The sequence below is a fragment of the Pseudocercospora fijiensis genome (assembly GCF_000340215.1).
Source record: "Pseudocercospora fijiensis CIRAD86 unplaced genomic scaffold MYCFIscaffold_2, whole genome shotgun sequence".
Classification (NCBI taxonomy): domain Eukaryota; kingdom Fungi; phylum Ascomycota; class Dothideomycetes; order Mycosphaerellales; family Mycosphaerellaceae; genus Pseudocercospora; species Pseudocercospora fijiensis.
This window is the reverse complement of record NW_006921533.1, coordinates 5,378,363-5,512,972: the sequence shown is the minus strand read 5'-3', so window position 1 is coordinate 5,512,972 and position 134,610 is coordinate 5,378,363. Positions and strand designations below refer to the sequence as shown.

Sequence of the window (134,610 nt, the reverse complement as noted above, 5' to 3'; positions counted from 1 at the left end):
GAGCGAAGCCGGATGTTTCTAGGCCGTAGTTAGAGTATTCGAGGAGCTTGCGACGAGGATACGGAAACGGAGGTCTAGAAACATTAGGCGAGTGGCGGAAAACAGTCGGACCTGCCTTCCTACAATATTAAGAAAGCGCTGTAGGTGCGTGTGTTGTTTGAAGCGCTACAGGTGCCTGTATTAGTCAGCAGCCCGGGGGTTTAGTATAAAGAACCGCTACTACAAAGTCAATCGAGCCCTCTTATTAGTAGAAATCAAAAAGAAGTATTAGCCTTAGGCTGTAAATACGTGCCTCGCAATATTACACTAAAGAACAACAACTACTAGAACTAGTACTAGCACCTAAGGCCGTTATTGCACTAGTGAAACGACAGAAGGAACAAGGGCAATGTACACCGCACGCAAGACTACTACTATACTAGCGAAAAGACAGTGCATTCGACTAGCACTAGCACTAGCACTAGCACTAGCACTAGCACTAGCACTAGCACTAGCCCTAGCACTAGCACTAGCACTAGCACTAGTACTAGCGCCGCATCGAAGACTAGTATTGCACTAGTTAAAAAGCAGTCTACTCGACTAGCACTAGCGCCGCATTAAAGACTAGTGCTACACTAGTAAAAAGACAGAAGAAGGAAGCACAATGCATACCGTACTAGTATTGTACTAGTGAAAAACACGAGCAGAATCTAGCCGGAGACCGCCGCATCGAAGGACAAAGAAGGAGCCGCAACTTAGTTAAAAAGGAAGGAGTTATAACATAGTCGAAACAAAGCAATATAAGGGATAAGAAAAAGAAGTCTAGTTACCTAGCTTTAAAGGCTAAAAAAAAGATACACTAGACGGAGCGGAACTAAAAAACTGTAGACGGGCAATACCCGGAGTTACTCTTGCGGACACGATATAGACCTCGAGCTTATTAACCCTTTAAGACACGTTACAAATCGACTAAGTAAACATAACTACTAGACTTCGACCTTATACGCTTCCGAAGAAACGCCGCTATAGAAAACCTGTCCCGGAGAACTAATTTCTTTAGGTTAGATAATAGGTAGTTACCTCTACTAGTTTATTAGGCTGCTAGCTGCCTTAGAAAAGGCCGAAGCCTAAATCCCTTAGGTTCCCTACGTAACTTAATAACTAGGCGCAAAGGATTACTATAACTCCTATACCTAGTTGCAGCTAGGCGTCGCTTCGTTATTAGTTAATTCTTATTAGTTAAAGGTTGTAAATTGCAGTGCTATTATATACCCTTATTACTGCTGCCTACGGTAATAGCTTAGTTAGAAGGGGAAGGCAGAGAGGTAAGGTTTGAATAGTATACGGCGCTTAGTTAAGTGTTTAATTCCCTATCTAGTCGATAGTGCATACTAAACTAGTACCTAAACTAGCCCTAAATTCGTACCTAAACTAGCACCCTCCGAAGCCGCTAAGTTAAATCGATTAAGCGCATTTCTAGTAAAACTACGCTAGCAAAAGTGATTAACACGATAACGACGGATGCCTTAGGCACCTCGAAGCAAAGCTACTAGTAGGAGAACAGTATCGCAGCTTTTAGCAGATAATAGGTAGGCTTAAGCTACGAGACCTGCTAGTAACCCCGAATCTATAAAGGACTTGCGCTTAACACACCCTTTACTAAGCTAAGAGGTGCATATCTTATATAAGCGACAACGTTAGCAAAAGACACGCGAACACTAAAGCGGTAGGCACGGGGGGTTTAGGAGGCGTGCCGACTATCCCCTCTACCCTAAGCGACAACGTTAGTAAAAGACATATAGATACTAAAGCGGTAAGGGACGGGGGCTTGTCCCCCTCCCTCTAAGCGATAACGTTAGCAAAAGACATGCGGATACTAAAGCGGTAAGGGACGGAGGCTTGTCCCCCTCCCTCTAAGTAACAACGTTAGCAAAAGGCATACGGATACTAAAGCGGTAAGGGATAGGGGGTTTGGGAGTTCCGACGACCTTCCCCCCTCCCTCTAAGCGACAACGTTAGTAAATAGATATAGATACTAAAGCAGTAGGTATAGGGGGTTTAGGAGGAGCTTGCGACGACTATTCCCCTCTACCCTAAGCGACAACGTTGTAAAAGGAAGGAGTATATTGCTAGCGCTTGTAAAGGCAGGTTTATATAGAGGTATAGATATAGCTTGTAGTATAAAAGTAAATAACAGTTTTTAGTCTGTGCTCGCTACTCGTTTATGCGATTACATACTAGAAGCCGCTCTCTATTCCTTTTTAGGTATAGTACTTAAATATAGAGCTTCCCGGTCGCGACCTACTTCCTTTAACTTCTACCTCCGCGACTTCTACCTCCGCGACTTCTACCTCCGCGACTTCTACCTCCTCGACTTCTACCTACGATAGCGGTACCGTACGAGACCTATAGTATATGCCTCTCTACGTTCTCGAATGTCTAGATGCGCGGCGCTAATATATATAAGCCTTTCGCCTTCCGAGATTAAGTATAGGTTTACAAACTGTATCCTTGCCGTACGACTAGCCGCCGACTCGAGCGCTTATTTAAGAAGGATGTTATCCCTCCTATACGCGACCTCTAGCAGCAGATGGATAATGCTATAGAGCAGCAAGATAAACTAACGGAGGCGTACGAGACGAACGAATACGTACTACTTATACACTTTAAATACTACACTACGAAGGCTATTAAGCCTGCCCTTTATGCCGCCGAAAGCCGTCGTTATATTAACTTGATAGCCGAGATCTACGCTATTATCTAGCAGAATACGCCTTCTTACTCATTTATAGCGTAAGTTAGTAAGCAATTCGGTAACTAGTATAGACAAGCAGCCGCTAGTATACCTAGAGGGGATCTACCTAGCGGTCTACTAAAGAAGAACACGCTAGCTAACCGTCCTAATCCTACTCAATCGGACAGTAAATACGAGGATTATAGCGGCACTAATAGTATAGACTAGCAGATTTGCTCTAGTGCTTATAAGAAGAAGAAGAAGATTCGCTACTTTAAGAAGGGCCGGCGCACACTTCGTACGTATAATAAGTGTCGTCTAGCTTCTTCTATATCTAAGTAGAAGCGAAAGGTCGTCGACCTTAGTAATAATACCGACAATACTCCTTCGAAGCGAGGTAGTAAGCGAGTAGGCAGTAGTCGACCTGCCGTATAAAACGCTTAAAGCGCGCCTATTACAATTGTATTATCTCCTATACCGATTAGTTCTCTCGCGTCGACGCCTTCTCTCTAGCCGACGCCCTCTTCGAGTAGCAATATCGTAGCTCCTCCTAGATATAATACTAGTAATCCGACGAAGAAAGTACCGCGAGACTCGTACTAATCCTCGATGCTACTACCTCCTCGCCCCTCGTAGCAGATAGGATCTTCCTCTTCCGGTGCTACTAGCCGACGTCCCCGTAGTTATTATAGTAGTAACGATCCTACTACTGCCTAAGCACGTATTACTTAAGGAGAGATCTCTCGGTCGTACCGCCCTTACCGACGTACTAGTAAGAAGGTGTCCTAAACACCTAGTATCGAAGCACTTCTCGCTAGAGCTATAGAGCGTACGTAGAAGGATTACACTCTAGCCGATTTTCTAAGTAATGCTCTTAGAAGCGATGCACTTCCGAGTAGTAGTATAACTAGATACCCGGATAATAACGGCAATAGCGGAGACAAGCCTAATAACCGTATATTCTTCTTTTACGACGTTTGCGAAGTACCTCGCTATATCTCTCGCCTATATAGAATGCCTAGCGTTCTATCCGATTAGTATAGCACTTGTCGGTATTGTAGTAAAGGCTTTAAACTAGACGATCTTGCTACCTATAAGTAGTGTATTGCTAACAAGTACGAGAGCTAGCGTTTTGAGTTCCTTACGAACTCTAATTCTAATAAGCTAGACGAAGAGCTTGAAACATACTGCTACGGTTGTTACAACCTAATAAGAGCTTAATAGGAACAACGGAGGCTACTACGTCTAGCCTATTACAAAGGCTAGCAAGAGCGTACTTACGTAGCAGAGGCAGAATAAGAGCGTAAACGCTACTTTCTCGACGATACAGACCCCGATTTCGTTGCTAACGAAGACCCTAATTAAGATCCGACCGCCGCAAACTTAGATTCTTAGCTAGCCCTTAGCGAGGGAGATTACTAACTCGTGCAAGAGTTCTTTTAACAGCTAGACAATAAAAAGATAGAGTATTACTAGAACGAGAATCTATATAACAAAGGCAATAGTTAATAGGGTAGAGGTTGTAAGGAGCGTTAGTTTAATATAGAGCTCGATATAGATTAAGAGTCGCCTACCTTTAGCATTTGTCGGCGCTGCCGTGTAACTCGTAATAGCTAGAAGCCTTATCTCTCGCCCGATCTTATATTACGCCGCAACTGTATAGATCTAGGTCCGTAGCCTTCTTATCTAGATACTAGCGATCTACCGGAACTTACTATAATAGAAGAGATCCTAATCGTACGCGTCTATATCTATATCGAGATGCGGCTAATTAAGGGAGCTTAATAGCGTTATAAGAACAATGTTATTAACTTTCTTCGTAATACTAGCAAGGTATAGAAGGAATTACTATTAGTACTAGAGCATATCGAGACTGTGCTATTACGGCCTGCTTAAGGCGATAAAGTTACGAAGCGGATCTTCGTACGGGACTTTAAGGTACGACGATAGGCTATAAAGATATAGCTTAAGCATCTTATCGCTAACTCGCCCGACTACGCAGGTATAACAATCGATAAGGAGCGTCTCTCGCAGCTTCTAGACAGTTAAGATAGGGTTTTAGTGCTCGATCGTATGCATATTAAGGAGTATAAAGAGGATTAGCTTCCGCCGCCCCTATATATTAATGCTTCTTAGCCAGATTTTTCTTCTAATAGCGAGGCTAGTACCTAGGATAAAGAGGACAACTTCGCCGACTACCTAGAGGAGTTAGCATTACTACAAGCACATATACTATAGGGACAGCGAGAGCAGATCTAAGAGTTACTAAATTAATAGGATAATTAGCGTTATACCCGTAATGCCGAACTTTAGCAGCGCGCAGTTAATTAGCGCTAGCGCTAAATCGACCGATTATAAATAGACGCGACCGGAGATAAGGATAAAGAGCCTACTATCTAAACCTAGCTTACTCTTCTACTATTCGACTAGGTGCCCCTTAATAAGTTTAATAAGACTAAACGTCTTATATCTCGAGCATTTCTAACCCTATATCTATAGGGCTAGGCCGACTACGTTGACCCCCGTTAACGTAGAGTTACATACGAGGACTACTTAGAGCATCTAATTAAGTAGGATAATAGCACAGGACCGCGTCGTTATCGCTTCGCATCGCATCCTCGCTTCCGCTATATCGGGCTAAATACTCTTATAAGGAAACAGTCCTATAAGAAGGCCGATTATATAATGCAACAACACCTAGAGTATAAGGACATTACTATAGACGACCTAAAGGCTGCTCTTACTAGCGATAATAAGGAGTCTCGTCGTCTTCTCGCTAATGTCGTTCGGTATAGCAGTAGCCTACGTAGCACCCGCGTATACTAGGTTAGCAAGACTCGCGAGCTAGAGATCTTTATAAAGGCTATTAGCTGTCCCCGCCTATTCTTAATATACAGCGCTGCTAACAACTATTAGCGTAGTCTATAGCGTTATATACTAAATCCTCCGGCCGGTAGCAATAAACATATACGAGTTAAAGCGGGCAGGGACAACGTCCGCGAGTATCCTACGATCGCTGCTTATTACTTCTACCGTCGTTACGCTTTTATTATATAGCTTATTACCTAGAAGTTTGGAGCGACAGACTTCTAGAACCGCTTTGAATTCCAAGCGCGTAGCAGTTTACATAATTACGGTGTTGTTTAGTTAAAGGAGCACCTTAAGGATAGCAAGATACTGCCCCTACTAGTAGAAACCTACCGCGAGGACCTACGTACGGACCTGGCTGAGTTTTGGGCTAGGCATGTTACTGCTATAAACCCGACACCTCGGCGAACTGCTCCTAAACCTAACGAGCCTCTACTGCTTTAGATAAATTCAACCGACGTACGCAACTTATAGTAGCATCTTATAATAAATCTCAACCGCGTCTAGCGTTACAAGTATAGCTATAAGTACTGTTAGCGTAAGAACAAGGATACCGGCAATGTCTAGTGCCGCTTTTACTACCCTCGCGCTTATTATCCTAACGATAGACATATAACTCGCAATCTGAATCTACGTTACTAGATATACGATAGACCTCGCAACGACACTCGTATAACTAACTATAATCGTACTATCCAAATAGCTTAGATAGCTAATAATAATATTACCGTTTGCACTAATAAGGGTGCTATTGTCGACTACCTTAGCAAATACTATACTAAGCAAGAGAAGCGTAGCGAGTTACTACTCGATCTTAGGTAGAAGGTTCTACCTAGAGTAAACGCGAACCGGCCTATAGTCTCATTTATCGCTAAGATGCTTAATAAACTTATTAGCGAGCGGGATATCTCTACTTAGGAAGAGATGCATCTACTCCTTAACCTGCTACTAGCTTAAGGATTACGTACTATTTAGAATTTCGACTACCGTAAGCCGGAAGATTAGTCTAAAGTTAAGCGCTACGATCCTACTATCGGTGAAATAGTTACTTAGGGCTAGTCGCCTTTGCTTAAGTATATAAACCGATACGCTATTCCTAAGCAGAAGCTTAACCGCTCCTATTTGCTCGCTTATCCGGATCTTACACTTTTCTAATTCTTAATAGAGTAGGACTTTTCTACCTACAAGAAGCGCGTACGAGCTAAGCTACGGGATATTAACTAGTTCCCGAAATATAGCGGTACTCTAGACGGTCTTAATAGCACTTATAAGGATTAGTGCCGTACTAAAGTGCTTCTTTATTACCCCTTCGACACCGACTATCCCTCTCTGCTATATTCGTTTAAAGATAATCCTAGCATAGCGTATCCCTTATAGAGCGAGGTATATACTTAATGTAATATGTTCTATAACTACCCGGATAATTATATAGGCATTAATCTCCCGAAGCCTACCGACGACCTATTCGAGGATGCAGTATTCGACCCTAAGATTAAACGCCTAGAAGCTAAGCTCCTAGCCGCTATACTCCCTAGACGTAACCCTACTAAGATGCTTAAGGATCTTAATAATCTTAGCAATCGACAAATCGACCGCAAGTACGACTAGACGTAGCATATTAGCAAGTATAGAATTACTATTAATAATGCTAAGACCTAGTAGATTAATATGCGTAGAAGTACTACCCGAGATAGTTAGAGAATCGGTATCCCTAATAACCTCGACTAACGCATTAATCGATTGTCTAACGCCTAGACTCTTTAGTATAATAAGATCGTCGATTACTAGCGCGCGTAGACCGAGAATATATATACGCCTGCCTTTCTCCTTAATGTCGATAGCAAGGCCGGTGTCGGCAAGTCTTACGTTATCGAGACTGTTTCGTCTAAGCTTAAGGCACTAGTCGACGAGTTTAACTACTCCGAAGCTAGTTACGCTAATCTGCAAATAGGTAACCCGATCGTACGGCTTGCACCTACTAGAGCCGCCGCTAACGGTATTAAAGGCAGCATACTACATACCTTCTTTAAGCTACCTCTTAAGATAAAGGAATACATTCCCCTCGATAGGCAGGCCTTAACGGATTTCTAAGATCGGATGCAGTAGGTTTAGTACGTTATTGTTAATAAGAAGTCGATAATTGACCTTACTATGCTCTATTAGATTAATTAGCGCCTTCGTTAAGTCTCTTTCTAAGCTCTATAGAGTTAAGGCGACGCTACTCTCTCCTTTAGAGGTAGATATATTACACTCGTAGGGGATTTCAACTAGTTACTACTAGTAGGGGGGAAGCCGCTTTTCTCTAAGCTTATAGATCTACGCACTCCTAAAGACATCTCCGGTTTTACTACGTACTAGCAATTTAACGAAACTATCTAGTTAAGCGTTATATAGCGTTAATAGGGAAGCGATGTAGCTGCTCTTGCATTCAAAGATGCCCTTAAAGGTCTTCGCAACGCACCGGCTAGTGTTACTATCGATTACTAGCAGACACTTTGTAGCCGCGTTAAGACCGCTCTTCTATAAGCAGAACAAGACGCCTTTAAGGATTCCATTCGCCTATATCCTTATAAGAAGCAGGTTAATACTTATAACTAAGACGCTATACGAGACAATCGTATAGCGATTAAGGTTGCTCGTACTAAGTATACTAGCGGAATCGACGCCGTAAACGCTACCTACGACGTCGGAGGCAATTTGCATTTACGGCTTCCGGTCTGCCTTAGTGCTCGCATTACACATAGAACTTGTAGATAGAAGGCGGCATTGTTAATAGTAGCTTAGGCACTATCCGTAATATTATCTAGCTAGAGACTAATAATAAAGATGTCCTTAATATACTACCTATACTACTGCTTATTAGATTAGACAAGTATAGTAGACCGACCTTCGACGAGGACTTTAATACTAACGGCTCTCTCGGTATGCCTCGTCGCGTTATTCCGGTTATTCTAGTCCGTCGCGAATGGCTCTACAATTAGCGATACGATATACGATACTTACGAACACAATTCCCTATAACGATTGCGTATACTATTACTGTCTACAAATCGTAGGGCATAACACTTAATAAAGCAGTACTCGACATCTCTAAGAAGGACTTCACTCTAGGGTTAACGTATATTAGTGTTTCTTATATATATAGACAAGGCGATATTATATTCGAGACTCTATTTAACTTCTATAATCGGTTTAAGATAGGGAAGGTGCTACCTACGACTGTTGCCCGCTATACCGATATACTTCGTCGGCGCCTATAAAGGCTACTCCCTTAAGGCGTTATTCTCTCTTCGATACCTTTAAGACCTAATGCTTAGCCTCGTACTCGAGACGAGATAGTAGAGTATATACGAAAGCAACAATAGCGAGCTAATGTATAGCGTAAGCAACAATCCGCCTAGGAGGCCGCGCGGAAGAAGCGACAGTTGCTAGACTATCTAAAGGATCTTTAAGCTATTAATCGTATAGAGTGGCTCTATGTCAGGACTAAAGAGGTTATACGTAATTAGTATGTAACTAGGCTCGAGTGAAGCTAGGGTCTTGATGCCTTAGGCAGGGCTTAGCGCTTAGCGTTAGGCTAACTAGCCTACCTTCCTCCCTCTCCTCTTAGATCTCTATCGAATACTATACTAATTCACCACTACCCTATCTACCTGCTAACATAACCCTTCTTACACAGTATTCGATCTACCCTTTAAGGGCAGTAGCTAGATAGTCCTTATTTCAAGCTTTTAGCGGTATAGCTACGAAAACTATCGATTTAACTATATTACGCCCGAAGAACGGGACCTATACGTACTATTCTATCGAAACAACCGTACCAATTATCAAGCAAGGCCTTCTATACGGCCTATTATACTAAGTTAAGCATACTAAGCCGATATCTACTAATTCCGCTATATCCGCATCTTAGGGGCTAATAATATATTATTAGTGTCGCCCCTTATAATAGCCGGTTCATTACGAAACAACAACCGTGCTACCGCTAGCAGCGCTAGCAACGACAACGCTAGTAGCACAGTGCCTACCGAAGTGCCTACTAAGGCTCCTACTAGAGTGCCTCCTACTAAAGTACCTCCTACTAAAGGGCCTGCTACTAAGCCTGCTAAAGAAGAACCTGTAATTCTAGGTGACGATCTAGAATTGCCTATTAACGACATTCTTAACAACATTGTTAATCGACGATATAGCTAGCTAGCCTTTAGGCCCTAGCTAGTAGCGAGACTTTAAGAAGCTACCCAAAACAGGCTTACTGCCCTATATTAAGAACAATAGCTAAAGGATAATCTCCTCGAGATTCGCCGCCTTTAGGAGGCCCTAACAACCAATACTAAGCCGATAGTAGGGCCTTCCTCGCTATTAGTTCTAGTCTAGAAGAAGGATGCTAAACTTAAGGACTGTACCGTGTTTAATAGCTCTAGCCGAAAGTAGTACAACGACTACATTCGTAACTGTAAGCTTAACTAGCGCAACGCACTAAGAGCGCTACTAGACGACTATTCCTTAGTCGTACACGCTATGCAGTATATCAATAGCGACCTAAAGCGTATATAGGATAACTATTTTAATTCCCTTTACGACTAGACCGCTATTTAGTAGCAAGACTACAAGACTATTATACTAGACACCCTTAGAAACCCTATACTAAGGCAATAACACGCCTAAGACTAATACCTACGTGCTAAACAAAAGGCCGACTAAACCTCTCGATCCTTCGAGGCCTATCTAAAGACCCTTAAGGATGATTTGCTACCTAAGACCGACTCTATCTAGATATCTAAGATACGACCTAAACTAAGGTAGGAACTAGTCCTTAAATTGGACCGCCGCCGTGTGTTTGAACAGGCCAACCTAATACGCATTTAATTTATAGTCGAAGTAGAAACAGCCGAACGGGCTATTTAGCTCTAGTAACGACTAGAATCGAGGATCCGACTAACTAGTACTAACCGTAGTAACTGTAGTAGCCGCGGAGGAAACCAAGGAAGTACTCCCTAAACGAACGCTACTAATAATAGAAACAGCAACGACTACTAACGTAGAAGAGGCAGGGGCCGATACCGCGGTAGAAACCCCTAGCAAGGAAGAGGGCAAGGAAGGGGCTTATTTCTATATACCCCTAATCGTTTATCTAATTCTAGCACTAATTCGAGCGGACCTATTAGTGCCCTAACTAGATATAAGTGCTTTAATTGTAATAGCACTACTTATCTACTAGGCTAATGTAATAGACCTTAAGACTAGGCCCGAGTCGACCGTACTACCGCTAAACACCGAAAGCACCTCTTAGTAGCTAACGCTACCCCTATAGGCTAACCTTCGAAAAAAGAGTAAGCGCCGCACTAACCGTTAGCCTTGTACGGCGTAAGACTATCGACATTGTGCTAGCTATTATACGTACCTATCTCGTAGGGGATACATATAGGAACAATTATAAAACTAAGGTTACGCTAGACCTAGGAAATTCAGTTAGTGCCCTTATTAACTATCGCCTAGCTAAGCAATTAGACCTCCGACAATTGCCTAGGACTAACCTACTAACCCTTGCTTAGTTTAATAACGCTCGGCACTTAACCTATAGAGCCTACTATATTTATATAGCCCTAAAGGACGACCTCGGCAATAAGCGCCTACTAAACTTTACTGCCTACGCGGTAGATATAGACAGCCTCCCCTCCGATATTATTATTAGCAACCCTGTTCTTAAGTACTACGCTATAGCTATAGACCTAGGCCTCTAGAAGTAGCGATTCGGAATCGCTAGGAAAGAGGACATTAAACACATTAATGTTAGCGAGTGCCCTAACGATATTAGGGTCCTGTTTATTAGCAACTTAATACCTGCCTTAGCAGATCCGATAGCTAACCTTCTCGGCGGAGATAACGATAAACCTGTGCCCCCCGATAGTATAGACCCTAATTAGCTTGCTCGCATACTAGAGCCTATTCGAGAGACCTATATTAATGTGTTTAAACACTACCTAGCATCGACATTGCCTATATTTAAAGAGACGGATTATAAGATTGATATTATAGAGGGCAAGGAGGTTCCTTTTAGACTACTCTATAACCTTAGTGAACGAGAGCTTACTATATTGCGTAAGTACCTAGAGGAAAACCTAGCTAATAGTCGCATCCGATATAGTAACAGCCCTGCTAGTGCACCTATCCTCTTCGTACTAAAGAAGGATAGTAGCCTGCGCCTCTATATCGATTATCGTAGGCTTAATGCTGTTACTATCAAAGATCGATGTCCACTTCCTCTTATTAATAAGACCCTCGATCGCCTTTCTAGTACCTACTACTATACTATATTAGATATTAAGGACGCCTATTACCGCATTCGTATTCGCAAGGGCGATAAATAGAAGACAGCCTTTCGTACTCGCTATAGCTATTTCGAGTACTTAGTTATACTATTTAGGCTAGCTAATACCCCTACTACATTCTAGTCCTATATTAATCGGGCCCTATTAGGCCTATTAGATCACCTCTATGTAGTTTACCTAGATAACATCCTAGTTTATATATACTCTCCTAACATTGCGGAACACTAGGCTATAGTCCGTAAGGTACTCGATCGCCTAAGGGCCTATAGCTTATATTACAAGCCTTCTAAATGCACCTTTGCTACTAAAGAGGTATCCTTCCTTAGCTTCCTCGTATTAACCGAGGGTATTAAGGCTAATCCTAACCGGATCAAAACAATCACTAAATAGCCTGTTCCTACGTCTATTAAAGAGCTTTAATTATTCCTCGGTTTTGCTAACTTCTACCGTCGGTTTATTAAGGGCTATTTACGGCATATAATGCCCCTAACTAAGCTTACTAAAACCAAGGCCAACCTAACTAGAGAGTTCAAATAGACTAATAGAGCACAAGCCGCTTTTAACGGTTTAAAGAAGCGATTTACTAAAGTCCCCTTATTATACTACTTCGTACTAAGCAAACCAATTCGCATTGAGACTAACGCTTTACAGTTTGCTGTATTAGCTATTATATTACAACAATCGGACAAGGACTATTATTAGTACCCGATTGCCTTCTTTTTAAGGAAAATGATCGATGCTAAGCGTCGCTACGAGACTTACGAGCAAGAGCTCCTAGCTATTATCGAGGCCTTTAAGCACTAGAGGCACTATCTCGATAGTGTATAGCACACCATTTAGGTCTATACGGACTATAACAACCTCCGTAGAATTACGAAGGTTACTAGGGTTATAGGTCGATAGGCTAGATAGGCCGTCTACCTCGCCGGGTTCGATTTTAATATATTATATCGGCTAGGCGTAAGTAACCCTACTAATAGCCTATCGAGGCGGCCTAATTACAATAGCGAGACCTAGCACATTAATTCTTTGTTTCCAACCCTATAGTATAAGATTGCTATAGCCCGTATTATTAATAAGCAAGCGTAGGATAAGCGGCTTACCGGACTCCGCGACGGCTTAAAGCATATTAATGCTCTTACTATATTGATAGTACGTGTTAAGGCAAGGGCCAAAGACACAGATAGGAGAAGTTATAATAACTCCCTAGTCGACATCGCAATATATAGTAACAGCGATAGCACTAATGCAGTTAATCCGGCTGCTAGTGCTATTAGATGTATATAATGCGTACCTCGTTTAATAGCGAGGGTGCTATTAAATAACCTTGTAAATAGGGATAGTTAATCGTTTATAGATAAGCTATTACGTGCTTAGTAGAGGGACGCCTTTGCTACGGCTCGTATAGATTAGCTTGTAAGTAGGCAAAAGACTCGATCTAGCAAGAGTAACAATTAGTCGATCGACGACAAAGGTTACTTAAGGTTTAAGGGCAGATACTATATCCCCGCTAAACAATCGATTAGATAAGAACTTCTTAAGCGACACTATAATAGTAAGCTTGCCGGTTACTATAGTATAGAGAGGTCGCACGAGTTACTATCGCGCACATACTACTAGCTAAATAGTAAGCGGGACATAAAGGATTACGTAAACACGTGTGCCGTATATTAACGAGTTAAAGCACTAAAGCACTTACTATTTAGCGAGTTGTCTTCACTCCCTGTTCTAAAGAAGCCATTTGCTAAGCTTACAATAGATTTTATTACAGGCCTCCCGCCTGCTAAGCGTAGGGGCAGTAAGGATATATATAATGCTATCCTAGTTGTCGTAGACCGGTTCACTAAGGGCGCTCGTTACATTCCTACCCGAAAGGATTAGACGGCTATTAACCTAGCTAAGTCGCTATAGAACAACATCTTCTATAGCTATTAGGGGACCCCTAAGGGGATAGTCTCCGATCGAGGCTCGATATTTATATCTTACTATTAGAGTAAGATTTGCCTATAGCTAAGACTCAAGCATCGCCTGTCTATAGCATTCTATCTACAAACAGATAGTTAGACTAAAAGGCAGAATGCTACCCTATAGCAGTACCTGCGTAGTTATATTAACGAGAACCCTAACGACTAGGTCAACCTTCTACAACCTACAGAATTCGTATACAACAACAGTATATACTTATCTACTAAGGTTTCACTATACATAGCTATAATAGGCTAGAACGCCGCCTTGCTATAAGATCTATTTACCTCGCTCGAGGCCGAGCGCAAGGAAAGGGAAGCGCGTTAAGTACTAACACCTAAGACGCTAGCGGCTATTAAGAGGGTTCAAAAGATGCGAGAGATTTACGCTAAGTTGGCTAACAAACTAGCAAAGGCCTAGATATATTAGAAGGCCTACTATAACAAACACTATACGCTAATAACCTTTAAGCAAGGCGACATAGTTATACTAAGCACTAAGAACCTCCGTATCCGCAAACACCTATTACCTAATAGCAAAACAAGGCCTAAGCTTGCACCTAGATACATTAGCCTATTCCGAATCCGAGAACCGAAGGGCAATAGCTAGGCCTATTAGTTATGGCTCCTACTACACTATACTATCTATAACACCTTCTATATCTCCCTCCTTAAACTATACTACTATCGCGAAGGCCCTAAAGAAGCCCCTACTAAATACGAAGACATACTAGCGGATAGTGAAGAACTGTAGTCTATAGAACGTATCCTATAGCACCGGACTAGGAAAGGCAAGAAGGAGTACCTATTAAGATAGCAAGGCTATTTACTAGAATAGGACTTATAGGAAGCCGAAGACTCCTTTAAGGATATAACCGAGTTATTAGATGAGTATTAGACTAGCGTAAAGAACAAGAAGAAGGCTAAAAGCTTATAATGTTACTACTAAGGCCTAGGACTAATGCTACCCCCGGGGTGCTATTAGCTAACCAATCGGAGGCCGGCAAACTAGGACAATAAGACTATACTAGGCGCGCTACTACGCGTCAATTAATTAGTTACTACTCTTTTAAGAATTCTACCTCTTGTTTCTTTATTTTATCGAGGCCTCGAGGCCTAAGCGGTCGGCAAGGACGGCGCGGCCGGCGCAGCTATATTAGTAACGGTATTGCGGAGTATATTGCTATTTGAGAAAGGAAGAAGCAGCTATATTAGTAACAATATTGCCGAGTTATTGTTAGTTAAAGGAAACTAGAAGAAGGTAAAGTTAGCGCTAAGACGACTAGCGCCGCTATTATTAACATTACCTACTCGCTAATATCGCTAACCTTACCTATTGTCGCTACTGCACCTACAAAACAACCTTACCTATACTATAAGCCTAAGGCGCTATACTAACTAATTAAAGATTGAACCTATTAAAGGTTTAATTAAAACTTTGAGGCTAAGTCAAAACTTTAAGCCGCTTAAAAGATTGAGTGGACTAATAGACCGACTAACTAAGGGCAAAACTATAGAGCTAAGCTAGCCGGGGTCGATCTTGCGGACAATAGGTTACTCCTCGATCTATCTAACCCTTTAAGCGAGGCGAACCTCTACTACTACACTTACAATAGCCTTTACCTATAGAAACTAGAAGAACTGAGTCTTTTGAAAAGATATAATTAGTTAACACTTAAAGGCTACTAAACCTAGCTAATTAGGGCTAGCGAAACTACGAACAGTAATAGTCCTCGTAATAATAAGAACAACCCTCGGAACGGACAAACCCTCGGAGCGGACATTTCTAGGTCTTTTAGAGTAGACGCAAAGAACTCGGTACGACATTACTTAGAACGGAGGTAGGGCTGCAATACCTCGTACGTCTACCTATTATAGTAGGGAAGACGCGCTCGTATTATAATTGGTCGAAGGTCCTCAATTCTCGTAGTTATATATCACTTTATTATATATAAGTATAGCGCAGTTAGAGTTAGACATTATATTATATTAGAGGTGAGGTTTAATATAGTTATATAATCGGTAATTGCGTATTTAATTTAGCGCGGACTAAGAAGCTTGCTAGACCTACTAAGTTAGTAGCGATAGAGGTTAAGAATAGAACATAGACCGGCTACGAGGGCGCGGCCTTTAGAAGGGAAGCGTATATTAGGACTAAAGAGGTTACACGTAATTAGTATGTAACTAGGCTCGAGTGAAGCTAGGGTCTTAATGCCTTAGGCAGGGCTTGGCGCTTAGCGTTAGGCTAACTAGCCTACCTTCCTCCCTCTCCTCTTAGATCTCTATCGAATACTACACTAATTCACTACCACCCTATCTACCTACTAATATAACCCTTCTTACACTCTAAGCTTAGCTTAACGCTAATCCGCAGTTACCTTATAACCTTACTACTATCGCTTAGCGCTATATAGGTGCTCCTCCTAAGGCTTATAACTTTCGTTATCCACTCGCTAATAGTAGCACTAATGCGAACCTCGTACGGGGGTTAATTGATTAGTTCGAGGCCCTCTACCCTAGGTATGCTTCTCTACTAATTTAGGTCAATTAGCTACGGCTATTATAGCTAGCCTCTAGTGCTCTTAGAACCGATCCTCGCCCGATACCTATATTATATCTAGCATATGCCCCTGCGTCGACCGCCGACAACGCTTCCGACTTCTTTACGTATATTAACGCTAACCGTAAGAAAGTAGTATATGCCCGCTAGGCAATTACCGTTCTAGATTCTTAGCTAACTTAACCTTCAAGTTCTCTACTAAGTAGTCTCCTATATAATTAGTACAACTACGATAATATACTCGATACAATTCAGCCTAGAGAGAGCGTAGGCTTCGGTGAATTTGCGCTAAGATTTATTAACGCCCGTAAGGACTAGTATATAGACTGTAATCGACTTAGGCAGCTTCTTTAGACCGCTCCTAGAATTGCGATTAATTAGCGTAGCTAGAGCCGTATCCTTATACGATAGGCAGCTTTTCATAATAATAAGATAATAGATAAGTAGGAGATAATAGAGGAGCAGGAGATAATAGACGAGTAGGATATAGTAGATAACTAGTAGATGCTAGATAACTAGCAAATAGCTCCTAAGTAGGATATAGCTAATAAGTAGCATATTGCTATTAACTAAATAGGTCGGTCGTATACGTACTAAAGTGATTCCCCTGCTCTAAGTGTATATCGCGAGTATAAGCAGTTATCCGCTTATAGTCGTACTATAGAATTATAGCTAATTGCTAAGCCTGTTTAGCTCGAGTTGCGATATAGATACTAATGAGTCTATTAACAAGCCTGTTCAGCTCGAGTTGCGATGTGGATACTAATAAGTATAGTATAGGCAGGCCGACCTGTTTTACGCTACTCGCCTCGGCTTCGCTCGGCTATCCTAACCTATACCGCGGGTCTACGGATACTTTATACAATTAGCGAAGATCTAGGTCCGCGCCGTTTAATCTTTAGAGTCCTATTTATCTTAACGGTCCTTAAATTCTTTAGAAGTCTTACTAGAGGCCTTAGAAAGAGGTCGCTAGTAGGTGCCTTATATATAGCGCTAGACCGATATACCTTTAAGAGCGCCTTTAGCGGCGTACAACTATAATAGGTAATTCTTCTTATTCTTTAGCTTAGGAATATTGCTTATGTAAGCGCTAGACGTTGTAGGGGGAGCTATTGTAGATAGCGACGGCGATATAGAAACTATAGACTTTATCTTAAAAGGCGGCCGATAGGCGCGCCTATATTCTAGTATAGCGGACAGCTAATACTAATGTTAGAAACCGGTGTGGCGGACAGCTAACACTAACAGTAGCCGACTCGAGTCTAGTACCTACTAGAACACTCGAGGGTAGCGGCGACGATAATAGTATTAGTATAATTTTTAGTAACAAGCGCTATCTACGTAGCAGTCGGAGTAACTATTAGAATACGTAGCGAACGTGTTATACGCGTTAGAAACGCAGGGGGCTTATAACCACTTAATGTAACTGATGTATTAGGAAGAAGGACTAATCTATGTAGAAGTCCGAAGATGAAGTGCAGCAGTTGCAGCCTCAGGCATCAGGCACGTGATGGACCCTGACACCTGGACACACACTCCAAGTCACACAAAGTGTCGAACGAAAGCTGGAAGCCTCTTGTGGTAGACTCATGAGGCAGAATTGCAATTTGCTTGAAACGGGTGTGCTGGAGGGCAGGGCAGGTCAGTTCACTGACGCCCAAGAAGGTGGCGGGCTTGGCAAGTGTCTAGCCCAGTCTTTGAATCTTCACTCTCAAAACCATCTTGCATCGAGACATGCACATGACAGCCGCATGGACGCGGCAAAACCGGCGGTTCAACGACAGTGATTCTGAGGTGTTCAGAAAGCAGGCTTGCCATCTCCGTAGCTTCAAATCCATGGCCTGGTATCCGGCAATCGCAGGCGAAAGAGATCCATGCAGAGCCATGCCCGCGCGCTAGTTCTATAGCGAAGAACAGGGTGTAACCGGCCATGTCCTATAACTGCAAAGTGCTGCCCTAAATTCCTCACGCAAAACGAGAGCGGGTCTCCTGCCATTCTGGTGTTGAGACGGCGGCATAGCGAGGTGCGTATCTTTCGTCCGTGTTGAAGAGAGAGCCTCGCGCCGTGAGAAGGATGGTGTGCCTGGCCCGGAAGATCGATAACGTAACTTATGGACACCGCGAACTCATGTCGTTGATCTCGCGAGTGGTCTTTTGGACAGGCATCGTGCTCATCTCCGACGACAGACGTGCGTACGCCGTACAGTACGGCGAAAGGTGTGAATCGTTCTTGATGACAGCCGCTGCTTCGCTTCGGTTCCTCCCGGCTGCTTCGGTGCTTGCAATGTTCACATCTAAGTTGGCTAGAAATTGCTCTGTTCCCAGTCTTCCCGCACACTTTGCAAGCCTCAGAGCTACACACCTGGTCCCCGAAAGAACCTTTTGGACAACAATGAGATGTTTATTACAGGCTTGTCTCACTCATATTTACAGTGCAACAGTGGTACCATACGGACGCTCCATACCCTTGGCTGACCATCGACCGCTTTAATGAGCCTCGCTCTCGCTCGTCGTTTGACTGATTGTGGTTAGAAGAATGAGGCCCCTGCCTCTGTCCTAAATGGCCCCAACATGGTGCCCACTGCCTGCCCACATCGTGACCTGGTTGAAAATCCCTAATTGGACGAAGATATCCAACACGCCACCAGTGAACCACTGGAGGAGCCGATAGAAAGGACAGGCTTCCCGACTTCCGATTCGCTATAATATTCGCTCTACGCCTGCATCTTTATCTTCCCCCGAGGCTGCGGTCCGGCTAGTGGTGGCACAATCTCAACCACTGCTTCACATGCTTGGCTACATCGAATTCGCAGCGCAACAACATGATGAGATGTCGTGCCGCCAGAAGCCGTTCGCCTCCTACAGTATGTACAGGACGCTGGCTTGGCCGCTCGTGCCAGGTGCTTGTGCTGATCCTGGCACCTGGGCCAAATCGCATGGGAATCCTAACCTCGAAGGGCAGGAGTCAAGACTTTCGGACGCTTCCACGGAGCTTTGACCTTCACCACAAAGCTCGTGGTTGGTCGAAAGCCAGATGGCCTCGATGATGGCCGCCAGGGAGTACTGATAGAGACTCTATTAGAGAGTCCGACCATGCGACGCGACAGCGGCGACACGCCAGGATTTGACATCCGCTTCGCTTGGGTCCCTGGTGAGGGTGGGGCCAGAGCGCCAAAAAGACCATAAATATTCCATGCCCTGCGGAGGCTGCGGTAGACATCTAGTAGAGGTGTTATGGTCGCGGGTTCCCATCGCCTGTTCTCTTAATTTCCTTTTGTGTTTAGGTGAATAGACGCAGCACAGCCCAAGATGGCGAACGTTAATGAGGCTATCCATGGAACAATCAAGCCCGCGGTATGCTTGTTTTGTGATGCTTGGGGATCCTCCCTGATGCCATGCGCGTGGCTAATTATATGATCGAAGGGCAATATAACCCCGGGTGGGCCGCCTGTTGCTGAAAAGGAGAATGTCATTAATACCTCCACCCACGGCGGCACGGGAGCGTACAGCACAGAAAAAATGCACTCCTCGAGCAGCAATGAGGATACTAAGGAGTTCGAGAAGGTCGGCACGACCTACGTCGGAGAGATGGAGGAGGATGGATCTCAGAAGCCTGGATCCGAAGACATCATAGAACAAGATCCATTCACGCCATTCGACGACCTGCCTGAGGAGAGACACATCATCGTGACCATTCGAGCTGTCCTCGTTGGTGTTGTCTGCGGTGCTCTTGTCAACGCATCCAACATCTACCTCGGACTGAAGACCGGATGGACCTTCGGCGCGAGTTTGTTCGGTGCAATCATTGGTTTCGCACTGCTCAAGCCTCTCGGTAGGAGACTGCCCGAGTCCTTCCCAATCCTCGGTGGCGAATTCGGTCCTCGTGAGAACAACATCGTCCAGACTGCCGCCACAGCTGCAGGCGGTCTGTCCGGCGTGTTCATCTCGGGCATTCCAGCTCTCTACCAGCTCCACCTGCTGGACACCCCGAAAAAGGACTTCCACCGCCTGATCACCCTCACCATCGTCGGAGCTTACTTCGGATTTCTCATGTCGACGCCACTGCGCAAATTCTTCATCATTTACGTTGCCCGCGAGCTGAAGTTGATCTTCCCGACACCTGCGGCGACAGCAATGACTATCCGTGCAATGCACATGGCGGCAACAGGAGAGGCAATCGCAAAAATGAAGATGAGGGCACTCGCATATGCATTCTCTGCGGCATTCATCCTGCGTGTCGTGTCGCAGTACGCGATCGGTATTCTTTGGGACTGGCACATCTTCACCTGGTTCTTTATCTGGGGCAACTACCACAATCACGCTCTGGCTGTCGAGAACTGGGGCTGGATGATCGAATGGACTCCGGCGTTCATTGGTGCAGGCATGCTTGTTGGATTGAACACTGCCTGCTCCTTCTACGGAGGCTCCATCCTGGCTTGGGGTATCATCGGACCGGCTCTTGTGCACAACAAGGTGGCTTTCGGCAAACAGTTGGCTCCGAAAGACGAGAAGTGGTCCGGTCTCATGTCTTTCGCTTCTCTCGGCGCTCATGCATCCACCAAGGCTACACCTAGCCCACGTTTTTGGCTGCTGTGGCCTGGCGTTCTGACGATGATCGTCGTTTCATTCGTCGAACTCGGTCTTCAATACAAGGTCTTCTTCCACGTGTCCAAGGCCATCTATCGTGCCAGCTGCGCTGGAATCGCCGCGGGTATGAGGAAGATGGGCAAGCGCTCTGAAGCTATGGAACGTAGAGGAGCACAGAAGCAGGCAGATTTGGTCCAAGACTTCGCCGAGGACAGGGAGCTCGTCAAGTGGTGGATGTGGGCACCAGCCATCGTTTTTGTCATCATCATGGCTTGCGTAGTGATGGGCGTGCAGTTCGATATGCCTGTCGGCATGTCACTGCTCTCTATCTTCCTGGCCTTCTTCTTCTCGTTACTGGCTGTCCAGTGCGCTGGTGTCACTGACATTACCCCACTGACTGCAGCTTCCAAGGCCTCTCAGATTGTTCTTGGAGGTGCAACAAAGGGCGAACACTGGCAAATGGACCACGCTCAGCGTCTCAACTTGCTTGGTGGTTCGCTCGCCTCCATTGGTGCCAACCAGGCCTCCGATCTTGTCGGTGACTTCCGTGTCGGCTTCCTGCTAAAGACATCTCCAAAGCAGCAGTGGCTCGCTCAAGGTCTGGGAACCGTCGTCGCCTGTTTCTTGGCTCCCGCACTTTTCATGCTCTTCGCCAAGGCCTATCCGTGTATTCTGGACTCAACCGCAGAGCACTGTCCATTCAGCGCTCCATCAGTCGCTGCTTGGAAAGCCGTTGCTGTCGCCATGACCGACCCAGAGTTCCCAGTTCCAACCTCATCCGGAATCTTCTCCATCATCTTCGCCATCCTCGGTGGTGTCATGATTATCATCCGACACTACGTTTACCGCGGCACATGGGAGAAGTACCGAGTGTACCATCCCAACATGATGTGTGTGGCTCTGGCTTTCGTCCTGCCACAGACCTACTACGGCTTGGCCATGATCATCGGCGCTCTTCCTTGGTAAGTGATACATGAGTGCGTGTTGAATGAAAGAAGTAGCTGCTAACAATCTCGCAGCTACTACTGGGCCAAGAGGAAGCCGAAGTCATTCGACATCTACGGCTACGCCATCGCAGCCGGTCTCATTGCCGGCGAAGGAATCGGAGGCGTCGTGAACGCCATCTTCCAGGTTGCCGGCATCGCGGGTCCAGATCCTTACGGCACCAATATTGCATGTCCTGCAAACTCTTGCTAGATCAGCATTTCATAGCGATTTTCATTGCAATTTGTGATGTGACGACGGAGTTGTACAGTCTTTCTCCACCGATCCTGATTGTACGGTAGTACTGACGTGTGAAGCAGGACATTGAGATGTAAGAAACGAGTGCAGGTAGACTTCTTACCGGCCGGGTGAAGGCAGCCTAAGTTATATATCTGCGGCTGAGAGCTCTCCAAAGCTGTCACGTGACGAACTCCGAGCGCCTCACATGCTGCGCGCCGTGTTTACCCGTACAAGGAGAAACGCCTGTCGTGTTTCGAATCTTGATTGATTCTAAGCACTGCATTTGGGTAGTACGGCTCAAAGCTTCGACTTGTTTTCATGTGAATCACCACTCCAAATCCTCTCTCTTCAGAACCTCCCTCTCGAATTCCTCCAGCACCTTACCAATCCCGTTTCTTGCGACACCCAGCTGAGTATTGGCTTTGACACGACTGTAGAAGACGGGGCAGTCTCGACTATCGCATCTCACTTCGTCATCGAAGGCCAGACCTGCGCAGCTTTTGCACACATCTTGCAGATCAGTGACCTTCCTTTCAACCTTTTGGTATTTGCGACGTAGTGCCAGCAGCGTATTCGTCGAATCCTCGTAACGACAGGCGGCACAAAGCGGAAGTTCGAGTTCTTCTGCGTCGGCTTCGGTAGGATCCAGTTTCGTCCGGCATACAAGGCATAGTGAGCTACCCATATAGCTTTCCATCGTCTTCCTGCCCCTGGCATTGATTTCGCCTTCACGCTGGGCTCCCAGCATGCGGATGCGCTGGACTTTAGGCATCTCATCGAACCATTGACGAACGTTCGCGCCTACGAGATTGAAGATACGTTCGAGAGGAGGAATGAGATTCTTGCTGATGTAGTATTCCGCATCGAGCTCGGCGTTCTCGTCATAGATCAGTCGCTCTGGCTCCACGCACCGTTCCCACAGTCGAGCTCCAGGTGCGCCAGCGATGACGACGTAGGGAACTCGCTCGCCGTACTGTGGTTCCATTCGCGGATCTCGAAGCATACGCTTGGTGGCAATCAGCGCACCAGGCGGCGGAGGACTTTTGTCTGCGTAGGTACCAAGCTTGACCTCTTTGGCGAAGCAAAAATCTTGAACGCTCACGCGCCCTGCCATGATCTTGGTGCACTGCGTTTGGAAGTATTGCTTGATTTGACTCAGATCGGCAGTGCGGAAAAGCAACTTGAGCGCCTTTTCTTCAATCTTCTGCTCCGCAGGCGTGCCGTCCCGACGAACAGTCTCAATGCCTTTCGCATCAAATTCCGGCTCGGTCTGCTTGGGACTCTCGTACTTGAAGCCCACATATCTCTTCTTGGCTAGCAGCACACAGGGGTGATAGACCTTTTCAAACTTGAGCTTGACAGGCCTAGGGTTCATATCAGTCACGGCCTTGGCAATTTCGTCGCCGATTTTGAAAGCATCGTCTCTGGTGCGGCCTTTCAGATACACGAACAGACTGTCCGTGTCTCCATACACGACCTCTGCACCCCATCGTTCGACAGAGTGGATGAACGCAATGGCTTTCTCCAGAGTCTCTCTACCAGTCTGCACAATGCTGTCCGCGATCTCCGAGCAAGGCATTCTGCCGGAAAATGAAGCAGACGTGTAGCCATACGTGACGTTAGCGATCAGCTTGAGAGCCAATTGTCTGTTATTGAGGAGCTGCTGCAGCGTTCGATCGTCCTTGTCGACTTTCATGCCGCTTTTGACCATCACTCGAGTCTCCAAAATCTCTCCCAACATCTTCGCAAGCAGACTCTTCCGCATCTCTGGCTTGACGTACATCATACCATTGGGGGAAATATTAAGCCTATCCTGGACGAGTTCCAGTAGACCTGGAGCTCTCTGAAAGTCTGCAAATCCTAGCTTGTTCGTGCCACGCCAGTTCACTATGCGGCCTAGGCACGTCGAGTAGCAATAGTTGTAGGCAATCATGACGCTTGGGTATAGACTTTGGAAGTCTAGCACCACCAGTGGGCTGCTATAGAATGCAGATTGGGGCTCCATGACGAGAGGCAAGCACTCGAGGGCATTCTGAGCTCCAACCTGTTTCCTGCTCGGCGACACGAGCACGAAAGACTCCGGCTTGGCAATTCGAAACATGAGGGACTCCACTTTGAATTGAGAGCCTCTGCTAAAGACAGAAAAGAAGTCGACGCCCAGCAAACGTGCCTGTTCAGAAGTCCTTGGTATGAGCTCGTTCGCATCCAAGATTTCTAGGTCCAACCTGGTGCGTGTGATGAGGTAGTCAAGCAGCCTAGTCAAGTCGCGCGGTTTCTTACTCTGGTACCACCGTGTCAGCGTAGCGAAGGAGTAATGCGGAATGCGTCGGTGGAGGAGATGGAACACGACGTTCTCCATGGTGTATTGGAGCAGATTCAGCTCAGATCGCATAGCTCGCCAGATGTTGATCGTATGCCTGCCAGTAATGCTCACGGTGGATGTTTGGGTGAAGCCCCAGCGGTCAGCATCCTTGCCGAATCGCCCATGTGACTTTGACTTCATTCTTGAGAACTCATCTGGTAGATTGAACTCATATTGCAGCCTCGCGCGCTCGATCAAGTAGCCCCAGCTACCATTGTGCACCTCAAACCCAGTCAGGATGTCTGGATCGTATTGACGGACAATATCCACCATTCTATTGATTAGGTCGAGCTCGTTGTCTTCGCAGTCCAGTTGGGTATCGTTGCCCACATTGCGGCGAATCTGGTCAAGGCGGTCTTCGTCACCTTCTTGAGCCAAGACAGCTATTCCGAGAACAGTCTTCTCATCCATTTGATCATCAGCAATGCACCAGACCACCATGTTGACTTCGTCTCGCTCAGGATCTGGCACCAGGTCACCGCGAGTATTCACGTGCACCTCAAGACTCATCGTGCTCATGTATCCGGTCTCGTGCTGCACGCTGGTACTGGTGTTCTTCTGTGAATATTTGGCGCCATGCTTGTTCTTCTGAGTCGGCCCCTCGATCTGTGACAGCTCAGGCGGAGGCTTGTTCTTCCGTCTAAGTTGAGAGGCAGCTGGTGGTCCATCGACCTCGAGCCAATCAAGATCATTCTCTTCTTGAGGTGCTTCATCCTTCAGCCAAGTTTGTACTTCGGCGTAAGTGGGCGGGGGCTTTGCGATTTCCCAAGTTCTTAGAGAACACTCTTTGCTGCGGCTCTGCTCGGCGAGCTCAAGCTCAGGTTTGTGCACAGCGCGCACGTTGGCATCTATTAAGGAGCCACCTCTGTCGAAGGCATGCAAGTAAAGGAGTGTGTTGCTCTCAAGCCGGAACTCTTGTCCAGCGTACTCTCTTGGTCGCTCTGGGACATCCTTCTCGCTGCTATAGTAAGCATCCTGGTAGATGACCGAGGGCGCCAAGCTATCGTTCACCTCTTGATAGGAAGGCGGCAGACTTCCAAATACGAAAACATCTTTGTCAGAGTCTAGTCCGAAGGTACGGGCATATTTGGCCACGACTCGAGTTGGTACCTTAGGCCCAACGTCGGCAGAAAATTTCTGCGAGCTTGCAGGAAGTTCAACAGAGTTGTGCGCAAGTAACTCCTGCGCAGTCTTCTTGCTGCTTGATGAATTTCGTTGGCATATCTGACTCAGATCGTCCCTTTGGCTAAGCCTTGCTTGCGTTTCTGCGTCATGAGGATTCTTCACGGCCGGAAATGCATGTCTGACACCTTGCGACCCTTGAGATCGCTGGGAAGCCGAGGGCTGAGCAGAGCTTAGTGATTTGGCGCTGTGGTCGTTCGAGGTGTCCAGTCTCGAAATTTGTGCTGCTTGAGGTAGATCAAAGCCATCACTACCGGGCAACAAGGAGCCATGCGCATTTCGATCAAATGTCTTAGCGTCGTGAATGCGGAATCTGCGATGTGCTGGTTGTGGTGAAGTATCCTGAACACTAAACCTAGCCTTCTTGAAGGGCGTCTGGCTGCCAGGCGGCGCGCTTCGCTTCATGCCACCTGCGCGGGCAGTCTGTACAATGCTTTCTGGTACTTGGACTGGATCAAGCTTTCCGGCCTCGGATTCGATTTCTACGGCACTACCATCCACTGTGGCCTCACCCATGCTTCCAGTGAGACCAGCTTCACCTAGCTTGAGTCGCTGTGTAAGAGCGATGTGTTTTGCTTCCTCCTCATCGCTACCGTAGTGTTCATCATCGTCGATGATTTTTGCAATGCTGCTTTCGTCGACGAGTGCAGCATCGGCGGTCGCGTTTCGCTGCGTGCCCAGCGTATTCTGAAAGCTCAGCTGCTGGCTGTATATATTGTTGTCCCCAGCGTGTTTCTCTGTCTCCGTCCACTGCCTGTCCAAGGAACTGTGAAACAAGTCATCCACACTGCTCAATACGGTCTTGACACCATCCTTGTCATCATTATTGGCCTGACTACTGAAGCTTTCAAAAGATATTGGTCCACCGCCTCTGGCTTTCTTCTCCTGCTCTGCCAATTCGTTGACCATTTCTCGGAACTCGTCCTCGTGTATCCAACCACCTTTACTATCGTTTCGTGGGTCTGCAGACATCGAGACAAGAAGTTCGGGTGGAAACGGCGAGGAGAACGGGTCGGTCAGTCCCATTCGCAGTCTGCGGCGTCGCGTCTCGTCTTTCCATAGACCTGCCATAGAATGCACGAGCTTTTCATCTGGAGGCAAATTCTCTAGAGACGATAAGCGCTCGATGAATGAATGGTGCAGCGGACGAGGCTCGATGGCATTGCGGTTGAGAATGTCTTCGACGCACAGGTCCAGCTCCAGCTGGCAGTGGCTCTGTCTGGGAAACTTGTCGGCGTCCAGCACATTCCGGGGCAGTATGGAGTGGTCGTGCCACAAATGGGCAGGGTCGTCCAGCTCTTCCCATGCTGGCAGTGGTGCTCGGAACCTGGGCTTCTTGGACTCGATGTAGGCGCATCCGTACAAGTTGAAGTCGCACATCCACTGCAGCAAATACTGCAGATGTGCTTCATATGGCTGGAAGAGCTGTCTGAGAATGGCACCCTGCTGGAGCAGATCGGAGAAGCGGGTCATGTGGAGGGGGTTGAGAAGATAGACCTTGAGAAAGTACTTATGCCCGACATTGTAGCCAAAGAAAGGGACACCCTTGACCAGACTGATATGGGCTACAAATGTAGCCTTTCGAGGGTCGTCGTATGGGTTGCGGCGATATGAAAGGGCCAGCGCATGGTCGATGCTGTGCCGGAAGGTCGATATGTACCGAGCCACGTCGTCGTTGGCAATGGACTCTGTATACGGCACGTAGAGATAGGGGAATGCTCCACGAATGTGGCAGCACACCTTCTGGCCCGTCTCTGTCGACCCGAAGACTCTGATCACGGGCACATCGGGCAGCTTGCCTAGTTGGGTCGATGTGGTTGTTTGTGGGCCCCAGATCGGCGGATCAAGTGAAGTCGGAGGCGCCTGGTAGTGGTCTACGCAGTTCAGGCGCAGGCGGAAAATGGTATCGTTGTCCATCCGACATGGCAAGCGCTTACTCAGAGCTGCACCGAGTATGATCTGCTCATTGTCGGATGGTCTGGTCTGGTTGTTGTTGTTGTTGTTATCTCATCGACGCGTAGCCAAAACATGGGACACGCGCGCTAAAATGATGACGAGAAGATTACTAAGCCGCCAAACTCAAACGCTTTCTACCAGCTCTTGTCCGAACTTCACCTTCACACTCACATCATAACATTACGCTGTCCAATCTCGCAAGCCGCCTCCTCTCGCTTGCTTTCATTGCAGAATGCTTGCAAATTCCAGCCTCCTCATCGGCGGCATTCTCGGCACCGACACCCACCTTCACGGGAGCACATGATATGAGAGTGGAGCGCGGTGCTGGAGAAGCGGAGTCGAGTGCGAGAGCGTGCTTTCACATGCCGCCCGCTCCGCTTCAGCTGCACATGCATGCCCACCCACCTTCTGTACAACCCTTGTGGACTCAGCGGCATTCTTGCCAAGCGCGCAGGTCCGCACTGCAGGTGTAGCTCACCGACATATCGCAAATCTTGAGAGATCAACAGGAACCGAGACGCCCATGCGTACTGCCTTGTTGCGCGTGGCCTTTGCCAGCCTCGTTTGCATAAACACAGAAACAAGCTGACGCTGGCCGATCAATCCTGGTATATGGGATACACTCGATCTGGCTGTGAGAAGCGAGTGGCATTAATCACGAGCACACTCGATGTCGTCAGGTCCCCATCTTGCTATGCAACCAAGGACCGATTTCATGCATCGTTTGTACCACTCCCCGCTTCACATGGCCGACAATCCAAACAATTCCAAGTGAAGATCCCTGCACGTTGACGGCGGTTCCTTGAAAGTTGAGCTTGATGCTACTGTAGTCCATGAGCTTCCCCTGCGGAAGGCGCCAGCTACCATGCTTTTATTTTCGACCTGAGCGATTCTGCAGTCGAGACACGCTCTCACATGCAGATCCGTTGCATTTGGGAGCATTTGCAATGCTCAGCAATTTCCTGTGACCACAACACCAAGTCTACCAAGCGCTGCGCTGCGCCGCAGTGGGTAGTGGGTAGGCAAGGGACGAGAACTACACATGATCACACAGCAGCCTACCGTGCTCTCGGTATAAAATTGTCCGCACCCGCTTCCACGTCGGTCCCCCAGCTTTCATAATAAACATCCTACTTCCTTTCACTTTGAAGACTCGACGCGGCGCTGATGGCCATCTTCGCGCGACTGGTTGGCGCCCTGGCCGTTACAGCTTCCGCCGTTACAGCAAGTCCACTGCTTCTTGCACGACAAAACAGCTCAGCGCCGTCTTCTTGTCCAGGCTATCGCGCCAGTGACGTACAACAGAACGCCAATGGCTTGACAGCCAAGCTTGCCCTCAATGGTCCTGCCTGCAACGTCTACGGCACTGATGTCGAGAACCTCGCTCTGACTGTGGAATACCAAACTGGTAAGAAGTATCGCAGCAACGAAATTCGAGCTTGGCTAATATGGTGGTCTAGACAAGCGACTGCACGTTCTGATTGAAGACGCAGCACAACAGGCCTACCAAGTGCCCGACTTCGTGTTTCCGCGCCCAACATCGTCTGGTGTACAGAGCAGCTCAAGTGAGCTTATTTTCGATTATGTCGAGGACCCATTCTCTTTCTCAGTAAAGCGTCGCAGCAATGGCGACGTTATATTCGACTCCGCTGCAGCAAGTCTCATCTTTGAAGACCAGTACATACGCTTGAGAACTTCGCTACCGGACAACCCAAACTTGTATGGAACGGGTGAACATACTGATCCATTGTAAGTCAAGCCGCCTGTGCACTGCGATCAGAACAGATTGACTGATGCTTATCTCTAGTCGCCTCAACACCACCGACTATGTACGTACAGTTTGGAACCGCGACGCGTACGGAACACCTTCAGGATCGAATCTCTATGGTACTCACAACATTCACTACGACCATCGCGGTCCGAATGGTACTCACGCGATCTTCCTCCTCAACTCAAATGGATTGAACTATAAGATTGACAACACCGACGGCCAGCATCTTGAGTATGATTTGCTTGGAGGTGTAGTTGACCTCTACTTCATGGCTGGGCCAACGCCAGTCGAGGTTGCGCAGCAGTATTCTGAAGTATCAGGCAAATCAGCGATGATGCCATACTGGGGTCTAGGTTTCCATCAGTGTCGTTATGGCTACCAGGATGTATATAATGTCGCCGAGGTTGTGGCAAACTACTCTGCTGCTAACATTCCTCTTGAGACGATGTGGACAGATATCGACTACATGCACCTTCGCTGGGTCTTCACACTCGATGAGGACCGCTTCCCGCTGGATCTCATGCAGCAGCTTGTGTCGACCTTGCACGATCGACAACAGCACTATGTCGTCATGGTCGACCCAGCAGTCGCTTACGAAGACTACGATGCCTTCAACAACGGAGTGGAGCAGGATATTTTCATGAAGACCTCAAATGGATCGGTCTACAAGGGCGTGGTCTGGCCCGGTGTCACGGCTTTTCCGGACTGGTTCCACCCCAACACGCAGACGTACTGGAATGACGAGTTTCTAAGTTTTTTCAGCGCAGAGAATGGCGTGGATATCGATGCTCTCTGGATTGACATGAACGACCCGAGCAACTTCTGTCCATATCCCTGCAGCAATCCTGAAGCCTATACCGAGGCGAATGGATATCCACCAGTGCCGCCTGCCATACGCTTAGGCTCACCAAGGAACATCTCTGGCTTTCCTGCTGATTTCCAGCCAATTTGCAAAGCGCAAGTCACATTCAACGTCGACGCATCTACGTTCTTCGGAGAGAATATCCTTGTCTACGGTAGCGCTGTCACCATTGGAAACAATGGTGGAGCTAGCGGAGCTGCGCCACTTAATGCGAACAACTACCCAATTTGGAGTGCTACTGTAGACATGCCGGCCAACACTGAGGTCACCTACCAATACGTTCGTTCTGAGCCAGACGGAACATTCATATATGAGGATCAGAATCGCACTCTCACCACCGGCGACTGCGGCAGCATTTTCTCGACATCAGATGAGTCGATCACATCTTCCTCGCCTCCACAGGCCAAGAAGAAGCGCTTCGCGAACTTCGCGTACCTCGACCACAACTCTGGTCATCTTTTCAGACGACAGTCAAACTTGGCTGGAAGCGGCGACCAGCTTGGCATACCCGGCCGAGACCTGATCAACCCTGGGTACGACATCGGCAACACAGCGGGCAGCTTGAGCAACTTCACAGCAAATACGGATATCGTGCAGTATGGAGGGTACGTGCAGTATGATACTCACAACATTTACGGCGCCATGATGTCCTCTGCCTCTCGCATTGCAATGCTTGCGCGACGACCCACCAGGCGCCCTCTGATCATCACTCGGTCCACCTTCGCTGGCGCCGGCTCCCAACTCGGAAAGTGGCTCGGTGACAACTTGAGTATCTGGGAGCACTACCTGATCTCCATCTCCGAAAACCTCGAATTCGCAGCCCTATACAACGTCCCCATGGTCGGCGCCGACGTTTGTGGTTTCGGCTCAGACACGACGGAGAATCTCTGCGCTCGCTGGGCATCTCTCGGAGCCTTCGCACCTTTCTACCGTAACCACAACCAGAACGACGCCATATCCCAAGAATTCTACCTCTGGGATTCAGTCACCAAAGCTGCTCAGAACGCCATGGCAATCCGATACAAACTCCTCGATTACATCTACACCGCCTTCTACGCACAGAACCAGACCGGAACTCCCATCATCCAACCCATGTTCTTCCATTATCCAGAAGACCCCAACACCTTCTCCCTCGGCTATCAGTTCTTCTGGGGACCAGGTGTCCTCGTAGCGCCCGTCACGGTGGAAAACAGCACTTCGGCCACCTTCTACCTCCCCGACGATATTTTCTACGACTACTACACGCACGAGAAAATCACAGGCACAGGATCCGAGTACACCGTCGACGACGTGCCCTTCACATCAATCCCCGTCTACTACGTCGGCGGCAATATCTTAGCCGAACGCATCGAGAGCGCAAACACCACGACGGAGCTCCGAAAACTCGACTTCCAAATCGTGATCGCTCCCGGAAAGAACGGAAGTGCGAGCGGAGACTTGTATCTCGATGATGGCGACAGTCTGGTTCAGGAGAGTTACAGTTATATTCATTTCGAGTACTCGGCGACTGGAACGTTTAGTATGACGGGACAGTTTGGGTATGAGACGGATGTGGCGATTCGGAGTATTGTTGTGCTTGGGGAGGATGGTGGAAGTTGTGTGAATGGGACTGGCACGGTTTTGAGGTTGATGAGCAGCAGGATTCCACTGACGGAGCCGTATGAGGCGAAGATATTGTGAAGGGAGGCGGACAGGCCACAAGAACAGTCCGGGCACACAGTGCTCACTTTATCGGATTCGACAGCAGTAAGATTTAGAACAGAACAGGTCAAGTAGCCTTTGCGCATAATGTTATGGATTCCGTAAGATTCGATCTTCCCTCCATCTCAAGGTGATCATATTTCGAAGGGCTTGGAATTCGCCAGATCCTTCTCTTTCTTGTCAATGAAATCTACCGGGCCGAGATGTGGTTATACGTATGCCATGTTTGAGCTTCTTCGCGTCGTGATCAGGACGAATGGTACCTGAGGGTACCACATAGGCTACCCCATGGGTCTTCGCATGGTGCAAGGATGCATGCCTGGGGCTCAATTTTGCCTCGGCCGCCAACCATACAGTACAGCACCTGAAGTTGCTGATAGATGTGCCGAGCCGGCGTGCGTGTGCCTGGAAAATCGTCATTTGGCGTGCCACCCGCCGGCAACCTTGTACCTGAACGCCTCGTGCGCGATGTTGGAAGCTTGGCAGCATCCCTCCGTATGCGCATCGTGGGCCGTGGCCGAAGATGATGTTACAGCGGCTGACAGTACAGTAACGTTGGTGCAGCTGCCCACTCGTAGAATGTTGCCTCAGGCCTGCCGTTACTTCCGACACTTCTTTGCGCCTCCCCAACACCACACCTTCACCGCAGCGCTCGTGTTGCTGTGACGGCGGGCCGACTTCGCGAATCACACCACCAAGCCTTCACCAAGCCGCCAATTACACGATTTGCTCCACCGCCAAGCCTTGTTGCGCGCATATAACATTATAGTGAACAGCATAAGACCACAGAAATAATAATCCTCGCACTGGCATCGACAGCCCCTCCCGACATGCTTTTTTCGGCACTGCTCGCGCTGGGCGCGACAGCTTCAGCCACGGTCTTATTTGTTGCAGACTACTCGGGGAACATCACCTCACTGTCGTTGACCCACAGCAATGGCAACTACAGCCTCGAGGCAATCCACACAAACGACGGCTGCGCTCCAAACCCATCATGGCTCACGATCGATCCGGCCCGCGGCCATCTCTATTGCCTGAACGAAGGCCTTTCATCACCAAACGGATCTCTGGCCTCATTCTCCATCAACTCGGATGGCAGTCTGAAGCAGATCACAAATCAGACCACTCCAAACGGACCCGTTAGTGCTGTGATCTACGGTGAGCCAGCTGGTCGACGCGCCATCGCTCTAGGCCACTATGGTGGATCGGGAGTGAGCTCATATCTCCTGGGCTCTGATGGCAACGTCACCTTCAACCAGGAAATGTTCTACAATTTGACCGAGCCTGCTGCGGATCCGGACAGACAGGATGCGCCTCACATACATGAAGTCATCACTGATCCGACTGGCCAGTACATTCTTGCTCCAGACCTCGGCGCAGACCTGGTCCGAATCTATTGCTGGGATATCAAGACTCTAAAGCTGAAGGAGCTCGATCCTCTCACAGTCAAGGCCGGCACTGGTCCTCGCCACGCTGCGTTCTGGAGTCCATACAGCTTGACGGGCAGTGGCGATCTCTACTTCTACCTGGTCGGCGAGCTCTCCGCCACTGTCACAGCCTACAAGGTCACCTACAGGTCTGACAACGGCGGCCTCTCTTTCACTGAAGTCCAGCATGAGCAGTCTACCTGGCTCTACAACATTCCTCAACGCAACGCACCAGCTGAGATCGCCGTCTCACCAGACAACCACTTCCTGATTGTTTCCAACCGAAACGACACAACCTTCACCCTTCCAAACGCCATCGGCAAATCTGACTCCATGACAACCTGGCAGCTCGACGAGAAGAAGGGAAACATGGTTTTCCATCAACTCTGGCCAGCGGGTGGCAGCTATCCTCGTTCATTTACGACGAATGCAATCGGCAGTCTTGTCGCTGTTGGTTACCAGATGTCCGAAGCCGTGTCAATTTTGAGCAGAGATGTGCAGAGCGGACTGATTGGCGAACCGGTGGCGAGGATTCCTATTGCTGGGAATGTGACGGCTGTGGTGTGGTATGAGGAAAGGGCTTTGGGTGTGCTTGGAGCTTAGGAAGCCGCTTGTACATACTGGCGCATCGGGAGTTTGAGAGGCAAGATGCAGGTGCAGGAAGTGATAGGTCGGTAGATTCTATACGTCGTGAGGAGACCACTAGAATACTTTCCTGGGCAGGAATTAGACATGAAGCTTGATTACAGAAATTTTGTAGGGCCTGCATTCTTAATACTCTTGTGAAGCATGACATGTAAAAAGGCTTACATTGCCAGCATTGACAGGACGAAAATGCACTCGACCGCGTATCTCCGCTGTGTTTTTGTGCCCATTCTTGCTCGCAGCAGTCAAAGCAGCGTGCCCGCTCGTGATCTTGTAACCCGTATCAGCACGAACCCCAAGCGCCTGAAGATCCTTACCAGCCGCAACCTGTTTGACTCTGTGGCATAGATGAGCGGAGTATAGGTATCCAAGCACATGCAGAGGATGAGGCCAGTAAGAAAAAAGGAGGACGCGTGAAGGCCAGGAGTTGCCAAGATGTTGTTCTGATGTGCGGCTACTCCCGTTCCGACAGCCGATAAGGCCGATAGATGGCAGCAGCACTAGTATCGAGAGGCGATAGCAGTATGTCGCCCTAAGCATATGTAAGCTCAGTTGACTTCACTTCACTTCAAATCACATGAGTCAATCCTACGTGCCGGCGACGCCCAGTTCACCGCCAGCACCGCCTGTCGACCCCAAGCGAAAGCGCAGAAGGAGCACGGCAGACGAGCCCAAGCATCACCATCAACCGAACCTGCAAGCGAGCTGGGCGGCTTCGTCGCCTCGTCAGAAACGCTCACGACCTGACCGAGCGCTGACACCCAAAGACATGTATACCTTTGCGTCGAAATCTCCTCAGACCAACGGCAACCATAATGTCGTCGACCTCACAAACGCCTCATCGCCATCGCCTCGAAGATCTATGAAGTCATCTGGAATCAATCCGCATACTGGCGCCAAGAAGCTCGTGGTGAAGAACCTCAAGACCAATACTGGCTGGGACAGCAAGGCATATCTGGAGAAGATATGGGGTCAGCTGGACGAAGCGTTGGCACGCATATTCAAAGATGAACTCAACGGCTTCAGCAAGGAAGATCTATACCGAGGTGCCGAGAATGTATGCAGACAAGGTGGAGCTTCAACGTTGTTCTCGAGGTTGGATAAGAGGTGCACGGAGCATGTCGAGCGTGACATCAGAGACAAGTTGCTGGTGATAGCCAGCTCAGACAACGTTACAGTGCTGAAAGCAGTCCTTGCAGAATGGGCACGATGGGTCCAACAGATGACGACCATCCGTGCCATCTTCTTCTTTCTGGATCGTTCCTACTTACTGTCGTCAAGCAAGCCAACACTCGATCAGTATACTCCTCAGATCTTCCGACAGACAGTGTTTCGCAACCAGGCCTTGACAGGGAAGATTATCGATGGAGCGTGCGATCTTGTGGCTGCAGACAGGACCAGCGCGCAATCACTGGACCAATCTCTGTTCAAGCAGACTGTCGACATGTTCCACGCACTCCAAGTATACACATCCTCGTTCGAAGCCCGCTTTTTGGCCATCAGTCAACAGTTTGTTGCGGAGCAATCAGACCATGTGATCGTGGATAAGAGCGTTCCAGAGTATGTTGCATGGGCCGATCAATTAATCGCTCAGGAGATGCAGCGATGTGAGGACTTTGACCTCGACAGCAGTACTCGCCGAGAACTGCTTACTCTACTGGAAGATCATCTCGTGCAGCGAAAGGATACCGATCTGACTGAAGTCGAAGCATTAGGCCCGTTACTGGACAAGAACGCAACCTCAGATCTTGCAGCTCTCTATGCTTTGCTCAACCGCAGGAAACTTGGACATCGACTTCGGCCGGCTTTTGAGATTTGGGTCAACGACACCGGTACAAATATCGTGCTCGGCAAGGAAGACGACATGATTATAAGTCTTCTATCTTTGAAGCGCAGACTTGACTCAATATGGAAGACTGCTTTCCAGCGTGATGAGAGCTTGGGTCATGGGCTCCGTGAAAGCTTCGAGACGTTCATGAACAAGACGAAGAAGGGCGATGCCACGTGGGGCACTGACAACACGAAAGTGGGTGAGATGATTGCCAAGTATGTCGATCAATTGCTGCGTGGTGGTGCAAAAGCAATTCCCGACGTTCTTACGGCACGAGGATCTTCGAGCATTACTGCACCGATGGGCGAAGCGCTCGCTGCTGCGGAGGAAGACAACGAAGACGCCGAAGTTGACGAAGATGCTGAGATTAATATTCAGCTTGATCAGGTCTTGGATCTCTTCCGATTTGTACACGGCAAGGCTGTGTTTGAGGCCTTTTACAAGAAAGATCTTGCTCGAAGATTACTCATGGGACGAAGCGCATCAGCCGATGCAGAGCGTAGTATGCTCACGCGGCTGAAGACCGAGTGCGGTAGTGGGTTTACGCAGAATCTCGAGCAAATGTTCAAAGATGTGGAGCTTGGTAGAGAGGAGATGCAATCGTATAAGCAACGAATGGAGGAGCGTCCATCGTACGAGAAGGGGAAGAGTATGGATTTGAGTGTCAACATTTTGTCCGCCGCCGCATGGCCGTCATACCCTGACATCCCTGTCCAGATCCCAATGAGCGTCAAGAAGGCCATCGACGACTTTGAGCTGTACTACAAGAGCAAGCACACTGGTAGGAAACTGGACTGGAAGCACGCACTTGCTCATTGTCAAATGAAGGCCACATTTGGCAGAGGTAGCAAGGAATTGGTGGTATCCAGTTTCCAAGCCATCGTGCTTTTGCTCTTCAACGGATTAGGAGAGGATGAAAAGCTGCCTTACCAGCACATTCTCTCCGAGACTGGGCTTCGTAAGTCACCTCACTTCTTGACCATCGATATATACTAACACTTTGCAGCCGAACTCGAAGTCAAACGCACCCTTCAAAGTCTCGCCTGCGCCAAATTGCGACCTCTAACCAAGCACCCCAAAGGCAGAGACATCAACGAATCAGACACCTTCTCCATCAATTTGAACTTCGAACATCCCAAATACCGCGTCAAGATCAATCAAGTTCAACTCAAAGAAACCAAAGAAGAAAACAAGGAAACGCACATGCGTGTGGCCGAAGATCGAAACTTTGAATGCCAAGCCGCGATCGTGCGGATCATGAAGAGTCGGAAAACGATCTCCCACACCGAACTCGTATCGGAAGTCATCAAAGCTACCATGAGCAGAGGTGTCTTGGCTGTTGCAGACATCAAGAAGAATATCGATCGTCTCATAGAGAAGGATTACATGGAGCGCGAGGAGGGCAACATGTACTCTTACATTGCATGAAGTAGACAAGCCAGCCAGCATCACGATTCAGAATAGAAAGAACATCGATTCATGCCTGCTCATCCATAATACTTCCTAAACCTAACAACATCCGTATCATTATACGTCCCCAACTCTATCCCCTTCTTCACAAAATGTCCCGGACTGGGCGGAACACTTTCCTCCCCCGTCTCCTCCCAAACCTTCGGATCCGCACCAACTTCGAATTCAATCGTCCCTCCCTCAACCATAACATCCTCATGCCCAACCCAATTCTTCCTCCACTCCTTCCCATTGACTTTCACCCCTTGCACAAAAAACTTGCCGTCATTCTCCAACCCCGGCGCCAAAACCCTCAAAGTCCTATTCCCGTTGATCGTCACATTGACATCGGCAAACCAAGGCGACGTCAAAAGATACACCGGTTGCGTGACGACGGGGTAAAGGCCTAGCATTTGCCACAACAGCCAGCTATTCAGCGCTCCCGCATCCGAATTCCCCGGAACACCGTACGTCGCGTCTTTGAAATACTGGTTCGCGAGGACACGGCTCTGGTTGACGGATTTCCAACTTTTTCCGATGTAGTGGTATTCAAACGGCGTGGCGAAGTCGGGTTCGTTGCCGATGTTCATGATGGTGGTGATGCCTGCGCCGTTGTCTTCGAGGTTTTGTTCGGAGGTCCCGGGGATGAAGATGTAGTCTAGACGGCGCTCGAATTCTTTGGGGCCGCCCATGTGCGTTATGAGGCTTTTCATGTCGTGCGGGACGGTGAAGGCGTATTCGAAGGGCGTGCCTTCGTAGGTGATGGCCGTCCAGGAACAGCCGCCGCAGAGGGCGGGGTTGTAGTCTGTTAGATTGAAGGTTCCGTTTGGGAGGCGAGGGGCGAGGAAGCCGGTGAAATTTGCGTGGGTGAGGTTTGAGGACCAGATGTTTTGCCAGTTTGCGGAGCGGTTTAAGTACTTTTGGGCATCGTCGGGGGCGATGGTGTGGGCTAGTTGGGAGAGGGAGAAGTCGTTGAGGGAGTATTCGATGGTGCGGGATATGGCGCGGGTACTGGATGCTGAGACATAGCCGAGGGAGATCCAGTCGTAGAGGGCACCGCGGCCTTGTTGGATGCCATTGCTTGAGTCGTAGGGGTGGAAGCCGTTGAAGGGGACGACTTCGGCGTTCTTTTTCATGGCCATGTAGGCTTCGGTCCAATTAACGCCTGGGAGCTTTTTGACGAATGCGTCGGCTAAGGCGTTGTCTGCGTTGCTCCCGCCTTGGACGAGTCCGTTGAAGTTGCCGCTGCGGCCGTCTGGCATGAAGCCCTCGTATTTCCAGATGTCGATCGTGGCTCTGAGCATACTTGCGTAGTACGATGGCTGTAGCAGGTGATAGAGTGATACTGTGCATCGGAAGATGTCCCAGTAAGTGTAGAAATCTGGCGAACTTGTCAGTGGGTTGTCTAGCCCATCTGTTTCTCGCTTCCTTACCGTCCCATGAATCTTCGGCATCCCAGAGCGGATTCTCACCAGATCGGTCCGATGGCATCAGATGCATGAAGTACAGGCTTGAGTATAGAAGTCTCAAGTTGGTCACGTTCTGCGAGCTCCCTGTGTCGACCTGAATCTTGCTGAACACGTCTTCGTTCCACTCCCTTACGGCAGCATCGACGGTGTCATTGAGATTCCAGGATTTGATTTCTTCGTCCTTGAACTTGCACGCTTTCTCGATTGATATCATGGAGATGCCAATCCTGGACTTAACGGTGGTGGTTGAGTTGGAATATGAAGCGTCTGCCCATGAGAAGATAGCACCCACGCGATCTGTGAGAGGTCCGGATTCTTCACGAGCCCGGTTTCGATAGGTTGGATGTGGAATTGGCTCATTTGACAAAACATGCTTTGCTATTGGGGAGTCCAGCGTGTTTCGTGCTCGAAATGTATGTGCCTCCGAAGGTGTTTTTTCGAACTCGCCACAGAAGTAGGTGGTCATGGGTGCGCTGGTACTGAATCCACCACCGTAAGACCCCCATCCTGTGTATGTTTTGCCATCATCGTGCAGCTCAATGACACCGCCATCGTAGTACTGCTGGAAAGGCTCGCCCTCCTCTGCTGGGAGGTAGTGCGTCACGTCAACCAGGACATATTGAGCACCGGCTGGGAACTCGTACTGCATTATGCCACTATGCCTTGCGCCACTCAACTCAATGGTGACTTCATTCTCGAGCTTGGTCTTGTAGTAGCCAACGCTAGCACTGTCACTTCCTACCCGCTTCTGCCAGTAAGTAGAATTGTCGAGAATATTGACAGGAGCGTCAATGGTAGTAAGCGGCATTTGGCTGATGATTCCATATTTTGGTGCTCCGCCAGTGCCAGATTCGTGCATCATCGAGACACCAGTGACCTGGACAGAGATAGCTCGAAAGTTAGCGAACATGCTAGACATTGGAGTGCTTTGAAGTCATTTCTTTCTTACCAGACCTTGGGGTGTCCAGCCGCCATTGTTGGTGGAGAAAGAAATATTCGTCTCGTATGTATCGATGCCGACTTTGGCAACACCGAATGGCACTGCTCCTCCTACGAAGATGTCGCCGCCGCCATATGCCAGTCCAGGTATTGGGCCTTCACCACCGATGAATGGATTGACATACTGAGAGTAGTCGACATCTGCGGCTGCGACAGTTAGGATTGAGAGGAGAAGCCAGCACCACGTTGCCATTGCTCTATGTCGGTAGTGGAGATTGATGAGAGGGAGTGGGATGAAGAACAAATAAACATAACCTAGCCAGGAACGGCAGGCGCTACTTCCCTCCCATTGACACCAACACCTCGGTGGCGGGAGTAGGAGGTGTGGAAGGAAGGTAGCATCGGAAGCACGGTCGTTACATCATGTTCCTGAGATGCGGAGAGCTTTCAGGCCTGTCGACGGTTTCTGTGAGGGGCACTGCCGAAGGATGCTCTTGCTCGCTCGCGCTGCCATCTTCTCAGACCGCGTCTTCTCGGAGCGTGCAACTCGGGCGCGGCGTGCATGTAGGCGGACTTCGCTGCTGAAGGATCATCTCGATGGAGAACAATGCATTCGTTATGCAACGCCCCGTGTGCATCACACAAAAGGGCACGGAGGAGGACTCAAGGGCGGAATGATATAGAAGAGGTACTCTAGTCAATAATGCAGCATTTCGAGTAACATCGCGCATAAGGTGTGTGTGTGGATGCTGAGGTGAATAATGCACATGTCAACAGTCAGGCAGAGGCTGAGGAGAAGAGAAGAGTCTTCGAATTCTGCCGAGAAATCAGGCAATCAGGCAGAGATCGAGCGGAAGTGGGTGTCCGTGCGTGCCAAGAGCCGAATTCGACTCTGTGGAAAGCGCACATCACACCAGCACTACTTGCTTGAGACTTCGGAATCGACTACGAGAAGGACAACACTGCGCCCAGCACACCCAGCGCCGGTGAGACGAGACCACCACGACCACCAATACGTGCGCCTGCCATACTGACTCTTCTGCGCGGCCAGACCACCTTCTCGCGCCCCGAACATCCCCGGAGTAGTCGAGCATCACCGCAATCATGTCTGACGGCGAGGTCGAGGTTGAGCAGGTCCAGGGCTACTCAGTCCTCCCTAAGGATGTCGTCCAAGAGATTGGCTCGACCAAGCTGTTCAACAAGTGGAGCTACGAGGACGTAGAGATCCGCGACATTTCTCTCACGTACGTTTACCTGCAGTCCATCCAGCCCCCGCACCGAATATTGGTGGATATCGAGATGGGCAGCAATGGAATATAGCAAAAGCAGGAGCAATGACTGACACATGGGGAACAGCGACTACATCCAGATCCGACAGCCAGTCTACATCTCGCACTCCGCCGGCCGATACGCTGTAAAGCGTTTCCGCAAGGCTCAATGCCCCATCATTGAGCGTCTCACCAACTCGCTCATGATGAACGGCCGCAACAACGGAAAGAAGCTCATGGCTGTCCGCATCGTTGCCCACGCTTTCGAGATTGTGCGTCCTCCGAATTCCCACAACCCGATATCGGATATGCAATATACTGATATGATGATTTGCAGATCCACATCATGACCGACCAGAACCCCATCCAGATCGCCGTCGATGCCATCGTCAACTGCGGTCCTCGTGAAGACTCCACCCGTATCGGAAGCGCCGGTACCGTTCGTCGCCAGGCCGTCGATGTCTCCCCTCTCCGCCGTGTCAACCAGGCCATCGCCCTCCTCACCATTGGCGCCCGTGAGGCCGCTTTCCGCAACATCAAGAGCATTGCTGAGTGCTTGGCGGAAGAGCTGATCAACGCTGCCAAGGGTAGCTCCAACAGCTACGCCATCAAGAAGAAGGACGAGCTGGAGCGTGTTGCCAAGTCCAACAGATAAACGTGGGCTTGTGTACCACTGTATCGCAACTGCATGGGGTACGATGGTTGGAGTTATTACAGCATGGTCGGAACTCGGTGTTGGTGCGGTTGTAGCCTCCGGAATGACCTAGAGCAGGAATGGAGGCAAGAAAGATATCAATGAATGATCCAACCTGTCGCAGTGTCTGGCCCTTTTTTCGCGCAGCTTGACACGGAGTGCATAGGGCTGTATCTATCTTACGGCTTCCCACGAAACTACTTCAAATCAATGATGCAAAACGAGTATCATGGCCTCACGTGTGAAGACCAACAAATCTACGCTGCTACTCAAAGGACAAACCTCTGTGACCTTGGGGCCACCATGATGGCATGCCCGCGAGCGCCACTCATATGACCTTGACTCCCAGACAATGGTTGACTGACGAACAGGTTCGATGCAAGCCAAGCAAGACCACATCGGCCCAATACACGACTGATCCAGCACAACCCCATCGCAGACATCAAGAAAGCGCACGATTCTGCCAAAACGTGTTTGCGTAAAAGAGGACCCAGGTATTTCACATATCAATGAGCATTCCTGTTTCCCCCATGAAATCAGATGCCGCTCTGACCACAACACAATTTTCCTATGTACACATTGATACCTACGTATTTACTCATTGATCCGTCATAAACTCATTCAAAAACTGGTTCCGTCCAACCCAAGACCTAATCTTCTTCCCGAAAACCCAAAGCGGTATAGTCAAAGCACAAACAGCTAGGAAACAAGCTCCCAAGATATTGAAGACAACCAAAGGTCCGGATTTTGCGAGCCAGGAATTTACGAAATATGTTAGTCCGAAGGTCAACAGGTTTCGCGTGTTGATTGCTACGAAGGCTTCTTCTGCGAGGCGAGGGTAGCAGTCCTATGGCGAGTTAGTGGGGCGAAGAGGGAGGGATGGGATGGGCTTACGAGAACGTAGCCAAAGACGCAGGTACTGGCGAATGCGAGGGCCATGTTAGCGAAGCCAAAGGTAAGCACGGGACCGGACCAGTGCGTTTCGTAGTGTACACTTGCGCCGAAACCGAAGAATCCTACTGTTCCCAATACGACCACGACGAGCATGAGCACGAGTCGAAATTCTGGCTCGTAAATACCGCGGTTTGCTTTTGCGAGACGGAGACAGATCCAGTCGTTCAAAGGTCCGCTGATCGATTCGCCGATGATGCACAGAATGAATGGCGAGAGGGAAATGAGGCCGGTTTGCGATACGGAGAAGTTGTAGGGTGGGGCGACGAAGATTACGCCGTTGACGACGCTGAAGACGACGATCCAGGTTAATGTTGTGCCGTAGACGAGGAATCCCCAGAGTACGCATGGGTACCAGAACATGACTATGGGACGTGTGAAGATTTTCCAGATTTCTGCGTCGGAATAGCGGCCGGTGTAGAAGCGAAGGGATTTCCAGTAGGACATTTTCGACTCTGTTGCAGCATTTGGGTCGCTGCCGTTGCCGGTGAGAACGGAACGGCTTGGTGTGTGCTCGACTTGGCGAGATTCGATATGGACGGCCTTTTCGTCGGCGCCTTTACCGTGCGCTTGCTCCACCATGTCGGCCACGATATTGGGGCGTATGTATGCGGTCTCGGGTACATAGAAGAGGACACCAATGCCGAAGACAAAGAAGAAGATGGCGCAGAAACCGAAGGTCCATTTGTAGCCTAAGTCTTCGATGATGTAGCCTGAGACAAGACCAGCTCCGGCTATACCGCAGAGAAGAAATAGATTCCAGGCGGCGATGCGAGTAGCACGCTCGTGGACGAAGTACAGGTCACTGATTGTGGCTTGCACAAGGACTTCGTAGGGCGCCATACCAAGAGCACCCAAGCATCTGCTGCCTAGGAAACTCCTGTAATTGTCGGCCACAGCACCCCAGATGCTTACAATGACCAGTATGATACTGCATAGTATATAGACGGGTCTCTTTCCGTAGATCTTAGCTACCGGATTGAAGATGAAGACACATAGTCCGAGTACCAAAATCAGCCAGGCTGTGGCTTGGGCCAGGACCTCGACTGTGATGCCAAGTTGTTTAGAGATGGTCACGAATCCAGGGCCGAGCATGGGCCCGTATGCTCCAACAATGGCCGCATTCATGCCGACAATGAACAGGATGACATCTTTCTTCCATGTGGGCCAGTTCAGCGGATCATTTGGCGCTGTTGGACATGAGCTTCCGAACGCGCATCTGCTCACGCTGCTTTTCGCTTACAATCACTTGGCTGCGGTACAAGCACAATGTGCGAGAAGCGCCCCGTGCCATGCTTCAGGGCATCTGCTGGAACAGCGGCAAGTTCATCTGGAATGTCGTTCTGGTCTCGAAGAATGGCCTGGAATGATTAGCGAGTGTTCTGCGCCCCAAAATGCCCATCTCTCACCGTTCCAGGCACAATCTCCATGCGATTGCACTCCAAGATTCCGAAAGGCATTGTTATTACGGTACAATCACGGACAGGACTTGGCCAGTAGAATGGCAATAGCCTGCTATTAAGCATACCTCCTATGGCCGGCAATATGAACCCAGCAATACCAGCATATTGCCGTCCAAGGGTCATCCAAGCCACTCGCTACACACAGAGCATCTGCGAAGTACCTGCTGTGCAGCCACATGTGGGGAGGAGCACATGGCCGGACAACGAAGTCAGACAGCATAGCCATGATATCCCCGCCATCTGGTGGGCTCGTATGCATATCGATAAGTTGAGTACGGAGGAAGCTCGCCCTCGTCACTCGTGCATGCGACAAAAACGTGGAGTTGTGGAGAAGTGGGAACTCTGTTCTCCATCCCTGCAATCCCTGCAACACCTCAGCGTCGTCCACTTATGACCACCGCCTCTGCTGCAGACAGATACACGGTAGTTTTGTATTCGGCAATTCGTACCATACCATCAGCCGTGTTTCTTCACTGTTGATCAACATGTCTTCAAACGGAACCCGGTCTCGTGCGGCCGCTGCTTGTGCGCAGCCACGTCCTCCTTGAACGCGTCAAGCTTTGCAAACCCAGGCATCGCCTACTCCTACCAAGTACCAACGCATATCCATCATGGCCCCATATATGAGCGCTGCTTCCACAGCGACGAACAATGCCTCCACAGACCTATCCGTTCAGCCTTCCGGCATTCGAGTCGTTATAGTAGGGGCAGGGTTCGCCGGCATCACCGCAGCCATCGAATGCACACGGAAGGGCCACTCGTGCATAGTGCTGGACTCTGTGAAAGAGATGAAGCAGCTAGGAGACATAATCTCATTCGGCTCCAACGCAGGTCGCATATTCAGAAAATGGCCTGGCGTCTATGAGAAGCTGTACCCTATCTGTCATCATTCTGAGCAATTGACATTTCGCAAGTGGGATACAGGAGAGCGCATCTGCACGCAGAGGTGGAGCGAAGAGCCAGATGGTGGCAAGAACCACGCAGAAGGTGTTCACGGACATCGTGGGGAGATTCACAAGATCATCTATGATCATGCCTTGAGCCAGGGCGTAGAGATACGTCTTGGTCAGCAGGTCACAGAGTACTTTGAAGACGAACATAGCGCGGGCGTGATAGCTAATGGTGAACGCATCGTAGGCGATGTTGTGCTTGGTGCCGATGGCGTGAGGTCAAAGGCACGAACGCTGGTGCTGGGCTACGATGACAAGCCCAAGCCTAGTGGATATGCGATTTATCGGGCATGGATGAGCTCTGAAGATCTGGCCAAGAACGAACTAACCAAAGATCTTGTCACAGGTGACTCGCATACAGGCTGGCTAGGTCCTGACATCCACTTCCTCGCAGCTGCAATCAAGAATGGCAAGGAGTTCAGCTGGGTATTCACCCACAAGGACGAGCGTGATGTTGATGAAGGCTGGTCAGAACCTGGAGACCACGATGATGTATGCCGTATCTTGGAAGGATGGGATCCTACTTTGCATGCCATTGTTCGTATGACGCCGCCGGAAAGACTGGTCGATTGGAAGTTGGTGTACAGAGACCCTCTGCCAACCTGGGTGTCGCCGAAAGCCCGCATCGCATTGATTGGAGATGCTGCTCATCCCTTTCTGCCAACGTCCATTCAAGGTGAGCCGGACCGATTGTAGCGTTCATCTTGCTCACATTTGCTAATCGAGCCTGTGCTGCTAGGTGCAAGCCAAGCTATGGAAGATGGCGCGTGCTTGGCCGTCTGCCTGCAGCTGAGCGGCCAAGACAAAGTGACGGACGCCCTCAGAGCATATGAGAAAATCCGATATGAGCGAGTGAGGAAAGCGCAGAAAACAGGGGAGACTAGTACGAGATTTTCATACCATTGCACGACTCATTTCTGACCACTTGCAGCGCGAGACAAGTGGCATAAAGCTGATTTCGACAATATCATGAAGAATCCTGAAGCTATTAAGCTCAAGCGCGATCCTGAGATTCTGGAACACGACGCTGAAGCTCACGCATATGCTTCATATCCACAAGTTGTGGCCTCACTTCGCGCGCGCATGTGAAGACAAGATCACGCCATTGGCTTGGCTTGTGCGGCGCCGTCCACATATATCTTGACCTCGCTTCTGGTCTTCGCTTTGTTTTCTACAACAACAACCACCCACCTACCATCTCGACATCAATAGCACAAGTGCGCCGCACTTTGACCAACTCCTTTGCTTGTGAACTCACTGGTCAAGGTCTTTTGCTTGCTTTGATATGTGAGTTGATTGCCTCACATACATGGCCATCATGCTAAGTTGACAGAACAGCATCTAGTCACGCCATTCGCGGCCAAACATCTCCGCTCATTGCGCGCCAGCGAGGTTGCTACTATTGCATCGACCAGCAGGCCTACTGCGAGCAGAATCAAGGATTCAGAATTTAACGCGGAAAACATCGGCATCTCAGTACCTTTTCAAGCACGGATCCATACGATCGCCGGCACATCATCGCCAAGACGCCATCAGCACGACTCTGGTCGGTCACCCAACAAAAGTCATGACTGTTCAAATCCAATTCAAGGAGAAAAAGCTGCATGTCGGTCTCCGACACCGCGACTGGACCGATGTGTGGTACGAACCAATCTTGAAACACGGCGAAGGCGACTTAGCGGGTAGTGAGCGAAAGGGCGATGGAACGTTTATGATGCGTCTCTATTCAGACCCAAAACACAAAGGTCCCAAGGAGCCCTGGCATCCTGACCACAAGGAGATTCTTTGGCATCAGCACTTTGATCCTCTGTACTGCGAGGCCGATGGCAAGCCTGCGAGAGAGAAACTTCAACGAGAAATTCTCTACGATGCGTGGCGCTATTGCATGGCTACAGATGCGCACCAAGTCCGGCAACTCGAAGAAGAGTTGAGACATCCCGGCTTTACTCGATGGCATTCGTGGTTTGACCACGCTAAGAAGTGGAAGTGGACACAGCTAAAGAAGAAGAGAAATCGTCGCACGACCCGGGCATCATCGCTCGCCGCTGCTCGTGTAGCTGGGGCGACGGAAGAGGAGATCGACAGCATGTTGGTAGAGTCGAGCGACGACTCTGCCTACGAGTCTGACGAAGAAGAACGTGCAGCGCGTGTGAGAGCCGCAAAGAAGCCTCGTCCCGAGATGCCACCTCCCGAGATGCCACCTCCACCTCCTCGCCGCACTCAGGGTCGTCAGCGTGGCCCCCGCTGGACAGCTGGAGGTCCGCGCTCAGGCGGACCAAAGAAGCAGCCAGGACCAGGAAAACAGGCTTCAAAAGCTAGCACCATCGGCCTTCCCAGCAGCACCAGCAGCAGGCGCCCGATCGTGCTTGACACGGATGACGACGACGACGACGATGCCATGAGTGTCGACTATGACCCCAGGCCGCCAGAAGGCCTCTCACAAGCTGCCTCGACGAGCGCTGAAAATGTAGGTCCCACCAACGACTATGATGGACGGTCGTACCTCATGGGCAATCTTGACACTCCGGGAGCACCTCCACGCCCTACCTCAGCCCCAAGCCGAGGGATCTTTGTTACACGAAGTCCTAGCAGGAACCGGAACGATACTCAGCCAAGACGCCAGCGAGAAGGTTCTGTCTTTGACGAGAATGACTTGGCGAATGGCGGAATTGAAGAAGATGAGGCTGTTGAAATAGCTACGCGCGAGAGCATGCAGCCAGAGCGAAAGCAGGGCGACGGTGGCGATAGCGGAATCGCCGAAGACGAGGCTTTTGAAGCAGCCGTGCGCGCGAGCTTGCAGCCAGGTGGAGAGCAGGGCGACGGTGGCGATAGCGGAGACGTTGGTGATAGCGGCAGTGTGGTGGAATGAGAGCTTTGAGCACTCGCCTTGCATTCTGCTCTCCAAGATTCATGCATCATGAGATGGCTGTCTGCAAGCTCAGTGTAGCGCGCGTGCGGCCCAGAACATCCAAGGACATCACAGCATTTGCGTCGGGATGAATAAGAGAAGCATCTATGACTTCTTCAAGATCAATACGGAAATCCTCCAGGATATATTTTTACTTGCTCTTGCCGATCTGAGCGTTGGCTTGTCGCTCGAGATCCTATCGAGCGGGCTGGTCTGCCATGATTTCTCCTCAGCATATCTCATATTGGAACACTACTATCACTTGTATATAATCACACTCAGAATCAGACCGAGCATTGACACATGACGCCAATTTTGAATTTAGCCGTCTCATTCACGTCGAGTATACATTGTTATTGGCTTCAAAGCTCCAAAGCTTGAATCTGGTCCTCCTCCGGAAGCTCGGCAGTATTTTCTCCCAGCATTTGCCGTGCAGCTTCAGGTTCGCCATACACGACAGAGAGTTCAGTATGACCAAGCATATGTCTGCAATGCCATCTCATACGGCTTCGTTACGTGCAGCGCGCTCGTCATGGCTTTCACCACATTCCTACCCACCTTGAGTGCTCACCCAGTCTTGCTCTTGCTGACCATAGTAGTGGTAATACCAACTTTCATACTCCTTCACGATGTCCTGACATGGCTCCGACTACCTCCAGGTCCTACGCCTCTACCATTTCTAGGCAATAAGTTCCAAATCCCATCTTCGAAGCCATGGATTCAGTTCGAGCAATGGAGTCGCATATACGGACCAGTCTTCACGCTGTGGATTGGTCGCAAGCCGACATTGATCATCTCGGACCCGCAAATCGCGGTCGATCTCATGGAGAAGAGAAGTAACAAGTACTCGTCCAGACCGAGGATGGTCGTCATGGGAGAAGTCTACAATGGCAACAGCAGCGTCCTGACACAGCCATACGGCAAGGCGTGGAGCACGAGGCGTAGACTTCTACATCAGGCGCTCAAACCAGTAGCTCTGAGGCTGTATAAGCCTACGCAAGAGGCGGAGGCTGTGCGCCTTTGCAATGCTTTACTGCGGAACCCAGACCGGTGGGAGAAAGAGCTCGAGCGCTTCACGTCTAGCGTTGTATTCTGCGTAGCGTATGGACATCGGATTGATAGCCTGCAAGCGAAAGTGATCGCGGATCGATTCAAGTTCATGCACTTTCAAGCAAGCCTGAATGTGCCTGGCAAGTATCTGGCTGAGAGCTTTCCGCTGCTTGCGAAGCTGCCGAACTGGATTGCTACTTGGAAGAAAGAGGTCCAGGAGATGGGGAACAAGGAAGGCGAAGCGAACATGGCTTTGCTGAATTTGGTCAAACAGGATATTGCAGTTGCGAAAGCCAGAGGCGATACTGTTCCGGACAGCTTGAGTAAGTTTCTACTGGCGCTGCGCGAGAAAGAGGACATCCCGCTTTCTGAACTACACTTCTCGTACGTTCCTGCTTCCCTGTTCGGAGCTGGATCGGATACGACAGCTTCAACTCTCTGCTCTGCATTCTTAGCACTAGTCACGAATCCGAGCGTGCTCAAGGCAGCACAGGCAGAAGTTGATGCTGTAATAGGCTCACAACGCACGCCGACCTTCGAGGACGAGGTCAATCTTCCTTACATGCGAGCCCTCTGCAAAGAAACTCTCCGCTGGCGGCCAGTCGCAGTCCTCGGAGGCACACCGCATGCCAGCACGGAAGCAGACGTCTACGAAGGCTACCGCATCCCAGCAGACACCACCATCCTTGGGAACAACTGGGCTATCAACCTCAACGAAGAATACTATCCCAACCCCCATCACTTCGACCCCGTGCGCTTCCTCTCAGTCTCGGAACTCGCACAAATGGGCATCGAGAAACAGGCATATCTCGGCTCGAAAAGGCATCCCGCCCCGAGCGGTCATTCAAGCTTCGGATGGGGCAGAAGGATATGTCCGGGTGCAGATTTGGCAAGCAGCAGTCTCTTCATTGCTTTGGCGAAATTGCTGTGGGCGTATGACATTTTGCCGATTGCTGGCAGGCAGTATGATATTTTCGACTATACCGAGGGATTCAATGTGAGGCCGAAGAAATTCGAGGTTGTGATTAGGGTGAGGAGTGAGAGGCATAGGGATGTGCTTGAGAGGGAGCAAGTGCTGGCTGAAAAGTACTTGGAGAAGTTTACGGCTTTTGGGGAGTGAGGGATTTTTCGATCGTTGTGAATGTGAAGGGGAATGAGTCCTGAGATCCTTGTCTTCTTGTATGATTCTTTTCTATCGCAGCTGAATCTGCATATATGGTATGGTATGGTATATAGAGTCCTTAGCGGGGTATGCAGTTACTCTATACCGTAGAATTGCAGTAGATTTGCGGTACGAAGATATTAACTGTAGGTTATAATAACAGCATTTCTGCAGATATCTAAGGCGGTGCTGTTTATAGTAAGATGCTATTGTCGCCTGTGTGCTATTTGCTAAGGCTGCTAATAATTAGCCTCTGTAGCAGAAGTAGGTCTCTATAGTAGAGCTAGCTTCTATAGTCTATATAGCGATACAGTACAACAGTATATACTATAGATACTAACCTGTTTAGTTTAGGGTCTTATACGAGTGCTTCGATCTATTCGATTATAGTACTATATATAGGCTACTTAGCCTGCCCTATTCGCTTGCCTGCTACGCCGAATGCTAGCCTACTATCTATCTAACTACCTAACTACCCATTCATCCGAGAATCTTAAAGCTAGTATACCGTAGAGAGCGTTATTGTTAATTCGCGGCTTCGGTCGTAGTAAATAGTCGATCGTAGTAAAGGGGTAGGTTATTAGTCGTAGTAGAACGCTCGATTTGTATAAAGGAGATCTATACTTAAAGTCAGCTATTATTATAGGAGCATAGGCTTCGGACTTACTAATAGAAGAAAGAAGAAACGCTATACGAAGATCCGCGTTTAAAGCCTAGTATCTAGTTAGTTAAGAGCATAATACGTTGCTAAAGATTGCTTACTATAGAAAGCGTATATTTGATAGACATCCGGAGGTTTCCTATTTATCGTTTAGTATTAAGGCCTTCTACGGTTGAAGAGCTAAGTATACCTAATCAAGCTAGATAATAATCTTAGCGTATAAATAGACCTAGATACAGTTAGTTTTGCATAGTGCTTGTTAACTGTCTTAATAGCATACCTTTAAAGGAATTACAAGTCCTAATCGACGAAGAGGGTACGGTTACTACTTCTTATATTAATAGCAGCCTTGCCTTTAGTTATATCGAGGCCTTGTCTAGTAACTAGCACTATCTAGATCTTCTAACTATTAATGCCGTTAATGCCGATAGTAATCTGCTTGTTAGTAAGCTTATATACCGAAAGCTAAAGTATTAGGTCCTTGCGATCGATCTAGGCGATAGTAATAGTAACAAAGAGCGAGAGACTACGAGCGGTACGGTGCGTAAAGATCTGATTAATACGGCTAATGTTGTTACCGCTACGGTATCGAATAAAGTCTCCGCGGCGAAGAACAGTGCGGCGCTAGGTAGGCTTGTTATTAAAGGCAAATCGCTTAAACTAGTATATAGGATCGTTATTGTCTAGTATGCAATTAGTCCGGTTGTAGTCGTACTAGTAGGCGCTAATTAGGGCGTCTTTAAAGAGCTTCTTTATACTATCGTTGCGGATAGGAAGAAGTAGGAAGTCCTTATAGTAATACTATAGCAAGCGATCTCTAGTAGCGACGTTTCCGTAGTTAACGTTACTAAGAATAGTGTCCGTACCGTTAAGGACCGAACGATCGTTAGTAGTACCTTGCTTAGCGCGTAGTAGCACACTGTCGAATAGTTGTGGATTTCTATCGAATAGCTCGGCGATCTAAGCCGACAAATAAGGCTCGCTATACTAGTAAGCACCCTATAGTATTAGTCGCATTGTTATCTTAAGGCCTTATCGCTCGAGGAGATCCTTCTTAGGCTTATACTAGTTAGTTAGGTAGATCTACTGCTTTATAGTCTTATACTTTGCCTCTCTAGCAAGTATATTGAGATTACCGGCTATTATAAATTTAGCAATAGTCTCTATATAGTACTAGCTAATGTAGACGTTTAGTCGCTTTGCTATACTACGGTACTTAGCAGCGCCCTTAGTCTCCTTCGGCTGCTAATCTCTAGGTATCTAGCTGAGATTAGTACTAGCGACAGGTATACTCTAGCTGCGGCTACGTTATCGTGTATATAGGTTCTTAATATTAGAAATAGCAGCGCATTCTATTAGCTCTTAAAAGATTCGCCGCATTGCGAGTATCTCGGTTATATAGTCGATACGTTGCTGTATTATAGTCTTCTTTAACATAAGGTATACGTTTGAACGTACTAATGCAGCGAGGAAGCGGACTATAATAGCCGATACCGGGATATCTGCTAAGGAATAAATCTGAAGTTGCTAAGCTAGGCTTTTAGCGACTTGATTTAGCATAGTGCCCTGCTTGCTAACCAAGTCTCGTACTGCCTCTCGAAAAGACTGCTCGATATAGTAGTCTTATAGCTATATATAAAACAAGACGGGTGCTAGGACAGACTAACGTACGTACTCCGACAAGCTATATTATACGAGGTAGTACAATAGCGATTAGAGGCGGTTCTAACTAGGCGCTGTAGGAAACCTATAAATAGTCTTACTATACTCGATTTAGGTAGCGTTAGTAAGAATTTCCGCAAGAAGCATACTATAAAACATGCTAGTAATGCCCTTATACTCTAAATAAGTCGGATCTAATAGTCGTATAAGGATAATGTTAAGAGCTAGCGATAGCTGCTAAAGTGTAGGAGCATCGCTAAGCATACCGTACTAGCGGCTATATATTGCTCGCGTAGTTAGTACCGCTATTATAGATATATACTACCGTACCCGTTCGTTCTTATAATAGAAACGGTGTTTAGTAACGTCGAGATTGCTACGATCGTTAGCGTGCGTATAATAAAAGCGGCACGATACGTTCGCTCCTAGTCTAAGTATACTAGAGTTCTCCTATTGCTATAGTATATCGCCGATATAGGCTAAGATAGACGCGCATACTAAGGTCTTCTTACTACCTGCATCGAGGCTTAGCTCTTGTCTAGCGTCTAAGCTCTTTAGCCGCGGTATAATAGCGGCTACAACGTCCTTAGTATTACTACTATAAGGACTAAGCGTAAACAGTAAAACGTTAGACGTTCGATTCCGCTCCTATATTGTAAGGCCGGCTATAATAATGTACTAGCCTATTAATAAGCGGTATATATTACGGTATAGCCCGAAGCTATCGATAAATATTAAGAATAGTGCTAAAAGAACCTTTAAGCCGGAAGTATAAGGGTTAAACTTGAGGAGGTGCTAGCAACCGTATACTATAATTTCGAGCTCGCCGCGTATTAGGTATATCTAATAAATTAGGCGAGTAGTACTATCGCTTGCAACTAGACGGCGTACAAAGTAATCGAATTTGTCTTATAGTAGAGGCATAGGCGCGATCTTGCTGCTATATAGGTAGTGTATAGCGATAATGCCTAGGTCGAATAGGCGAACATCCGTCTCGAGAGCATAGTAGTACTAGCTCTCTATCTAGATCTAGAAAAGCTTATTAGCTATAACATCGTTAGCGAGATGCTAACGAGTATAAGGTAGCAAGGCATTAAATAGAAGAAGCGGTACGATTTGCACTACTATCGAACCTCTATCGCCCTTATAGTTACCTTTTGCTTTGCGCTTCGTTAGCTCGCGATTGTCGGTCTATATAGCGACTATATATCTAGTATAAGCCTAAGTCGTGCTATAGTTGTAGCTAGTATCCTAGCAGTAGAAGCGGACAAAGTCCGATAGGAATATCGGTCTACTAGGTACACTAATAAACTAACTCTAGTCGGTTAGAGGTGCTAGCATTAGTAAATCGTCGTTAGCATCGTCTATTCGAGGTGCTTTCCGTATACGAGGCTTCTTCTTCTTCGGCTTATACTATAGAGTTAGTCTACGTGCAGGATCTGTAGTATAAGCTACGTAAGGGGGTCCTTGCTATTACTATAGGTATCTCGCGAACTCGCTAGAAGTCGTACGGATAGAACTCGCCTATACCCGAGACTAATGCAGCTCGTTTAGCAAGTCGACGAGCTCTACTAAGCTAGTATATACGTTCTTTATAATTTCTAAGCTAAGTATACGGATAAACAGCTCCTATAGATCGAAAAAGAATAGTAGCTTAGATGTCTTAAGATCCTAAGAGCCTAGTATAGTAGGTAGTGTCTTCTGCTTTAGAAGAGGGATCTCTTAGTAGCGTAGCGGAAGGAGTAGAAGTACCGACTTAAGGTGCAACTTAATCGTATTAATAGATTTTAGTAGGCTAGACAGCTTTTCGCTATCTAGAACTAGGGTCGTAAAGATCTTGTATAATACCGCATAGTCGGAGCGAGAAAGGCTAGTATCTTAAAGCTATATACTAAACGCTATTTCTAGACTGCTTATAGCGCTAACCTTACAGCCCTTCTTTTAATCTAGGACATGTAACTAATCTAGGACATAAGACTAATCTACTGCTAGAATAGGTAGCGGCAATATAAGGCTTTACTAAGTCGGAGGTGCCTAATCCTTATTACCCTCGGCGAATTCTTAACTAGGTACTATAGTAGTATCTAAGACTCGAGTAGGCTTATCCTCGTCGGCTTAAAGCTAATAACTAGCCGTCTCGAGAACCTATTCGATAGTCGGTTAGTTAATATCTTTAACTGCTTATGCTAACGCGAGCTAGAGATCTAGTAGCTTAGTTATTATATATGCTATAGGATTAGCAGCTTCTATTTAATTCAATTCCTCCTTATTTGCATCGGCCGTCTCGATACTTTAGTATATATTATCTAGAGCTAGTAGGGCGGCGCTCGAGTCTGCTATATACTAACTAGTATCTCCTTCTCCTTCTTTTTCGGCGCCTTCGTTATTATCTTCGCGAGCGCGCTTCGTTCTAGTCGGTGCTTAAGCCGCCGTTATATCCTAAGTAGGTGCTAGTATTATATCCTAAGTAGGTGCTAGTATTGTATCCTAAGAAGGTGCTATAGCTGTTAGCTAACGCTAAGGTATCGCTTAGTTAGGCTTAACTTTTAGAGCGCCTCGCGGCAAGAAGGAGAAGCGCATTGCTTATAATATCTCGAGTAGTAAGTGCGAGGGTATAGTAAATATCGCGGGTGTGTTTCCTAAGGTTAGAGGTAGAGGATGTTTACTACGGAAGGCATATATACGCGTTTAACGCGCCAAGCCTAACACGCGCAGTAGTGCTATTCGTAAATAAAGACAACACGCGTAAATATAGGCTCTTTATCGTGTTACCGTAGATCTGCCTTGCCCTTTATCTTGTTTATACGTGCTTGTTTGCAGAGTCGTTAGAAGCGCTAAACAGTATATAGATTTCGATATAGATGTCGAGGATACAGACCTTTTTAGAGCAATATAGATCTATAAGGAGCAGTAGTTAGTATATAGTAGTAATACTTGTTTATTATATAGGTATTATAAGCTAAAAAAATTGCAGTAGTAGCTATATAGAGCAGCCGAAGCAAAAAAAAAAAAAAACAGCAAAGCTACTAGCGCTATCGCTTAACTAAGATCTAAAAAAATATATAGAGATATAGAAATATAAAAGTAATAAAAGGCCTATGCCTTTAGAGGCGGAAGGGCTATTAGCCGCTTCTTGGCGCGCTTAGCGCTAGCGAGGTTCTTTCTCTATTGTATAGTTAGTATATTCATAATCTAGAAAGCTACCTTATCGATATATACCTTGCGACCCTTGTCGCTAGCACTAGTCTTCTTCGGCATAACCTCCGCGAAGTCGGAGCGGACTACGCTATCGTAATCTATATTAATACTATATACTAATTAGCTAATGCTCTGCTAGATGCTAGATAGTAGATGCTAGATAGTAGATACTAGATAGTAGATACTAGATAGTAGATGCTAGATAGTAGATACTAGATAGCAGAAGATCTTACGGATAGCTGTCGTATGCCTCTACGAGGGCTTTGTTCGCGTTAGCGCATTGCTCGCCTATATACTGTTAGCCTATCCATCTATATATAGCGATCAGCATTAAATACCAAGCTTCTTATCTGCTCGAGTAGCCGTAGCTACCTCCGAGTATAGAGCGCGATACTACCCTATATATAATTAGTATATTAGCTAGATCTAGGAGCTCCGGAGGTATCGATTCTTATTATAAAGCTTATAATAAATAGCGCTTCGAGAATCATAGACTTAGCATGCTATGTTAAATAACATACACTTATAGAAGGCTTAGCCCTAAGGGCCGGACTAGTCGATATCTAGCCGACCTTTTATATACTTAAAGCTATATGCATATTAGTATCGTTTATTAGGCTAGAAGAGAGTATATTATCTTAAAAGAGAAAAGAAAAAGGCATTAGCATTATAATAAACTTATATAACGAAGAACTCGTCTTCGCTAAAGCGCTCGTCGAAAAATTCGAGCGTCTCTTTACAATTTAGTCCTGCAAGGGACGAGTCCTCGTCTATTAGCTTTTAGACGTATTTCTATATCTATATTAGCTATGTCTAAACAAGCGAGGGTTCAGAACTAGAAGATTCGAGATTGCACTAAAGCTTAGTAGGCTTCGGAACCGTCGAGTTCGGAGGTTAGATACTAATAGGCAAAAGTATAGCTAAATAGTAAAAAGAAGATATAAATAGGCGGGCTAAATAGGGGATCGACTTACACGACAATTTCTAATAGTGTCCGACTTTAAGGTGCGGGTATTAAGGGCTTTACTCTAAGCCTAGGCATATAGTATCTTGTTCTCCTTAAAGACAGCATCTCTATAAATTTCTTTAATAATATTATCCTTTGTTTTATATCTACTAGTTTCGAAATGCATCTATTTAAACGCTTAATTAAGTAAATCACGCTTATTAGTCTTAGCTTTAAAGGCTCGAGACTTAGTAGTTAAAGGAATAGGAAGGGACTTTATAGGTAATCGTATATAGGGGTATTTCGTATAAAATCGCAAGTGCTCTCGAATCTATAAAGGAATTAGCCTACTAAACTATGCTACTATCGCCGCCTATTTATATATAAAAGCTTAGCAAACGTTAGAATAAATAAATAGTATAGAAGTGTATATATTAGATATAGTCGTAAAAATGTAGGAGAAATACCGGTGCTTCTAGTAGTAGCCGCTACGGCGGCTCTACTGCTGCTGCTGCTACTACTGTCTCTGCTATTTTGAATAGTATATACGCAAGGTCTAGAAAATCGGTATATAGAGGACTTAGTAGTAAGTATAAAGGAAGACTAGTATAGCACCGTAAATAGTATAAAGTCGGAGTACGGTAGACCTACTCCGAGCCGCTTAGTACCTGTTCCTATTAGATTCTGTAGCAGGAGTAAGCCTCTGCGATTTAGAAAGCTCTATAGTAGGTAGACTAAATAGTATATTTAATATCAATAGTATATAGTCTATATGCTAGTATGCTATAGTACAAAATTGTGGCTACAGGTAGTATTAAGATTGCTGAAATCTTACAGTTATTTCTAACCCTATGCCCGCGCTAAGGGTGTAGACGAATCATGGGTGTATGAGTATGACGCGTGTGGGCTGTCGAAAAGTCGCGTTCCGTTCCCCATTTTTGAGCCTTCAGTTCTACTGTACCACTTCTTACTGCACGGCACGGCAACTGTACATATATAAACCTAGCATATGACTGACTCTAATGCTGTGTGTCTTCCCGACTCACATCAGCGTTCAAGTTGGCTTCAATAGCTCGTCCGATCGAGCGCATCACGACTTTCACGACTTTCACGACTTTACGCTTTCTGCATAACAGTTCTTGCACCAATTGCTTCAACCCACGAATATCACACGTCCATCTCCACTCTTCGCCTAGAGACCGACGTAGCAACGACAACGACCCAAAGGACTCCCGATCTACATCAGAATCACTCTCTGCAATCGGCGACCTGCTTGGAGGCTTTTCATCGCATCAGAAGCTGGGGCAATCGCACAACCACAAGAGAGGCAGCCAGGCCAACGTCGACAATGATCCTCATCGTCCCGTAGCATCTTTAGAACCTCGAATCCTCACGTATCAGTACAGGAGAGATCCGACCGGACGCTGGAATTCGCTCACCAAAGGAAGAGCTGCACAAGAGAAGCAGGCACGAGGAGCACGAGGAGTGAAAGAGGAGATTTTTTGGAGAGATCATCATTCGCTCCTGCTGCAGTCGCCAACTCCTCCGAATTTCACTTCGTTTGCGCGTCAGGACTTCCTAGGGCGCAGAATGAAGTCCCACGTGCAGGTCTTGACCACGCCTACGGTGGACTCACCTGGCACAACGCTGCTTCTGCATTTCGATAACAAGCGGTACCTGATTGGAAGCTTGTCAGAAGGCACACAGCGGGCGTGCATTCAGATAGGCGCGAGGCTGCTCAAGGTTTCGGAATGCTTTTTGACTGGGCGTACGGAATGGAAGAATACCGGAGGCCTGATCGGGATGATCTTGACTCTAGCTGACTCTTCTGCTGCAAGTCAGGCGAGCTCGCTAGAGGAGGTGCTCAAGAAGGCGAAAATGAAGGCAAAGAGGTTGGGTGTGGCCGATGACCCGCAGAAGATGAGAGAGCTGGAAGATCAGGCTAAGAAAGAGATGAGCAATACCCTTTCGTTCTTTGGCCCGCCAAACCTGAATCACACCTTGGCCACAGCGAGACGCTATGTCTTTCGAAAAGGAATGCCGGTCAACGTGCATGAGATTCGTGATAGTGGACTGCCAGAACGGCTTCCACAAGAGAACGAAGAGTGGAAGCCGTTTTGGGCAGATGAGAACATCAAAGTGTGGCCCATGTCTATCTCGCCTAAAGCTACATCTTCCTCGCAGAGTCCGCCTGCGTCCATCAGTCCTCGTAAGCGGAGCTTTGACGAGATGCACGCAGATGGAAATGGTGCAATGACTGCTGTGGCTAGCGAGCTCAGCCAGGAAGATCGCGACTATCTAACTGTCAAGGCGATAGTTGGTGAGATGTTCAACTCCTCATGGAGACTGGACACGCTCTACGAGACTGCACTTTCAGACGTTAAGCTACCAGCAACCATATTCGTTCGCAACGCCGAAACGAACAAGATTGAGAAGTATACCGGTCCTCTCCCCGGCGATGCCAAGAACCCGCCTTCGGATCCTCAGATGAAAGTGCTTGTACGACGACCATGGCCTGGTGCTCTTATCGAGAGTCTCCCTGACAATAAGCCTGCAAAAGTGGCCATCAGCTACATCATCAGAAATCACATGCAGCGAGGCACGTTCCGACCAGAGCGTGCCAAGGCACTGAAAGTGAAATCCGGTCCTGATTACTCGAAGCTTGCGAAAGGCGAGAGTGTCAAGAACTTGGACGGAGAGACGGTGACCCCGGAGCAAGTCATGGATCCACCTCGGGTCGGCGGTGGCATCGCAGTAGTTGACCTGCCCGAGCCAGAGTACATCGAAAATCTTGTCCACCGACCTGAATGGAGGACGAAGCAGGTCATGGAAGGCGTTGGAGCTATGATATGGATTTGTGGCAAGGACGTGGCCAAAGATCCAAAGCTTCATGCTTTCATGCAGGAATTCCAGCATTTGAAGCACATCGTTTCATCACCTGATTGCTGTCCAAACAACATATCTCTTGATAGTGTCGCGGGGTCTACTATTCGGTTGAAGGAGGTCGATCCAGAACGCTATATCGTACCTGTCCACGACGACCCTTTATCGTTGCAAACCAGGCAAGTTGGCGATCAGAAGACATCCGTTGCTAACACTGCGCATACTTTGCCCGAAGCAGTACATGTAGCGCAACGAGGGCAGGTGGTCCAACTCGAACCTGCTATTGAAATCCAGAGTAAAGAAGTTGTTCCAACCCTTGATGTGGCACAAATTGTCTCAGAAGTCCCTCAAGACGTTATGGATGAAGCTCGAAAAGCGCAAGAGGCGACGAAGACGACGCCTGAAGACGTACAGAAATGGCTTGGCAAATTACCGCCTGATGCCAAAGATGCCGAAGTCATCACACTCGGAACAGGATCTGCCCTACCCTCGAAGTATCGCAATGTGTCTTCAACACTGGTTCGCGTGCCCGGCTGGGGCAACATTCTTCTGGACTGTGGCGAGAACACGATTGGTCAACTGCAGCGTGTCTTCCCAGCTGAGGACTTCAAACAAGTTCTGCGCGAGTTGCGATTGCTTTGCATTAGCCATATGCATGCAGACCATCAGCTTGGAACGACCAGTGTGATCAAGGCTTGGTATCAGGAAGTTCACAATGGAAAGCCAGCCGCACCTGTAACCCCAACTCAGGACTGGAAGGAGATCTTCGAAGATCAGCGTCTCGCCATCATTTCGGAGCCGGCCATGCAGTATTGGCTGTACGAATACAGTGCGTTGGAGGACTATGGCTATTCTCGCCTCGCACCACTCTCTATGACACCTGCCAATCTGCGAACAGGACAGCCATCGCGAATGAGCTGGTTCATCCCACCTTCCGAATTGAAAGGTCTTTCCAAGAGTGATTATCATGCTAAGCTCGACGAACATGTTATCGATCATAGCTTATTGAATCTGCAAGACATTCAAGCTGTTGCTGTGCAACATTGCCATGGAGCGAGAGCTATCTCGATCACTTTGCCATCCGGCTTCAAAGTCAGCTATTCTGGAGACTGCAGGCCCAACACGCCCTTCACCCAGATCGGCAAAGGCAGTACGGTCTGTATTCACGAAGCGACATTTGATGATGAATTGCAAGGCGATGCGGAGGCAAAGAATCACAGCACCACATCCGAAGCTTTGAACGTTGCACAGAAGATGGGTGCCAAAGCCTGTGTCCTCACTCACTTCTCGCAGCGCTATCAGAAGGTGCCAGTCCTAGAACGCGCAGACGAAAGCGAAGCACCTGCAGAAGAGGATGTCGATATGAGTAACGGTGCCATTGAGCCAGTCGAAGACGAGTCTACAAACCCTGAAGACGCCATGGCTGGACCATTGGAAGACGTTGCAGCCACATTCCCGGACCAAGAACCTTCGAACGGCGATGGTGGAAAGCAATACGATATCCCGAGCAAGAAGCAGGCGTCGAGGTCATTCGGCCAGAGTGGCCCACCCGAAGCCGTCAAATTCAAACTCCAATCTGACATGAAAGTCTGTGTCGCTTTTGATTACATGCGTGTCAAAGTCGGAGATATCTGGAAGATGGAACACTTCACGCCTGCTTTGCTGAAGCTTTTCGCGGAAGAAGAGAAAGAGGTGAAGGAGAGTGGTCAGGAGGGTGGAAGCGCGAAGAAGGATAAGAAGAATAAGTTTGGTAAGAGTAAGAGGAATAACTGAGAAGATGCATCGTGTCAAGGACAGCAATTTTCATTTGTGCAAGGGAGATCGACGTTAATGCCATGATCCCGCAAATCTGGCACCGAAGAGCAGTGTTAAACACTGGAATCTTGGTCCACATGAAGGGTCGCCTTAAGCTTAATGGCTATCCTGTAGATCAGGCAATGAATGGGCACCGGGGATGGCATTTTCGCGTTGTCGTCGCAGGAGTCATCGGGACTTTTGCCTGAACGGACTATTTGCTTGCATTTAGAATCAAGGGGCGAGAAAATTTGTACATTCGTTGCTCTGGCTTTAGACCCACCGAATGTGCAGAGAGAGAAGATGAGAGCGTTGCTTTGGGATGCAAACATTATCTGGGAGCATGTGGCCATGAACAGAAGCAATACATTGGACTTTCATCACTCTCGAAAGCCATCGCCCTCTCCTACAGCCTTGATCATGCTGGCTTTACAGGATCTGGTAATGACTTCCGCTTTATCCACTTCCTTTCAACTCGCCCGCCGCAGCAAGCACCGGATGAGCATAATGTCTCTTGACATCATTCCTCTCCGGCCAGGTACCTCTTGCTTCAGGCAGCAGCTCATCCGGCCCAAGCGGTTCCTCAGGAAAACACTTCTCAAAAGGCTTCAAATGAGCTTCACAATGCGCCCAACCCTTCTCATAATCAGCCTGCCACTGCACAACATAATCCAATCTCTGAATCCTCCACACCCCATCTTCCCCCTTCACATACGTGTTCTCATACACTCCAGCTTCCCAGAATTGCAACGGAAGACCTTCGGGCCTGTACGCTCGACTGGTATGATTCCCGCCCGCGAGCAAGGCTCGAAAGCGTCCTTGAGCTGTGCGTCCGTCTGGGGATATGGTTATTATGTCTTGCATCTCCAGATGGTCGAGGATGAAGCCGTTCACCGGTCCGGGTTTTCCTTCGGTGAAGAGGGTTTGGAACCAGGTTTCGTAGAGTCGAGAGATTGAGGCGTGGCCGCGGTAGATTCCTGAGAGGAAGATCACTTCGCCATTTTGGGCGAAGAGCTGGACTACTTCGGCGTATGAGCATGTGTCGATGTAGTAGCCGTATGCGAAGTGGAGTTTGCGGATTGCATTTATGTCTTCCAGCTCCGTTACGCGGTGGGAAAGACTTTGCACTAAGGTGCGAAGGGAGGTGAGTTCTGTTTGGACTTCGGAGATGTTGGACATGATTTGGTGCAGTTGCCAGTAATCAGTGGGAAAGGTATGGAAGAGTGGCAATATAATGTCATTTTATGCCAGACGCAAGGCTGAATGCAACTGCCGCTGGTATGTACCTGGCTCAGCCAAGGATCCCACATGGGGTAAGAACCATATATCGGTGGCGTCGAGGCTGACGAGCCAGGGTTGTGAAGAGCTCTGCCACAAGCAAGTGGACAGGCATGCCGTTCAATATGAAGAGGATTCTATTGGTCATGCAAGAGACAGTAAGTCAAATTTTTTTCAGGATTCTAGTGTCAATCTTCTCACTCTTTTTAGAACATCTCCTCGACGCTGGCCTCCACTGAGAAAACATTCGGCTTTGTTGCATCTTCAAATCAGGGATAGAGACATGCAGCATGTATGCTTGATCTCGGGCCAACAACCCGCTCTTCAATAGCTTGGAGAAAGACTTCTGTCCAGCCACCCTTTGCTTGCATAGCCGAATCTACCATCGTCTTAGAGCGATGAATATCACCGACGATTCTCTGAGCTCGTCCGCATCTCTCATTATACGCCTTCTGTTGATCCATTTCCTCGATTCGATCAAATCCTGCAATAATCCATGCCACGAACTCCGTTGTCGAGCCCCCTCCAAGCAGCTGATCAGCCGTCACTACACAAGCAGCAGCGACCGAGACCTTATCGAACAGATGCCATTTCAACGCGTAAGGCTTGACCACGGAATCGAGGATGAATTTCGCCACCTCGTCGGCATCACAATCCAAGAGTCGTGGCAGAGACTCCCCACCGGTATCTGACAGAATCCCGCAACAGATGTGTTTGATCCATCCCTCGATCGTAATAGGCTCGCCCGTGAGTGCAGCGCGGATCCGAGTCAGGATTTGCTTCTGCCAGTAGTGCTCTCCCGTATCGCCTTTGGCAGGAACCATGCGAAGCAGGGTTTCAGCGTGCTGCATCAGGCGTCGGTCGGCCGGACCATCTTTTGGATTCACGAGACGGCGCTCGACCAGCGAGATGATCTGTTTTGCTCGCGCCTTAGGTGATGGGCTTGGTGCGCTTGAACGTTTGGTGATGCCGGCCGGTGAGGCATTCTGGTCTGTTGCTGATCTTCGACTTGAACGGCGTGGGAGGTCTTTCGGTGGCATGGTGGAATGAATGCACTGCTATGTTGCAAGAATGGCGACGTAGGAGGAGTTGTTCGAGCAGGAATGTGCATTCCTGTCGGCTCTTTGTTGGGCCATGGTCGAGTCTGCTGCCGGATCCGAAGTAGTGGGCTTTACAAGGGCTTTGCATAAAGGCCTCGCCTTCGAGCGGCTTGGATGCGGTCGATGCCATGCATTCTGATCTGTTGACTGAAGCAGTAAGGTATACATGTGTGGACAAACCAGGCCGAGACATCGTGGCCACCACTATGGTCACTGCCATTGCTGGCGTCTGTCGCCCACTGTAGCTAGTTGCATCCAGATCAGTTTGCACAGTCGGTCTGTTGAGTCCGTAGAGCCCGTCATGTTCACAGTACATGTATTGAGCGGGTGGAAGAAATGCATGGCCGTGCAGTGCAGAACTATTGCCCCTGCCGTCGCTGACGGACCCAGCTCCGTTTGTCCCCTGCTTTCCGGGTTCCCTTCCAGCTCGACTTCGACTCCCGCTTCGGCATCACATCAAGGACTGTCTTGACTGTCCCACCTCGAGCATCTTCCAACTGTCGCTGATTAGGTACAGAATGCTGACAGTCAAGCATCCTGGCCAGCAACCTCCCACGCCTCGCTTGTACCAGGTAGGAGACATTCGACGCGGCTACTGACCGACGAAGAACTTCGATCAGCTGAGAGCGAACCGTCGGGACCTGCAACCAGCCGCTCGCCACCCTTGAACCGCCCTGTAGCACTGCACTGCATCACCTATCGCCCTCGCCCACTCCCACTGTTAGCAGAGACTTGTCGCCAGCCTCCATTCCAACGTCGCAGCGAACGATTATGCCCACGATTCTGTGCAACGAACGACCGAACGATCGATCGACAGTACAGTGCAGCTTCACCAATGCCGAATCGCACAGTTGACATCCATGTGATATGGCGCATAGCTGGGTCAGAGACTTCTGCCTTCATGGGTCCAGACTATCATCTCTCTCCTGCCTTCTCGTCGTCCATTGTCACGCACTCAGCTGGGGCGGTGATTCATATCAGGGCACGCGAAACCCGGAACTGATCTCGCAATCTATGCCATTTCAGCCCATCTGATTTGTTCAGAGCAGTGTGCAGCGATAGGCTCCCCATACTACCCAGGAGCATGGCGGCAATACTTTGATGGGGGCACAACAGCCTTTCCATACCTGCAGGCACGGAAGCGAGTTAGACAAAGATGTCGGCGAGCCGGCTTCGGCTTGGACTTGGCTCAGCGACATGGAGCTGTTCTGAATTGTCGGAATACTCTACCGCTGGCACTGTGTGGCGCATATGTCAGAAGCGAAGCCATTTACACCGAGGACAGGATTGCTTCCATCTGGACAGGGCTCGACTTTCGGTATCTGAATAGCAGTATTGCAATAAGCTGCCAGCGCTGCTCGGCTGCTCTTGGGAGAGAGGCAGTAAATCTTGGATGCATGAGGTCGCCAGGGCCCATGTTGTTCAAGTGCCATTGGAGACGAAGATTTTCACATCCTCTATCGTACCAACTCAACTTGGCCAAAAAATGCACCGCTATCTCGAGTAGATGCCTCTGCCATTGCACGGTATAGAAACGCAGAGGTAAAGCCTTTAGAGCCGGAGACCTGGAGTGCTCTGACCTGGATATCGCTCGGCCCGGACAGAAGCGTATAGGCACCTGAAGGAGACGCTACCGTCGTGCACCATATGTACATGCAGAAGCAAGGCCTTCGGAGGCAAGAGAGTGCGTCTACCCTTATCCGGTTCCAGCTCAGCCAGTCGGGTCAAGACTGCAGCACTCAGAACCGAAATCAGCGGCGTGGTACCTTGTAGAGGTGCAGAAGCAGAGTTGTGGACAGTGAGTGCCTGGTACACTCGCTTGAGCTGAACTCCGATATACGTCCTCGCATTGCTGCATCGAAAAGCGACATCGATACCATAAGGCTTGCAAAGGTGTAGAAGCAGAGCTATGGCTGTTGAGCAGCTGGAGGACTATCGCTGAAGCTCGATTCCGCTGTGCGTCCTTGCATTGCTGTCTCGAAAATCGACGTCCACAGCATAGCCGAGCAGCCCATGCGGAAAGAAGCAGAGGCGTGGCCGGCGAGCATGAAGAATTCTTCCACACCGAAGAACCTCGGCCGCCGGTACCTGGATTGCTTCATCGAGAACCGACCTCAAATGAGTACTTCAGCCCTTATGTACGGAGACAAACCGATCGACGATGAGCCGTATGAGCTACCTGGCTCATGATCGGCTCCGTTATGCCGATCTGTTTTCCTACGTCGCAAAATAATCTCGAATGCGTCCATTAGTCCCTGGAAACGGAGGCAGACCACTTGGTGGTGAGCGGTCCAAACGAGCTCACTCGAGATCAGCTCTGCTACGCTGACTTGTATGGCTGTATCGCATAACGACCTCAACATCATGGTATAATACCAGATCTCGAAGCGGAAACCATCTTGTGAGCGGCAGAAATGACTTCATCCAAGATCAGCTCTGCCATCCTTGCCTGCGTTGCTATATTGCAAAACATCCTCAGCAGCATGGGATGTTTCTAGTCCAGGAGTGGGAGTTCATCTTGTGAGCGGCAGGAATGACTTCATCCAAGGTCGGCTCTGCCATCCTTGCCTGCGTTGCTAGATCGCAAAACACCTTCAGCAGAATAGAATATTTCCAGTCCGGGAGCGGGAGTTCATCTCTTCAGCGGCAGGAATGACTTCACGCAAGATCAGCTCTGCCTTTCTTGCCTGCGTTGCTATATTTCAAAACATCCTCAGCAGAACGGAATATTTCCAGTCCGGGAGCGGGAGTTCATCTTGTGAGCGGTAGAAGTATCCTCACTAGCGGTCGACTCCGCGATGTCATTTGAATTGCAGCCCCTATAAACAATTTGGTTAGCATAGCCAGACACAGCGCTGCGGAAGTAAAGCCATGGATAGTAAAGGGCATAAGTGTCCTTGCGTAAGATCAGCTCGGCCATACATGTCCGGAATACAGCACCAAGGAACGACGTCGACAGCATAGAGCATACCGGCCAGCGGAAAGGTGAGAAGAAGAGGAAAGATTGTAAGCTGGGGAGCATTATCTCTGCTGGGCTTCTCCATATTGTTGGCTCTGAACACGATATGAAGAGCACAGCTCGGCATATAGGTGCGGAGGCAAAGCCATCGATAGTGAAGAGCATAAGTACGCTCACGCAAGATCCGCTCAGCCGTATACCTTGGGATTACTGCACCTAGGAACGACGTCGACAGCACAGTGTATGCCAAAATCCAGCGCACCCGCTGTACGGCAAGTGGTTGAAGGCTGTCTCGGCCGGTCAATTGACCTTCAAGGAGGACCAGGTGGAGTGGGCGACAGAAATCGATATCGTGGCACGGTGGCAATACCGGATCACGTCTTCATGAAGGCAGCTTTCGATCGCAAGGCGGACGCCGGCATTGCAGACGCAGCGCTGAACCACTTCCTTCGTATAGCCTACCTGCAGTTGCAAATAGGACGCATGCCACGCGAAGACCGTGACTGGACGCTAAGACCAGGCTACAAGAAGAACGTGACGCTGCGCTTGAAGGACCTCCAGTTCGATTATAACACGGAGGACGACAACCCCATCTCCCTCTGCCGAGGCCTAGGACCTAAGGGCATTGCCGGCCGATATAGCATGCTCACACCCTAGCAGTAAGGCGACCCATATCTGTGCATTCCGGACTAGCTCGCTACGGCGGTGAAAGCCAAGACTACGCATGTCAGCACCGCAGCAATGGACGTGCCCGGCCAGCCTCTGTAGGACAGTCGCGCCCTGCCAGCGCAGGCACCAGCACCGCAGCCACCGACTCTAGGTCCATCACGACGCAAATCCAAGTACGCAGCAGCCCCCGAGGACAAGCTCGCCTTGCCTGTGAAGCCGCCTACTCTGTGGGTGCCGCCAGCACCTAAGCCCAAGGGGCAACGGCCGGAGGCTGCGGGTTGGCCCGAGCTGCAAGCTCGGGAGGAATGATCTTGCCGAAGAGGTGCGCGTTAGCGAGGTCGGACTCGTCTGGGGAGTAGTCAGGAGATGGCACCAAGAAGGCACCCATAGGATCCCAGGTATGATCGAGGTTGTACCACTGATGGTTTTCATCCGTCACCATCTCGTCTTATTTGAAAATCGTGTTGCCCTGGATAATGCGCTCCTAGACGCCCAAAGGGTCAAAGACAGGGTCAGCGGCGACCTTCTTTGGCAGATCGTAGTATTGCAGCGTCGGCGCGGCCTGCAATCCATTAGGAATAGCGCCATCTCTAAGCGTCTAGATATAGGCGACGAATATAGCCGAAGCGTATGCTAGGTCGATCCAAGTCGGCCAGCATACTAAGCTAAAGTCCACTAGGCAGTGACGGTCGAGGACGAGAAGCGGTACGCCTTTGCCCTTGTTGGCGGCATACGTGCCGTTCTAGTAGCGGCCGCCACCTGTGAGCTAAGCGTATTGCTCAGTGCGCGACGCATTCGTGGCCTTCGTGTCCGACGGCGCCTCGTTGGTGCAGAGGGCCGACGTGTGACCCTCGCCACGAAGCGTATAGGCGTTGCGAACGGTGACAGCAGAAAGGTGAGAAGAAGGAGGAGGATTGTGAGAAGGGGAGCGTCCTTACTCGGGATTATCCCTGCTATGCTTCTCTGCATTGCTGGCTCTATAAACGATGTGAAGAGCGCAGTATAGGATATAGTTGCGGAGGCGAAGGCATGGATGGTGAAGAGCATGGGTACCCTCACGCCAGATCAGCTCAGCCGTACACTTTGTGGTTGATGGTCCTAGGAACGACGCCAACACCATCCAACGAATCAGCGAGAAGGAGGAGAAGGGACAAGAGCAGCGAGAATGGGTCTCATTCTCGCCTATTAACAGTACATTTCTGCCCGAAGGCGCACCCAACGCCTTGCTCGTGGGTATCTCGCGGAAGCAGACAAGCAGGTGAGGTGGTAAGCACCTCAGAACATGATATAATTGCCGCCCAGGTAGCCGTTGTTCACCAAGTACCAGCCCCAGACATAGTCACCATGGTGGTGGAATCTCACCTCCACCACCGGACCGCCGCCCACCCACCAAGCCGACGCCACCGGCACGAACTGCGCCAGCTTGTTGATGGCGAGCCGAACGTCGTGGCTGCTGCCGGGACGCGGAGCGATTCTGATGCTGCGTCGTGCTGTGCTGGGCAGCACGCGGAGCTCGCGGCCGCCCAGCAACAGCGGTTGCTGGAAAGAGTGCGAGCGGGCCGCCTCGGCGACTTGGAAGCTCTGCGAAAATTAGCACACGAAGGCATCGAGGGCAAAGCCGCACTTACTTGGAACTGCACGAGGGCGTAAGGCTTCTGTGGTGAATTGTGACGACGTCCCACCCTCACGTAGCACGTGCCGTAATGCGAGAACATCTCGTGCAACTGCACTGTCATGGCGTAGTTGGTGAAGGAGGCTGGTAGGCTGGAAGCACATGTTAGCCCGAGTCAAAGGCAGTACGTGAGGACGACAGCAGCACTTACTTGCCGACGAACAAGCAGGCCTCGGCCGGCAGGCCGCCCTGGGACCACTTGAACAGCTCCCTGAGATATGGAAGCTTGGCGGGGTTGAGCTCGACGAGGAAGGCGCCGAAGCGATGGATTTTTGGAGCGGCGACGTGAGTTTCCTCTCCGTCTTGCTCGCCTCGCGAGCCGGCGGTGGTGATGTCGATCTCGCTGCTGGAGATGTCGACGCCAAGAGAGGCTGGAGCCGAGGCGACGGATGCTGGGCTCGATGGCGGAGACGGGACTGGAGCATTGTCTGGCGTCTCATGGGCGACGATACCGGAGTCGACTTCTTTGGAGGCGCGGTATGGAAAGGGCGCACGCGGCTTGGCCAAGTGGTTGAGGAGTGCTTGGTTGCACTTTAGTTTGAAGGGAAATGAGCCAGTTGCAAGCGAATATGACATGCTCTCGTCGAATGGGTCTCCGGTCTCGTGCAGCGGTGGCAAGTTGACGTACGATGGCGCGACCATTGTGGATGTTGTCGAGCTGGTGCTGATGCAGAGGAGGATGGTATGGATGGAAGAAGATGTCTTGAAGGAGGATGCGCCTGAAGGAATGGCTCTGTCTGATGCTGGTGGAGGTCGATGATGTCTTGAAGGAGGATGCGCCTGAAGGACTGGCTCTGTATGATGCTGGTGGAGGTCGATGATGTCTCAAAGGAGGATGCGCGTGAAGGAATGGCTCTGTCTGATGATGGTGGAGGTCGATGATGTCTCAAAGGAGGATGCGCGTGAAGGAATGGCTCTGTCTGATGCTGCTGGAGGTCGAAGAAGAAGAGAGGAAAAGTTTGGGGGCCGAAAAAGTTCTTATACTCGCGCGAACAGTCAGCACAGGCCGTGACCGGGATCGCGCCATGGACGCACAGATGCTGGACTTTGGGAAGGTCCAGTGGGTCCACTTTCACGGATCTGGCAAGGCGCTCTTTCCTCGCGGCTGCCCATCACGCCAAGCCGCAAGGCTGACGCGATGGCATTGTACAATGCCGGTGCAAATGTACAGCTTCATTGGTATGAGGTCGTAGCGCAGGCTCGTACGAACCTCCACCACCAATTGGGCTGTTTGGAAGCGGCGTGGTGGTGGAGGTACCGCTTCTGAGGCTGGAGCAGCAGCACTTCATCTCGAAGCGCGAAGCTTTGGGCAGCCGCGTTCCGTATTACGCAGACGCCTCCCATTGGCTGTTCCGTGCACGTGCAGTGCATTGTGTCTGCGAAGATCGGCAGGTGCAGGTGCAAGCTCTTTCGTTCTCGCTCCGTCGTTGCTGGGCTTGAGTGCAGTTTGGAGCGAGCAGGCAAGGCAATTCGGAGTGATGAGCGATGTGAAGCATAATTGCCTCACTTCAGAGCTTCATTGCCATGCTCATATCGGTGCGTCTAGGTCGAGCAAGTCCTCGAGCTATGTCGAAGTAAGGCCTCGGAAGGCTATTCGAGGATTGGATGTGAGGTAGTGATGGTGTCGCTGCTACAAGTCTCGTCAGCTCGAAGCCTCTCTGCCACGAAGCGATGGCTGCGCTCATTGAAGCGAGACCAGGCTGAGCTGACTGTCACGGTGGATTGCGAGGCTGTAATGCTTTCGTAGTCCACACATTTTGTGAGGTAGTGACGCTTTCCCTGCTATAAGTCACGTCGGCTCGAAGCCGCTCCGCCATGGAGCGATGGCTGCGCTCACCGAAGCGAGACCAGGCTGAGGTGGCTATCACGATGGATCACGAGGCGTTAATGCTTTCGCGGCCCAGACATTTTGTGAGGTAGTGACGGTTTCGCTGCTCTAAGTTATGCTAGCTCGAAGCCGCTCCGCTACGAAGTGATCGCTGTGCTCACCGAAGCGAGACTAGGCTGAGGTAGCTATTACGATGGATCACGAGGCGGTTATGCTTTCGAATGCGATGGCAGTACATGTAATTGCACGGAAGGAGCATTTGCTGCTGTTCATGAAAGGCTCTTGATGTTAGAGCACGCTAGTATGTGTGCGAAGGGAATGGAATACCAAGCACTTGCTTCTGACGGTGTAATCAGTGCCAATCACGCTGCCTGTGGCAAGTGACACTAAGATGTTTCATTGCCTGTCAAAACTGCAACCGCCCGGCCGTTTAGGATGCTGGGCGAGAGATTGCGCACGGCCTTTGAGCTGATCGAGCAAGAGACTGTGGCCACCGGCGAAGACAATATTTTGATGAATGGAGCGGAGGAAAGGACACGGTGAGCCAGGCGGCCTTCGAAGTGATGCCATTGTCGACTTCCGGTAGCTCTTCAAGCAAAAGGGACTTCGAACTACCAGCCGTAACCATCCACTCCGCCAGCACGTCCACCGCCACGGCTAAAGACACCGTACAAAGCACCACTACAACATCTTGACAATGGACAGCAATACACCATACTACAGCCCTCTGGCTTCTTCTAGTTCCGCCGCCACAAACACTCCCGCCACGCCGACACTATCATCACCAGACCGGCTCTCTCTAGCAGCTGTTGACTCTGCCGAGACTCTTCTAGCAACGACCACCACCACCACCACTCAAGGCAAGAAACGCCTCCACTACCCGACACTCGTCACGGCACTGAAGTCCACTCTGAGCAAATTTAAGAAGTGGGCGAAGAAGAAGGAGAAGGACGAGCGGCCGCGCGTGAGGATAGACGATATCACTGGAGAGACACTGGATGGATGGGAGAGGCTTCGCTGAGAAGCGTTGGACGAAGGCGCCCGCATCTTTTTTTGGGTCATTTGTAAATTTTGGAGATGCTCAAGTGCTCGCAATGGAAATTGAAACCTTTTTTGTGATCCTGCCATCCTAGTCTCGCCACGCTGCTCAACTCTCCATCAGCTTGGTAGGGGTTCTGACAAGGTTGAGGAGGAGGAGGTCAACGCGTCGCGTGAGTTCTGGAATGCTCGCTTCCTCTATCTATGCTTCCGTCATTTTTCGCTGAGAATGCGTAGACTGTGGTGCCGGCGTTTGTTCTGGGGCATACACAGATGAAAAACTTAGAGAGGCAGAAGAGAAGGTCCGGGGGAAGATGTCAAGTACTCACGATACGAGTGCAAGCGGTGCGCTCGTGTGACACCTCTTTCGCCGTGCAGCCCAAGATACAATCAGCTCTATACAGATTTCTTGATACGAAAGAGCGAGGCAAGGTAACACGGAGCGTGATCCTAAAAACCTCCACCTGCTCGATTTACGCCTCCGTGTTCTTGTCAGGATAGTGCACGCCAAGCATGGCCGCGCCTACTAAATCCCACGAGAAACAGCAGAGTTGTACGAGTAATCGTGTGCAGACTGCTCACAAAAGTACTGTCTATAGTCTTTCCTCGCGCGACAAGTGTCGACAAAGGAAACGGAAGGTTGACCAGGGGCATAGAATCACGCTCGCTGTGGCAGGGGAGCATAGGTCCAGGTAAGACACAGAATATTGTTTGGAACCACTCACTTCGTACTAGATTTCCAGACCGGGCTATTTGTCATGCCTTCGAGATCTAAGCCGACACAAAAATAACTCATCGTAATCGAGAGCTGTTCCCGAGTACAAGTGCTGAGATCAGCGTCGTGAAGCAATTCCCTCCGTCGTCTTGTAAGTCGGATGGTCGTCTGTAGAGCTCTGGACCTAGGCATTAAGAGCAAAGAGACGGAGCTGCTTCGCGTGATCAACTGCAGTTGCACAAATGAGGCTCGCTGGCGGCTCTTGGATCGTGGCACTCTTCGAGCATTGCAGGTCGAGATCAGAGTGTTGTGTGATACTAAGCTTCCGCGAGTCCGATTCCAGATGAAAGCACTGCCATGCTTACGGAAAGTCCTTCCATCGCATGTGACATCTCGATGCTTTCGAATGTATCTTCCAACCCTGGAGTCTTATGTTGTTCCACTCGAGGACTGCTGAAGATATGGTGCCTTCAAATTTTTCGCAGTCATTACCGGAGAAGACGAGGTATCCTGTATTGCTCTCTACATCTGAGCTTTGCTGGCCATCCTCGGTGCCCAACCTCTGAGCATTTCCTTTCCACCTCATCCAGAATTTGGGGTTGCGAAATGTATTCTTCTCGAAAGCTCTGGCGCGACGATTGATTCTTTCGTCTTCGGCTTCCATGGCACTTTGCTCGTGCTTCGTATCATCTTCATCGTCGTCATCGACATCATCGTCGGATCTGCTGTTCAGATCTGGATCCTTCTCGGCATCGGAATCTTCTTCCAAATCCTCCACAATACTTCTCAGAACCTTGCGGCTTCCAGCAAGTACAAGCATGCCGTTCACTTTGCCAGCGAAGTCAAAAGTGCCAAGAAATCCGTTATCCTCCGGAGTCAGTCCGTGTATCTCTAGCCAGGATTGAGGATCCTGTTGTGAGAGTTCCGAGTTCGCAGCCTTCTTGGTGCCAGAGCCTAGCTGAACTTCATAGCGTCCTAGAGCTTGCAGAGGATTGAATGTTGATCCATTGGCCTTGTTCTTGCCACCTTTGTGTTTTCGTGAGCGAGCATGAGGAATTCGTCTGGACTGCAATGCAGCATCAATAGGATCATGACGGTCATGCATAGAAGACTTGTATTGCAGTTTCTTCCGAGGATACGATTCTTTTCTTGTCAACAGTTAGGGTTGCAGCGATGAGGTCGGAAGCCAAGCTTTCGAAGTGGAGCCGCTGAAAGGCTTGGCTTCCGCCGGTTCTCCACTCACTCATCCTCACCTACTCTGGGCATGAATCTTCGAAAACGTACATGTACACCACATGTGGTCGCGGCTGAGTCTTGGCCTATCTCGCGCCACGTCTCGACATGCTGACCGCGGCGGCCGAGTATGCCGTGTTTTCGGCACGCGGCACGCGATCGCGCTAGAATATCACCTTCACCCAGGAAGATCTGCAAAAGTATGTTGGACTTGCCGCGCTCAGAGAGGTCGCGAGCGGGGTGCTCTCCTACCAACACTACACTAGTTACACCACATGCTAAGGTAGCACTGGGGGGCGTGACTTGCGGGACAGTATGCCGCCAGAACTTCATTCGAACTTCATCCGATTTCTCCTCTCCAGCTTGGATACAAGGAATTGACCACCAGATCACGCTCGCCAAGACAAGATGGTGCTTCGAAAAACACCAACGGGCACATGGTTGGTACCAGCCAGCAACGGCATTCAACACATCACGACTACCGCTAACATTCTGCTGGTTGTAGGATGCCAGCATGGGTGCCAGAGTCGACTTTCATCCTGTCGTTCCTACTCATCATCTGCTCCATCGTCCAATCTAGCACGGGCGGCTACGACGGATCTATGCTCAACGGCCTCAACATCCTGCCCTCATATACAGACTACTTCAAGCTCAACTCTGCTACAACTGGTCTCAATACAGCTTCGGTGTTCATTGGGGGCTTCTTTGGTCCAATCTTCTCGGGAGTGATGGCAGACAAGCTTGGTCGACGACCTGCAATTTTCTGGGGCACCATCGTCACCTTCCTTGGCATCCTTCTTCAGACAGCAGCTCAGAATATTGCCATGTTTGTAATTGCCAGGATCGTTCTCGGCTTCGGTTCAGCAGTGTCCGGCATCGCAGGAGGAGTGTACCTATCTGAGACCTACCCTGCAAGATACCGCGCTTGGGGCGTCGGACTACTCAACGACTTCTATTATGTCGGTGCTCTCATTGCAGCAGGCATCACCTTGGGAACCGGAACGTGGCAGAGTACCTGGGCTTGGCGCGCACCATCTCTGTTTCAAGGCATCTTCTCAGCCCTGTGTATCATCATCTTACCGTTTGTACCTGAATCCCCCAGATGGCTTGTTAACCAAGGTTTCCTCGAAGAAGCAAGACTCGTCGTCGCGCAGACGAATGCCAATGGAGATCTCACGCACCCGATTGTGCTCGCAGTGTACAAGGAGATTGTCGACACTCTGAAATATGAGAAAGAAGAGAAGCCCACCATGACACCCAGAGAGATCGTCAAAGATCCCGTTGCTCGGAAGCGTCTTCTGGTCGGGATGTCGGCTGGACCTTTCTCCTGCATCGCTGGAAACATCATTGCTTCGTACTACCTAGGCGCAGAACTGGACACAGCTGGCGTTACTGATAGTCTGGATCAATTGAAGGCGAACGTCGTGCTCAACGTCTGGTGCCTGTTCTGTGCTCTGGGGGGAACGCATTTGATCGCCAAGTGGGGCCGAAAGCCGACAGCCCTTGTGACACAATGTCTTTTGGTGGCATGTCTTTTCATCATTGGCGGACTTGCGAAGCTGTACGCTTCAAACCCGGATGGCGCATCTCAAAGCCTGGTGTACGGAAATGTCGCAGTCATGTTCATGTTCCAAGGCTTCTACTCAATCGCATGGACACCATTGCTTTACCTCTATCCGCCGGAAGTCATGAACTATGCAATTCGTGCCAATGGACTTGCTTTCTCCTACTTCCTGCTCAATGCATTGGCGTAAGTCTGATATTTCGCCGGCGCTGAACATCAACTAACATGTCTTAGAATGGTCCTCGTCTTCGTCATGCCAATCGGCTTGACTAACATTGGCTGGAAGATGTACATGGTCAATGGCGGCTGGGATATCATTGTCGTTGTGCTTATCGCAGTGTACTGGGTAGAGACCAAGGGCAAGACTCTTGAGGAGATCGATGCCATCTTCGAAGGCCAGAAGCATTCTGATGTGCCTGACGTGGAGCTCGTTCGACAAGGCAAGGCTACCCTCGATTTGGTAGGCGTGGAGAAGCAATTGGAGACACAGGTCGTCACAATGAAGCACGAGTAGATGTTTGTAGCATCATGGCATCAGCCCGATGCAGTCTCCTCATCGCAATGTTGTCCTCTCCACAATACGTTTCTTGACTGGCACGTTCGGCCAAGTGATAGATTCATTTGCACGGACATCTTTTATCCATGCCAAGGCCCGACTCCAGCCAAATTCGGATCAGGTAGCTCACCAGTTCCAACGAGTCGCACCACTTCCTCGCCACATTCATTACCTTGGTCGTCTTTACTGGAGAGGTATGCTCTAAACCAGCGGTTTTCATCAATCTCCGTCCCTCCAGCATTACACTCCCCACTCAAGAACTTGACTCCACACTTCCCACCTCCCCACCTCCACAATCGATACACAAGACTTCTATAGAACAGTCTCCACACCACCTCATTAAAACATCCGACATTCCTGATCTCCACGCACTGCACATTGCGCAGACCTTTCAACGTCTCGCAGAAAATGTATGCCAATGTATGTGACTGACTCAGATCTGCGATTTCTGCAAACGAGTCGACGTAGTTGGTCGGTCTTTTGGGGATTATGAGGAGTGTGTCTAGATGTAGACTCGGATGGCCGAATGGAAGGCCTAGCCATGCTTCGTTCAGTGCTCGTAAGTGACCGATTCGTGCTGTGAGAGTGATGTGTCGAATTGCACCGATTTTCGAGGCGGAGAGGGGTCGCGAGCGGATGTCGAAGAGTTCTGGATATGTGCATTCTCCTTCGAGGCGGAAGGGCGTCATGGATAGAGCGAGGAGCTGTGCTTCGGCTTGGATCTGCTTGCAAGTTCGAAGGAGACCGAGGTGCGTGGAGGTTCGATCGGCGTGGTAGAGTTTCGGAAGGGATGCTTTTGGAGTTTCTGGGTTCAATGCTGTCGCTATCGCATCTGGTCTGACTGGAAGGGTGGGATAGAAGTCTGATGCATTCGGCTGGAAGATGTGCATGTAAATTTGATTGCGGAGCTCGCAGGGGATCGTGAGGAAGGAGGCACGCTCAGGTGCAGTGGTAGGCGTATCCATAATGATAGCTAAGGAGAGTAATCAAAGAGACGCAGAGAAGGGAGGAGTAGGCATAGCTTATTATGGAGTAGGATGTCACGCGTACGAGTTGTCGGTAGACGCGTGGTATCAACTACCGGTTGTGAGGCTCAATGAGGTGCATGGATAACAAAGACGAAGAGGAAGGAGATACCGCGACAGAAGTACATCGACCATCTTGACCATTCATGTCGTTATCTCCTCGTGATGTGCTGTCGCTCGGGAGGTGAGCTGCAGAAGGAGATCGGCCGAGGATACCAGGTCGAACCGTGATGGTTCTCGGAGCAGGGGACTCAGAAATCCTGACCACCGAAATCACCGACCTGACCACCGAATTGACCAATCGGATAGAGCCGTAGTAGTCCGTACGGTGGACCGTGCGTAGCCTCGGCTTAAGTTAGCCCCACTTGCCGAAAGTTAATCGGAATCGACTAGGAATCGACTAGGAATCGACTAGGAATCGACTAGGAATCGACTAGGAATCGACTAGGAATCGACTAGGAATCGACTAGGAATCGAATAGGAATCGAATAGGAATCGACTAGGAATCGAATAGGAATCGAATAGGAATCGAATAGGAATCGAATAGGAATAGGAAAGGAATAAGAAAGGAATAGGAAAGGAATAGGAAAGGAATAAAAGATAAAGTAGATTTCTATAGCTTTAGATAACTTTAATAACTAAAAAACTTATAAATCTAAAACTAGATACGCCTAGTAAGTATAAAAGTAGAAGCATATACAAGTTAAAGCCTAGCGCTACAATTTCACAAGCTATAACTAAGTAAATAAATTACTTTAATAAGACTCTTAAAGAATTCTAGTATAATTTAGTTAGAAATTGTATAGAAACTAAATAGGTCTAGAAGGCAAATATAGTCCTAGCTTTACTTCTAACTGGATACTACTAGAGTGGTTCTAGGTAGAACTAAGTAGTAGATCTAATTCTAGGTATAATAATATCTAGTAGTGTTTTTATATAGGTACATATCTAGTATATAGGGCTATATTATTAGTAATCTATATTCGTTTGTTATAGGAGTATATTTTAGTACTATCTATATCCTACTTATATTCTGATTAAACTCGCTACTAGAATTAGTGCTATTATTAAAGTAGATTTTTCTTCTAATTAAACTAAGTCTTATTATTTTAATATAATAATATTTTCTATATAGGTAAGCTATTTAGTTATTTTATTTAGTACTTAGCTAAGTTTTTCTAAAATTCTATATAAATCCTTTCTAAATTCTTTCTATTCTGTTTTCTTTATATTCTATTCGTATTAGCTACTATAATTATTTTTTATTATCTAAATAGTTAATAGTCTCTAAGTCTAGTTAGAGAAAGTCTTAGTAATTAACTAATATAATTTTTAAATATAGCTAATCTACTAGCTAATTAGTTATTTTAGTATTTAGCTAAACTATTTCTAAAATTCTATCCGAATCCTATCTAAATCCTATCCGAATCCTATCCGAATCCTATCCGAATCCTATCCGAATCCTATCCGATTCCTATCCGATTCCTATCCGATTCCTATCCGATTCCTATCCGATTCCTATCTAATTCCTTTCTAAAATCTTTCTAAGTCCTTTCTATATTCTATTTTAATCCTAGTTAAATTCTTTTCGAGTCCTATTAAATTAAATCCTATTCGAATCTAATTCGAATCCTATTTATTTAGATTTCATTTAGATTTAATTTAGATTTAATTAAGTTCTATTTGAATTTCATTTAATTTCTATCTAAATCTACTACTAAAACTCTTAAACTCCTTTATATTTTTAAAATTATATTCTATTTACTTTCTATTCTATTTATATTCTATTTGTATTCTTAATATTTTCTATTTATATTAGCTACTATAATTATTCTTTATTATTTTAATAGTATTTTATAGTCTCTAAGTCTAATTAGAGAGAATCTTAGTAATTAGCTAATATAATTTTAAAATATAGCTAATTTAGTAGTTAGCTAAACTATAATTTAACTATTTCTTAGATTCTATTTAAATTCTATCTAATTCCTATCCGATTCCTATCTGATTCCTATCCGATTTTTAAATTGTATTTAATTCCTATTTAATTCCTATCTAAATCCTTTCCGAATCCTTTCCGAATCCTTTCCGAATCCTTTCCGAATCCTTTCTAAATCCTTTTAAAAAATCTTTACCCTATAGTAATTATTATAGAAGTAAAAAAATAAAAGATTATTTATTTCTTATTGAAATTTCATTTAAGTTCTATTAAAAATATAATAAACTTACTCAATGGTTTCGCATTCCAATTAGCTTAACCTCGGCTAACCCCCTATCATTTTAGAGTTCCTAACCACCGCGGTGGTCAGCTCGGCGATTTTGGTGGTCAGACCGGCGCTGCGCTCGTCGGAGCAAATCGGATGTGAAGCTCTTCGTCCATCAGTCCGTCAGAGATCCTGATTCCTGGCATTTCTTACCTGGAAATCGAGTCAGACGGCCAGGTATACAGGCTTCTTGAACCTGCGTGCAAAGAAGACCTCATCCGTAATGAATCCGACGAAGAAATCCAGACGACTGCGTCATAAGCCATTTGCTTTTCGTGCGTCGAAGAGCTGAAGACACAGTCATTCCCGATGGCTATTGACGCCACGCAATTATGTGGCAAGAAAGCTGGGAAAGTGTTCAATAATCCGATGTGTTGTCCTGCAGCGGACGAAGGCGGCAGGGCCTCTTCTTGGCTATTGACTTTACAGCTTCGATCAGCTCCTCAGCACTTCGAACCTTTGCCCAAGGGATACTGACAATTCCATCAGACTCCGGAGAAAGAACCAACATGAAGCAAGAATATCATCAAGTGCCGAACGCAGAAGGAAAGGAGTGCATAGTCATCGTCGGCACGGGCTGGGCAGGCTTCAATGTCTCGCAGTATCTGGATGACAAGAAGTTCAACATCACCGTGGTTTCGCCGGAAGAAACAAGTCCATATACTCCGCTGCTTGCTAGTGCAGCATGTGGACTTTTTGATTTCTCGCTGGCGGAGGAGCCAATTCGACACAAAAGCAAGCGCATCAATTACTTCAAGGCCACTGTCCAATCTGTAGATTTCCAGAACCGGATCTGCAGATGTCGCTCGGAATGCGATGCTCATGATGGGAAGCAGCGTCAGTTTGAGATCACATATGATCGACTTGTCCTGGCTCCGGGATGCATCACGAATACTTTCCACACGCCCGGCGCAGATGAGCATGCTTTCTTCGTCCGCAACGTTGCAGATGCGAAAAAGGTCCAATACCGCTTGAAGCAGCTTCTCGAACTCGCTTCGCTGCCTGATGTGAGCAAGCAAGAACAGCGAGAGCTGCTGCACATTGTCATTGTCGGAGGAGGACCAACCGGAGTGGAGATCTCAGCCGAGATGTCTGACCTTTTCAATGAGGACATGACGAAGCTTTATCCCAACCTGGCTGGAAAGATGAGCATTGCCATTCATGATGCAGCACCGTTCATCCTAGGGGCATTCGAAGACGCGCTGCGACAGCACTCCATCAAAAGCTTTGCCAAGCGAAATGTGAACGTCATCACAGATTCTAAGATCAAGAAGGTCGAAAGCGACCACATCGAAACTGAAGTCGAGGGTCGAATCGGATGTGGTATGGTGATCTGGACGGCAGGAAATAAGCAATGTCCTCTGGTAGATTCTCTGGACGTTTGCAAGACCGACAAGCTTCCTCGAATCATGACTGATCAGTATTTGCGTGTCCTCGACGCGCAGAAGCAACCAATGAAGGACGTATACGCACTGGGCGATGCTGCCGATATCAAGAAGTATTTCTTGCCCACGACCGCTGAAGTCGCAGTTCAGAAAGCAGAATATCTTGCCAATGCCATCAATCGAGGCATTGAAGGGCAGAGGCCTTTCCAGTATAGACAAAAGTCGCTTGTTGCTTACATCGGCGGTCATGATGGAGTTATCCAGGGTAAAGACGACTGGTCTGGTCCGAGAGCTTGGGCAGCTTGGCGAAGCAAGAACCTGTTGTGGACTCGGAGCTGGCGGCGGAAATTCATGATTATGGCATATTGGTATCTGGATTGGGTTGGCGGGAAAGAAATCGCCAGGCTGTAAAAATTGTCATTTTGTGCTCCGTTCCACTTGGATTCTGGCGTAAGGAAAAGTCATGTAAGATTAAATGAATCTCTCTTCAGCTCGCATTCTCAATATCAGAGCCACAAACCAGCAGCACGCTTGCTCTTCTGGAACCTATCCTCAAACACATCATCCACCTCCAACCCCTGAAATCCGGACATCTCTTTCAAGACTTCGAGCGCAGTCCTGTCCTGCACCTGATCTGGGTGCAGCTCTTCCACTCGAAGAAACCCACGCTTGATTGAGATCTTCTCAAGAGTGGTTTCATGCTCCTTTAAAAAGCTAGCCAATGGTCGGCCACGTATCCCAAGGCTTTCAAGGTGGAGCTTCTTCAGGCTGCGAAATTTAGCTGCGAAGATGGCGCTCGCTATCCGATGGAGGTTGAGACCTCGCAGTCTGCATCCACCACAGCCGGGAAGGGCATGGATGACGTGAAGCACCTCAAGGTCGGGTGCTGCGGCGATGACAGGCATGAGTAGCCCCGAGCCAGCATCTTGGTTATGCGTGTCTGCGACGAGCTCCGAGATGAACAGTTTGAGCGACTTGAGGTTCCGGAAAGCGTTTCCATACACTTGAATCTCGTAATCGCGAAGTTTCTGTGTCGTGAACGTCCATCTCGAATTTCCAATCTCCAGATTTGGTACTGGCAAATCACTCCGTCTCATCTGCTCCAAAATGTCGATCAAATTGCGTCTTGTGGTTGGCGCCATGTCGCTGCAGTGTTGCTGGTGATGTTGACCGCTGCATTTGCATCCCTGACGAGCGAGGATCTGGACGTCAAAGTTGTTCCCAGTGGCACGAAGTGAATTGAAGAGCTGTGCAAGCTTCTGGCGAATGATGAAACGCTTTTGCAGCACCCGACCATCCTCACCGCGACGACTCGTCTCCGACTTGAAGCAGGTCATGCAATCATCGATGGCAATCGTAAATTCCCTGATCAGCGCACCAAACACTGGATGCTGCGCGATGTTGATGGCTCGATCTAGACTATTCTTTCCTTCGTGGGACATAGAGACTTGGATGCGAGGGAAGAGTGTTGAGCAGTACGTCCTGAAAACCTTGTCTGCGCACTCTCGCGAGGTCTGACGAAGTGAGAGTAAGTCGACGCGGTCGATCTTCTTGGCTATCAATTCGAATATTTCGGGTGGTAGCTGAGCCAAGTTGGCTTCGCTCGCTCTATCAGGAGTCGAGTCGTTCATTGTCGCAAGTGTGGATCGATGTAGTTGATTGCAGATGCGTGTGTCTGTGGTGGTGGTGGTGGTGGCGGTGACGGAAGTCGAAGATGAAATTGTTGAAGATGTTCAAAGAAGGAAGAAGGCTTGCTCAGAAGAGATCGGAGGAAATAGCCTCGAAGCGATGTTGAAGTGGACTCGCCTTTATCATTCACTTGCTCAGGCTTACCTCACAGCGAGGCTTCTGAGTTCGATTGCCTGGAGCAAACACTACAGGCTTGCTACAGGGTTCGCCATTGGCGCAGCCGAGACACAATCGAACAGTCTCATCCCTTCGGCTGCGCATTGGACTTGCTACTGCAGCATCACAGTCTATCCATCAAAATCTTCTACTCCTTCCCACAAACTTTCTTATGCTCTTTCCACGCCGCCTTCTGACACATCTTGTTGCAGTACATGACCTTCCGAGACCCACCACAAGCCAGAAGCCCACTCCCGGTCATCCCACAGCAGCCACATGTCCGATACGTCTTCCCGACACTCTCGATGTGCTCTCTTGTGACAGAACTCATCATCTCGAAGCGACGAGTTGAGAACTTCTCAACGAGCTCCGTCCACTCACCAGATTCTTCTGCCTGGAAAGGATTGCCGGCGGCTTTCGCCTTCGCGCCATCTTTCTGCTTGGAGTCGAAGTCACAAAAGCTGTCCCAGAACTTCCTCATCCAGACGCCGGTATATTGGCTCTGAAGAAAATTAAGCTTGTCCCATTGTCCCGCACGTCGGAGCGAGGTCACGATTGGTTTCTTCTTCGAAATGCCAGGCGCTACGACGCTGTCTATACAATCCACATGGAATGAATTCAAATCTTCACCATCCGCGCGGGCCACCTTGGTGTTTTGTTGGCGTTCTGGTCACTTCCTTCATTGAGTATTTTGAGATTCGCTAGTATCTTAGAAGTTGCGAGAACTTTTAAGGGTAGACCGAAGCCAACGGAGACTGGCGAGAGGATGCAGAGATCGGATGAATTCAGGTTGAGAAACACTGGAGTTGAGCTTAAGGCTGGCATACTGTCCGGAAGGACGGACTAGGAGGATGGCAAGCGTGGAATCGGCCATGTTTCCGCGTGTAGGGCTTCCTGGTATGACTAATGACTTGGGAGATTTGAGATCGATTTATTTGACTGTCAAGGGGCTTGTTTGCTTGTCGTGACGGCAGTAGAATTGTCTCGTAGGAAGCCAGAACCGCTGGTCGGGTTCTGCTCCTGCACAATTTGAAGATCTATTCGCCAGTCGCAGTGACGTGCGGGTCTTTGAATGAGATTTCGAGTCTTGCCATGCTGGAATCACGAAGGCACTGGTAGTGACAGATGCTCATAGACGCTCTTCAGCTTCCCTGTCAACCTCATCGTGCTTCATCCTCACCATCCAAATCAGCAGTCACATGTCGATCTCCACGCGAGGCGAAGCGCTGCTCGCCAAGCTGCGACAGGACAGAGTGTCAGTTAACGGAGCTCTCATAGCGCACTTCAGTTGATGGCATGAGAAAGGCGTGACATCGGATACTGGAATCACGTGCACAAATGGACTCTTTCACAGATACGTACGGCTTTGCGGGAGCCAAAGGCTACCTTTCTGTTGCAGACTATGCCTCTCCCGTCCCGTGTGATTTCCCGCACACAAATTCCAGCTCCATCAATGCTCCTGGGTTCGCTGCGTCTAGTATCCCTCCTTGCCCCACTTGTTGTACTTCTCATGCAGTTCCTGTAATCAGTCAAGTCAGAAGGGCAATGCTCTTCAACGTGGAATGATTCTCTGCCTACCTTTGGCAGGTTCACGTTGGGAATGATGACCTCGTTCAAAGCAGAAGGCGCGTCCTTCTTGCCTCGGCTTGGATCACCACCTGGGTGATACTGGTATCTCGCATCGCCACCGGTCTTCCAAGGCTCGGAGTGCTCGACGCGTGCAACCGGGTTCTCGGAGGATGATGAGGTTGGGTTTCGGGAGAAGTGCCATCCAGCAAGAGCGAAAGCACCGGTCATGATGCTGAGAAGGATCTGGGGAGCGGAGCAGATCAGCATGCAGCCATTGACTCTCCAGAGCGCCGCCACGGCCTACGCTACAGCATCACAGGGTATTCTGGACATACATAAAGCTCAGGATCTCTCTTGGCGCCCTTGCGAAGCACATCACCGTCTCTTTCGGTGGCCGCACCGGCTGGTGCACCTGCTCCGCCAGATTGAAAGCGGCGCTGAGCTGGGCGAATTGTTTGGCGCGTGGCCAGGGAAAGTGCTCGTCTCGCAATCATCGACATGGTGGAGTTGTTCGTCGTGCTTTTCTTAGACTTTCCCGTTGAAGTGATGTCAAGAGCTGCTTCTGACGCGGGAGTGGCCGGCCGGGAGTGTCGCCGGGGGCGGAACGCTCTTGTCCAGCTCGAGCCACCTCCTGATCTCCGCGTTGGAATTATACTGTAGTACGGGTGCAGGGCCAAGGGGAGAACGTCAACGTCGCATGATGAATGATGCACCGCCCCAAGAGCATTCCAACTATTGCCAGCATGCAGTAGACATAGAAAGCGACTGCGGGCCCCGTGGAGGAGGACTATGAATGCATCGCCGTCGCCATCGCCATCGCCATCGCCATCGCCATCGCCATCGCGACTCCGCCCCCCTTTGACCCTGCGCTCCCGGTAGAGCATTTGCATTTGCATTTGCGGTAGACGGCAGCAATGGCCAGCACCTCGCGCACCACCGCTGGCACCACCACGCACACGCACACCGCCATTGAGCAGAATACCCACTCCCACTCAGCCATACCCACATTCCTCGGCAACCATCCCTACCCCTCCAACCATGCTCGATCGACGACGGCCTCATCTAATGGAACCTCCGAATCCGACACAGCACAACTGAGCGTGCCGTCGACCACGGGCCCGGTAGGAGAGCCTGCCTTACCACCCTCGCGACCCACGAGCGGCGCTGTCACCCAGGAGGCATGGAGCCGCATCTCGTCTAGTCACGCATCCGTGCGATCACCGCCAAGCAGACACACATACACATCACTGCGGAGTAGAGATGGAGAGCCAAATTCGCGGCCAAGCTCAGGTACGGGAACGCACGTGCCTTCCATCGCAGCGCAAGCCTTCTTCCGGCCTATGAGCTCGCACAAGTTACAAACGCAGAGGGGCCAGAATGTAGCCCCACCTGCAAGCTCCCATTCGCATTCGCATATGCGCATCGCAAGCGTGGACGAGGACGGGGACGGGGACGGGGACGGGGACGAAGAGTCGACGACGCGCACCCATCGATACAGCGCCCATCGATACAGCACACATCGATACAGCAATGCCTCAGTAAACACTGCCCGAGAAGCCGAGCAAGCAACGAGGCACGGCGCATCTTCTCCGCCACCACTTCCGACCAGCAGAGGACTTTCGATAGCAACGAGCTCTGGGGAAGATGGAAGGCTAAATGCAGCACCCGCAAGCGTCATTAGCAAGAATAGTACGACACCTCTGACGCTCCAACAAGCAAGAGAGCAGCAGCAGCGGCAGCGACCGGACCCTCCGCCAAAATCGCCGCGCTCTCTGCGGCGATCCCTATCCCGTGGCTTCGGCTCGATACATTCGTCTAAGCGAGATATTCATGAACCAAGACCATCTGGACAAGGCCACGAGAAATTGCCATCTTTACCAAATTCGCCCTTGATGGAGAAGGCCAGAGATAAGCCACTACCTTCACAGCCACCACGACGGCAGCTGCAGCCCAGCGGCAAGAACTATGAATATTTCGCGGGAAACATGCTTTTCTTCGTCGAGGGACGCTGTCTTAACACCCGTGCTAAGCCCTTGAACGTCGCCACGTTTCTCCTCACCGTGATACCGGCAGCACTGTTCTTCGCGTTCGAAGCGCCCTGGATTTGGCATAATATCACGCCTGCCATCCCGATCGTCTTCGCATACGTATTCTTCGTGGCACTCTCAGCATTCGCCCATGCAGCCTTCAGCGATCCTGGCATCTTGCCAAGAAATATGCATCCGCATCCACCAAATCCAGAGGAGAAGGACCCTCTGGCTGTTGGGCCTGCGACAACCGAATGGGTGATGGTAAAGACATTCCCGTCATCTCGTCAACAGCCGCATCTTGAAGCCATGGCAGAAGACGGCGATGCAGCAGGTGCTACAACCGCGATGGAAGTACCTACAAAGTACTGCAAGTCATGTAACATCTGGCGACCACCTCGCACGCATCATTGCCGTGTTTGCGATGCATGCATTGAGACCCAGGATCATCACTGTGTGTGGCTCAACAACTGCGTCGGCAGGAGAAATTATCGCTACTTTTTCGCATACGTTGGCTTCAGCTCTTTGATGGCATTGATGCTTATCGCCTTTGCATTGACCCACATCGCAGTATACGCCAACCAGAGCGGCATAAGCTTTGGGAAATCTCTTACAGGGCGCACTGAAGAACGAGTGGCGTTTGCCATGTTCATCTATGCCGTACTTGCGCTGCCATATCCTGGCTCACTGTTCGGCTACCACCTCTTCCTGATTGCAAGAGGTGAGACCACGAGAGAGTACCTCAATTCTCACAAGTTCATGCAGAAGGACCGACATCGCCCGTTCTCCCAATCATCAATCCTTTCCAATTGGGCCGTCGTGCTCTTTCGACCGCGACCACCCTCATACATGGGCTTCAAAAAGAGTTACGATGATGGTGACCAGCGTCTTGGCTACACCCTGCGACGTAAGGAGAGACTTGAGAAAGAGAGACATGAGGCTGCACGATCTGCGAGCAGAGTCGATGGGCTTAAGAAGCGGTTTTCGGTAACGAGGGGTGCCGGAAACGCGAACGGTGGGATGGAAATGAAGGATCTTCCACCGACCCCTACCGCAAATGGTACAGCGAATGGTGCGCCTGGTGGAGTCACCAAGAAGAATAATCCTCCAGGTGGCATGAACAGCACGCCACGCTAGTGAATTGAAGCGGAAAGGATGATTGTCAAAAGCATGTTGAACGCATTTGATTCTCGCGAATGAGCTTTGTATGTTCTTGTTGTTGATGAGCAAGCGACGGCGTTATATCTGGGGTCAACAGGGTACCGACATGCAGCCAACCTGGAGTTGTCAGGTTGTGGAAATGGTTGTACAGGACTATCCAGGCACGCACTTAAGGAGCTTCTTCCTCCAGCATGCAGCATAGTAGTAGTGTATAGTAATGTCAATGTTTGTTTGGTCTTGGCCACCTCTCCCCGCAGGCGTTGGAGGGCGAATGGGCACTTTTGGGTCGTCACGCGGCATGGCCTGCGCCTTCATAGAGTACTTCTTCGGGGTCGACTTGCCACCATCCGATGTCGATATCTTCTTCTGACCCGAGGCCATCTTCCGAGATGCGCATTCAGCAAATCCAGTCTGTGATCCGGAACAGCGGAAGAACTTACGCTTACGACTGGAACCGGGAGATTTCCATCAATGAATCTGCAAGGAGGCCCAAATCTGAGCATATGCATCAGAATATCGTGCCCGATAACTCTGCGATGCTGGCGATAGGACTCGAGAAGTAGTAGAAGACCCTTTCCTGAAGCGGCTTGAGGGCAAGGGATAAAAATCGTAGATAGCTTTGGGTCTCGGCACTCAGCATCGGATGCAGTCCAATCTCTTGAACGAGTTCGAGCGGCTAAATCAGGACTGCAATAGATTGTACCTGCTCTTTGGGCATATGATAGTGCGGATCATTGCGAGGCACTCTACCGCGAGCTCTTGGTTCGGCTCGGCCTCAGCTCCTGCGCCTCGCCATAACGAAATCGGTCTCTCCATTTCATCGCACGGCCGTAACGTCTTCGTCTATTTGGCCGGTCAAGTTAGGATCAAGTCGCGGCTCTTTCCGCATGGATTAAGACCATTGACACCAAGCAAGCTCGCATTTGCCTGTCGAGTCTAAGTATGCATGGCTTCATCTAGCCACGGGACTACAACCAGCGGCTACCGAGCTTGTTGACCCAATGGCTACCAATACGTGCGCCACGCACATATATCAGCAGCATGTCTGCTAGTCTTGCTCGAAAAGGACCATACACACCCACAATCTCAATTTATACGAGCACCGAACGGCGAATCTCTAGGCATGACCCCATCCAGATGCCTCAACCAAGATCCACATGACACCCATCTGATGCCCTGTCGTCGATATAAGCAAGCTAGAAAGAGCATCTACCTTCTGTCGCGAGGCTGCCACAGTCCCACCAACCACGAAATATGTACATATGACTTCTGCGTCAACTGCGATAGCCCACAGCACGAGCTGCCGATGAACCTCTCCGAGACGAGCACTGGTATCACGCTAGTGCGGTTCCTGTGCCAAATTTAGAGCTCTGTTCTGCGTTTGTTCTGTGCGACTACTCAAAGCATCGAAGTGCTGCTGTCTTCCATCGTCATTTACATGACTGGGCAGGCTCGGATATCATTTACAAAAGCAGTGAATGCGGTCATCCGGATCGACGACGGTCTGGAATCCGAAGTTCTGAACGTGTTGTTTTCTACCCTGAAATTGGTACGCTATTCGTCCATCAGTAAGCTAGCATGGTTCACGCTGTTGGGCTCCCGGCTCCTTGCGCTGTCGAACCGCCGGAGGACGGCTACTTTGGGCAGCTTCAGCCTAGGGGATTCTCACGACAAGTCCGGATCAAGGTAGTTAGCACTCCATGGGCAAGCAGCTCGGATCAGGATCGCGACCAGGATTAGAACTCAATCAGAGGAGCACATTGACCGCACATCTGCAGAAGAGACGAGCCACGAAGAAACGCCGTGCAGATTGTATCACAGCCGTCGAGAGAAGTCGCCCGGCTGGTATCTCTGCATCAAGCAAGCAAAGTCTGGATCTTTCAGACAGTAGGACAAAGCTGGCAATGTCGAAAACGTCATGACTTCACTCGTTTAAGTATGCCTGTCCTTACGATCCGATCAACAGCCGGTCGTGTGCTGGGCCGCACGTACCTACATCCGACCTTTGCGTGGTTCACCAAACCATCGTACGGCCGGCCAGCACGATTGCCGGGCAATTGAGTTGACGAGAATATGCTTTGCTGGGATCCAGGCCCGAACAGGCCGTATTAATAGCGGATTCCAGCATGTCATACCCGTAAGCTCGCCCGAACACAACCTGAACGACCACGCTACACCTAAATAAGATGTTGAGCTCCGGTCCTCTGGCGTCCTGTGCCTGGTGCAAGGCTTCTAGTTGGTTTGTGCCCGCTCGGTTCGACTCGAGCAAGACTGTGTAGGCAGCGTAGCTGCTCGGTACTTCATACACCGACTTCAATATGGGTGCGGAAGTGACTCTGTGTGATGAAGTAAATAAATGACTCCACCCGCTACGGACGATTTCCAATCCGGCCAAGATGGATAGCAGTGGTCAAGCTCAGCGACCAGAGAGGCATCTACAAGCCTTATGCTACGTTATCATAGATGATGATGATGATGATGATAGCCAGAGCCTGTCGCACACAATTGACGACTGAGGATAGAGCCTAGAGGGTATAGGCCTCGCCCTGCGAAGGTTCTTCTTCTGGTCTATTAAGCTCTGACCTTCTAACGCGCTATGCCAAAAGAGGCAATCATCACATGGCAGGCCTGAACATGGTATCGCCAGGAACGGCAGCAAACACATCTATCCAGCGGACCATGAGCCAACAAGCCTGCAACCCGCCATCCAGCGTGCTCGAACATGCTTTGTGATGGACCGTGTATCTCAACTACTAGGTAGCGCAACGCGGTACATCGCAACCTGCTTCGATGCCACGATGTAGGGCAAGCTACTCTGCATATAAACTACGCTGATTCCTGTTCCTGCCCTCTTCCTTCTACACACACATCCCGACGAACTTTCGAAGTTCAGTGTGCAGTACTAGGACTTTGAATCCTTCTCTCCAACACCTCTAAACCATCCAAGATAATGCAGCAATCCCTCTTCCTCCTCTTTGCCATTGCGGCAATCGAGACGTTGGCCAACCCGGGCAATGGCTACCCACTTGCTGCACCCCATCCAGACTTCGCCAAGCGAGCTCTCATGAAGCGAGATGTCAACAGCCCTAATTACGCCCAACAAGCGAATCAGGCAGAGTACAAGGCATATCTCAACACGCCTGATGGTCTGGATGAAGCGAGCGAAGTGCACCAGGCGCAGTACGCAATGCTTAAAGCCCTGGCCGAGGCAAAGGCCCAAGAAGCCTACGAGTTCGCTGTCAATGCAACGAAAGCAATGAAAGCAACGAAAGCACCTTCCAGCGGCTGTAAAAGCTCTATTTTCGGCTTCTGTCTCGATGACCTGAGTAAGTTGAAGGATCTTGCAGCAGCAGTTCAGAAAGCATCTCCAGCACCAGCTCCGGCAGCAGCACCGGCAGCGGCACCAGCAGCGGCACCGGCAGCAGCACCGGCAGCGGCACCAGCAGCGGCACCAGCAGCGGCACCAGCAGCAGCACCAGCAGCGGCCAGCAACGTTACAACAGTGTAAGTAGAAGACAGGGAAATCTCGATGCCTCAATGTAGACTGACGACCATCAACAGCTGGGTTCCATATCTCTACCCTAACTACTGGGGAGGTTATTATTATACATATTACGCCGGATATACCTTCACAGTCCCTGCGGGCTATCCACAGCCTGGCAAGGGCAAGACTGGTTGTAGCGATGTGAAAAATCAAGGCTACATCTGCAATGCTGCCTACAACGAGCTTGTAAGTTTCAGACCCGAGAGATTCCTCGCCAGACTCTCACTGACATCCATGGCAACAGAGCTATTGCTTCAAAGGATTCCCATACTATTTCGGCTTCGCCGCTGGCGCTGGAGGCGGAGTAGGTAGCGTCACTGTCGCAAAGTGCTGCTTCTCTGGCACTTGTGCTGCTTCAGACGATGGCAGTAAGGGCTTGTGTTACTGCAACGCTAGTTCTTGAGCGACATGCACAGCACACAGTCTCATTTCTCAACTCTTGGACACGGAAACGAACCCTGGACTCGGCACTTTTGGCATTCAGCATGATACCCATCATCATCATCATCATTCATTCACTCATTATTTTACGACACAGAGTAGCAAGACAGAGCTACATCACCGCCATCAGAGGCATAGACACGACGACAGCCCGACACAGCGGGTAACGACATTGCATAAATCGCATTTGCACAACGAGACTCATCCCGACAACAGCAGCGGGATCGACATGGACGAAGGTATCATCATGACTGAAACTTTGGGAGGAAGACACGATCCAGTATGAACCAAACATACATTGGTTTAATGTATACTATCTATACCCACCTGAGAGAGAGAGAGAGAGAGAGAGCAGGGCTCATCTCATAAGCTGTAGTATATCAGGCCTACAAAGAGGTGTAGGGCGACAGAAATCTGAAAAAACTTCAAAAATTTAGAGATGTGTATCCACCTTCCAAAGAATTTGTCGACTGACGTTGGACCATCCTGCTTGGCGAAACGCTATATCTATATAGAAGTGGTCATGCGGTATAGCGACAGTTCAATAGCCGGAAGGTCGAATACCCTACTGCAATCTAACTTCCACTGTTCCGCATGGACGTCAAGTGGTTGTGGCCAGCCAGCCCACTCTCCGCTCGCGTGCGGTATGTGTCGAATACTTTGTTGAGAGCTCCCGTCTTCTATTCTAGGCATTGAGCATTGAGCAACTCCAAGTGCCGGCAAGCTTTTTTTTTTTCGTTTTTCGATTTGCTGGAGTATGTTTCTAGAGAGTTTTGAACTTTGAGGTAATCGAAAAGAAAATTTATTATCCCTTGTGGATTTTCAAAATTTATGAGTGTGGTAGGGAGGCACCTGTATGTACGATGACATGGAGCGGGGCGGAACTTCCAAAGTTCATCAATGCTGGGTTGGAGCTCGGATACATGTACAGGAATCATATTGGGTGACAGGTGATAGGGGCGAGTGGTATTGGGGTGGGAGGTGAGGTGAGGAAGTTATTTTGGATAATGGGTTGGTGGATGGTGAATAGAATAGATGCAGCTTCTTTTGTTTATAAGCATAGTTGTTGATTACTGATTACTCTATAATCAATAGTCACTGTAATCGCTGTGACTATGATTATGATTATAGAGTCAGTAATTAGTGACTATAATTAGTAATCAGTCGGCTGTTTCTAGGCTATACTAGGGTGTATGTTACACCTACAGAAGATATCAAATTTGCACTGTTTCCACCTGTTTCTATAGACAACAATACATCCGTAATAGGCGACTTTCATCGAGAGGTAAGTAAATCGAATATAGGCATAGGAAGTCGCTAATTTGGATAGGTTGCCGAGTTACTAGTGCCTTCTTAAGAGGAAGAGCTATTATTATCGCTATCGCCATCGCCATTATAGACCTCTAACCTATTAACTACAGCCTTCTTAGCAACGTAGAGCCATTACCTACAGTTGTTGCTAAAGGATATACTAGCCACCTATCCAACTCTTAGCCAAACCGACTATTATATCACTCCTGCTTAGCTCCACTTCTAACAAGCCGGCATACTATCCTTTATCGACGAAGTAGCATAGAATGACTTCGAGCAGTATATCGGAGAGGCGGAAAAGGAAGGCTTATAGTTGCTATATCGGAGGGTTACGAGGAAGACGACAAAGAGCCTTCGGTATGCTTAGGAGATCGTTAAGAGGGCTAGTAACTACCAAGAGCGTGTTACTAATAGCCTTTAGAAGGTGTGTAAAGGTATAGAACGGAAGGGCAGGCGGATAGCACTAGGCTCTCATCGTTACTTCAAATTCGGAAGGAGGTGTGTCTGCTCCGAAGAGTGCTTTCTCGGGCTAAAATCGTGGTGTCCGCTGCGACAGGTGTATTTCAAGGCTCGTATCGACAAGGTGCTATACCGTGTAATCGATAGCGAGGGTGCTAAGGGCGACAATGAGGTTATTATTATTAATTAGATATAGAATTAGTCGAAGAATAGTATTCGAGCTTGCTGTCGCGCCTATAAAGATTGCGTCATATTAGCCCTTAGGGTCTAGCTAAGCCTAATCGGAAAGCGTCGCTTAGCACGGACGGCAAGGTCCGTACGGCTTGGCCGCACGCTAGCAAACTCAAATCTCGAATTTCATTGTTTAATTCAAGACAGCTACACCTTCGAGATGCGAGATAACCTCCGCAAGACATATAAACCAACTTAGAAAGTGCTGGAAAATTATGTAAATACCTAGGCATCGAGACGGGAAAGCGACCTGCTAGATCGGATACTATTCCGTAAAGATTCGAGCGATCTAAGCGACGTTCCAACCTCCGAAGCTAATAAGCCGCCGTCTCTAACACTAGACGATAGCTTATTCCTTTAGTCTACCTCGCAGTCCTCGAATACAGTACAATCGACAGCGACAGCGACAGCGACAGCGACACCGATAGCGACACCGACACCGACACCGACACTCGCCGAGTTAAGAAAGAGAAGGAAAGGCAGGAACCGCCCAGATCCGGCGTTGTAGGAGCATGCGAGAGCACTAAAGGATAGTGAGCCTTTAAAAGTAGATAGAGGCAGGCATAAGGCATTCTACTATAGACACTATAACGATAACGACCCTAACCGGTACGCCTCCAATTCTAGCAACGCGCCTTAGCACCTAGCTAAGAAGCACTTTATCTTTGTCGGCATTGAGAAACGGAAGCTCGAAGGCAATTATCAATAGAAGAAACAGACACAGATTGACCTCTCGGCGCTATAGAAGAAGCAAGGCGTTATTAACTCGGACAAGACCATTAATATCCTACAAGGAGCCGCCGATAAGGACAAGTTTAGGTACGCTCTCGCTCGCTATGCTACGGCTAGCAGCATTCCTCACAACGCACTAATTACGAAGGAATTCAGAGACCTAATATTAGCGGTTAATCCTTACGCAGAAAGCGTGCTTCTAAAGAGCCACACCTTACTATATCCTCGTATTCTATACAACTTCGAGAGCTAGCGAGAACGAGTCAAGATAGCACTATTAGAAGCACTTAGCTATCTTCACTTCTGTACTAATACATAGAAGTTATAGCACGGCTACAAGTTCTTCTAGGCGATTAATTGCTAGTACATTAATCCACGCGGTCAACTAGTCCAAATACTGCTAGATTTGCTACAACTTCCGCCTAGTTCTTATACTAGTAACTTCCTTGCCGAGAGCGTCTTGCCTTGCTTCTCAACCTTCGAGATTGCTAATAGTAGGCTTAGCTAGATAACGACTAATAGCGGCTCTAACAATAACACCCTTTGTCTTACTATTAAGCGCTTTATGGACTCGCAAGGCTACTCGTAGAAGAACCGCCGCCTCCGCTGTATTAGTCACATTCTCAATCGTATAACTATAGCCTTTATGTTTGCTAAGGACGTAGAGGCCGCTAAAAGTGAGGAATTTGATCAAACGGTACTTAGCAACGATAGCGACAATATCTCTATATCGAGGTAGCTCGATATAGACGTAGAGTGCTTCGTTAAACAAGGACCATTACAACGGCTATTTACACTCGCTAAGCTTCTACGGAAGAACGACTACAATAACATCTTCCAAGAGGTCTGTAAAGCCTAGCTACAACTGCTATATATAGTGCCAAAGATCCCCGGTAAAACACGCTAGAATAGTTAGCTTCTAATAATAGAAGAGGCCATTCAAATAAGGCCGATTTTGAACACCTTCTTCGATAAAATGCCGCACCTGCGCGAGTTCAGCCTATCCGAGGACGATTAGAAGGTGCTAGCTCATACACGGAGGTTTCTTAGTCCCTTCAAAGAGGTCACTCTTCGGCTATAAGGCTACACTGTTACATTCAATATGTATCAAGAGTCTATAGAATACCTAAGAAGCCACTTTATACGCTTAGCTAGCGAGAACGCTCACCGGACGGTCCTTATTAGGTCTATTAATGTAGCAAGGACGCTGTTCGACAAGTACTACATCCTTAACCAAAAGAGCCCTCTCTACGTTACTATAGTATTGCTACATCTAAGCCGACGACTTGCCTAGCTTAGAGGCCGCTCCGCAGTAGACATAGACACTACCTTGTTACAGTCTACAGCGCTTTAGAAGGACTACAAGATACGCTTCGGAAATAGCCGTCAACTACTAGCTACGCTACAGCGCTTATTTAAAGGACTATCGGACCTCGAGCGCTAGCAAATTAAGTCTCAAACTGACCTAGTTGCTGCTAATAATGACCCCTTCGAAGCCTTCATTTATGCTAGTCCAATAGCACTGCCACTAGTTAGCGAGAAGCCTGTTCTTATAAGCCCTATCGACTAGTAGGTTTAATAGCGGAAGACCTGCGATCTAGCACTATAGCAACTAGCTATTAATACATTGTTAGCCTTCGCTATGTCCGCTAAGTTAGAGAGGACCTTTAGTATAAGCCGCCGCACTGCTAGATGGGACCGTGCACGCATGAGTAGCGACTATATTCGTATAAATAAGTGCTCGAAGAACTAGACAAGAACAGGGGTTGCTAAGGTGCTATTAGAACTAGCTATACTAGAAGAGGTAGAAGAAGGGCTATTACTAGCCTCATATTCAGTCTCAGGTGCTAGCAACAACGACGACGGCTTGTAAATCTATCTCCTTCTTAACCCTAAGCATCACTAGGTACTAATTATATGATTACGTGACTATGAATACTGATTATTCACTTATTATTAACTATGATTGTGATTACAGGCGCTAACTAGTAAGTACTCAGTATTCAACAACTATGTTTATAAGTTACTGGTTGGTACGGATCATGGACGGCTTTGATGGAGGGTGTTACAAGGACCCTGGGTGTTGTAATAATATAGAGCGTGGAATGAGATGCAAGCTTCGGGAGAAGGATTTCAATTGGCTGGAGATGATCCTCCAAGAAACCGTGAAGTGGTCAATGGAATGAATATTGCGGCTCCGTGAGAGCTTCCAAAGGGTTATGTGAAAGTGAAGTCATGAAGCGTAAGATGTGTGAAAGATCAGGAAGGAACGAATGGCTTCGACGTGTCGAAGGGGTTCTACTACCAGCCAATACTAATGCAATCTGTTCAGGAGCCAGCTTGGATCGCTGTGTCAGCAACTTGCACGCGAAAAAGAGACTTGATCAAATGTGCATAGCCAGAAAATGCATAACATGGCAAGAAGATCTTCCTTGAGGTTCCCCGAGCCTGAACTCTAGTGTAGGAACACCTCTTCTCTGATAGCAGCCAGCTGCATGTCGCCATTGAGCATTCCAATGAGCGCGTGCGATAAGCCGGCATACTCTTGACGCCATAGTGAAAAAACTCAGTAGCGAATTTCGGCAGGATAGGTACTTGAAGATCCTGTATGGCTGACAGCAGTTGCTGAGTCAATCAATAGCGTGCGATTGGTCCTCCGATTGATGACTGCTTGGAGGTCCCCGCAACGTTTTAAATGTTTTTGAGGAGCAGATTTTGGAAGATTGCTGACTTGAGCTCGGGTGGCAGATCAAGTAAGTTCGTCATGTTGCTCTAATGCGCTAGATTCGCGTACGTTAGCTTCGTGGTGCTGTATGGTCTGTATTGAGTTCTGGGTAAAGTAAGAAGTTAGGTACTAGTGTTGAGTATTATACAGCCTTGCATGAAGCACTTCAATGGAATAGCGGCTTCGCATTTCGCACAGACTTTCACATGATCTTTATACATGTGACAAAGCTTTGCTGAGACTCAGCACTGTTTTGACCCTCGGGTTCCAAGACGCGGCGGGCACATGCATTTGAGCTCGCTGTGTGAGTTTCGTGTCAAGCGGCCATCCATACCGCGTGTATGCAACAGGCGCTCTGATTGAGGACGATGGGCGAGCGGAAGAAGGCGAATTGTGACGCAAGGCTGTAACAGCCTGGCTGGGTGGCTGGCTTGCTTGCTCGCTGGGAAATTACGCTTGACCAAATGCGCACCCGTCCCAAGCAATGCAAGCCACCAAGCATTTTCTTATTTTCAGTCCGAAACTATGCGCAAGGCTCTTCTAAACGCCACGAATGGCTTTCAATGCATTCTATCCGAACTGGTATATCTGAAAAGAGCGATTTCTTTCGGCGTTGACGAGGTTGCGATCATATTTCGGGGCGCCTCGGAAGAGCAGTATCTGGCGGGGGTAGAAAGACGTCAGAGAATCGCGAGAATGATGTGGTAGAGCGTATTCCAAGTAGCTTGGTGATCCAGGCCATTATGCCCATCGTTAAGCATCTTCCAGTCCTCTGGCGATGATCTCGCTACCATTGACGTCGGTGTCCTTGTTACATCATCGTTGTGAGCCTGCCAAGATCGCACTCTGCTCTTCGGTACTGTTGCAACGGCTGAAGGAGAAAGTAGACGTCGTGTCACGGCAAGATTGAAAAAGTAAGCTGCTCATTGGCCTTGGATTGACAAGTTTGTGATTTAGAAGTGGACCGCGATGGCGTCCAGATCAGGCTGATGGAAGGAGTAGATATCGTTCACAGATGGGCAGGCACTTCAGACCAATGCGGCATGTGAAGCCTGACCAATAACTTAATCTCATACGTTTTGGCGTTGAAGACTTGAAGTAATCCATTTGGCAGTCCTGAAGCTCCTTGTCCTGGATATCGCGGGTTAAGATCCCGGTCGTAGCCACATCTAGATTCCAGTCGTCGCATTTCCCTTCCGAAACGAGTCGAAGCACGACGACTTCTGTTCCCTTGGCTATTGCTGCCATCGTGAAGAAACATGGACTAGCGTGTGTCGATCAGAAGCGAATAGTTTCCGTTCTGGTTCGGACGATGAAGGGCCGGTATGCTTGTGTACCGAGACAATTCTTAGCGCCCAGTGGGGTTCGTCCAATCCAGAGAGGACGGCGTTGTTGTAGGCGATGGATGTGTTGCACAGATCTGCCACGACTACTGACAGACTTTGGTAAAGTGTCGTATGTCGGCCATATATATGATTCTTGGCCAAGTAGAAGAAGAGCTCTCGAGTGAACTTGTGACGTCGGCCTTTGACCCCTGCCGATTTCGGGGTATTGAGTTCCGGCTCTTGAAGCATGTGGGAGGTATCACGCACAGCGCAGTTGATTACTTACGTAATACTGCATTGTCGGCGGTTAAATTGGCTTCGTTAATTGCCTATGTTCTGTCTATTCTATGGACTGACAAACAGTGTGGAAATTCTTCATGTGCCAAGAAGTCATGTGACAGTCATGTGACTGAGCTGATGCGTCACAGGAGGCTCTGCTCCCTACATATATTCGTCCAAGAAGTAGGGCGCATGCAGCAGTGGTGGAGCCGTTGTCATGCTGGAGGAGATTTCCACGGGCGAGTGCACAAAGCTATGGCGAAGCAATTGGCCAAGCTTCTCGAGCCGGAGCGTCTGCTGTTCATTGAGGAGCCGCTACTCTCTGAGAGCGTCGAAGGCATGCAGGAATTGTCGCGGCATGTCAGCACGCCAATTGCGCAGGGAGAGCGGTTGTACTCTCGATGGGATGTCAAGCCGTTTCTGGGAGGATCGCAGCGTCGATATCCTTCAGCCCGATATATGCCACTGCGGCGGCATCTCTGAAACTTTTCGGATTGCAAAGATGGCCGAAGCGTATGACATTGCTCTTGCTCCCCATTGCCCTCTTGGCCCCATTGCGCTGGCAGCGAGTGTTCAAATTGATGCGACTTCCGCCAACTTCGCCATTCAAGAGATGCCGCTCGGGAAGGTTCAGACTTGACGAGCTACACAATGAACGCGGAAGTGTGGAATGTGCAGGATGGTATGATCGAGCTCATGACTGGGCCAGGCTTGGGGATTGAGATGGACGAGGAGGCTGAGCGCGCAGCTGCGGTCGATGCGAAGGCTTGGAGAAGTCCGCATTTCGTTGGTCCTGGCGGTGAGATTCGCGAGTGGTGATGATAGCACATCTGTTGTTCCTGTCAGTGCCCATATCTCATTGGCGCCAATGATTGACCTCGTGCAGCAGGTACTTCTCCAGTCGATATGGAATTCTTTGTTGATGGCATCGGCAGTGGTGCCCAGGCCGATGTCATATCCCTGCAACGTATGTGCGTAAGTATGTTACGAGTACTTCATCTCGTGCCCCGCTGTCTTGTCCTACTCTTTGATACCGTAGAAACTGGTATCCAAGCCTACTACTTGTAGTAAGCCCACCCCTGTAGATAGGCCCACTGCTAGATATTGTCCTTCCGTAACCAAGGTGTCGATTGAGTTATAAGCCTACCCTTATTTAGTGTATTGTAGAAGCTATAAGCGGCGTAGAAACAGTAGTTATTGTAGCATACGTAAAGGCGTAGATTGCGGCCGAATACAGCTCTCTCCGGAGGCTAAATCTAGGCTAAATTTAACCTATTCTTAGCCTTTATTCCTTCTCTTTCTTATACGGTAGATCGATCGATAGAATAGACCGAATAGAGGTAGGTAGGCGGCGGTATAGTAAGCCAGACACCTACTAATATTATTAGTTTAAACGTACGCCTTCTAAGCCTTCTAGGTAGGTTAAAGAAGAGCTATTGTCGCCGTTACTAGCCCCTAGATCCGAGACCTCGATTTTATAGACTCCTTAGCGGCTATATACCTAACAAATATAGCTAGAGGTAGACTAGCTAGAAGCCTATAAGCAATAGTAGCGAAGGGGAATAAGAGAGGGTCTAGATTAGCTATAGCTTAATTATCGAGACACTCTAAGCCTGCCGTCGATTTAGCGCGACTTGTATACTTAACTCTAGGCGGAAATAAAGTAGATAAAGGATAAATTAGCATCTCTAAAGGCCGCCGTACGTAATATACTTACTATATATTAGCATATAGCGAAGATTAAGGCGTAGAGGTTGTTATTATAGATTAAGTTGTCTTAGAAGTAGTAGAAATATATAATATTAGGCTTATTATTACCTAAGGTATACGAGGTCTTAGCGGCTTTCTAAAATCTTTAATTCTATACCTATACCTAGTAATACTATACAATTACTTTCTCGAACTGTAAGGTAGTAGATCTATATACGCGCTCTTATACAAAAAAACAACGAAGTAAATCGGTTATATAGTTATCAAGAAACTAGTAGTAATATATAAAAATCCGAGATTCTCGAGCTTGCGGGGAAGTATCTCGGCCGACTTTCGCCGAAGCTTTACTTCTAGATTATTGCAACTCTTTACGACGATGTTATATGCGCTATAATAGTCCGATTTAGATAAACGATAGCGGCGGAGCTTCGTATTAATACGTACTATAACTCTATTATATATTATAATATATAAAAACAAAAGGGTAGTATTATAGAATATAGCAATCGGTATAAGCTAATCTCGGCTTCGAGCGTCGACGAAAGCTAGCTTTAATCTTTAATATCGGACTTGTGTTCTACGTCTTAGTTGCCCTCGTACTACTCCCTTATAGTACCCTTATCGTCCTTACTAGCTACAAGATTAATCTATATATTATTAAGTTGCTTCTAAAGCTCTACTAGCAATTAGAATGCTAGTATACGGTTAAGGGGACCTAATTCTAGCGTATAATCTTCCTTTTTAATTAACTAGTCGGGGATTGAAGGGTTAAAGGTATCCTCGTATATAACAACCTCGATTCCGTTATTTCCTTTAACGATATTACTATTGCTATCTTTGCGGCGATAGTTACTAATTTGAATACTAGGCAAATCCTTAATCTAAATACTATCGTCTTTACTACTATTAGTAGGCAAAGTAAGGCCTAAATTGCGGAAGGTCTTAATAATAAGGTCCTTCTTCTTAACGTAGATTTTCCGCTACGCTATAGCAACCTACTTTGTTATTAAAACTCGCCGCTCGTAGACTAGTTAATCGATCTTCTTAGGGTAGTAGAAGATATAGTCGTCGTAGCACTCTTTAGTATAGTCCTTTAGTAGTTTGTTAATAGATGCATCTAGTACTTAGATATAGCTAGTATAACTACCTAGAATAAAGGAAGTAATAGTATTTAGCTTACGGAAGCGTTGCAACACTCGTTCTATCTTCTAAGTAGAGTAGACGTCTAGTATAAGCAACTATAGCATGTCTCTTGTCTCTCTAAGTCTAGGTATATAGGCAAACTTCTAACTCTTCTTAAGCTACTTTAATAGTACCTCTTCGTTATACTAGGCGTTAGTTTAGAACATTATATATACGCTAGTATCGTAGAATTGCTTCTCGTGCTTGCCGTAAGCTATATTTAAGAAGCCTAGACTACTACGGAAGATAATTAATAGCTTGCCTCGCTATAGACTATTACTATAAAGCTCTCCTTAGAAGGTTGCCTGCCGCTTAAACTAGCCGGACTTGCTAGTAGTTATTCGGACGGTCTTAGAGCCCTTAATATTATACGTCTGTTTAGCGCGGAAGTCGTACGGTAGTAGCGATTGATCTGTATTGCTTATTTAACCGAGAGAATAACGTCCTTTAGTAATAGGATAAGGGGTCTTACTAGGCCGACAAATACTATTACGGCGGTTAAATTGAAGCTATAAGACAATATAGTAAAGGAGCTCTTTAGGTGCCTTCTAAGCGGTCTTTATCTTCCTTCGAAGGGCTATATTCTACCGTCGTTTATAGCCTATAAACTAACCCTTCGAGAACTTAAAGTATTCGAAGTAGAGTCTGTCCCTTAGTAAAGAGACCTTGTCTAGATAGAGCGTAGTATATATCTTCTTTGCAGCCCTAATAATCTATGCGTTATTAACTCTAATTCCTTATTCTCGAGCCGTTATAATGCCCTTATAAAGGGCCGCCTCTAGTTAAGGAAGAAGGGCTAATCTATTACTATTACTAACCTATCGAGACTCCTTCTTCGAGTTGCGAATAGTAGTCTTATTTATAAGCTACTCTCTTGCCTGTTTGCGGTCTATTTTAAAGCGACGAGCGGTCTTCTTAACTAAGACAGAACCGACGACGATAATGCCGCCCTTCTTTTTATACTTCTACTTCTTTAACCTTATATAATCGACTACCTATAACTTAAACTCGCGAAGATAGGACTTCCGCTTTCTACTAACTCGAGTAAGGCCGGCGACTTCTATAACCTCCTTATCTTCGTTAGTTACCTTATTATATATATTAATTAGTACCTCTAGATCGGCTACTTCTTTATCCTCGTTATTAATCTACTCGTTACTCGCGCTAGCGGCGACTTCTACTATTATTTCCTTTATAACCGTATCCTCGCGAGTCGTAGTAATTAGCGCCGCCGCGACATTATAAGAAGGGTATATTAGCAGGTAGATAGGGTAGTAGTAGGTATAGGTAGTATTCGATAAGGAGCTAGAAGGAGAGGGAGGAAGGCAGGCAAGTTAGCCTATTACCAAGCGCTAAGCCCTGCCTAAGGCACTAAGACCCTAGCTTCACTTGGCCTAGTTATATACTAATTACGTATAGCCTCTTTAGCCCTAATATACGCTTCCCTTCTAAAGGCCGCGCCCTCGTAGCCTGTCTATATTCTACGACCTCTATTGCCGCTAACTTAGCAAGTCTAACAAGCTACTTAGCCCGCGCTAAATTAAATACTTAACTATCTGATTATGTAACTATATCAAACCTTACCTCTAATATAGTACAATGTCTAACTCTAACTACGCTATCCCTATATATAATAAACTATAAAGTAATATGTATCTACAAGATTTAGGGGCCTTCGACTAATTATAATACGAGCGCGTCTTCCCTACTATAATAGGTAGACGTACGAGGTATTACAGCCCTGCCTCCGCTCTAAGTAATATTATACCGAGTTCTTTACGTCTACTCTTAAAAGACCTAGCAATGTCCGCTTCCGAGGGTTTGTCCGCTTCCGAGGGTTATTATTCTTATTATTCGTAGTTTCGCTAGCCCTAATTAGCTAGGTTTAGCAGCCTTTAAGTATTAATCTTATCTTATCTTTTTAAAAAACACAGCTCGTCTAGTTTCTATAGATAAAGGCTATTATAAGTATAGTAGTAGAGGTTCGCCTCGCTTAAAGAATCGGAAAGATCGAGGAGTAACCTATTGTCCGCAAGATCGACCCCGGCTAGCTTAGCTCTATAGTTTTGCCCTTAGTTAGTCTATTAGTCGCTTAATCTTTTAGGCGGCTTAAAGTTTTTAACTTGGCCTTAAAGTTTTAATCAAACCTTTAATAGGCTTAAAGCTTTCAATTAACGTTTTAATTAAAGGTGCCTTAGGCTCGTAGTATAGGTAAGGTTGTTTTTACAAGTGTAGTAGCAATAGTAGGTAATGTTTAATAATAGCGGCGCTAGTCGTCTTAGCGCTAACTTTACCTTCTTCTAATTTCCTTCTTTAACTAACAATAACTCGGCAATACCGTTACTAACATAGCTGTGTCCTTCCTTCCTTAACTAGCAACACACCCCGTAATACTGTTACTAATATAGCCGCGCCGGCCGCGCCGATTGCCTAGGCCTCGAGGCCTTAACAGAATAAAGGATTAAGAGGGGGACCTAAATACTAGGAGAAGGGCCTTATAGGGCGCATTAGTAAAGAGGTAGAGTCCTTAAAAGGGCAGGCAATTAGTTAACGCGTCGTAGCGCGCCTAGTGTAGTCTTATTGTCCTTTGTTGCTAACAATTGCTTGTCTCTAATTAGTTAGCTAATAGCACCCTAGGGGTAGTATTATTCCTAGGCGACATTATAGACCCTTAGCCTTCTTCTTGTTCTTTATACTAGTCTAATACTTATCTAACAACTTAGTTATGTCCTTAAAGGAACCTTTAGCTTCCTATAAGTCCTATTTAGGCGAATAGCCTTACTATCTCAATAGGTACTCCCTCTTGCCTTGCCTAGTCTAGTGCTTTAGAATACGTTCTATAGACTATAGCTCTTTACTATCCGCTAGTATGTCTTCGTGTTTAGTAGGGACTTTATCCCCCTCGCGTAGGTAATATAGCTTAAGAAGGGATACATAGAAGGTGTTATAGATAGTGTAATAAGGAGGAAGCTACAACTAATAGGCCTATACGGAGGAGCCCTTAACTTCTCGAATGCAGAATAGACTAATGTATCTTAGTGCGAGCTTAGGCCTTGTTTTGCCGTTAGGTAATAGGTGCTTGCGGATGCGGAGGTTCTTAGTACTTAGTATAACTATGTCGCCTTGTTTAAAGGTTATTAGCGTATAGTGCTTATCGTAGTAGGTCTTTTAGTACTCTTAAGCCTTTATTAACTTCTCGGCTATCTTAGTATAGATTTCTCGCATCTTCTGAACCCTCTTAATAGCCGCTAGTGTTTCGGGTACTTAACGCGCTTCCCTTTCCTTACGCTCGGCCTCGAGCGATAGGGGGTCTTATAGTATAGCAGCGTTCTAACCTATTATAGCTATGTATAGTAAAACCTTAGTTAATAAGTAGACACAGTTATTATATACGAATTTAGCTAGTTATAAGAGGTTAACCTATCTATTAGGGTCCTTATTAATGTAGCTACGTAGGTACTACTATAGCGTAGCATTCTGCCTCTCTATTTAACCGTTAGTCTATAGATAGAAGGCTATTAACAGTCGATGCTTCAGTCTTAGTTGCAGGCATAATTCGCTCTAATAGTACGATGTAAATGTCGAGCCCCTATCGGAGACTATCCCCTTAGGGGTCCCCTAATAGCTATAGAAGATGTTGTTCTATAGTGCTTTAGCTATATTAATAGCAGTCTAATCCTTGCGCGCCGGGACGTATCGAGCGCCTTTAGTAAATCGATCTACTATAACAAGGATAGCATTATATACGTCCTTGCTACCTCTATACTTAGTAGGCAGAAGGCCTATAATAAAGTCTATTATTAGCTTAGCAAATAGCTTCTTTAGAACAGGGAGCGAAGACAACTCGCCGAATAGCAAGTGCTTCGGTACTTTAACTCGCTAGTATACTATATAGGTCTATATATACTCCTTTATATGCCGCTTACTATTTAGCTAGTAGTATATACGCGATAGTAACTCGTGCGACCTCTCTATGCTATAGTAACTAGCGAGCTTACTATTATAGTGCCTCTTTAAAAGCTCTTGTCTAATCGATTGTTTAGCGGGGACATAGTATCTGCCCTTAAACCTTAAGTAACCTTTGTCGTCGATCGACTAATTACTCTTACTAGATCGAGTCGTTTGTCTACTTATAAGCCTATTAATACGGTTAATAGTAAAGGCGTCCCTCTACTAAGCACGTAATAGCTTATCTATAAACGATTAACTATCCCTATTTGCAAGGTTATTTAATAGCACCCGTACTATCGAACGAGGTACGTATTATATATATCTAATAGCACTAGTAGCCGGAACTACTACAACCTCTTCTATAGTACTGTCGCTATATAGGCTATTACTATAGATAGCAATGTCTTTAATCGAGTTATTATAGCTCGAGCGATCTACGTCCTTTCTAACGTATACTAGAAGAACGGCAACTCCGCTATAGTATTTGTTGCCGCCGCGGAGTCCGGAAGTCTGCTTATCCTACGCTTGCTTATTAATAATACGGGCTATAGCAATCTTATACTATAGGGTTAGAAATAATAAATTAATAGATTGCTAAGTCTCGCTATCGTAATTAGGCCGCCTCGATAGGCTATCGGTAGGGTTACTTACGCCTAGTCGATATAATATATTAAAATCGAACCTAGCGAGGTAGACGGCCTATCTAGCCTATCGACCTATAACCCTTGTAACCTTAGTAATACTACGCAGGTTGTTATAGTCTATATAGACCTAAATTGTGTACTAAGCACTATCGAGATAGTAGCGCTAATACTTAAAAGCTTCTACGATTGCTAAGAGCTCTTGCTCGTAGGTCTTATATCGACGTTCTATATCGATTATCTTTCGTAAAAAGAAGGCAATTAGGTGCTAGTAATAGTTATTATCTAATTGCTGTAATATAATAGCTAATATAGCGAACTATAAAGCGTTAGTCTTAATTCGGATCTGCTTGCTTAGTACGAAATAGTGCAATAAGGGGACATTAGTAAAGCGTTGCTTTAGGCCGTTAAAAGTGGCTTATACTCTATTAGTCTATTTAAACTCTCTAGTCGGGTTAGCCTTAGTTTTAGTAAGCTTAGTTAGGGGCATTATATACCGTAAATAGCCCTTAATAAACCGACGGTAGAAGTTAGCGAAGCCGAGAAACGACTATAGCTCCTTAATTAACGTAGGAACAGGCTATTTAGTAATAGTTTTAATCCGATTAGGATTAGCCTTAATACCCTTAGTTAATACGAGGAAGCTAAGGAAGGACACCTCCTTAGTAGCAAAGGTGCATTTAGAAGGCTTGCAATATAGGCTATAGGCCCGTAGGCGGTCGAGGACCTTTCGTACTATAGCCTAGTATTCTATAATATTAGGTAAGTATATATAAACTAGAATGTTATCTAAGTAAACTATACAGAGATAGTCTAATAGACCTAAAAGGGCCCGATTAATATAGGACTAGAATGTTATAGGGGCGTTTGCTAGCCTAAATAGTATAACTAAATACTCGAAATAGCTATAGCGGGTATAGAAGGCTATCTTCTATTTATCGCCCTTGCGAATACAGATACGGTAATAGGCGTCCTTAATGTCTAATATAGTATAGTAGTAAGTACTAGAAAGGCGATCGAGGGTCTTATTAATAAGCGGAAGTAGACAGCGGTCTTTAATAGTAATAGCGTTAAGCCTACGATAGTCGACATATAGGCGTAGGCTACTATCCTTCTTTAGTACGAATAGGATAGGTGTACCGGCAGGGCTATTACTATACCGAATACGACTATTAGCTAGGTTTTCCTCTAGGTACTTACGCAACATAGCAAGCTCTCGCTTACTAAGGTTGTAGAGGGGGCTAAAAGGAACCTCCTTGCCCTCTATAATATTAATCTTATAATCCGTCTCCTTAAACATAGGCAATGTTAATACTAGGTAGTGTTCAAACACATTAATATAGGTCTCTCGGATAGGCTCTAGTATACGAGCAAGCTAATTAGGATTATTAGGGGGCACAGGTTCGTCGTTATTACTACCGAGTAGGTCGGCAGTCGGATTAGCTAAGGCAGGTATTAGGTTGCTAATAAATAGGACCCTAATATCGTTAGGGCACTCGCTAATATTAATGTGTTTAATGTCCTCTTTCCTAGCGATTCTAAATCGCTATTATTAACTGCCTAAGTCTATAACTATAGCATAGTACTTAAGAATAGGGTTGCTAATAACAATGTCGGATAGGAGGCTGTCTATATCTACTGCGTAGGCAGTAAAGTTTAGTAGGCGTTTATTTCCGAGGTCGTCTTTTAGAACTATAGGAATATAGTAGGCTCTATAGGTTAAGTGCCGAGCGTTATTAAACCAAGCAAGGGTTAGCAGGTTAGTCCTAGGCAATTGCCGAAGGTCTAATTGCTTAGCTAGGCGATAGCTAATAAGGGCGCTAACTGAATTTCCGGGGTCTAGTATAACCTTTGCCTTATAGTTAGTATCGCGCCTAGATATAAGATAGGTACGTATAATAGCTAGCACAATGTCGATAGTCTTACGCCGTATAAGGCTAATAGTTAGTGCGGCGCTTATTCTTTTTTCGAAGGTTAGCCTATAGGGGTAGCGTTAGCCGCTAAGAGGTGCTTTCGGTATTTAGCGAAAGTACGGTTAATTCGGGCCTAGTCCTTAGGTTTGTCGCATTAGCCTAGTAGATAACTAGTGCTATTATAATTAAAGCACTTTAATCCGGTTAGGAGATTGTTACTATAGCTATTGTTACTGCTATTGTTAGTCGAGCGGTTAGTATTATAGGGATACGAGCCCCTTCTACGGCCCCTATCGCGGCCTCCTCTATATAGCCGCCGGCTACGGCCTCTTCTACGGTCGTTACTATTTCTATTGTTAGCATTGTTATTATAGTAGGAACCTTGGTTTTCCCCGCGGCTACTATAGTTGCTACGGTTAGTACTAGTTAGTCGGATCCTCGATTCTAGTCTTTATTAGAGCTAAACAGCCCGTTCGGCTGTTTCTACTTCGACTATAAATTAAATGCGTATTAGATTAGCTTGTTCGAACATACGGCAACGGTCCAATTTGAGGATAAGCTCCTATCTAAGTTTTAGGCGTATCTCGGAGATCTATATAGAATTAGTCTTAGGCGGAAGGTAACAAGGTCGTCTTTAAGGGTTTTTAAATAGGCCTCGAATAAGCGAGCCGATTAATTAGTCTTCTATTTAGCTCGAAGATATAGGTCCTAAGTATATTATTGCCTTAGTATAGGGTTTCTAAGGGTATCTAGTATAATAGTTTTATAGGTCTGCTACTAAACAGCAGTCTAGTTATTAAGGGAGTCGAAATAGTTATCCTATATACGCTTTAGGTCGCTATTAATGTACTATATAGCGTAGACAACTAGTAAATAGTCGTCTAGAAGAGCCCTCGGTGCATTTCGTTAGTTAAGCTTATAATCGCGTATATAATTATTATATTGCTTGCAACTAGAGCCGTTAAATACGGTACAGTCCTTAAGCTTAGTATCCTTCTTTTAGATAGGTAGTAAAGAAGGTCCTACTATTAGCTTAGTAGTAGTTGTTAGAGATTCCTAGAGGCAGCGAATCTCGAGAAGATTATCCTTTAGCTGTTGTTCTTAACGCAAGGTAGTAAGCCTGTTTTAGGTAGCTTCTTAAAGCCTCGCTACTAGCTAGGGGCTAAAGGCTAGTTAGCTATATCGACGGTTAACAATATTGTTAAGAATGTCGTCGATAGGCAATTCTAGGTCGTTACCTAGAATTATAGGTTCTTCTTTAGCAGGTCCTATAGCAGGCTCTTCGGTAGGAGGCACTTTAGTAGGTGCTTTAGTAGGCACTTTAGTAGGCACTATACTACTAGCGTTGTTATTGCTAGCGCTACTAGCGGTAGCACGGTTATTATTTCGTAATAAACCGGCTATTATAAGAGGCGACACTAATAATATATTATTAGCCCCTAAGATACGGATATAGCGGAATTAGTAGATATCGGTCTAGTACGCTTAACTTAGTATAATAGGCCGTATAGAAGGCCTTGCTTAATAATTAGTACGGTTGTTTCGATAGAATAGTATATATAGGTCCCGTTCTTCGGGCGCAATATAGTTAGATTAGTCTTATTCGTAGCTATACTGCTAAAAGCTTAAAATAAGAACTATCTAGCTACTGCCCTTAAAGGGTAGATCGAATGCTATATAAGAAGGGTATATTAGTAGGTAGATAGGGTAGTAGTAGGTATAGGTAGTATTCGATAAGAAGCTAGGAGGAGAGGGAGGAAGGTAGGCAAGTTAGCCTATTACTAAGCGCTAAGCCCTGCCTAAGGTACTAAGACCCTAGCTTTACTTAGCCTAGTTATATACTAATTACATATAGCCTCTTTAGCCCTAATAGACATTACCTCGCGCGACTAGATAGCGCGCCTTATCCTTCTTTAGGCGCCGCTTCTACGCCTCGCTATATCGATAGGCCTATAACTTTAATTTTAGACCTGTTCTAACTACTATCGCTATAGGAAGCGCTAGTTTGCTACCTTCTACTACCTCCTTCGAGATCGCCTCGAGATCTACTACCGCCCTCTTTAATAGCGTTTCTACCGCTAGCTACGAGCTACCTAATAGGTTATAACCGAAGATCTCCTACTATTTAAGACGTAGTATAAATAGCTTCTTAGGCGCCTTAGAAGAGCTAGCTTTAGCGACTCTAGAACTCGAGGAACTAGTAATTTAGTACTAAGTAGGCTTTATACTCTTCGTAGTAGTCTATAGATTAGACGGCGCTATAATAATAATAATAATACCTTTAAAAGAGCGTAGAATAGCATATATAGCAATATAAAGCATTAAATTCGAGGTCTACTTAGTAAGACAGGGTTTTCACTAGTTACTAAGCCCACCCCTGGCTAATAGGCCCACTGGCAATAACACACCTATATAAACACAACACTAATAAGCCCATGGGGGTGGATACCAGTTTCTACGGTATCGGCGTGCACTGCGTCCTCAGCAGACCATTGTCGTTGTTGTCGTGACACAGCTCGAGACGCGTGCGACATGGCTGCACCTGGCCTGGCCTTGCTTTCTCTCGCTGCTGCAGGTACCAAAGGCTGAATCAACACGTCACCTCACCCAATCTGCCCCCCCTCGTCCGCTGATGATGAGCTCCGCTGCAGCACTCGTGGTGAAGAGAAAGTAGTCGAATCCTTCTCCCGCCTCCTCAATCAATCAATACGCCTTGGCAGCATCACAGCACTCCTCTGTACCACTCAAGTCAGTCCAAACGCGGAGATGGCTTGGCAAAATGCAACATTCTGCACGTCGACTGCATCCTCCGTGTCATTTGTGCTCCTCCACCACCGCACAACGCACCGCACCGCACCGCACCGCACCGCACCGCACCGCACCCCGTTCCAAGCAAACGAAATGGAGATGGATCAGCATACTTCCTGCTATCAGCACCACAGCACCTTCCACTGCACACCGACCCTGACTCCGGTCTCGCTTGGCGACCGCATTCGACTCTTCCAATCCAGCAATGCAGAGCCCCACCGTTGCTCCGCGTGCCTGTATGTGCTTGCACATGGCGTAAGGTATGTCTCTTTGGTGCATGATAAGTGAGAAGCTTCTCCTCTTCCATTCATTCCTACATGACACGCGCTCTGCTCCTTCTCTCTCTGGCATGGCAAGATGCATCTCTGCACACTAATTTCGAGTGCTCTGCTTGCACATGTGGCATCGGCAGCATCCCTCGAGAAACGACAAACCACGCCATATGCTGTCCAGACCCCACCTTTAGACACAGACTGGACACACCAAGTGGGCACGAATCCGTGGCCTGCACATCCAAGACCGAAGCTCAAGCGAGAGCAATGGCAGACTCTCAACGGAATCTGGACATATTCAAATGCCTCGAGCTTGGATGCAGTCAACGACCCACCTGTCAATCAAACACTGTCAAGAGAGGTGCTGGTGCCATTCTGTCTCGAAAGCGGACTTTCTGGCATTCAGGGCGTGGATGTGTATTACAGCTGGTACCAAACTACCTTCACGCTTCCCACCAACTGGACTGGCCAAAGGACTCTTCTGAACTTCGACGCGGTAGACTATGAAGCTACAGTTTTTGTAAACGGCAAGAACGCAACATTCAACAGGGGTGGCTACTTTGCTTTCTCCGTCGACGTAACGCAGTACCTAAACCCTAGCGGTTCCAATGAGCTCCTGGTGTTTGTTCACGACCCCACCGATCTGGACCCATATGTTATACCAATAGGCAAGCAGACCCTCAATCCATCACACATCTTTTACAGACCCTGCAGTGGTATTTGGCAAAGCGTGTGGCTTGAATCTGCGCCGACAGATTACATTAGCGACTTGAACATCAATGGTGATGCCGATGGAAACCTCAACATCACAGTAGGAGCTGCGAACGATGCAACTTCGCAGGTTGAAGTTCAAGTCTGTGAAAGATCAACTGCGGGCGTGGCTTCAAATGGAGACAACAGCGGCTCAGGATGTACTTCTGGGAGCGGAAGGGCTGGTTCGCCATTTACAATGAAGGTCGACTCGCCCAAACTCTGGAGTCCAAGCAGCCCAACACTGTACGACGTCACACTCAAGCTGCGAGACGACCAAGTCAGCAGCTACACTGGCTTTAGGACTATCGGCCGCGCTGATGTGCAGGGTGTACAGCGGATCATGCTTAACGGGGAGTCCATCTTTACATTCGGCACTCTCGACCAGGGATACTGGCCCGATGGCTTGTACACACCACCAACGTATGAAGCCATGACTTATGATATCAAGACACTGAAAAAGATTGGCTACAACATGTTGAGAAAGCATGTAGGTGGAACACTTCTTTCTTGCACTTGATGTCATGTACACTAACAGCTTGCGCAGATCAAGGTTGAGTCTCCATTGTTCTACGCTGCTTGCGATGAAATTGGAATCCTTGTAATGCAAGACATGCCTTCGCTTCGACCATCGCAAAGCCGAACGCTCAGCAACTGCACGGTCGAGACAATCCTCCCTGATTCGGCACAGCAGGATGAGTTTCAAAGACAGCTGGAACTACTCGTGACACAATTTCGTTCATACACTTCTATCTTCGCCTGGGTCATCTACAATGAGGGCTGGGGCCAGTTGACCTCCCCAGACTACCCTGAATTTGGACTTACCGATATCGTACGCCAGATCGATCCCACGCGTCTGGTAAACTCCGTCACTGGATGGTATGATCATGGAGCAGGCGACTTCAGCGACAATCATCATTATGCGAATCCCCAGTGCGGCACACCGTGGTACAGCATCAACAGCTCTCCCTTTGATGCCAGCAGAATCGGGTTCCAAGGAGAGTTCGGTGGCACTGGTAACAACGTCTCGGCGGAGCATCTTTGGAAGGTGCAACGAGCCATCGACTCCATCAACAGCACCTACGAGATTGACTTGACTCTTGACACGTGGAACTATCGTGGGCACTTCTTGCTCAACGAACTCCTGTCGCAAGTCGAACTCTACTCCTGCGCCGGCGGTGTCTGGACGCAGACGACGGACGTTGAAGGAGAAATCAACGGCATGCTGACTTACGACCGAAGGGTCTTGAGACCAAACTTGGACCAATGGAATGCCGATATCCAGGCCCTGTACGACGCGAGCGCGAAGAGGAGCAATGCTACTGCACCAGTGTTCAGTCAAACGACCGAGTACACTGCAGTAGCCACTCCTTGGCAACCGCACTACTATGATACGCACTCGTGGACACCAGCGGGGCCTGCCAGGACGACTGGCGGAGGAGGTGTTCCTGGCGGATGGCCGCCGTAGAGGTTGATTTGAGATACAAACAGACAATCATAATCAAGAACAGTCATGATGAACAGATAACATACTTGCTCAATTTTGCCAAGAACCTTCAAATATGGATGCCTGAGGAGGATCGATAGAATTATGGATCTCAAGCCATCTCGCCTGCCATACCAGTAAGTCGGGTTCGTTCAGTTGTTGCCTGAGCAGAGCGTTCGTGCGGAGATGTCTTTCCGCGATGCAATTCACAAAGCTATTGTCATCGTTTGGTGCTTGTGCAAGGGTAGAAGCTAACTAAACTCGCCGAGGTCCAATTACGGAGCGGAACCACATCGAGCACCGACTAGCAGAACAAAATATAAGAGCTGTAGGTCTCGCTATAAGCACAGCTTCTTTCCCGTCTTCTGGTCTAGATCAAGAATACAGCTCTCACCATGGCCCCAGCACTCGAATACGCACCTCTCAACACCGCACTAGTCGGCCCAGTCATAGCCCTAGCGTTATGGACATTCTTCATGGAACTCTGGATGTAAGTATACCACCAACCTCATCCGCAATATCTCCACACGACTGACACAAAAATTTCCAGGTACTCCTATCGAATCCCAGACCTGGAAAAGTACAAAGTCAAAGTCTCTCCCACCATGACGGTAGAAGATATGAATCGCCCGATCCCTCGGCATCGTCAATGGCCTGCTGATAACTATAACCATTTGCACGAACAGCCTACTGTTTTCTATGCCGTGGCTCTTGCTTTGACGTTCTTGCAAGCTGTTGATGGGACGAGCTCGACGCTCGCTTGGGCGTATGTTGGTGCGAGGGTTGTGCATTCTTTGGTGCAGGCGAGTACGAATGTTATTATGGTGAGTGGCTAACGACGCGAATCGAGTCGAGTCGTGTGGATTGGATGTGGATGTGGAGGTGCTGATTTTTTTGAGCCAGACGAGGTTCTCGCTCTTTGCGCTTTCGAGCTTGTTGCTTTTCGGGTTGACGTTGAAGGGAGCGTTGGTGGCTTTCTTCTGAAGGCTCGGTGGTCGGGGAGAGAAGGCAAGGTAATTGGGAGCTTCAAGGAGGGAGATACTGTATCGAGGCTCCCTCCAAATCAGTAGATATCGGTTATTGAGAAGTGTATGCCGGGGAAAGGAAAGCTATGGTAGACGAGGGAGCAGGACCAATGTGGGATAGGGACCAACAGAGCGCGGCAGCCATGCTGAAAATACGCAGAAGTGCCACAATATCTTAACCAGACGGAAGCTCTCTCTCTCTCTCGAGTAGTGCTTCGCCCAATGGCTTCTGATCCCGAACCAGATCCGTGCAATTACGCGCAGTAGATTACATCGTGCTCATGGGAGGATGAAAACTTGATTGGTCGCTGTGAGATCAATTCCAGTGTCATGTCTAGATTTTGATGTCTGTTTGGTGTGAGATGGTGGTTGTCTATGGGCCCGAGCGCCTCTCACGTGATGTAAAAGCCCAAAGTCCGCGGGAGAGTCTTGATGGAGCCTTCAGCATCAATCATCGTCCCACGCCGTCGCTCATACACGCCATCGCCATCGCCATCGCCAGAATATGTGAAGATGCCTCTGACCGCGCTACGTAAAGTAGCGAAGCCTCAAGTGAGCATTCCCAGCTTGACTTTGGGTGCAATGCTGACGATACTTCCAGAATGGTGTAGGCGCATTCATCCTCCAATGCAAACGCCTCGATTTCCACTACTGCGACTGGGCCGGCAGCAGTCGAGGCATGAAGTACGACTGCCACGCGAAATTCACGTTGCTGCATCTAATGTGTGTATTTTAGCGCCTTCATCAAGTACCGTCTCGCCAACTTCGCAAAAGAAAACCCTCAGATTGAAATCACAGTTTCTCCTCGGCCCCGACGGCATCCAGTTGTGACCGGTACCTATATCAACGGCAGGATCAAGCCAGTGTGCGTGCGGAATATGGAAGTCACGGAAATCTTGCAGAAAGTAATGCTGCTGAGAAATGCGAACGGCGAGAAGCTCAAGCGTGTGACGAGGCCGGTGAAGAGCTTGAACGAAAGTGTGAGAGGCGTTTGGAGTCCACACCATACGGCAGAGTCGTACAAGATATGAGCTTCGGGATGTCGTGGCATGGGAACGCGTAGGAGATTGGATTGGACCTCGAGGGACACATTGAAAGATACGTATGGTAGCCCGCCCCCAGTGGAATCCGAAAATCCATCGGGGCAGCGTGCACGATACAGCCTGGGGATGAGGAATAATGGCACTACCGCCGCGTCGCCAGGCCACTGTCGTAGGAAGATGTCGAGCTCGACAATGCGGCAAGGTTGAAGCAGTGCACGATTTCGTCGAGACGGCGCAGCAAAATCCTTAAAACTTACGATCAGAGCGAATAGTCGAAATTGCGTGAGCAGATTACTCGATAGGGATCGAGATGAATGGGCGCTTTGCGACACAATACATGTATGATGCTACGATTGATTTTGACCATTCTTCAATCAGGACAAATCGCAAGCCGTGCAATCCTTTAGCGAGAATGTGATGCATACAACATGCCCATGAAGAGAGCAGTAGCAGAGGAGTCTGTCTCGAGAAATGCGACATCTTGTTGCAGTAAGGAACAGCCACAATCGACATCGTTTTAAGCGAAAAGGCTTTACAATGCGCGACTCCGAGGTCATCAGCGCTCAAGAACGATAGCATGCTGCACGCGACACTCGGCGTCTACCTTGGTGCCACTGATGCAATATTCTCCCCTGTTAGACTAACACGCTATGGTGATTTCAGCCACCTGCAGCCAGCCGAGGCGGCACTCTCGTGATCAAGATAGCGAGCTCAGCTGACATTCTTGAGCAGAAACACATTTTCGTCGACAACGGTCATCATGTCAAACGCTTTCAACCTGCGACATGTGGTTGATTCACACTGGGACTGGCAACCTTCGCGAATTCGTCGTAGACGAGAGGCCCAAGGAGTATGCCATCCTCTCACACTGCTGGACTAACAATGAAGTCTCCCATAAACAATACCAGAGTCAGACTCACCGAGATGGTTATGGCTTCAACAAAATCCAGAACTGCTGCCGACTCGCCTCAGATCAAGGCATAGAGTGGCTCTGGGTCGACACCTGCTGCATAGATAAGACGAGCAGTTCCGAGCTTGCGGAAGCCATCAACTCCATGTTCTCCTGGTATGAAGGAGCGTCAGTGTGCTTCGTTCTCTTGCCGGACTACGACAGCAGTGCAGAAGAACTACATACCGGCAACGATTGTGATTGCCAGCAAGCTGCTTCGACTTGTGAAAACAACCTCACAAGATTCTCCACCAACCAGTCCAGATCCAGGCAAACGAAGCTGCACGATAGCAAGTGGTTCACGAGGGGTTGGACATTACAGGAACTTTTGGCACCTACAAAGATATTGTTCTACGACCGAAACTGTGTCCTCTTCGGATGCAAGCGATGCTTGGGACCACTGCTCTCTGCAATCACGAAGATCGATCTCGAATACTTGACTAAGCGGAAGCCGTTGCACTTTGCTAGTATCGCGTGCCGCATGAGTTGGGCATCTGCACGCTCGACAACACGAATCGAAGACACTGCCTACGCTCTCCTCGGCATCTTCAATGTCAACATGTCACTCCGTTACGGCGAGGGGATCAGAGCCTTCGCGCGTCTCCAGGAACTGATCTTGCAGAGGTCAGACGATGACTCTCTGTTCGCCTGGAGATCGACGGTTCGTCAAGATCGATACGGCCTCTTCGCCGAACATCCTGTCGACTTTGCCTTCTCTGCGAACGTGGTGCCTATCCGCCGTCGCTCATTCCCACACACGGTGACTGGGCGAGGAGTCGAGCTTTTCGCGCCAGCCGATCTATTCTCCACGATCCTCGAAAGCTGCTGGCTCGGACAATACATCTTACGAGAACTAAATTGGAGCATGAAAGTCCGCCTAGCATGTCGAGATGTCAGCAAGCGAACAACAGAAAAGCAATCCATCACCCTCAAACTCAAAAAGCAATGGTCTCCACTCCCCACCGATTCACGCCTCCTATACCATCGAGTCGACGCCCACGAACCTCTCACCACGAACTACGCAAGATTCCACAGCATCCTGATCCTCGCATTCGGACTTCGAGGCTTCTACGTCGCGCCGACCAAAGCCTTCGTGCGCGCAAATTACAGACTGCACGATTATCCTCAAGCAATTCTTCTCCGCTTTCTCACCGCTCTCTATACCCTTTCTCTCGCGGCATTCTGCACGTATTTGACGTTGAGCATCGCTCACGAAACCCGCCTGGCCGTCGTCGCGAACTGGGCGATCCTCACTCTCGGACTACTCATGTCGCGGTGGAAAATTTCCTACCTTGCGTGTGTGCTCCTGATGGGGATAATGTCGTGCGGGAATTCTTGGACTCTTCATGGCGCAGCGATGAAAGTTCTGTATGATGCTGAAACGCTGCGAAAATCTTTCACTCCGAGCGTCGCAGCTGCGGGAGCCGTGGTGTTGGCTTTTGGATACTGGTTGGCAGTTGTTACTCCGATGCCATGAGCCTCTTCGTCAATACATGATATATATATATATATATATATATATATATCCCCATATACAAAGACTTTTTTTTTGCGGGAGATTCGTCTTCATGGCACAAGCACTGAATAGCAACTTCACAGTCTTTCGTGTGGATTTATTTACTCAGGACTCACTCACCCTGCTATGCTTCCCGTACGAATAACTCACAACCCATACATCACTGAGCCTTCCAAAGTGCCACCCAGTGAGCGGTTCAAAAACATAAGAGTTGAAGAAACAGCATCATAGTTCAAAGCATGGTTCGTACAGCTTTCTTTCGAGATAACTCTAGGGAATTCCCACTCTCTTTCTTTCCGGCGCGAGAGTGAGTACGTATGTGCTTCCATAGTTTGTTCGAGAACATTTTCGACTGAGACGTGTTTGGAGATCGGTTCTAGAGATAAAGATTTGGGTACATGTAGCATCATGCAAAATGAATGAATGTACGGTGTTCCTTCCAAGTTGGTATCCATTGCTGCTCCCTCGTTTCCAATGCAATTGTAAAGAAAACATAGCTTGTGCTCGGAATGCTTTGCAGTGGCAACCCAAATGCTACTAAGAGTCATACATGATTAAGAAGCTTAATTGCATGGAATGTCGCAGCACTGTCCAAAATTGATCCTCTTTTCATTTGTTTGTCTCAATTGTCTTTTAGATATATTTTTACTATAAGTGATATCGATAACGTTGCCTTGCTCTTGTTCTTCCTTCTGACGATATCTTTTATCACGGCCCGCTCGGCGAAGTTTCGTCCAAAATCACCCACTTTCGCGTCCCTCCAAGAGCCGCGTTTCCTGATTGTCGTGGCAGCGGAAATGGCAGATTACGCCAGATGTGACCAACTCGCCGCATTGGAGGTGGAAGCAGTGTTCTCATCGTGATGCGCGGCGTCAGCATCCGCGCTTTGGTCGTGAGGGGCCGTCGATGTTGAGCTCACTATGAGTGGCGAGGGGATGTACTCTTCCGATGATTCGTTTGCCTTGTCACCAAGTGAATCTGCCTCGAGCAGTTTTTGCTTGCTATTGTCTAGCTTGATCAGTTCATGCGCGTCGGGTTGCTTCTAGCTGGTCCCGTTCGTGCCGTTGGTAGCGTTGGTCAGCTTCGCGGCTTCGAGCCGCTTGGCCTGGAGCCATATGTCCACATTCTGGAACATATCCCTTGTGTCAGAGCTTACAATGGCGCTATCAGCGGCCTGGATTCCAGCGTTGATCTGCCAACATGTCAGTATAATGACTGGTTGCAGGTGTTCCGCGCAGACAGAGAGCACTTACTGCGTCCCACATCTTCCAAGCTCGCTTGAGATCACCATCGATGTCCAGTGCATGATTAAACCATTTGCGGATGTCAGAACGTCGTTCGGGAATGTTAGATAGCTCATCAAGATGACTCTTCACCACCAAAGCCAGACCCAGGTCAGGCTCCTTTAGGAAGGGAAGTGCAGCGCCGACAGCCGTGTAGTCATCAGCGCTCCGTACACGGAACACGCTAGCACACAACATCATATTCGCTGCATGGGTCTCGGCCAAATCTCGCAGTGTGTTGCGCACAGCAGCAGTGACCTGGTGATACGCAAGTAGATGTCGTGACAGAGGTCCGGTGTAGCCGATCCGAGCGTGACTGAAAGACCCGAGCGATGCGATTCGACTCACGAGAAGAGTATTCGCCTTATCCTGATCAGTTCCACGCATGGGTGCTCCGGAATATTGTGGGCTGGGGAACAGATTCTTGGTGCTTAGAACATCGAGTCGTAGAAGCTCGAAAGCTACGAAGATGGCTTCTTCCGCTTCTTGAGGCGGGTCAGTTTGACCCAACCACTGATCAGACTTGCCTTTCTCGAATGCAGCCTTCAGCGCTTTTCCCCAAGCAGAGAGGGTGTGGTCCGAATTGATGTATCCGCGGTCTTGCAGGAAACGCCAGAGTGTATTCGAGAGCATCTCTTTGCGCGTCCTCAGGACGTTCGGCTCGTTATCTTTCCGCCTTGTCACCGTCTTCTTGGCCCAGATATCGTCAGATAGCATAGTAATGGCCCACTCCAGGGGGGTGGCTTCATTGTCAATGTCCTTACCCACCGTAGCTTGAGCGATGAGAGAGTCCTTGACGTGCCAACTCTCAGCATCTCTGGTGCAGGTCTCTAGCGGCACTTCGGTAAGCCCTAGACCCTGCCTATCCGTTTCATTCCACCAGCAGACCAGCTCAACATCCTTCTTCTGGAAATAGCGATGGAAGCGATGGGAAATAATTGCGAGAATGCGTGTTTTCTGAGACCGGAGTTTGTCGTGCACCAGCTCCTTGTAGGTCGGAGAATTGCCGCCGTCGAGAGGAGGCAATTCCAGGATCTCGCTTCTGGTCCTCCAGTTCAGAACTCGTGGGCCGATGAGAGCATGTTGTAGGTATGTAATGGCTTCCTGCATGATGATTAGGTAGGATCAAGTCGGAGAGCTGAAGGAGACTTACATCCGGTATGCGCTGAGAGAGCACTTCATGAATGTCGTTTGGAGACGACTCGAAATTGAGCTGCTCAATCTTTCCACCTTCCTGAACTATGACCATGTGCTTAATAGCAGTCTTGGCTTTCATGAAAAGCTTGGTGTACTCTTCGTCCTTGGCTTGAAGACAGGCAGTGTATCCGTCCATGTTGGCGCGACCGAGAACGTTTTGAGCCGCGAGGATCTTGGAAGCTGGCGTATCATTATCAATCTCGGGAATCGGAGCGAGCATCGAGTTGCCTGAGAGAAGCATGAGGTCCACGAATTGTGAATGCGAGAGCATGAGCATGCTGAGCATCCGGTCACGATCAATAAGTTTGAAAAAACCTGCGGTCCAGTCCAGCTCGACCACCAGCCTGTCTACGTTGGCAACCAGACAAGAGGCTGAACCTGCGACACAAGAGATGATCTGCTTCTCGTCCATGTAGTTGAGTTGCGCAGCGGCATCGTAGGGTGCCGTGGTGGTCATGACGCCTTGCTTGTGGAGGTAGTACCGAAAGAAGCGGAGTATGTGTGATGTTCGGTAAGTACCTGAAAATGTCAGCGTTGGCGGTTCGCTCTACGAAATGCGACTTACAGATTTTGCCGAAGTTGGCAACCGCGTCGTCCCCTCTGCCCTGGTCATATACTTCCCAGGCAGTTTCGAGAACCTTGACGGCTTTTTGAGCTTCCTTGAGGAGCGTCTTGCGGTCTCTCGGCGCCATTTCGATGCCATTGAAAACGAACCAGGGCGTGATCTTTGCTTCACGAAAACGTGCCAGCTCGGCATCGATATGTTGGGTCAGTGCGAAGGGAAGTCCGCCGAGGGCAGGGAGAAGGGGCTCGCGTGTGCTGGTGTTGGATAGCAGGTTGTTGATGAAGGCTTCAGCGTCGAATCCGATGGTGGCATCTTCGAAATCCGAGATGTGTGACTTCTGGATCAATCCTTTGCTCGCCGCCCATTCTTTGAACTCGTGGGACATCATGGTGAAGTCGGGGCGGGGCAATCGTGTGCTTGTGAGCTCCAGCAGTATGTGGCGGTAGGTGGCGGTATGTACGATACCTTCGGAGAGATGCTGGGCGAAATCGAAGGCGTCTGGATGTGAGATGCCAAGCAAGTGGAAGCTGTCTGGATGGTTGAGGTGGCCGAGTCGTGACTCGTGAGAGCGAGCGCTCCGTCTAATGCAGGTACAGCGGAGCGGGTCGGCGGCCGTTGCCGCGAAGGCACGTGCGGCCGAAAGCAAACTTACCTAAGCACCACCAGCAAACGAGGCAATGGTGAAATGTAAAGACAGACTCCATCAGCTGTGGGACAAATGCCAAATCTTTGACTGCTGCTGAGATGCTACCACTCTAACGCCGTCCAAATGCAGTAATGCTGTCCGGTCCTGTTCTCATTGCACCTGCTTGATTTTACAGCTCCAGCCGCTGTCCTGACTGAGGAGCGGCAAAGAGGCACCCAAACACCAACCCAATTCGTTACCCTTGATCTTCTTCGCGATCTTGACTTCTCTGTCAATCGGCATCTCGTAGCCCGTATGAAGCAACGCCAGCATGAAGTTCAGGTCCAAGCACGATTCCGGCCGGTCGTTCAGCTCGTCCAGAGCACCCGGTACAGACTTGAACACGTTCCACGCATCTCCGCCTTGGCACACACGCGCAGTCAGCTCCTTCAGCTCACGGAGCGTGAAGGACTCTGGCATGCCGAGCGGCTGTGTGCGGTCGTAGAAATAGGAAAAGAGATAGACATCTTCGCTGGCGAATGTCTTCTCTAGGCTTGGCTGATGGACACCGTTGAATGCACAAGGCGCAAGTTTGCAGTCGGCTTCCTTCTTCAGTGTCTTCTCGGCAAGCGCGCGGCATTGAGCTGGGCTGCCACGCCGTGGACCTGTCATGTTGACCGTAACAGAGGCGCCGAGAGGGTGTCCCGAGCTCAGCGGAACTTCCACTTCCTTGCTCATGCCCACATTGAAGCAAGGATTGACGATCGGCTCTTTGATCCACCCTGTACTATCCTTGTTGCTCTCGTACAGACCTTCAACAACCACTCGGTGCAGGTTGTTTCGGGCCTCCATCAGACCATAGCCAAGATATGAGTGTTGGTAGAGCGTGAAGTCCCGTCCGCCGAAAGACAACTCGTACTTGTGGTCGCCCTCTGCCAGTTGCTCCGGCATACCGCCATGCTCAGCACCTTTGAACGTTGGCTGGAACACGATCTGCGTGCTGCCACCACCGAGATCAAAAACAGCAGCAGTAGGTGTCTTGTCTGGGCCTCCAATCTTACCAAGCAGATAGTTGGTAGTGATCCATGCGTAGACACCCTCGTCCTTGCCGTCCATGACTTCAACGCCGCCCTTCTCTTCGCTGATGACCGGGAATGGGTACACAGTCTCCAAGCGATGTCTGACGGCTTTCAGAATCGCATCGCTCATCTCCGGACCGAGCTTTCGCAGACCCGCAGTAGCCTTCACTGCGACTGGAGTGCAGCTCTTGAGCTTGTCAGGCACATTTTCTACAGCAACATCCATAAGCACATCCAAGCTCTTCGCAGCACCCTCTGCGTCGCTCTTGTAGCTGCTCAGCCCGCTTCCACCCTCCTTCTTCTCCGTCATCTTGAAGACCTCACCTTCCAGCTCAGGTGTAGGACCGCAGTTGTTGAATCTGTAGACATGGATTCTGCTTCCCGTGCTGCCAGCGTCGATCATGAGCGCGTACTGTATCAATGGCTTATCTTTCGAATAGCTCCGCGTGCATTTGCTCGTTGCTACCGAAGCATCGCTCGCAACATCGCCGCCCCGGAATTTGCCTCCCCCAACGGTGCTTGAGCCATAGCTGGCACCTGTGATGTAGTAGATTACGGCAAGCACGAAAAAGATCAAGCAGCCGGTCTTGATGTACCGAGCCCTCGCGCCTTGATTCATCCACGCGGCTTGTGCTTTTTCGTTCGCGGACATTGATTGATGCGACTTGGGAATGTGATTGCCGTAGCGATCTGGTTTCTCGAAAGAATCGCTGCCGCTGCGACCCTTTTCGCGCACGGTCAGGGACGATGATCGACGGCGCGGGTTGGAGAAAGTCGAGGAGAGGTTTGACCAGAGATTTGGTCGGCTGGTCAACGTCATGAAGGCTCGTAGGTCAGAACATGACTAGGCAGACGCAAAGCACAGGTGGTCCGCAAGGAAACGGCTGAAGGGAGAATTGCCGGAGAATAATCTGCAGAGCGAGGACAATTGGTTTCTCCTGCCCTCCCTCGCTCAATCGCAATGCTCGCTGAACAAGACCCTTGCCATAAACTTTAATTTATTCGTGCCTTGTTGCCTTACATCTGCGGTCTCCTGTAACCTGTTTATCACATCTAACCTTGAGTGCTTGACTGCTACTGTATCCGACGATAATAATTTCTTCTCCGTCATAGCAGACTCGATATCTCATTCGCCATGCCTTCTGACACCTTCATTTTCCTCAGCGTATGCTTGGCATCCATCGCTTCGCATACATCAGCCAGCTCACCGTTCGGATCTGAGCAGTAGACCAGATACCCAAACGCCGTCAAAACAGCTTTCGCTGCGTCTTCGTTCTTTTCATCGCTAACAGCCTCCAGCAGACTCGCCGCCAGCTCGACCTGTTCGCCTTCACTCAGGCCTTCCTGGCCCTGCTCCCTCCGCACACGATAGTTCGCTACGGCGAGATTGAATGCGAGTGACGCTGCTGCGACTCGTGTTGTGGGATGAGAGGCGTCTAATAATGACGACGTTATTAAGTCGATGAATGTCGACAGAGTTGAATCTTCGCTTTCCATCAACTCCTTAACGTATAGCGGGGAAGCAAAGACATTGCACGCCAGATGTAGTGTCACCAAGCGGAGGTTGTGAGGACATTCCTTCAGATTCAGCACATGCTTTATTAGGACAGGCACGGTTCTGGGCTGCTGCTCTTCGGCAAAGTAGCCACTCACTCTCGGGTCGATCATGGAACAGCGGAGTAGATCGACTGCTGCGAATTGTAATTCAACCGGCAGCTTGAGGATATCGGATTGGAAGGTGCGAGCAACGTCGGACAGATTTGGCAGCGCAATCTTCGGATCTTCTGATCGCTTTTCAACGAAACTCTTGAGGGCAGCCAGATCAGTCTGTTTTGATGCATCGCCGAGCTTCGCCATCAACTTGTCCAGAGGTGGTACTTTTGCATAAGTGATCGGTCTTTGTGACCCGTGCTCCAACGTGGGGACTTTAACTGTCAGATGTGGATGCGATGATAATGATGTGTTGAGACTGCCGTTGGAAGTGTTCGCTGCATTCGCTGCAGCTGGTCTGTTCTGCTGTGGAACCTCTGCTTGGGTGATAGATCGCATGCTGGCGTCGATCTGAGGCCTCAGCATCTGGCCAAATGGCGTCTTCAAAACTCGCTCGGGCAGATTTGTGATGTGCTCGGGTATCCCTTTGCCAAGCAGAAACATGGCGAAGTCGTTGGAAAAGTCGTTAATATATGCTGAAATCTTCACCGGCGTTCGACAAGACTTAGGGGATCTAGCCGAGTTCGTGCAATTGATGAAGACATTCTATAGCAAGCAAGGCATCAAAGGCCCCAAGACCATCGTATTTTCCCACAGCTTGAACATCGATCGCTGCGTCCAATATAAGGCGGCGACTGAAGAGGCTGGCATGACGCCAAGCTTCCCCTTAAGACTACAGAAGCAGAGCCGGATGCTTTCGTCCGCCTGTTCCGTAAGCTATATTAACACTACGGCCGGATCGTATCGCCCCTCGGTAAAGTACAGCTAGTACACTTGGAAGCCATTCTCCTGCTTCTTCTTTAGCATCGTCTGCAAGCTCCGGTCGTCGTGTAGCTGCCACTCTTCATTGCTGCTATCACATTTCCCTGTAAAGTAGTACTTTCTATTAAAGCCCTATCCTGAAGTCCTTTCATGTCTCTGCAGCTTCTCAACTAGATGTGTATATAATATCCCTAACACTTGTAGGTCCTTGCCCTTTACCTTTTGCCGGATGTCGTTGTCTATTAGATCTCGAAAACGTAACGATATAAATGGTTGTACGCTTGCCTCCTCCGCTATTACCCCTTACTCTGCGTCTTTTCTGTATATAATATATAACTTCGTTTTATTAAATCTTCGACCCTTTTTGCGTAATATTCTTCTATCTTCCTTATCCTCGTCCTCGTCTTCGTCTTCGTCTTCGTCGGGATCTTATATTACGCCTTTAATTGTTAGCGAGACTTTAGTTAGTAAGCCGATTAATTTTGTATTATCGCCCTCTAGGATTTTATTATAATACTAAATAAAATTCGTAATAATCGTACGGACTAGTCGCTCGCGTAGCTCGCTTTTATAGATTGTCGCTAGTTTCGTCTTATCTTACTCGTAGACGTTTATATCGATTATGAAAAACTAGTAGTCTAGGTTGTCCTTATACCTCTTTGCGATTACGCTAATAACTTCTTTTCCGATATACGTCTAATATATACTGTTATTATAGTACTAAAACTTAGGACATTCTCCTTTCTTATACGTTTTTAGCTATGCCTTGTTATCGCCTTAGCTTAGTTATATAGCCGCCTACGCCTTCGTTTTGCTTGTCTTCTAAATTGCCGGCAATATCTCCTCGTATACGAATTCAAGTAGTTTGTTCTACGTTAGACCTATAAATCGCAGTATTATCTCTACCGGAAGCGATATAAGTATATTTAGATTGTCTAGAATCTTCTCTATATACTGTATCCTTATTATAGGTAGAAGCCTAGCAGTGCGTAGTAGGCTCTTCGGTGCTACTTTAGTCTTTTGTTTCTTACGGGGAGGTTCTTTAACGTCGTCGCTATAGCCGTCTAGGTTATAAAAGTCGAAAAGCCGCTATTTGTCCTCGCTAGAATCTTCGGTATCGTGCTATCGTATTGCATTCATCGCTATAGCTATTCTTACGCTTGCTATCGTTGTTCGCGTTTTGCTTTATATTTAGGCAGCGCGATGTTGCTTATAGCGGAATTCTTAAAGTGTGATCTTACCTAGGATAGGTTCCCCGCCCGCTGCGTTCCTTGCCGCTCTTGCGTTAGTAGTCTTATTCTAAACTTTATTTTCGTTCGTATTACTTGTATTCCTACTAATATATTACTATTCGATCTATTTCAACCTTAACTTCTTTATTACTCTCCTTAAAGCTAAGACCTGCATATAATAAGCGAACGTCTAAAGAGGGCTTATGTAAAGCCCGTAATGCCTCCTACTCCTAAAAAGCAGCGAGTCTCCTCCTCGCGTACAAGTAAAGATACCGCTAGATCCCCTCCGCCGCTAGCAATCAAGCCTCACTTAGCTAAGCGCGCAGCTCCGAAGACGATAATAGAGGTATATTACTATTTTCCCTATTGTTTTTGTCTAATAATGTACTAATAATATCCTAGGCCTTACACAAAGTCAATAGGGGATAGTATTAAGTACCCTAGGAGTTGCAGGACATTATACTCGTCTTTGCTATAGCCGACGTAGACCTCATTCTTAATCGACCTATCCTATAGTAGCCTACTTTACTCGGCACCCGTCTCCCCCTATCTTTAAGTACTAATAAGGCCCTTCGCGATGCATTTATTAAGCAAGCCCTCGTGCATTCTAACTTCGTCTGCACACTTAATCTCTAATATAGTTAGCGTGCTTTCTATCGAATCTACCGCGCCCTCTAGCTCTGCCCGTAGAGTTATACGGCTTACAAATTCAAAATCGCTATTAAGACACCCGAAAAGGTAAACTTTTCTTCGCTCGCTCTCTCTCGACTCCGCTTATATTATACAGGCTCGGTTCTCTATATTTGTCGAAGTCGCTATACTATTTACCGATGTTACTCTTTTCCGTCGTACGGCTAGAGTCTATAAGTAGAGGCAACATTTTGCAGATTATTCGCGCACTGTTTTATCTACCTCTCTATTCCTAACTAAACAGCATTAGGATAAATACAAGACGTTAGAGGCTAGATTCTCGGCAAAGGGTGCCTCGGCTAAAGACCGGGAACTTATACTACAAATTCGATTTGAGATCTACTTTTAGCCGCTAGACTTTCAAAGGGCCTATAATACTAGCATCCTAGAGCTTTTCGATGTTATACGACTTATTAGTAAAGATTGTGCGTAGCGGCAAATTACGAATAGACGAACTATCGAGCGGGCTATCGATGCGTAGTTTAGGGATAAGGCTACCGATTAGCTAAAGAGTAAGAGGGAGAGGGCCTACTAAGAGTTTGGAGGAGTGTATAAGACCTTAGCCTAGTAGAAAGGTGCTATCTAGAGACCGACTCTAACCGAGACTCAACTCTTTCGATATCTATATTAGCTCCTCTGCCTTTACCTCCTTATAGCATTCCTCTATCTAGACTCTCCCTCTCTCTTTCTTTCTTCGGCGTATATACGATCCTCCTACCTTACTCCCTTATAGTACCTCTTAATCTAGAAGCTTGTATTATTACCGACTCTATTATTATATAGTTCGCTAACGGTAGCATCTCGCTCGATAATGTCTAGCTTACTTCTACCTTACCGCGATAGTCCTCTCTCGACTTCGCTCTTAAATTGCCTATCTACCTCGCTCTAAAGGAGCTACCGATAGAGCCTGTTTATTAGTTACGCCTCGCTTGCTTCGTTGCCTCGCGTTTAGCTTCTTTAGGAACCTTAGGGTCTATCTATACTAAGTTTCGAGAAATATTAAAGAGATCTCTCGACCGTAAGATCTCTTAGGACGTACTCTAGGGTACGGCTATTCCGTTCGAGTTTCCTATATCTAACTAAGAAGCGAACAAGCTCGTAGCGCGTATAGTAGAGCCGCCGCCGCCGCTATCGCCGCGGCCCGCTCCTTCGCCGTTTATAGTCCGTACCTTATTAGGAGCTACCGTCTAATACCTACGATAATAACCTCGGTAGTATATCGCTAGCGACGAGCGTAATCTTAACGTCCTCGATACTTGCTATCCTCCGCGCTCTATCGCCTACCGCTCTACCTTTACTATCGACTCCCTTAGAGCAGCCGCCTTCGCTAGCGGCGTTAGTCTGTTTCGACTAGGACTATAAAGCATTATACGAAGAAGAGCGTATTAGAGACTATACTAGAGACTATAAAGAACAGTATAAAGAGGAGTATAAAGAGGAGCATAAAGATAAGTATAAAGAATAGCATGCTAAAGGGCATACTAAAGGGCATGCTAAAGGGCACGAAGAAGAGCTTAAAGGGTATGCTAAAGGGCATACTATAGGGCACGCTAAAGGGTACGCTAAAGGGCACGCTAAAGGGTACGCTAGTAGGCACGCTAGTAGGCACGCTAAAGGGCACGCTAGTAGGTACGCTAGTAGGCACGCTAAAGGGCACGCTAGTGGGTACGCTAATAGGCACGCTAATAGGCACGCTAATAGGCACGCTAAAGGGCACGCTAGTAGGCACCCTAAAGGGCACGCTAGTAGGTTCAATCTTACTCTAGCATTTCGATAGCTCGCTTCCGCTACGCCTCCTAAGCGCCTAAAGGGTAGCTTTTATCGCTATACTCCTCTTACGACTAACCAAATCTAACAACTTCCCCTAGATTAGTATTATCTCTTCGATCGGAGTACCGGATATATATCCTACGATTCTATCCGAGCTAAGGCACCTAGACTTGATCCTATTCTTCTTCCGTATCCGCTTAGTTGTTAGAAGACTTTCGATATATATTACGATGTATCCTTTTATCTCCTTATCGCCGGTGAATTTTTTCGTACGGTTAAAGGTCGGAAACTTACGAATCCCCGAAGCGTTAATCTCAACTAGTTAGGCAACCCCTATTTATATAACAAAGGGTGTTAGAACATCCGTTAAAAAATTTGTATAGCCCGTAGCACTCTCTTCTAGGATCTAGTACTTACCGGGTACCCTTATTAGAAGCACTTTCTAGATTTGCCGTACCCTATACAATACCTAGCTCGCTTTTTCGAGCTATCGAGCTTGTTATAAGGTCCCTATCTCCTATCCTTAGACGAGTACGACTTTTATATATCCCTCGGCTATCCTAGTTTACCTTATTCTTACGGTATTATTCTTCCGGATCCGTTCTATTTTAGCGTATATCTTCGCCGCGGATACGATAGCTCTCTATCTACTCTGCTCTAGTATATAACTCGTACATTCGGTACGAGGCTATATACCGTAGGTACGAACGGAAAATTTTTCTACGACGCGGGTGCCCCGCCTATTAGCTATCGCCCGAGTAATATTATCTTTCTAGAGTTAATCCCTACTCGATCGGATATCGTATAAGAGCTTAAAGGATAATCCTAGACGCCTCGCGAAGTCCTAAGGAGTAACTCTAAAGATATTAATCTAGAAATGCCTCGTCCTAATATCCTTCTACGTAGTACGGACAAAGGCAAAAAGCTACTTATCGATAGCGATCGCGAGTAGTATAGCGATCTAGCCGAGGGTAAAGTTGATTAAGTTAACTAATACGACGGATCCGAGTCTTTTTCTAGAGGTTTTGTCGATAATAGACTTAACCGACTACTCTATAAAAATATTCTCGATTGTCTCTAGTATTCTAAGCTATCGCCCTCCCGTATAGTCCTCGTATTACGAGACAGCGATAAAAGGAAGAAAAATGCGATTAAGACTAGAAAGGCTAATCTCCTTCTATATCTCTAATACCTTAGTCTGCCGGATAATAAACTAGACGAGTTGCCCGTCTTAATTATCTCTGTTTCCTAGATAGCTAGTATTCACTTCCTAGTCTTCCCTAGATAGCCTCTCCTCTAAGACATTCTATATCGTCGACCTTCCGAGGACAAGCCGTACTAGCCGAAGCCTATATATACGGAGGGCTTCTTATAGAACGGGATAGGCGCCCGATAGTCTTCCGCTATAACCTATAGCGCTATAGTAACTAGTCTTTATATAGAATTCCTCTCGTAAGTTAAGCTAAAGAACCGGTACCTCCTCGCAGTTAGTAATTCCTTTACCTATAAGTCTGCAAACTTTGCTTTACTATATACTACTTTCGACTTTAACTTCTAGATTAGGATCCGCCGTCGTTAACTCGATCCTCTTATATAAGCGCTCGATTAGTCCCTAGACGGAATAGAGCAAGTAGTTTAGACTTCCTAGCAGAATAGTATATATACTAGCGTCGAGGAAGAGTGGTACTATCTTCGGTTCGCCGCGGATAACATCGCTTATTACTTTTATAGTTTGTAGTACTACGCCCTATTACGCTACGTCTTCGCCTAGATAGATAATTGCTAAGCGTTAAAAAATGTAGAGTCAGTATCTCAATTAAAGGATCGTACTAGAACTCGACTCTATAAGCGCGTGCTCGGAAAGGATAAATACTATTTAGGTATATAGCGCTACGAGGGCTAGGCCGAGAGGGCGGCTTAGGCAGTTTACGACTGTCTCGAGTATATAGCTATAGCTTCCTTTTACTAAGTCCTTCTACTAGCTTTCTTCGGTTTATCTAGTTATCTTCGTGTACGTTTACTATACCTGCCGATTTAAACGAGACTCTCCGAGACTTTGCCGAGATTTTGCCGAGACTTCACTCTGTTACGATGTCCGTCCTTGCCTTAGATTAGTAAAGCATAACAATATCTTGTAGACTTTACCTGTCCTCTCCCTTTGTAATAACACTACCTAGTCTTCCTCTAGTATTGCTATTCTATCCGTTCGCTAACGATAGGTATTTTTAGTGCAATCGGTACAGCCGTCGCCGGCGGCTTTGTCGCTATTAAGAGCAAGTTTTGTCGCCGTCGTTACAATAAGCGGAAGCAGGCAACACGCTCTACTATCTAGGATAGAAGCATTGCGCGTAGCGTCTACCGTACGTCTACTCTTCGCCCTTACCGGTTTGTAACGCCGCCTTCTTACCCTTTTACCTGCTAATTCCGCTTTAGAGTACTAAACGAGCATTTTCGCCTCTATAGTACTCGCGTTATTCGCGCTGCTACGCTAACTCGCCGCGCTCTATTAGAACCTCCTCTTTCTTATCGACTACCTACGCGCATTAATATACCAATACCCGATACTTAATACAATTTTAGATAGTTATCTCCTACTATGTCCCCGAATAATAATATATAAGTCGTCTATACTAGAAACTAAACCGAGCAGCTAGATAATGCTGTTTTCTAATCCTTTTAGCCTCTCTCAATCGATAACGAAGCTATAGAGGCGATATCTAGCCGACGCGAATATTCCTATAGCACCTAGGATAGCATTACGGCCGAGCTCGCTATCGATATAGACCTCGAAAATAATACCTATACTAGAGAGAATATTAGTAACGCTAACGCCGACGCCGACTACCTCCCGACTACTATCGATAGGGATTTAGAGGAAGAGTCCGAGAACAATAACGAGGAGATTAATAGTAGTAGTAGCGTAGGAGAATAGGTAGAAGGTTAGAGCTCCCGCTAGGGTAGGATAAAGACTAATATAATCCGCCGACTAACGATATACAATACTTACGTTGCTTAGCACTAGGATTAGAAGTTGAAAGACCTAAAGTTAACTAACCCTAACGTCGTCCGAGTAGCGTAGGATTAGCTAAAGAGGAAGAGTTACTAGGGCTTCCTAGAAGACCGCAAAAATAACATTAGTGCGGTTGCGGTTGCAATAGGTAACAATCGCTATAGCTTCTATATAAAGTAAGGCAAGCCGGTCTATATTATATATTACGAAGATAAGAGAAAGATCCGATTCGACGGTAGAAAAGGCAAGAAGTATTAAGAATGCTTCTCGGGCTCGCAGTAGTATAATCGCTAATAGCTATCGCGGCCGACTCGCAGCTCTCGTCGTCGTACTTGAGATGCCGAGTTTAGAGTTTATATTCTGTAGAAATGCACTTGGCCCCTCTTTAACCTTGTATTCTATTAGTAACTAATACTAAAGTTTAATTCTTTTACCGCTCGATTGTAGAAGCTCGATTATAGAAGCTCGATTGTAGAAGCTCGATTATAGAAGCTCGATTGTAGAAGCTCGATTATAGAAGCTCGACTAACCGTAGAAGCTCGACTAACCGTAGAAGCTCGACTAACCGTAGAAGCTCTCGATTGTAGAACCTCGATTATAGAACCCCGATTATAGAAGCCCGATTATAGAAGCTAGATTTAGAAGCTCGATTTAGAAGCTCGGTTTAGAAGCTCGATTTAGAAGCTCGATTTAGAAGCTCGATTTAGAAGCTCGATTTAGAAGCTCGATTATAGAGTAGCCTATATATTAGCAACTTGCGCTAATTAGCTCGACTTACTTTAACCCTAGTCTTATCCCTTACCTCGAGTTACTAGTAACTCCTCTAATAAATTTAGTTAAAATATACTTTAAATTTAAAAGGGTTTTAGAAATATAGTAATTTCTACTAAGGCCGCTAGCGATAACTTAATAAAGTTATAGTTAAAGTATAGTATAGCCGTTCCGCTAAAATCAAGGTATATCTACTTACTCTTACTTTATTAACTTTTACTACCTTAACTATTATCGCTACTACTACTACTACTACTACTACTACTACTACTACTACTACTACTACTACTACTATAGTATAGATTACTACTAAAGGTCCTACTATTAAATAGCCGCCGCTATTCTTCTAGTAAGTATCGCTAGTCGTTAAGAAACACCCCTACCTACTAACTACTAAGTTATAATATATCTTATAGCGACTATTATTATAGTATATTATTATATATATTTTAATAGGTTTAATAGCTATAGTATCGATATATTAGCGGCTACTATAGAGTAACGAAGACCGCTCAGTATAGTAGGCATATATAGAAGGCGCTATTAGTAAAGGACATAGCGTATTACGTCTATTAAACTGCTATTATTTAATAGAGATATAGTATATTTATTATAGGTAAGTAACGCCTACGTAGATACTAGATATAAGACTTAATAGGTTCGACAAGGAGCTAAGTCTATCTACGTAAATCCGAATAGTTTTATATAGTACGCTAAGCGCTAAGCTCGGTAGGTTAGTATCGTATAAGCCGAATACCTAAGGCTAGTATTAATTACCTAGGGCGTAGCCCTTTATACTACCCCTATCCTCCCCTACTTCTTTCGTAGAGGTAGAACCTCTAATATAGTCTCCGGCGGTATTAGTAGTATTACTTTAGGCGTTAGATAGACGCTTACCTAAGCTGTTTAAAGTAACGCGATATCGGTTTCCTTTAATAAAGCTAGGGTTACCGCCGCTTTCTATTACTAGTAGGGTTGCCTTTTCCTAGGCTTTAGTTTCCGTAACTTTCCTCGCGACTTCTAAGTCGCGCGATTTTACCTACTAACCGCTTTCTAAGTCGCGTAGTTACTATCCTTTACTCCTAGCTATATCTCCCTTATATTAATCGTCTATTACTTTTACGTTAGCTTTTAGGAGTATTAATATTCTTTCCTTTTCCTTCCTCTTTTTCTTTTCTTTCTATACCCTCTAATACTACTACTACTACTATTATTATAGTAGTAAGGTACTATGTTATACCCCCGCGGTTTCCTTCGTAAAATTAACTCTTCTAGATAGCCCGTCGTCGAATTTACTATATAGGCTGCTCTAATGTTAGTAAGAATTATACCGACTAGTCGGTAAGTTTAGTTTCTATCTCGTTCGTCGCGGAAATCGCTAACTTCCTTCTAGCCGGCCGGCTCTAGGGCCTATTCGTAATATGCCTATAAGAGAATTGCTTATACCCTAATATAAGCCTATCTAATTCCTATACGAAAATCTCCGCTAACTATCTAGTCCTTAAATAGCCTCTATAGCCTACGCTAGCTATACCCGCGCGACCCGTAGTACTACCGCTACTAATTATACTAAACTATTAAAAGTTCTTAAGGCCTATAAGGCCTTAAAGTCTCTCTAGCCTTTAGGGCTGTTATCTACGTTTTTTTTCCTCGGTTCCTACGATAAAACCCTCGTTAACCTAGTTTTCTAAAGTAGTAGCCGCGGAGGTAACGAATACTGTCCGAGCTAATATTATAGCTTAGCAGCCTTAGACGTGAGTAACCCGCTGTTTTCCGACTGTTTTCTCGCGCTAATCTTTCTTACTAGAGATACTCCTACTACTCTAAGGCTCGGTACTAACCGTAATACGCCGGATTCTAAATCTAAGGGTAATTAAGGGTTCAAGTTTCCGTAGGTTTTTTAGTAGTTTCTAGGTGTTTCTAGAGGTGTGATTTTTCTTTATATCCTAAGAGGACCTTATATTTTTAGTTAGAGAGCCGATACTTACTTATAAATACCTAAAATAAATAAAATCCTTTTCTACTCTAAAATTCCCTTCTTTTTCTATCTTTCTAAACAAATAATTAATCTACGAATTCAAATAAGTTAGTAAAGCTTATTAATAGGCCTTCTTCGCCCTTTTTATAGGAAAACGCTAGGTTCCCGTCCTATTTCCCTCGTTTCCCTCCTTTTTCCTAATCTCTTAGCGGTCTATCGTTCGTTTTAATAATTCAATCTCTCCGTATTTCGCTTCGAAATCGTCTAGCGCGGTAGTATCTACGATATTCTCTAAGATTTCCTAGATAGGTCTGTAATAACTAGTCTATTT

At 47.9% G+C, this 134,610-nt stretch overlaps 35 protein-coding genes across 35 annotated transcripts; 21 read left to right on the top strand and 14 right to left on the bottom strand.

The window, feature by feature from the left end:
• Nucleotides 1–19,222: 19,222 nt before the first annotated feature.
• On the top strand, nucleotides 19,223–22,276 carry MYCFIDRAFT_202529 (uncharacterized protein; the record flags this gene model as incomplete). The annotated part of the gene is made up of 3 exons (XM_007925563.1): nucleotides 19,223–19,298; nucleotides 20,069–21,983; nucleotides 22,041–22,276. 3 exons carry the CDS (start codon nucleotides 19,223–19,225, stop codon nucleotides 22,216–22,218), a joined length of 2,169 nt encoding a protein of 722 aa, XP_007923754.1. The 3' UTR covers nucleotides 22,219–22,276.
• Nucleotides 22,277–22,570: 294 nt separating this feature from the next.
• On the bottom strand, nucleotides 22,571–27,706 carry MYCFIDRAFT_131051 (uncharacterized protein; the record flags this gene model as incomplete). The annotated part of the gene is made up of 3 exons (XM_007925562.1): nucleotides 22,571–26,080; nucleotides 26,240–26,364; nucleotides 26,557–27,706. 3 exons carry the CDS (start codon nucleotides 27,704–27,706, stop codon nucleotides 22,571–22,573), a joined length of 4,785 nt encoding a protein of 1,594 aa, XP_007923753.1.
• A 1,168-nt stretch (nucleotides 27,707–28,874) lies between these two features.
• Nucleotides 28,875–32,188, top strand: MYCFIDRAFT_214273 (glycoside hydrolase family 31 protein). Its single transcript, XM_007925561.1, has 3 exons — nucleotides 28,875–29,153; nucleotides 29,206–29,494; nucleotides 29,553–32,188. The coding sequence occupies exons 1-3, from the start codon at nucleotides 28,913–28,915 to the stop codon at nucleotides 32,056–32,058; spliced, it is 3,036 nt and encodes a 1,011-aa protein (XP_007923752.1). The 5' UTR covers nucleotides 28,875–28,912; the 3' UTR covers nucleotides 32,059–32,188.
• A 355-nt stretch (nucleotides 32,189–32,543) lies between these two features.
• Nucleotides 32,544–34,334, top strand: MYCFIDRAFT_210512 (uncharacterized protein). The gene has a single exon (XM_007925560.1). It carries the CDS (start codon nucleotides 32,910–32,912, stop codon nucleotides 34,107–34,109), a length of 1,200 nt encoding a protein of 399 aa, XP_007923751.1. The 5' UTR covers nucleotides 32,544–32,909; the 3' UTR covers nucleotides 34,110–34,334.
• Nucleotides 34,335–34,893: 559 nt separating this feature from the next.
• On the top strand, nucleotides 34,894–37,464 carry MYCFIDRAFT_162096 (uncharacterized protein). Its single transcript, XM_007925558.1, has 2 exons — nucleotides 34,894–36,940; nucleotides 36,989–37,464. Exons 1-2 carry the CDS (start codon nucleotides 34,921–34,923, stop codon nucleotides 37,408–37,410), a joined length of 2,442 nt encoding a protein of 813 aa, XP_007923749.1. The 5' UTR covers nucleotides 34,894–34,920; the 3' UTR covers nucleotides 37,411–37,464.
• Nucleotides 37,465–37,469: 5 nt separating this feature from the next.
• MYCFIDRAFT_151510 (glycoside hydrolase family 92 protein) lies at nucleotides 37,470–40,092 on the bottom strand (the record flags this gene model as incomplete). The annotated part of the gene is made up of 4 exons (XM_007925557.1): nucleotides 37,470–38,812; nucleotides 38,865–39,594; nucleotides 39,643–39,777; nucleotides 39,850–40,092. 4 exons carry the CDS (start codon nucleotides 40,090–40,092, stop codon nucleotides 37,470–37,472), a joined length of 2,451 nt encoding a protein of 816 aa, XP_007923748.1.
• Nucleotides 40,093–40,772: 680 nt separating this feature from the next.
• Nucleotides 40,773–42,024, top strand: MYCFIDRAFT_210510 (uncharacterized protein). The gene is made up of 4 exons (XM_007925556.1): nucleotides 40,773–40,825; nucleotides 40,891–41,083; nucleotides 41,196–41,379; nucleotides 41,445–42,024. The coding sequence occupies exons 2-4, from the start codon at nucleotides 40,944–40,946 to the stop codon at nucleotides 41,760–41,762; spliced, it is 642 nt and encodes a 213-aa protein (XP_007923747.1). The 5' UTR covers nucleotides 40,773–40,825; nucleotides 40,891–40,943; the 3' UTR covers nucleotides 41,763–42,024.
• A 375-nt stretch (nucleotides 42,025–42,399) lies between these two features.
• MYCFIDRAFT_42984 (uncharacterized protein) lies at nucleotides 42,400–44,212 on the bottom strand (the record flags this gene model as incomplete). The annotated part of the gene is made up of 4 exons (XM_007924298.1): nucleotides 42,400–42,648; nucleotides 42,696–43,942; nucleotides 43,996–44,113; nucleotides 44,162–44,212. The coding sequence occupies 4 exons, from the start codon at nucleotides 44,210–44,212 to the stop codon at nucleotides 42,400–42,402; spliced, it is 1,665 nt and encodes a 554-aa protein (XP_007922489.1).
• A 626-nt stretch (nucleotides 44,213–44,838) lies between these two features.
• MYCFIDRAFT_43060 (uncharacterized protein) lies at nucleotides 44,839–46,254 on the top strand (the record flags this gene model as incomplete). Its single annotated transcript, XM_007924301.1, has 3 exons — nucleotides 44,839–45,841; nucleotides 45,905–46,048; nucleotides 46,097–46,254. The coding sequence occupies 3 exons, from the start codon at nucleotides 44,839–44,841 to the stop codon at nucleotides 46,252–46,254; spliced, it is 1,305 nt and encodes a 434-aa protein (XP_007922492.1).
• A 2,351-nt stretch (nucleotides 46,255–48,605) lies between these two features.
• MYCFIDRAFT_43177 (uncharacterized protein) lies at nucleotides 48,606–50,243 on the top strand (the record flags this gene model as incomplete). Its single annotated transcript, XM_007924303.1, has 2 exons — nucleotides 48,606–49,889; nucleotides 49,926–50,243. 2 exons carry the CDS (start codon nucleotides 48,606–48,608, stop codon nucleotides 50,241–50,243), a joined length of 1,602 nt encoding a protein of 533 aa, XP_007922494.1.
• An 8,099-nt stretch (nucleotides 50,244–58,342) lies between these two features.
• Nucleotides 58,343–61,769, top strand: MYCFIDRAFT_214269 (uncharacterized protein; the record flags this gene model as incomplete). The annotated part of the gene is made up of 1 exon (XM_007925553.1): nucleotides 58,343–61,769. One exon carries the CDS (start codon nucleotides 58,343–58,345, stop codon nucleotides 61,406–61,408), a length of 3,066 nt encoding a protein of 1,021 aa, XP_007923744.1. The 3' UTR covers nucleotides 61,409–61,769.
• A 68-nt stretch (nucleotides 61,770–61,837) lies between these two features.
• Nucleotides 61,838–62,608, bottom strand: MYCFIDRAFT_151502 (uncharacterized protein; the record flags this gene model as incomplete). Its single annotated transcript, XM_007925552.1, has 1 exon — nucleotides 61,838–62,608. The coding sequence occupies one exon, from the start codon at nucleotides 62,606–62,608 to the stop codon at nucleotides 61,886–61,888; it is 723 nt and encodes a 240-aa protein (XP_007923743.1). The 3' UTR covers nucleotides 61,838–61,885.
• A 368-nt stretch (nucleotides 62,609–62,976) lies between these two features.
• Nucleotides 62,977–63,747, bottom strand: MYCFIDRAFT_83686 (uncharacterized protein; the record flags this gene model as incomplete). Its single annotated transcript, XM_007924703.1, has 1 exon — nucleotides 62,977–63,747. The coding sequence occupies one exon, from the start codon at nucleotides 63,745–63,747 to the stop codon at nucleotides 62,977–62,979; it is 771 nt and encodes a 256-aa protein (XP_007922894.1).
• Nucleotides 63,748–65,616: 1,869 nt separating this feature from the next.
• MYCFIDRAFT_210508 (uncharacterized protein) lies at nucleotides 65,617–66,564 on the top strand. Its single transcript, XM_007925551.1, has 2 exons — nucleotides 65,617–66,292; nucleotides 66,531–66,564. The coding sequence occupies exon 1, from the start codon at nucleotides 65,821–65,823 to the stop codon at nucleotides 65,995–65,997; it is 177 nt and encodes a 58-aa protein (XP_007923742.1). The 5' UTR covers nucleotides 65,617–65,820; the 3' UTR covers nucleotides 65,998–66,292; nucleotides 66,531–66,564.
• MYCFIDRAFT_172239 (uncharacterized protein) lies at nucleotides 66,222–73,003 on the top strand (the record flags this gene model as incomplete). Its single annotated transcript, XM_007925550.1, has 49 exons — nucleotides 66,222–66,260; nucleotides 66,287–66,327; nucleotides 66,356–66,379; nucleotides 66,414–66,565; nucleotides 66,624–66,685; nucleotides 66,714–66,920; nucleotides 66,959–67,217; nucleotides 67,245–67,326; nucleotides 67,427–67,443; nucleotides 67,484–67,513; nucleotides 67,554–67,645; nucleotides 67,677–67,946; nucleotides 67,978–68,031; nucleotides 68,115–68,169; nucleotides 68,207–68,277; nucleotides 68,324–68,423; nucleotides 68,480–68,664; nucleotides 68,699–68,983; nucleotides 69,030–69,102; nucleotides 69,128–69,153; nucleotides 69,179–69,211; nucleotides 69,249–69,632; nucleotides 69,661–69,807; nucleotides 69,833–69,914; nucleotides 69,939–69,948; nucleotides 69,982–70,115; nucleotides 70,145–70,264; nucleotides 70,294–70,467; nucleotides 70,500–70,547; nucleotides 70,584–70,643; nucleotides 70,724–70,824; nucleotides 70,855–70,874; nucleotides 70,913–71,018; nucleotides 71,058–71,088; nucleotides 71,117–71,290; nucleotides 71,327–71,421; nucleotides 71,469–71,495; nucleotides 71,522–71,578; nucleotides 71,612–71,899; nucleotides 71,925–72,050; nucleotides 72,098–72,213; nucleotides 72,262–72,328; nucleotides 72,352–72,417; nucleotides 72,475–72,590; nucleotides 72,622–72,701; nucleotides 72,750–72,834; nucleotides 72,863–72,908; nucleotides 72,936–72,957; nucleotides 72,987–73,003. The coding sequence occupies 49 exons, from the start codon at nucleotides 66,222–66,224 to the stop codon at nucleotides 73,001–73,003; spliced, it is 4,956 nt and encodes a 1,651-aa protein (XP_007923741.1).
• A 46-nt stretch (nucleotides 73,004–73,049) lies between these two features.
• On the bottom strand, nucleotides 73,050–73,793 carry MYCFIDRAFT_43349 (uncharacterized protein; the record flags this gene model as incomplete). Its single annotated transcript, XM_007924308.1, has 1 exon — nucleotides 73,050–73,793. The coding sequence occupies one exon, from the start codon at nucleotides 73,791–73,793 to the stop codon at nucleotides 73,050–73,052; it is 744 nt and encodes a 247-aa protein (XP_007922499.1).
• Nucleotides 73,794–74,329: 536 nt separating this feature from the next.
• Nucleotides 74,330–75,999, top strand: MYCFIDRAFT_132754 (uncharacterized protein; the record flags this gene model as incomplete). The annotated part of the gene is made up of 3 exons (XM_007925549.1): nucleotides 74,330–74,361; nucleotides 74,427–75,671; nucleotides 75,720–75,999. The coding sequence occupies 3 exons, from the start codon at nucleotides 74,330–74,332 to the stop codon at nucleotides 75,997–75,999; spliced, it is 1,557 nt and encodes a 518-aa protein (XP_007923740.1).
• Nucleotides 76,000–76,019: 20 nt separating this feature from the next.
• On the bottom strand, nucleotides 76,020–77,006 carry MYCFIDRAFT_206832 (uncharacterized protein; the record flags this gene model as incomplete). Its single annotated transcript, XM_007925548.1, has 4 exons — nucleotides 76,020–76,037; nucleotides 76,063–76,118; nucleotides 76,172–76,329; nucleotides 76,372–77,006. 4 exons carry the CDS (start codon nucleotides 77,004–77,006, stop codon nucleotides 76,020–76,022), a joined length of 867 nt encoding a protein of 288 aa, XP_007923739.1.
• Nucleotides 77,007–79,790: 2,784 nt separating this feature from the next.
• On the top strand, nucleotides 79,791–81,139 carry MYCFIDRAFT_210507 (uncharacterized protein). Its single transcript, XM_007925546.1, has one exon. The coding sequence runs from the start codon at nucleotides 79,837–79,839 to the stop codon at nucleotides 81,121–81,123; it is 1,287 nt and encodes a 428-aa protein (XP_007923737.1). The 5' UTR covers nucleotides 79,791–79,836; the 3' UTR covers nucleotides 81,124–81,139.
• Nucleotides 81,140–81,232: 93 nt separating this feature from the next.
• Nucleotides 81,233–83,038, bottom strand: MYCFIDRAFT_83693 (uncharacterized protein; the record flags this gene model as incomplete). The annotated part of the gene is made up of 3 exons (XM_007924704.1): nucleotides 81,233–82,320; nucleotides 82,546–82,574; nucleotides 82,724–83,038. Coding segments are annotated over 3 exons (1,432 nt in total), but the record flags the coding sequence as incomplete, so codon positions are not given.
• Nucleotides 83,039–84,031: 993 nt separating this feature from the next.
• MYCFIDRAFT_83694 (uncharacterized protein) lies at nucleotides 84,032–84,626 on the bottom strand (the record flags this gene model as incomplete). The annotated part of the gene is made up of 3 exons (XM_007924705.1): nucleotides 84,032–84,076; nucleotides 84,136–84,369; nucleotides 84,462–84,626. The coding sequence occupies 3 exons, from the start codon at nucleotides 84,624–84,626 to the stop codon at nucleotides 84,032–84,034; spliced, it is 444 nt and encodes a 147-aa protein (XP_007922896.1).
• A 221-nt stretch (nucleotides 84,627–84,847) lies between these two features.
• On the top strand, nucleotides 84,848–87,555 carry MYCFIDRAFT_214265 (uncharacterized protein). Its single transcript, XM_007925545.1, has one exon. The coding sequence runs from the start codon at nucleotides 85,041–85,043 to the stop codon at nucleotides 87,288–87,290; it is 2,250 nt and encodes a 749-aa protein (XP_007923736.1). The 5' UTR covers nucleotides 84,848–85,040; the 3' UTR covers nucleotides 87,291–87,555.
• On the top strand, nucleotides 86,807–89,236 carry MYCFIDRAFT_206828 (uncharacterized protein; the record flags this gene model as incomplete). The annotated part of the gene is made up of 10 exons (XM_007925544.1): nucleotides 86,807–87,436; nucleotides 87,466–87,602; nucleotides 87,632–87,832; nucleotides 87,928–88,243; nucleotides 88,275–88,357; nucleotides 88,381–88,492; nucleotides 88,541–88,656; nucleotides 88,683–88,839; nucleotides 88,888–88,988; nucleotides 89,024–89,236. The coding sequence occupies exons 1-10, from the start codon at nucleotides 87,361–87,363 to the stop codon at nucleotides 89,234–89,236; spliced, it is 1,512 nt and encodes a 503-aa protein (XP_007923735.1). The 5' UTR covers nucleotides 86,807–87,360.
• Nucleotides 89,237–89,273: 37 nt separating this feature from the next.
• Nucleotides 89,274–90,135, bottom strand: MYCFIDRAFT_172231 (uncharacterized protein; the record flags this gene model as incomplete). Its single annotated transcript, XM_007925543.1, has 7 exons — nucleotides 89,274–89,306; nucleotides 89,338–89,648; nucleotides 89,681–89,729; nucleotides 89,768–89,826; nucleotides 89,898–89,908; nucleotides 89,934–90,029; nucleotides 90,089–90,135. 7 exons carry the CDS (start codon nucleotides 90,133–90,135, stop codon nucleotides 89,274–89,276), a joined length of 606 nt encoding a protein of 201 aa, XP_007923734.1.
• Nucleotides 90,136–90,264: 129 nt separating this feature from the next.
• MYCFIDRAFT_172230 (uncharacterized protein) lies at nucleotides 90,265–93,827 on the top strand (the record flags this gene model as incomplete). Its single annotated transcript, XM_007925542.1, has 15 exons — nucleotides 90,265–90,818; nucleotides 90,858–91,044; nucleotides 91,103–91,226; nucleotides 91,255–91,462; nucleotides 91,499–91,538; nucleotides 91,566–91,695; nucleotides 91,737–91,819; nucleotides 91,848–91,938; nucleotides 91,968–91,974; nucleotides 92,004–92,058; nucleotides 92,085–92,242; nucleotides 92,264–92,321; nucleotides 92,363–92,442; nucleotides 93,699–93,759; nucleotides 93,795–93,827. The coding sequence occupies 15 exons, from the start codon at nucleotides 90,265–90,267 to the stop codon at nucleotides 93,825–93,827; spliced, it is 1,869 nt and encodes a 622-aa protein (XP_007923733.1).
• Nucleotides 93,828–95,963: 2,136 nt separating this feature from the next.
• MYCFIDRAFT_172229 (uncharacterized protein) lies at nucleotides 95,964–96,870 on the top strand (the record flags this gene model as incomplete). Its single annotated transcript, XM_007925541.1, has 9 exons — nucleotides 95,964–96,000; nucleotides 96,056–96,112; nucleotides 96,150–96,231; nucleotides 96,274–96,384; nucleotides 96,431–96,490; nucleotides 96,517–96,556; nucleotides 96,624–96,709; nucleotides 96,745–96,793; nucleotides 96,832–96,870. The coding sequence occupies 9 exons, from the start codon at nucleotides 95,964–95,966 to the stop codon at nucleotides 96,868–96,870; spliced, it is 561 nt and encodes a 186-aa protein (XP_007923732.1).
• A 53-nt stretch (nucleotides 96,871–96,923) lies between these two features.
• Nucleotides 96,924–98,380, bottom strand: MYCFIDRAFT_172228 (uncharacterized protein; the record flags this gene model as incomplete). The annotated part of the gene is made up of 13 exons (XM_007925540.1): nucleotides 96,924–96,938; nucleotides 96,964–96,998; nucleotides 97,032–97,262; nucleotides 97,309–97,314; nucleotides 97,338–97,401; nucleotides 97,437–97,544; nucleotides 97,573–97,606; nucleotides 97,657–97,688; nucleotides 97,723–97,783; nucleotides 97,815–98,021; nucleotides 98,069–98,258; nucleotides 98,290–98,319; nucleotides 98,350–98,380. The coding sequence occupies 13 exons, from the start codon at nucleotides 98,378–98,380 to the stop codon at nucleotides 96,924–96,926; spliced, it is 1,044 nt and encodes a 347-aa protein (XP_007923731.1).
• Nucleotides 98,381–98,413: 33 nt separating this feature from the next.
• Nucleotides 98,414–100,425, top strand: MYCFIDRAFT_172227 (uncharacterized protein; the record flags this gene model as incomplete). Its single annotated transcript, XM_007925539.1, has 8 exons — nucleotides 98,414–98,461; nucleotides 98,497–98,711; nucleotides 98,743–98,930; nucleotides 98,975–99,176; nucleotides 99,208–99,261; nucleotides 99,297–99,363; nucleotides 99,401–99,484; nucleotides 100,378–100,425. The coding sequence occupies 8 exons, from the start codon at nucleotides 98,414–98,416 to the stop codon at nucleotides 100,423–100,425; spliced, it is 906 nt and encodes a 301-aa protein (XP_007923730.1).
• A 9,865-nt stretch (nucleotides 100,426–110,290) lies between these two features.
• MYCFIDRAFT_186673 (glycoside hydrolase family 2 protein) lies at nucleotides 110,291–113,063 on the top strand (the record flags this gene model as incomplete). Its single annotated transcript, XM_007925538.1, has 4 exons — nucleotides 110,291–110,333; nucleotides 110,979–112,078; nucleotides 112,136–112,918; nucleotides 113,001–113,063. 4 exons carry the CDS (start codon nucleotides 110,291–110,293, stop codon nucleotides 113,061–113,063), a joined length of 1,989 nt encoding a protein of 662 aa, XP_007923729.1.
• Nucleotides 113,064–113,469: 406 nt separating this feature from the next.
• On the top strand, nucleotides 113,470–114,058 carry MYCFIDRAFT_43180 (uncharacterized protein; the record flags this gene model as incomplete). Its single annotated transcript, XM_007924304.1, has 3 exons — nucleotides 113,470–113,564; nucleotides 113,625–113,898; nucleotides 113,978–114,058. The coding sequence occupies 3 exons, from the start codon at nucleotides 113,470–113,472 to the stop codon at nucleotides 114,056–114,058; spliced, it is 450 nt and encodes a 149-aa protein (XP_007922495.1).
• Nucleotides 114,059–114,577: 519 nt separating this feature from the next.
• MYCFIDRAFT_88855 (uncharacterized protein) lies at nucleotides 114,578–115,498 on the top strand. The gene is made up of 3 exons (XM_007925537.1): nucleotides 114,578–114,651; nucleotides 114,701–114,783; nucleotides 114,836–115,498. Exons 1-3 carry the CDS (start codon nucleotides 114,613–114,615, stop codon nucleotides 115,128–115,130), a joined length of 417 nt encoding a protein of 138 aa, XP_007923728.1. The 5' UTR covers nucleotides 114,578–114,612; the 3' UTR covers nucleotides 115,131–115,498.
• A 429-nt stretch (nucleotides 115,499–115,927) lies between these two features.
• Nucleotides 115,928–116,884, top strand: MYCFIDRAFT_118320 (uncharacterized protein; the record flags this gene model as incomplete). The annotated part of the gene is made up of 2 exons (XM_007925536.1): nucleotides 115,928–116,258; nucleotides 116,304–116,884. Coding segments are annotated over 2 exons (912 nt in total), but the record flags the coding sequence as incomplete, so codon positions are not given.
• A 1,973-nt stretch (nucleotides 116,885–118,857) lies between these two features.
• MYCFIDRAFT_115349 (uncharacterized protein) lies at nucleotides 118,858–121,037 on the bottom strand (the record flags this gene model as incomplete). Its single annotated transcript, XM_007925535.1, has 3 exons — nucleotides 118,858–119,994; nucleotides 120,044–120,606; nucleotides 120,653–121,037. Coding segments are annotated over 3 exons (2,085 nt in total), but the record flags the coding sequence as incomplete, so codon positions are not given.
• A 411-nt stretch (nucleotides 121,038–121,448) lies between these two features.
• MYCFIDRAFT_83704 (uncharacterized protein) lies at nucleotides 121,449–122,975 on the bottom strand (the record flags this gene model as incomplete). Its single annotated transcript, XM_007924706.1, has 1 exon — nucleotides 121,449–122,975. One exon carries the CDS (start codon nucleotides 122,973–122,975, stop codon nucleotides 121,449–121,451), a length of 1,527 nt encoding a protein of 508 aa, XP_007922897.1.
• Nucleotides 122,976–123,463: 488 nt separating this feature from the next.
• On the bottom strand, nucleotides 123,464–124,510 carry MYCFIDRAFT_83705 (uncharacterized protein; the record flags this gene model as incomplete). The annotated part of the gene is made up of 1 exon (XM_007924707.1): nucleotides 123,464–124,510. The coding sequence occupies one exon, from the start codon at nucleotides 124,508–124,510 to the stop codon at nucleotides 123,464–123,466; it is 1,047 nt and encodes a 348-aa protein (XP_007922898.1).
• Between the last annotated feature and the right edge of the window lie 10,100 nt (nucleotides 124,511–134,610).

Coding starts and splice junctions, on each gene's coding strand:
- MYCFIDRAFT_210507 (XM_007925546.1), top strand. CDS start 79,837: ATGAAGCAAGAATATCATCAAGTGCCGAACGCAGAAGGAAAGGAGTGC.
- MYCFIDRAFT_88855 (XM_007925537.1), top strand. CDS start 114,613: ATGCCTCTGACCGCGCTACGTAAAGTAGCGAAGCCTCAA. Junction 114,652..114,700: donor GTAAAGTAGCGAAGCCTCAA/GTGAGCATTCCC, acceptor CGATACTTCCAG/AATGGTGTAGGCGCATTCAT. Junction 114,784..114,835: donor GGCAGCAGTCGAGGCATGAA/GTACGACTGCCA, acceptor TGTGTATTTTAG/CGCCTTCATCAAGTACCGTC.
- MYCFIDRAFT_162096 (XM_007925558.1), top strand. CDS start 34,921: ATGTATACCTTTGCGTCGAAATCTCCTCAGACCAACGGCAACCATAAT. Junction 36,941..36,988: donor TCTCTCCGAGACTGGGCTTC/GTAAGTCACCTC, acceptor AACACTTTGCAG/CCGAACTCGAAGTCAAACGC.
- MYCFIDRAFT_210510 (XM_007925556.1), top strand. CDS start 40,944: ATGTCTGACGGCGAGGTCGAGGTTGAGCAGGTCCAGGGCTACTCAGTC. Junction 41,084..41,195: donor ATCCGCGACATTTCTCTCAC/GTACGTTTACCT, acceptor CATGGGGAACAG/CGACTACATCCAGATCCGAC. Junction 41,380..41,444: donor TTGCCCACGCTTTCGAGATT/GTGCGTCCTCCG, acceptor GATGATTTGCAG/ATCCACATCATGACCGACCA.
- MYCFIDRAFT_214273 (XM_007925561.1), top strand. CDS start 28,913: ATGGCCATCTTCGCGCGACTGGTTGGCGCCCTGGCCGTTACAGCTTCC. Junction 29,154..29,205: donor GACTGTGGAATACCAAACTG/GTAAGAAGTATC, acceptor ATGGTGGTCTAG/ACAAGCGACTGCACGTTCTG. Junction 29,495..29,552: donor GGTGAACATACTGATCCATT/GTAAGTCAAGCC, acceptor GCTTATCTCTAG/TCGCCTCAACACCACCGACT.
- MYCFIDRAFT_210512 (XM_007925560.1), top strand. CDS start 32,910: ATGCTTTTTTCGGCACTGCTCGCGCTGGGCGCGACAGCTTCAGCCACG.
- MYCFIDRAFT_214265 (XM_007925545.1), top strand. CDS start 85,041: ATGGCCAGCACCTCGCGCACCACCGCTGGCACCACCACGCACACGCAC.
- MYCFIDRAFT_210508 (XM_007925551.1), top strand. CDS start 65,821: ATGCGGAAAGAAGCAGAGGCGTGGCCGGCGAGCATGAAGAATTCTTCC.